Below are 142,949 nucleotides of genomic sequence, written 5' to 3'. Positions count from 1 at the left end.
GAGTTCAGATAGGTGCTACCAAGTTTATCTAAACCGTTAGTACATTCAAGTTAGGGCTGAAAATTTCAAATAAGTAAAATGCAGATGAAAAGAACAATGCCTTGAGTGGTTTTAAGTTTTGACAGTTTTTGAGAAATTATAATTGTTTTGCAGTTGATGAGAGATTTACATAGAACGTCTCTGAAAGATGCAACTGATGATGACACGCTTCCTGTATGCTGGAAAGGTAAAAAACCTTTCAAAAGCATCCGCGATGTTAAAAAATACTTCAAGCCTTTGGCTCTAAGCTTTGGAGATGGAGGCAGATATGCTGCTCATTACGAAATTCCTCCTGAGAACTACCTCATTATCTCAGTAAGCACCTTCAGACTGTCATTTTCTTCTGCACCCCTTTCTAAATTCTTGACAGTATCTAATACAGCAACTGTTTTTTTTGTATAGATAAAAGGCAACGCCTGTTTGGGGATTCTAAACGGTACTGAAGTAGGACTACGGAATTACAACATCATTGGAGGTAAATATTGCTACAACATAATCCTTGTGTTGATCGCCTTTTTTAGCTGTTCAAGTAGTTTCTTGACTGGTTTTCTTTCCTGTTACAGATATATCGATGCAAGATAAGATGGTGGTCTATGATAATGAGAAAAATAAGATCGGATGGGGACCGGCTAACTGCGAAAAACTTCCCAGGGGATTGGCAGCTTCTTTATGAAGGTTATTCGAGTAGATGTCAAATTGTTAGATATGTAAGTATACTGAATAATATACAAGGCAGGGCATAGAAGTTGTAAGTAGGCAGATACTTGTCATGTACATTAGGGTCATAAATTCATAATATTAACATTATTGTTGGGCTTAAACACTTTAATTCCAGTCCTTAATCGCGATTAAGATTCAAGAAAGACAAGGAATAAACATCAATTATGTAATTAGCCTTTTCCCTCTACTTCAGCACAAAAGGACATGACTTTTTGAAGAAAGATAATTTTACAAAAGGATGCAGTATTTAGTGAGTGTAATTTGTTTGGTTGACATAAATTTCGCTTCTTATAATCAACCAGATAGTAACGTTCTATTGTAGACTTTCAATTAAAATGGTTGCTAAAGAGGTCCATTTTACGCGTTTTTTTACTGTATTACAAACCGATATATTAATCAAAACTATACATTACCATGTTGTTCTAGAATCAAATGTATGAATTGAGCAGTCAAATTCAGTAAGATAACTCATGAAATGATCACATTGTTGGACTAATAATGCATTAAACCTTATTACATCCATATTAACTTAAACCTGATTACAGTAAAAGGCAGGTGAATTATTTCAAAAGATGTATTAGTGGATAATTTCTTTTTAATTGAATTAGCTTTAATTATCTTGTGATTATGATTTATAATGAATGATGTATCTGATGTATGTTTGACTCTTAGAAGTTGGAAGAGGTTGAGTTTACATTGTCAAAGAGTTGGACTAAGGCCCAAACGTGCAAAGTTGGCTTGTTTAGTTACTTTTGCCTTTTTGACTCCCATAATTTGCCATCAAAGCTCCATTTTCACACTCCACTATTAATGCTGGGACTTGAGTGTTTAAATATATTTACAAATTTTTCTCAACATTATGACTTTTTTTTTATTTTGATTTACTTCATTTCGTGTTAGTATATAGTCATTATCCCTATTGGTTAGCGGATTAATTTACTATGTATATATCTTGGCATATAAATTTTTGCATCCGATTGGATCATGATAATATCAACTTAAGTCAACTTTGTTTCAATTAGCTTCTGCTATGATTTGAAATTAGTAATCAAACACGAGTCAATTGTGCAAAAAGAATCAAACTCAAGTATATAAATTGGCAACTATTTCCATTCAATTTGTCATTATATATTTATATTCACTACAATTGATTGTATGATATGTATCCCTGCCTAATTACATGCAATGATACAAGTAGTTTACAAAGTGCCATTACTAAAACATAGATCAATGATGACTTAGTATGAAGTCAAATAAAGTTTTCAAAAGCTAATAAAGTTTCTAAAGTTTTTTAATTGTAAAAGTGTATCAAATGTATGTTGACTATCATCTTATATTTAATAAGAATATGCACTCTGATTTATGAAGACTTAAACACTTCTTTTTATTGTATTCAATTCAAAACACCTCTATGACTAATAAATTATTTATATCTATTGTTGTTTATTTGAAAATATCACAGAGTAAGGGTCTGTTCACATTTATTGAAGTGAGCTGAAGTGAACTGATTGGAGCTGAACTGAGCTGAACTGAACTGAACTGAACTAGTTGAAATGAATTATTTTATGAGAGAGGGAAATTAAGAGCTAAACTGAACTGATTGGAACTGAACTGAACAGAACTGATTGAAGCTGAAGTGATTGAAGCTGAACTGAACTGAAGTGAAATTAAGTAAATGTGAACAGACCCTAAATCATTAAATCACGTGAAATCAAATAATAAAGCAAAATTCTTTCAAAAAAATAATAATAATAAAGCAAAATTGATAAAGCTCCATATAATATGTATTTGTAAAACAATAAAATCTAAATTAATAAGCTTTGACCTTAATTAAAAATTCCTAAAAGAAGTTACAAGTTTACAACAACAATATCTACTCCACGAGAAGTATCCATTATTTTTCAAAGTCACTGGCGGCCACAACCTCACGTGTGGTAACTTTGACTCACTTTGCTATTTGATGAGGCTAAGTAACATAGCTATTAGGTAATTAGTGTTCCACTTATTTATTGATTTTATGGTCCTAAGAAATCGATAAATCTATGTGTAAATGGTGCAATTGTGTATCTATGGTCCTATTAATTTGATATCGAGTACATATGTTGAATATAGTTTAGTGAGGTCTTTTTCACGTTAAATAGTCTCTTAATTTAACTGGATCTATGTCATTTTGTTCAAGAAATTCTCAGAAAAAAATATGTTAAATAGGTTGTAAAATGAGATTGAGCTAGTAATGTTTTATTATACAAATTTATTATATTTTGTATTTAAGACAAAGTATTTATTCATAATTAGTTAACTTTTACATTATACTCATATTTTCAAACTAAAATCAAAAACAAAGTTGACAAGTATCAAGCTTTATAACGCCGAAAATAAATACGGCCCTTGCAATTCTTAAGCTCCAAAATAATTGCTCCAAACTACTTTTAAGTTCAAATTCCAGAGACTTGAACCCTGTTCTTCACCAATTATAAAGAAAAAAATTGTCACTAGAATTGAATTTGTGATAGTTTTGTCATGATATGAGCAATTTTATATTTACAACGCGTATTGTGTGCAACTAACCACACCAAGTGGCCGGATAAAAGAGGGTTCCTGAGTACTAGTCAAGTAACCCCTATAATACGTACTAACCCGGTAACCCTTAACATTGTGAGTAACCCTTTATAATACTGACAAAGTAACCCATGTAACACTGAATAAGTAACCCCTATAACAATAACGATATAACCCCTGTGATGGCTGATTACACTATGTAACCAGATACATAAAAATTTATGTTATACCAATTTTCAAAATATAATTTTATATCATGATTTAAGTACTACTCCATAGTCCATACATAGTAAACATAATTAATTAAAGTACGTAATTCATTATTAATAAAAAAAATTAAACTATTATAGTTAATGTGAAATGAAAGGACTATATAATTTTATATGATGATGCCATATACTCGTATAGTCGTATGTAAATATCACAGTATCGCATATGCATCATATGATGCCATATACTCGTATAGTCCTATATTAGATCTTTGATAGTGGGAATTGAATTGAAGAAGTGACACCTTTTAAATTAATTTGGACTAAAACAAATGATCAAGTTGGTCCAGTGTATCATAATGTTGCCATCATCCGTCGACATAACTATTGTTATTGCGTAAAGCATACTACAATTTCTGGCGTCTTGTTTTATCTGCAAGTGCTTCCAAACTCATTCATTTCATTTCGTTTATTTATTTAGGAATAATCGTTCGTGGGTTTTACTTACCCATTAACTATTTAGTTGCCTTTTATCATATACTCAAATACAAGTTCGATGGTTTGGTTTGAAACTGTGGTACTTTCGTCATAGGATAATTGTGGTCACATCCTTTGATATTGAGCACATTGCACATAGGGAATATGCTCACCTCACTTAAATAACTACTTTGTAGTTCGTACTACGAAACCTGTCACATTTTTTTTTTTCACAATAGCTAATTTTGTTGAACAAATTATTAACGGGTTGAAAATTTTTAAGGAAATATTTCTCACAAGTCATAAGCTTGTATGTGAATATAATATTTTAAATGATAATATCTTTAATTATTAATAAGTAAAAACTATAACAATTGAATATTAATAAATATTTATTGAGACGATTTCAACAACTATGACCTACAAAAATATATTTATTTTTATGTATAATTCACAAACATTAGTCAAAGTTAATTAGATGAAAAGTATAAAAAGTCAAAATATTTCATTTGTTTAAACACGGAAAAAGTATAAATTTCTTTTTTTTTAAAAAAAAAAATACTAAAATATACCTAATATTGGCTCTTTACCAAAACCTTGTACAATTGCCTTTATAGAGCTTCTTATACATTGTATAGCAATCACGAATAGTAGTCATAGACTCATAGATATTTAACTGATGTATAAATATATCAACAAATTAAAGTGAGAAGAAGAATAATGTTATGCAAGTTGATGCTCTATTCACAATATTGGATAAGCATTGATATACCTAGGTCGTAGATTTATTTTTTTTAATCATATATAATGTGTATTTTAAGTCTAATAAGTATACTACATTTTGTAAACAATTAACTATTATCTATTCCGCGTGTACTTTACTCTGTAATTTGGTATCTTATATATAAAAGATAACGAACTGTAAACTTAAAACAGAAAAATATGCTTGTAGACTTGAAACCTATCGACATGAGTTCAAAACTTTAAGATCAATTTAGCTAGTAAACCAACACTTGAATTTTACTAAAATTTGAGCAATATATACACTATAGCTCAAGTAATCAACCTTACAAATCGAATTTTCTACTCCATTATTCTTATTAAAAATTATACTAATAATATAGGACTTTGCCACTCTTGTAAGCATGGTATAGGATTATATAATTACTATTAAAATATAATTTGTTGACTCAATTAACCTCATAATTTCAAAGATGCTCATAATTAAAGATTCTCGAAGCAAGTTCAATTCTACTCAATTTGTTTATAAAGATGAAATTATAAAATACTTGTATAAAAGTTTTAATCTTTTATTTTATTGACCATCAAACAACATGAGACGTGGATTAAGACATGTTGTTGGGTGTGTGCCGCAAATTCCATAAAGATGGGACCCACTCTTATGCTGATTGTGAACCAATCACAACACCATTTTAAATCTCTAACAGCCGTCTTTGTAATTTTTATGATCCAGTCAAATAAAGTGGCAAGAAAAAGATAAGGACTCTTTTTTCTTTTTTTTTGGATTTTTTTTTTGTTTTTTGTTTTTGAGTAATATAGTTTACTGTATATTAGTCATAGTTATCCTAAATTACTTGATTTTGACTATATGCTTATCATAAACCTAAGTCATCCAATTGTGTAAGGAAAGGATCTTTTCCTCTCCTAGTGTGAGGTATCTAATCTCGAATTATGCTTGAGTTTAGAAGAATCTTACAAATGTGGGAAAAAAAAAAACGAGTGCAAGTACGTAAAGAAAAATAATATTCATGATTAAATCTCATCGTTTACAATAATTGAAGAATCAGAAGGACATGAAACGTGGTCAAAATTATGCCACATTTATAGCGTGAGGCAATGAAATTGAAGTTTGTGTATGTGATAACTTGAGGCAATGGCTACCGAATCATTAATTACATCACTTCTCAATTTCTCATGCCTTCAATCTTTGCCACCGGACCACAACCACATTTGTGCATTTGGTTTCAATTTTAAGTTGGGGTTCTTTCTCGCTTTATCTCAACTCAAAGTTGTAACGTTATTAGAATATTCAAGTGCGTATGACAAAAGAAAAAGGGTAAGAAAACACTTTTGTACGGAGTAGTTTTTTTTCCTCATATATTATCAAAACAACTCACCTCAAAAGTTTTGCAACTGAAACATACTAGCATCATATATACATTGATCTCTAGAGTCTAGATAAGAGTACTGAAATTCTGAATAATTAAATTTCCCCGCAATATTTTTTGGATAACAAAAAATTGTTCTACAAAGCCCCTAAAATCTATTATAATCCTAGAGGTAAAACTACATATTAACATGCTGAATCTTAAGAATGAATTTACAAAGGACTAATTAATGATCCTTCTAAAAACTATTCTTCATCAGCATCCTAAGTTTTAAAATTCACTAGCATCCTCTCCTTAGCTTGTCACTGGATCAGACTACCATACCCACTTCATTCCGGCCGGATCGGGCTAGCTTATCGGAGGAGCATATATATGTCATGAAAATTGGTCATCTGATCATTCTGAAATTGGACTGTTGGGCCAAATGGGTCCTCAGGAAAGGGGTCCATGTAATTGAACGGAGGCAAGTCAAGGTTGCTCTTGCCTAGTTCATTCCACTTAGGGTCACTTTGGACCTCCTTGTCACACATAAACTCGGGTGAGGCTACATGGTTCGAACCACTCGTGTCCGTGTGGCACCGAGGGACCGAGTCCGATGTGTCGAAATGCAGCAGGTCATTTTTCACCGGGGCTATGGGTGATGGGGTCATGTACCCCATGGGCACGGTCTGGCCCGGTGTCGAAATATTGGGCTTTTGGTCCTCAAAGTCTGAGTATTGGGCCATGGAATTGGGCATTGACATGGGCTTGGACTTCTGATCAATGCTATAGTCCTTCTCAATCACACCCTTCTTGTTGTATATACGGCATAACACCCAATCATCAAGCTGAAATAGTTGAAAATAAAAATATGTCAATTATTTGAAATTTGAACCGTCAATTTATTGAAATAATTGTGACAAACTGACACGTCAATAATCTTATCAATTGTACTAGCTAAACTGTTGACTTATGAATCTCATTATTATTGTTGCTTAAGAGATGATCATATCATTCATATGATGTTATATCCATTAATTATTGCCACCCCTTAAGTCCAATCCTTACAAGTCACAACAACAAATTATGGTAATTAAACTAATAATAATTGTACTAGATTACAACACATGACAAGCAACAATTTTTTTTACAACTAAGCATGACATTATTGAAATAAAATCATGATTCGACATATTTCACTTAGGTAAATATACCGTGATAAAATGTGTGTATACATGAAAAACGTTTCATTCTTATTTTATCGCTGTCAATTCAATTGGATGATAACATTTAGTCAAATAACGTGACACCCTACGTAACGAGTTTAATTATGTACATACATCGAGATCATCGATAATAGACTCAATGTTAATGACTAGGCCACGGGCCGAAAATAATTAGCACACCAAGCACAAAGTTGGTAAAGATGTGAACCTAAAATCTAATGGTGTCACAATTAGAAGATAAGCCTTATCTTATCTCTAAATTGTGAGGATGAATCAAATAAGCATAAAATACTAATAAAAATAAATTAATTTTATTAATTTAATACATTTAAATATAAAAAAATCATATATTCTCATGAAAAATGCCAATTACACAAGAACTTCTTGGAAGGCTCCATGTTCTAGAATGTATTTGTCTTCATATGTATAAACCTCATATGGGTGGTCCCTAATGTAGCACTAGGGTGGCACTAGAAAAGCCTAGTGAATCACATGAGATCCTAGCCGTACATTTTTAATTTTTTTAATAACATTAAAAATATCACAACAAATTATTAAATGACCAAACTACCCTTACCAAATACCACACTTCCAACTTTACCCTCAACTCATGAAATTACTCTAACATGGTTAATTAACATTTACCAAAACAAATCAAGATTATGAATTCATAAACTAGAGATGAACAAAATTAACAAGAAGTTAAAATGAAAATTACCCTAAGATTGGTTCTCTTGCCAGCTGATCGATCAACATTAGCCAGGCGATACTCGTGCATTATCCAATTAGTCTTAACACCCTTAGGGGCTTTTCCGGCATAAAACACCAAAGCTTTTTTAATACCAAGAGTTTTGGGCTTTCCAATGGGCTTATCCGCCCCGGTTGCCTTCCAATACCCGGTTCCTGCGGCCCGATTCGGCCTTGACCCGTTTGGATATTTTCTGTCTCTTGGTGAAAAGAAATACCACTCTTTCTCACCATATAACGCCATCCCTATAAAAAAAAAAATCAACAAAAATTCAATCAATTTCATTTTTCTCAAATTAATTACATAAATTCAACAAATTCTTATTCATTTTTGTTATATGTATTTAATTAACTTACCCAGATGAAAAATAATTCAATTACCCAAGAATCTCGCCTTGAAAGGGGATCCATCCATGTTAAATTATGGTTATTAATATATTAAATTCAAAATAAATCAAATAAAAAAATTACAAACTTAAAAAAAAAATGAGAAAATTACCAGGAAGTTGCCAAGGATCAAATTTGTAGAGATCAATTTCAGCAATAATAGGAACAGAAATCCGTTGAGAGGCACACTTGCGACATAAGTAATGAACCACCAACTCTTCATCGGTCGGGTGGAATCGAAACCCGGGCGGTAAAACTAGTTCTTCGCTCATCATTTCTCACTGATTCTTCTTCTTTCCTTAAAAATAAATCGGATCAATCGAATCGAATTTGATTGACAATATTTGAAAATCGATACAACAGTAGTAGTAGTAGAAATACGATTAATCGAATTTGTAGTAGAGATAATTTTGTTGTTGCTTCGTTTTGGTAATCCCGAAGTCGAAGCTGCTCAAAACACGGGCCTTCGGACAGAGGACTTCACTCCCTTTTTATAGAGCCCGGATTCTGTCAAGAGGTGGGTGTATGTGGTATTGTGGTGGGGTTTATTATTATTATTTTTTTTAATTTTATTTTATTTATTTTAATTTTATTTTATTTTTTTGGTTTTTTAATTCGCACGTGTTTGGAGTACTACCCTTGGTTGAAATAGTTAAAACTTAAAAGGTTGGTCTCATTAAACAAATGTTCAACTCGTAGGTTAAAAATGAGTAACTCTTACATTTGTTGTACTACTAGTCTACTATACTACCCCAAAGGCCAAGGCACAACTTGTGAGTTGTGTCACTTGTATGGTGATGTACGGATATTTATTTTAGAGGTGTTTAATATATGATCGTGAATTATTCTGTGTTATTAAATTAGTTTTGAGAAAAGATTGTTATAAGTTTATGTTATTTGTGATTTTTGTAGTGCATGTATTGTAATTGACTTAATTTTGACAAAAGTGGTTAATTAAGATTAGGTGTGATTTTTGTAAGCTTTATCCAAATTATGATTTCAAAGGGTTATACTAATTAAACACACAATACACATGAAGATTTATCAATTTTAATAAACTTTTATAAGAAAGAAGAAAATGAAATGCGAAAAGTATAAGTTTTTTTAGTATGAAATAGTTCAACATAAAGAGTTTTTTTACGTGATTGTAGAACTTTTAATTTTTGACCATTTTTTACAATCATCCTCCTCGTTGTTGGTAGAGTGACATTTTAGGAACTACAGACGACAAATGTGGGCTTTAATTTCGAGTAGACAAATTTTATATTTATTTATTTACGAAATAATTTTTCAAGCAAATAATTTAATTTAACACCGAATCTTTTTATCAAATTAACTTTTTTTTTGCTATTACAAATATCTAATTTTCCAAATAATTACTACCACTACGACATCGTAGAATGATCACATTCTTTTTACAGTATTTTTTATTTTTTTTTTGAAACCACAGTATGTTTAAAATACATAAATATCTTCGTTTTATACACCTAAAAATTATAAAAGTTGATTTTCTAAGGGTATATTTTTTAACAAAACTATCGAATTACACATGACTATATTCTTTCTTGTAAATCAATGAGAATTTATAAGTAATTTTTGTAAAAATTCGACGTAAATAAAATATAATGAGACAATCTTATAATAACGGAGAGTTGTACAATGTTTTGTCGCGACTAAGAAAACTTCCAAAAGCGGGGTAATATCCCAATACAATGCATCGACAGCTGAGCCGACATTACTTGGATGACAAGCACTCAGCTGACCGCAGCCTAGACACGTGTTGACTATCCAATCAGGAGTTACCACGTATGCACCTCTCATTATCGTACTTTTGAGTTGTTTTGTCATTGCTTCCGTCACTTTGAGAGAGTTGGGTTAATTTTTTTTTTTTTTTTTAACTTTATTTTTTATAAACGAGTAATTGAAAACCTTTGGTTGACCTCCCCTTCGTCCATTTTTCATTTGTTGAGACTTTTAACTAATCACCAGCTACTATTGTACTACTACGATTACCTACAAAATACAACTAGTAGTAGCTGGTGATTATATTATCAACGTAGTCAAAATATATTACGAGTAATATACGAGCAGAGACGGAGCTATAAATACTAATACAGAAATGGTCCAGTGCAATTTTATAAAACTAGACCGTAAAATCATTTCTTTAAGGAAAAAAGTTTTACTTAATTATACTTTATGATAAAATTGAAGAATAGATTATTACCTAATTAACAAGTAAATTTTAAAAATAGGGTACTTTTATAATAATTAAATAATTTTACTTAGAGGCTCTGTATGATTGACCACCCTATACATGCTCAAAACCACCCCTGTAAGTCTGTAACAAGCATAAATTTTGTCTATATCACTAATATGTACTATGCTAATTAAATTTAAGAAAAACAATTAAATATTTATATAGTCTGTACTTTTTATCTATTTATTTAGATTATTTGTATGGTACAAGTTGTGCCTATTTTTATTGCTAGTAAATCTTTTACGGTCTACGAAGTAATACTCAAAAATAAAAAAATAAAAAAAGGAAAAAAGAAAAAAGTAATACACTAAATTACTAAGTACGTCAATATTATTGTCAATGAAAATTGAATTAGAGTCCCATTAAAAGGTTATATTACTTTAATCTGGTGGTAAACAAGACAGGTATTTTTCAAATCAAGTACAAATTAAAGTATATATTAGGTCTATAACATTATGTACCCTTTATAATTGGAGAAAAACCTTAATATTTACAGTCAACAAGTCATTAGTTCTTTGAAATAAACGTTCACGGTAATTTAATACTGTTGTTTAATTTCTAATAAAACACTAGTCATTCTAATTGATAAGTTAAATGAATGTTTGCAAATACATTTCATGACAAATAATAAATATGTTGCATACAAATTTAATTTATTAATTAACACATTCATGCAAGCCTTAAAATAGTATGATCAATTTATTCGAAGTATGAGTACAATCATAATGGAATGGTTTGTAGTTAGATTATCATTTTATCTACTGTATTACAAAGTACTTTATCCCTACGAAGTATTAGTCAGATCATACAAAGTACTCCGCATAATTTACCCTTTTATTAATTCAGTTAAGAAAATCAGATCATCTTAAATAATGTATTTTCTCCGTCCCTTAATTATATGTCTATTATTTCTTTCATACATTACTCACATAATAGAGAGAAATAGACATATAATTAAGAGACGGAGGGAGTATTATAAAACTCATAGATGTCTTGAAAATCAGTTGATTTAATGATCTCGTGTTAGTGTTAAGGGCTAATAAATCAAGATTGCATATTTGCATGCGTTAATTACTCCATTTAAATTGGCAGTTCTAGGCTTCTATCCCGTGATGTGGATTATGCTTTATGCCGCAAGTCCCCTGGCCAGGAAATATATCAACTTTATTACACGAAGTATATTATTAGTTTTATTTGCTACGGCTATGAGATATAAAATGTTGTTGAACTTAAATTATGAGCGGGGTATGTGTCAAATTGTACATTTTTTTAAGAAAAAGAAAAACTAATTTCACGTGAAGTGAATATTTTAGAAATATTTTTAATAAATGCACATGGAGTCATGGACATTAGTCAAAATATATACGGAGTAATTTATATTCTACATCAAAGAAATTAATATAGCGGATATTCATAAATAACTTTTTTATAACTAAAAAAAAAAAAACTTTTAATTTGAGTTTACTATTCTCTTATTTTTAACTTAATTTCACAGAGATTTTTTCTTTTAATCAAGTCGTTAAATGAAAATAAATTATATTAATCCATTTTTTTGAAATAGATTATACTATTACTTTAAGTTTAAAACAACAATTATTTATTTAGTGGATTTTCAATTATTTACAAATTTCTCAATTACACAATAAACCTCAATTTAGGATAAAGTGAGTGACTACGCCTGTTCTCTTCAGATTATTTTCAGTTCAGCTCCAATAAGTTCAGATGAGTTCAACTCCAATAAGTCCATCAGTTCAATTCAGTTCAATCAATCAGAACATGCTCAAAGTTTAACCATATATTTAAAAAGAAGCAAGTGGATTAACTAAGAGAGATTTTTAACGGAATATATTGGTGGGTGATGTAGATAAAAGACAAAAAAAAAAAAAAAAAAAAAAAAAAAAAAAAAAAAAAAGATAAGAGTTAAAAATAATGCAAAATGACTCAAAATAAAAACAACTTGAATAAGCATAACACATCCTTCACATGTTTTCTAAATGCATGCATGAGTTCCAATCATTATGAACTATAATTTTCATATATTATGAGTCATATTGATTTTACTTAATATATGTGAAATTATGTGTCATGCTATAAGTGAACCCTATCCTAAATACGATTAGTAGAATATATTCTCAAATTTAGTACTACAAATTAAAATCATAAACTTATAAAATGTGCAATATATAATATGAGATCGAGAAAAGAGAGGGGGACGGTGGATAGATAAGGACAAGTGTTGAAATAGACGGTGAGATAATTATCGAAATTGATATGAATGACACGTCATTAGTAGGGGAGTATGATGTGGAGTCCCACGTGTGAGGAGGCTTTAAGTCAAGCTTGTTTTATCCAACCCAATCACTAGAATATGCTTTTTCTAACTTTTTTATGTGGCATGCTTCTTCCCGATCTTTGACATTTTTCACTTTCTTTTATCTTTTTTATTCACTTTTTTTTGTTTCCTTTTCGATTTGGATAGTGGAGAGAGTATTAGTATAAATGTGTAATTATACAAGTATTAGAAGTACGGAGTATAAAACTATAAATTATACAAATATTATTACAATTGCTTAACCTATAATGAGTCGTTTCATGTAGTATGAGATTTACGTGATTATATCCAATTTATAAAATTCTCTATATATATAACGAGTTTAAGTTACAAGTATATCGACATCAGTGACATGAATTTAGGGCATGTTCTGATTTACTGAATTGAAATGAACTGAATTGATTAGAACTGAAATGAAATGAAATGAATATTTTATGAGAGAAGTAAATTAGGAGATGAATTGAAATGAGCTGAAATGAATATTTTATGAGAAAAGTAAATTAAGAGATGAACTAAACTGATTGGAGCTGAAATGAACTGAACTGAAACTAAGCTGAAGAGAATAGGCTTTTAATTAGTCCGACTGCAAATTGAATGACTTAAGAATATCAAAACATTTTCTTACTTTTTCTACAAATTTTAAATCCCCTTTTTTTTCTTGTTAAACGAAAGTTATCTATAACTTTTCGATTGAAAGAAGTAATGGTAGCGAATGTATATAATTAGACATTTAAATTACTTATGATCTGATGTGTTTTGGACGAATAATTTTTACTTAAATTATACTTCCTACGTTTTCTTTTATTTGCTACACTTCCCTAAAAAGGAAAGGAAAAATTGCCCGTAATAATCCGACCTTTGCCTCTTCCGCCCAAAATAATCCCACATATCGATTATTTTTTAATAATCCGACCTTTATACCTCTCCCGCTCCCAATGGTCCCAAGTGACTTGAAACCGGCTAAACAAGTTACCATTTATAATTTGGAATTGTTTGGACATGTGTCACCACATAGTTGGTTAAAAAATTAATAAAAAAATTAATTAAAAAATTATTGAAAAATTAATAAAAAAAAATTAATAAAAAAATTTGGAATCTGGTTTGTGCGTGGTGGATTTGCAGCGGTGTGAGGGAGAGGGAGGGGGTGGTCGGAATCGGGGAGGGAGAGGGAGGGGGTGGTCGGGAGAGGGAAGGGATGGTCGAAAACGGGGAGGGAGAGGGAGGGGGTGGTCGGAAACTGGGAGGGAGAGGGAGGGGGTGGTCGGAATCGGGGAGGGGGTGGTCGTAATCGGGGAGGGAGAGGGGAGGGCTGGTCGGAATCGGGGAGGGAGAGGGGAGGGCTGGAGACGGGGAGGGAGAGGGAGGGGGTGGACGGAATCGGGGAGGGGAAGGGAGATGGTGGCCGGAATTGGGTAGGGGAGGAGGGGCTGCCGGAATGGGGTAAGGGAAGGGAGATGGTGGCCGGAATTGGGTAGGGGAGGTGGGGCTGCCGGAATCTGGTTTTAGTTTTTTTTTTTTTTTTTCTTTTTTAAAAAAAAAACAAAAATTTTGTTTTTTTTTTTTAATTTTTTGACCAATCGTAGAGTGACACGTGTCTGGTAACTTGTAATAACAAGTTATGTGACCGGTTAGGACCATTTAAAGCGGAAGAGGTATTAAGGTGGGATTATTTTAAAATAATCCAAAGGTCGGATTATTATTAGCGGACGGCCCAAAGGTGGGATTATTGCGGGCAATTTTTCCAAAAAGAAATGTCACAATACTTGCAACACACTATAAAAGAAAAGTTACTTTAGGGAAAAATTATACTATTTCTATTGAGGATATATTTTGGGTAGATATATTTGTTTCTATCTTTTATATGGGTAGATATATTTGTTTCTATCTTTTATATTGTTTCCATATTTCTAGTAACCTAATTAAGGTAACATTAGGAGTAAGGGTTGTATATATATGTTTTGCCCCGATTAATGAAAGTTAAGCCGTGAGTTTATACAATTCTACATGGTATCAGAGCAGGTTTGATTTTTTTTCTTTTACAACAATGGCCGGCGGTGATGAGACACCACCACCTCCGCCTCCAAAAATCGAACTCAATTCACCTTTCTACCTTGGTCCGCAAGATCGGCCCGGGGATTACATAACCTCTCAACGCCTAAAGCTTGATAATTTCCATGATTGGGCTCATGCCGTGCGTATTGCGTTGTCTTCACGGAGAAAATTTGGTTTTCTTGACGGTAGTATCACCACCTTCTCACCACCGTGTACGAAGGACGATTGGATTACAATTCACTGTATGCTTGTTTCTTGGCTAATGAATACTATTGATCCGGAGGTAAAATCTATGCTTTCTCACTATGATGATGCAAGGAAATTATGGGTTGATTTACATGAACATTTTTCTGTTGTTAATGGTCCACGAATTCAGCAAATTAAATATGAAATTAATCGTTGTGAACAATTGAAGAATATGACGGTTGACGTATATTACAGTAAATTGTGTGTTTTGTGGGATGAGCTTGATAGGCTTGAACCATTAATTTCTTGCTCGTGTGGAAAGTGTGTGTGTAATGTCGGGAAACAACACGCAGATCGTCGTGACGGGGATAGGCTACAACAATTTCTCCTTGGTTTATATTCTGAATATTATGCTCAAATTCGTTCTAGTTTGTTGTCTATGGATCCCCTGCCTACATTAAACAGAGCATATCAACAAGTGTCTCAAGATGAGAAGGTTCGTGGCATTGCTCGTGCCAAGGAGGACCCTTCTCCTGCTCTCGGGTTTGCTGTACGGACAGGTGCAGGAAGGGGGCGTGGCAGTTCAGATAGGCCGGTGCCGGTGTGTGAGAAGTGCAAGAAGGTTGGTCACGAATCTGCCAAGTGTTGGTCATACAAAGTTTGCACCTTTTGTAAAAAGAGGGGACATGAAGAAAGCCGGTGTTATGATAAACACGGTTGGCCAGAGGGTGTTGCTGGCAGCCAGGGGGGGCCTCTTGCGGCTGCTCGTGGTCGTGGGGGTCCTGTGAGGGCCAACGCGGTGGCAGGTGGTGGCTCCAGCCTCGATGACTCAAGCTCTTTTGCTTCGGGTCGGTTATTCTCTAGTGAACAGTGGAAGGCGATTACGGGATTGATGGGTAATGCTACAATTTCCGACAATCGTTTGAGCGGTAAGTTTGATGATACCTCTTGGATTATTGACACAGGAGCTACTCATCATGTCACCGGAGAAAAACATTGGCTTTTTGATACAAAAAGCTTTGAATGTCCGGTTGGTTTGCTCAATGGAGACACAGTTTCGGCTTCTCTTATTGGCTCTGTTTGTTTATCGGACAAGATTACTCTCACCGGAGTACTCTATGTTCCTAATCTGAGTTGTAACTTGATTTCTGTTTCGCAACTCAATGATGACCTTAATTGTACTGTTCAATTTAACTCTTATATTTGTGCTATACAGGACCAAACGAAGGAGCTGATTGGAATGGGAACTAGGAGGGACGGATTGTATTATTTTAGCAAAACGGACTTGGTGCATCATGTGAGTGCTCTTGCTGCAAATTCAGAGTTGGAGTTGTGGCATCGTCGTCTGGGTCATCCTTCCGAGAAAGTAGTTAAGTTGCTTCCTACAGTTAGTAATAAAGCTAGTTTAGATAAAGGATGTGAAGTATGTATGCGTGCTAAGCATTCTAGAGATAGTTTTCCTTTGAGTGATAATAAAGCATCTAGAATTTTTGAAAAAATTCATTGTGATTTGTGGGGTCCGTATAGACATGTTTCGTCATGCGGTGCTCGTTATTTTTTGACAATAGTTGATGATTATTCTAGAGCCGTTTGGATTTATTTAATGAATGATAAAACGGAGGTTTTTCGTATGTTTTTGATGTTTGTTGCTATGGTGGAACGACAATTTTCTCAAACTATAAAAATTGTGCAAAGTGATAATGGTACGGAGTTTAATTGCTTGCGTGAATTTTTTGATGCTACGGGTATTTTTTTCCAAACCTCTTGTGTGGGTACACCGCAACAAAACGGGAGGGTTGAGAGAAAACATAAACACATTTTGTCTGTTGGGAGAGCTTTGAGATTTCAAGCCAAATTACCCATTTATTTTTGGGGTGAGTATGTCCTTGTCGCGGCTCATCTAATTAACCGTACTCCCACCCCCTTGCTACAAAATAAAACTCCATTCGCAATCCTATTTGATAAGCCCCCTATGTTTGATGCCATTCGTACTTTTGGGTGTTTATGTTTTGCACATAATCAGAAAACTAATGGGGATAAGTTTGCAAGTAGAAGTCGGAAGTGTGTTTTTGTGGGCTATCCTTTTGGGAAGAAAGGGTGGCGCTTGTATGATCTTGAATCTAAGGTTTTTTTTGTGTCTCGGGATGTTAAGTTCATTGAAAATGTGTTTCCGTTTGCTACTCCGGATGATGTGAATATAGCGACTCAAAACTTTGATTCGGGTTATGAGGTTCATGATGATTTTATTGAGTTTGAGGATTCTAATGATGTTATGGTGGCATATGGGCATAATGGTGAGGTTCACAGAGGCACGGGCTTAGACCCACAGGTGAAACCCGCGGGCGCGGGGGTGCAGGATGCCCAGCAGCATCACGACTCTGCCTCCCCGCAGGTGGAACCCGCGGGCGCGGGGTTGCAGGCTGCCCAGCAGCCAAATGTTTCTGCCTCCCCGCAGGTGGAACCTGCGGGCGCGGGCTCGGGCGCGGGTTTGGATCCCGCGGGCGCGGGGTACAGAGATCAGCCCGCGTCTGATTCTGCCTCCCCGCAGGTGGAACTCGCGGGCGCGGGTTTGGATCCCGCGGGCGCGGGGTACATAAATCAGCCCGCGTCTGATTCTGCTGCTAGTCTTCGATAATACCAGTGATGCAGGGGCGGCAGCTCCTCAGCCCTTGGGGCGCGGGTTTCGAGAAAAATTACCCAATGTTCGACATCGAGATTTTGTGACTCACTCCGTTTTTGCTAACAATCCGGGTCCTTCTACTCCGTCTTCCAACACTCCTTCAGGTACTCTGTATCCTCTAGCACATTATATAAATTGTGACAAGTTTTCTGTGAATTATTGTAAGTTTCTGGCAGCTATTGTTGGTGGTCATGATCCGAAATCATTTAAAGAGGCCATGAAACATGAAGGTTGGAGGAAATCTATGCAAGAGGAGATAAGGGCTTTGGAAGATAATGGTACATGGACCTTAGAGCACCTTCCCCCCGGTAAACGTGCTCTAGGGAGTCAATGGGTGTTTAAGACAAAATATTTGTCTAATGGTGATATTGAACGGCTTAAATCTCGGCTAGTTGTTTTTGGCAACCATCAGCAGGAAGGCATAGATTATGGTGAAACATTTGCTCCAGTTGCAAAGATGACAACGGTTCGGGCTTTTCTTGCAATTGCAGCATCAAAGAATTGGGAACTTCATCAGATGGATGTGCATAATGCTTTCTTGCATGGTGATCTTGCTGAGGAGGTATACATGAAATTACCTCCCGGGTTTGAAAGTGAGGATCCTACATTAGTGTGTCGCTTGAACAAGTCCTTGTATGGGTTGAAGCAAGCACCGAGGTGTTGGTTTGCAAAGCTTACAACGGCTTTGAAAGGGTATGGTTTCATTCAATCTTACTCTGATTATTCCCTTTTTACGTATACTAAAGGCACCGTTCAGATTAATGTCTTAGTATATGTTGATGATCTTATTATTTCTGGTAATCATTCCGATGCGCTAGTTGGTTTCAAGGCTTATCTTAGTGATTGTTTCAAGATGAAGGATCTAGGTCCTTTGAAATATTTTTTGGGCATAGAAGTTGCTCGTAGTGCTTCAGGTTTATTTTTGTGTCAACGAAAATATACGTTGGATATCATTTCTGAAGCAGGTTTGTTAGGGGCAAAGCCGAGTGGCTTTCCCATGGAGCAAAACCACAAGCTCGATCGTGCCACAGGTGCTCTTCTTGAGGATCCGGAAGCATATCGTAGGTTGGTTGGTCGTTTGATTTATCTGGGGGTCACTAGACCAGATCTAGCATACTCCGTTCATATTTTGTCTCAGTTTATGAAAGAGCCGCGCATTGAGCATTGGGAAGCAGCTCTTCGAGTTGTTCGTTATTTGAAAGGCACCCCGGGTCAGGGCATTTTGTTGAGTGCTACTAGTGATCTTACTTTGGAAGGTTGGTGTGATTCGGATTGGGCGGCTTGCCCTCTAACTCGTCGTTCTATCACAGGTTGGTTGGTATTTTTAGGTCATTCTCCTATTTCTTGGAAGACTAAAAAGCAACCAACAGTGGCGACATCTTCTTGTGATGCCGAGTACAGGTCTATGTATGCAGCTACTTGTGAGCTCAAGTGGCTTAAGGGTTTGTTGCTAAGTTTGGGTGTCCATCATCCTAAGGCAATCAAGTTATTTTGTGACAGTCAATCTGCTTTGCACATTGCAAAGAATCCGGTCTTTCATGAAAGGACCAAGCATATTGAAGTTGATTGCCACTTTGTGCGAGATGCAATTATAGACGGCTTAATTTCTCCTTCATATGTTCCTACGACTACTCAATTGGCCGACATTTTCACGAAGGCTCTTGGGAAGTCACAGTTTGATCATGTTTTGTCCAAGTTGGGCACTTATGATCCTAGTGCTCCAACTTGAGGGGGGTATTGAGGATATATTTTGGGTAGATATATTTGTTTCTATCTTTTATATGGGTAGATGTATTTGTTTCTATCTTTTATATTGTTTCCATATTTCTAGTAACCTAATTAAGGTAACACTAGGAGTAAGGGTTGTATATATATGTTTTGCCCCGATTAATGAAAGTTAAGCCGTGAGTTTATACAATTCTACAATTTCCCTTATTTAAAGCACGTGGCCCACTAAAGTACACTCCTAACAATCACTCATCCTATTTTAAAGTTTATTATTCATGTAACCCCACCATTCTTAATTACCGCGCTAAAGAGTATGTTGCATCTAAGTTTCTGCCCAACTTTTTCTGAGGGAACCGACTACCTACGGGGGTGTGCTGATAAACTCGTCTCCGCTCATCTTACCTAAGAAAACGAAGGAAGTATAAGATAAGAATGTGTTTGAAGAAAGCTCAAATAACTAAGAAAGATTTATTAGACAAAATAAGATGCAATTTTAATAATTTATGAGAAATTCAGAAGTTTCATAAATTTTATAATAAGTCGGACTGAACGCCCTACAAGTGATAAAGATATATGGTTAATAGTTAGGACACGGGACACCTACCATCTTCTCATCAAGAATGTTCTCTAAATTAAGAAACTCCAGATCACTAATCAATAATGGATAAATAAATAGAGTAGCTAGTACTAATAATTAGTGAAAAGAAATAAGGTAAAATTAACATAAGAACAAAGAAACAAGCTTAACTAACTTGGGACGCCTAGGTTTTTCCTTTCCTAGTTCTCTCAATCATATTCAAATGTTGATGAAGTGTACAATAAGTTAACTTAAAATGTGTACGAATATGATTGGACCATAGGACATTGTTGTCACCTTTTTGTTTATCCTAATAATAATTGCTTAATATATATTTGACAAGTTTATTATTATTACTACACAATACGAAATAATGGGAAATTTTCTTGGCTATGATTGTCAACAATAATGCTTAGATCGTTGTTACTTGTTGCTCGAGGAGCTTAAATAATAGAGTGGTCATTCTCGACAATAGGGATGGAACAGTAATGCAAGTCAATTAGAACGACTTTGATTATGATTTAGTGGATAGTGACTATGTGAATATTGACATAGTGAAAAAAATATGGAGTAAGACGATAAATTTGAAAGTTTAATTATCATATATGGAGTATATATTCATATTCTTCACATACTAGAATAATCTGACTTTTGCTTATTAACTCACTTGATATTTGTATTAATTTTTGAAAAATATGCATATTTTTTATCTAGAGTTGGATAAACTAAGGGTTTGTTTTTTTTCAGATTATTTTTAATTCAGTTCGTTCATTTCTTAATTTTTTTCTCTCATAAAATATTCAGTTCAGTTCAGTTTAGTTTAGTTCAGCTTCAATCCAGTTCAGTTTACTTCAGTTCAACTTTAATAAGTCCAGTTCAACTCAATTCAGTTAATCAAAACAGACCATAAATAAATATAGCCACTATAAATAGAAATGATTGGTATTTGAGGTGGGTGGTGGCCGACGGGCAAAGTGTAATAATAATGCACAAGTAGTTGTGGTAAATATATAGGACATTCAAATTAATAAGTTCAAGTAATTTATTACTCGTATATATGAAATATTACCAAATTGAATTTCAAGACTATGTACTCTGTAACAATTAATTTGCACCGTCACTCATTCAATTTTCATTTTAGGTTAGGTCATGGTTAAGTTAATTATCAAAGGTTGGTTTTGCTAAAATTACAGGCGTTTGAGGTACTTCGTATGGTTTTAGAATTGTCTCACCGTGTAGGGTATGACTGTTAAGGTTTTGTACTTGACCATTGGTTGTCGTCGTTAATAAATTAAATGTATATGGAGCAGGAAAAGGTGACCGATCAGACAACACCCTTGATTATCGTCCTGACCTACTCCTTTCAATTCATTTATGATATCAATAAGCCCCTATTCTATTGAGTTAAAGTAAGTTAAATTGAACGGAACTAAACTAAAGTAACATAAAATAAGTGGAGCTGAATTAAAATGAGACGAAAATAAATTAAATTCAAAATAACATGCCTAATAAAGTTTACTTGTATACATTTATGCAATAACAAAACCGCAAATCTAAATCAATCTCAGAAATAATTCCACAACATAATTCACAATCCTACCAGTCACATTGTTTAGATCATTTTTTAGGTTCAAAAATATTATCTAATTTGAAGATGTTCTTAGATATATTAACTTTATGAGACAACACAACAAATAAATATGATGATTCATGCACTTTCTTTTTCGAGTGAAAAACTGTGCTGTATTTCAAGGTTCCAAACAAAAAAATAATATCCACTTTAATTTATTTCTTTTTGTATTTTGCATGCTTCCAAACAAAGAAGAAATCTCGAGAAAAAAACAATAAAACTACAGTAACTTATTATTTTGATTTTATATGTTGTATAAAACGACAACGTAGTGATTGACCAAAGTTTCATAACCTACCTGTTTAGATGTTTACGTCCCAAATTATCACCTAATTATGCAAGTAGGATTAATTAACCTAACCCATAAGATTCGATTCTACTAATTAATCTCTTTTAGATAAGTGTTTAATTTTCTAGTGAATGGGACATACAAAATACTCCGTACCATATTATATAATTAATTAATATGATATGCTTAGTACGTAGACATGCAGTAACTATCGGTGAGTTTAGAAGGCATGCTAATTGCATCATTAGAGAACCTTCCTTTTTATCTCTTTTTAGTTTTTACAAATTAAAGTATGTACTTGGAAACTATTTTGTTAGGTCAACATCAAAAAGGAAGCTTAGCTACATAATGATTTAATGTATTATTTGATACTTATGCTAAATTACATGGATTCAATTGATGGGGAGAGGTGAGGTAAAATATCTTAAAATCACAAATTTCAAATATAATGCTTATCAATGAATTTTCAAACTATATGTTTTTTTGATGTCATATAAGCTCGTGTTGAATGAGAGTTGTCTGATCATCACGTACATAAAAACCTAGGCCTTGTCAGGAGGGATAGAACTAATTGATGATAATTATCAATCCGAGCTGAGAGACCAAGTACCAAGCTTGTTCAATTTTATCATTCTTTCTCTAAATTTTTGAAGGATAACTAATTAAAATTACATGTGGACTAGTTTTGTAACATAAAGCTTAATCGTTCTTAAATGTACTTGGTTTTACATAACGTGTCGCGTGTGTGATGCATATACACATATGTTCAAGCATGTGTCGTGATTGTTGGCTTGTTGCTCCATAGGCTGTTCTAATGTTCTATGAACTAGTATAGCCATCAAGGAAGAAAAACAAAAAAAGTGCAAAATATAAAAACAAGTACACAATCAAAACCACAAATTGAATAAAATTGTAATCAACTTGCCAGGTATATCTGAAAACTAAAGCTATGAAATCAAATCAAGTAGCCCCTTTATTTTTGGTCCACTTCATATACAGTGAATAAATCCAATTAAATTTGTTTCAACAAATTTAGCTAAATTTCCAAGAAAAATACAGAAATTGATATTCACTCGCTTTGTTTATGTTGAAAAAAATCTTGAAATTCCTTTCACACTTAATTTTCTTTATATTATTATTTTATAAATTAAACGCGGTTATTGTGGATATTTTTCATTAGAGCATCAACTTCAAAAGTACTCTAAAACACCTTCCTAATACTTGTTAGACTGACACGTGTAGCTGCTTTTTGTTTATGGAGATAAGAGCATTATAGGCTAATCAAGGCAGGTTGCCATTATAGGTGACATTGCTATGATTAATCACTTATTAGTGACACGTATTGTTCATAATTGGAGCTTAATTAGCACTTGTATTTCTTATGAAGTCTTTAGCAATGTAGATACGTAGCATGAACACTACTTTTAGAAGATTTTGTATCTTGTGTCTAATTTTTATGTTTAGGTTTATATACATATCATGTGTTTAATTAAAGCCTCCGACGAAGAGCAATTGCATGTGCGTTGTATACTTGTATGTACTTCTCGCTATAACTCTATTCAATTTCATATTTATTTTCATTTTCTATTGCAAGTTAGGAATCGATAATAATTAAAAGAGGAATTTTTACCAATAAGATTATTATACTAGTAGATTTAACTCTAAAGAGACTTTTGTTTCATTTAATAATAAAAAAGTCAACTCTCATAATAAACAAAAAAATATATATAAAAACCACTCCGTGATAAATAGTGTTCAAATAGCCACTAATGGGTTATGCACTTATGCATATTCCATGTCAAAAGAAAGTTTGACCACATGAGAATACAATGAAATTTTTAAACTAACTAGTTGGTCCGATCTTCTTCATTAGCTCATAAATGATGCAAAGAGGATGGACTACATGCAGATCCTTGAAGTAGTCCAATCCTAGAAGAAAATCTTTCTTTTTTAATCTACCACATATTGTCATATTGACTTATTTACAAATTAATTTTGACTATATATATTCTTATTAATGTATTAAAAGGTACAAATGTTATTATATACAAAGTGGTTAGATTAATTAGTCTCGATGTGTATTTTGTAAATCTTTAATAATTAAAATTATTTACATTTTTAATTGATATTCAATAGGAAGTCAATAATTACATATACTTATGGGCAAAGTAAGGTGTTGGCAAATGTTAACATGTATTTAAAGACAACATAAACCAGGTCATGCAAGCGTGCACATATGTCTTATTAACATGTACCGAATGGATTTGAGAAAAAGTCGTGGTTTGCCGATTTGTTTTGATCTTTTATAAAATCCATAATTAGGTCGATTCATTTGCAGCGCTAGATTGAAGTATTGATAGTAGCTAGCCAATTACTTGCTACTACACATATTAAAGAATAATTACAAATAAAAATTGTTTTTACAAATTTCGTAGTACCTTATACAACTCATAATATAAGTAGTTCTTGATATTAAAAAAATATACACTGAAACGAATATAACAATTGGTAGTGCTAATAAGAATAGAGGGATGTATCTAAAAGTAAAAACAAAAATGAAGATAAAAGCATTATGGTACATTGATATGGTGTTTGCCAACCATTTTGTCATAGTAAATGATTATGATTATCATTATCATCGATCCTTCTTGAAATGAGGGAGAATTATCACAAAAAAGTAATCGGATGAAATCTTTGCGCATCAGAAATCTGTCTAAAATGTTGTTAATATTATTCCTTATTCTCAAATAAATCTTAGGATAATAATTATTAATCAAATCATAAAGTTGGCCAGATTTGATTTTCTCATGACATGTGAAGTATGACCTATGGCATGACGATATATTTTTGCCAATAGATATTGACAGTAGAACTTGCTACTCTCTTTCCATTATTTTCTAGTTTATGCTTTGTACTTTTTTTTAGAATTTATTTTGTCATTTTGACAATTTGACAAAATCTTCAATTTTGTGGGTCCAATTTCACGGGAGAGTCATGTTTTGATGTTCTATATACTCCGTACTTTCTCAATTAAACTGTGCTATATAGCAACTAGTTTTGACTAGAAATAATCTACGAGTTATTTTTTACCAAACTTTTTCTTACATTAATCCGATATATGTTGAATTTTAAGTACCTACTTTTTATACGAGTGTAATATTTTCTTTAACTAGAGAGCTCCTTACTACTAGCACTGTCAAAACGGTTTGACAGTTCGGTTTCGGTTCGGTTTGAAATTGGTTCGGTATTCAATCGGGTCGGTTTGGAATCGGTTTACTTGTCTCACGGGTCGGTTTTGGTTCGGTTTAAATAGTTATCGGTTCGATTCGGTTTCGGTTTATTCTTAAGCGGTTTTAATTCGGTTCGGGTTGTAAACAGTCCGGGTAGTAAACAGTTCGGTGCAGACGGGTTGCGGTTTGTTAACGGTGCGGTGTAAACGGTTTTTATCCCGGTTCAAACAATTTCGGGTTGGAAACGGTTTCGGGTTAGAAACAGTTCGGTTTTTTTTTGGTTCAGTTTATAACTGGTTTGGTTCTTTTTCGGTTCAGTTTTTAACTGGTTCGGTTCTTTTTCGGTACAGTTTATAACTGGTTCGGTTCTTCGATGGTTTAACCACTTTAACGTTATTCATATCAGTTCCATTTCAAGTTTACTAAATTACGGTTCGGGTCGGTTTCAAAAAATAAATTGTTTATCGAGTTGTTTGGATTCGGGCAGTTAAATGGTTTTGGTTTGAAATTTGATAGTACTTGCTAACCTTTTGCGTTCACAAGTTTTATATAAAGTCGCGAATCATTTCATATTTATTATTTAGGCATCATATTATAAACAAATTCTCATTGATTTTATAAATACATATTATGTTCTGTTTCAAGTTTAGTCATACTGATCTTACTAGTTTATTACGAAGTAGATTATAAGAGTTAGTGTATTAATGTATTATTGTGTTTACAATTAGGTTATTATATGCTTCTTATTTAATCATTTATATACATGACTAGAGGCAGTAGTGTTGCTAATAGTTTGAGGCAGGGCCTGAGCCTGCTTGTTTTGCTCTTGTTTGTGAACACTGATTATCCTTAATGAATGATTTGCCTTGCTATTTTAAAAAAAATATTCTAAGATTTCTAATATTTAATTCATTTAATTATATTCCCGTAAAAAAAAAAAATCCATTTAATTATGTAAAAAAGTTTGTAAACGGTTCGATTTAAAAGCGGTTTGGTTCATAAACGGTTCGGTTTATAACCAGTTCGGTTTACAAACAGTTCGGTTTTTAAATGGTTCGGTGCAAACGGGTAGCAGTTTGCTAACGGTTCGGTGTAAGCGGTTTTTTTGCCAGTTTAAACGGTTTCGGGTTGGAACCGATTTCGGGTTAGATACGGTTCGGTTCTTTTTCGGTTCGGTTTTCTTTCGGTTCGGTTTATATTTGGTTCGGTTTGTTAACGGGTTCAGTTCTTATACGGTTTAACATTATTCGGGTCGATTCGGTTTCGGGTTTACTAAAATACGGTTCGGGTCGGTTTTCGGTTTCAAAAAAATCGGTTTTTAATCGGTTCGGTTCTCATTTGGGTCGGTCGGTTTCGGGCAGTTAAACGGTTTCGGTTTGAAATTTGACAGCACTACTTACTACTATTAATAAGATAATTGTTGGAATATAAATCGTAAAATAATTTGTTTACAACTTTATATAGATTACAAAGTTTAAAAGTCCACATCCATTGATCACGCTCATCAACTCATGCATGAGCGTAATTAAATACATCTTTATCATTTTCATTATTTAAAAAAAAAAAAAAACACAAGTAATTCTAAATTTTCTATATGTTTATGACGATGAAAATATGAAATGGACATGTATATTAACAATAATAATATTGCATACTTTGATACTTTCCCACTATGCATGATGTAGGTTTGTTCTATTAATCAAACATATTTAGAAAAAAATCAAGTCTTTTCTTTATGTCAAGTACATGAAATTTAATGCATGTTTACTTTGACTAGTATGATGAAGTTTTCAAACCTCACGTGCAATAATGTTTTCTAGAAAATGGTGTATTTTTTAACCAACATGCATGCATCAGAAAGAAAATGGTGCAATTGTATAAATTTAGCATAAAATGAGCATGTACCTTGTTGACTAGCTCCATGCAAGTAGAGAAAAGTAAACGGCTACAATACTTATAACAACAATTATTATAGCTGATAAAACTGAAATTAATTGTCTTAAATTTTTTATATTGTGAAATAGCGAGGTACATATTACGTAGATACTTCATATTTGATATCAAATATAATATACGTTACTATTTTTTGTGATTCACTATACAATTAATAAAATATTCTTCCAACTAAGGGCCTGTTCTTTTCAGATTATTTTCAATTCAGTTCAGCTCCAATAAGTTCAGTTCAATTTAGTTCTTAATTTCTTTATCTCATAAAATATATATTCAGATTTTTTTCTTTTCCAAATTTTTCCGTTGTTTCGTGACTTTTTTTTTTTTTTTAAAAAAAAAAATTATTAATAACGAGATATCTAAAAAGCACACATTTTCTTGTTAGTTTCTTGTTATATGTTCCTATTTGTTTATACTTTTACATGTTTATTAATTTTTTTTTTTTGAAAGAACATGTTTATTAATTTAATCTAATGCAATTGGAGTGTAATTGATTTTTTCATAATAAAAAACATTAAATTGTAAGCTCTTGTTTTATTTGTTTGTAAAATATAAAATATGACATTGATAAAGAAAGAAGGGAGTAATTATTATCATGCAAGTATGCACAAGTTTCGTTTACTTTTTTTTTTTCTTCTTATGGTCACGTTAGTGTTGTACTTGTACAGAACTGTCTACTATGTAAAATTTTGGTTCACATTATTAAATAGTTTAATAAACAGAAGAAAACAGAGGACTCGTTATTGGACCACTTGCAAAAGAGTTTGATGATTCTGGACCGTATTTTGGCCCAAAACTCTAACTAGTAATGTCAAAATCTCACTGATAGAAACACTAAGCACTAGGTCCACTACTACGCTGTTCTTACTTGATCTTACTATACTTGAAATGTTGCGGTTTTAAATACTACCTCCATTACACATAATATTTAACAGAGGTAGTATAGTAAAACTCCAACCAGTTATTCCTTTCTACATTGCATCACAAGAGATTGCGTCTTTGTACGTTCAGACTTAGCCAGACCATGAGATGGGAGACACATCGAAAATCATTATTAAACACCACCACCCGGTAAGTACATACCGAGATCAGGAACAAAATCACTCTATCATGAAATATAATGCACAACCAGAACCATGTATCATATCAACAAACAATATGCTTGCTAAAGCGCACAGAATTGAGCAAGGAAAGCTGTAAGATCAAGGAATAGAATCTGCGGTCCCTGCACCCATCATAGATCAAGTAGATACTTCTCCTCAGGGGCCTTGTATAGCTGTGAGAGTCACATCGGAAAATGTAGATAAGAATAAAAAAATCAATGCAGAAAAGAGTGTTATAAATTATGATAGCCTACAACAGATACACGAAAAGAATAAAAGATCAATGCAGAAAGAATGTTATGAATTATGGTAGCCTACAACAGTAATGCGGCGACAATGGATAGTTTAAGCCTAGTTAGAAGCCCAAATTGCAGCGGTGAGTAGCAATGCGTGCTAGTGCTAGAATGACAATTTTTCACAGTAGCTTTGCAAGATAGTATCATAGTACTTTTAAACTTATGACAGTTAAGTGTGATGAATCAGAAAATTTTAGAGAATCAAGAAACTCGATAGTATGTAACAACCAACCTGTAATCCGATAGACCATATCCTCTCAACAGGAAAATTCTTTCCTTGGCAATCATCACAACCACGAAATTAGTGCCCAGCATCGTGAGACGTGACTTCATTTGAATGCATACCGATCAAATGGTTCTCCTGAAAAACATAAGCATGCAGCATGGCGACCTGCTAGCTGAGGTAATTGCTTTCTCTTTTCCAATATAGTACAGTGAAAAACAATAAATATACTTCATATGAGATATGTTAATTGCAAGTTTTCACAAGAGTAATCCAGCATGACATCCACCAGAAATTTCAAGTAACAACCAGCAGATAGTACACAAAACAATGTCAGGCACAGGAATCAAGTTTATCCCAATATACTATCCATATAGCCATTCTCAGTACTTTAAAGCAAGTCACTACTCTAGGAGGAGAAAAATTACGAACCTTTATTTCTTGGAACTCAGCCCCAAGATAGCCCCTTGAAGCTCGGAAGTGTTTATCGAAAAGCAAATAATATGCAACAGTCCCCTAAAATGCCAGTTCAATTGCTACCTTTCTCTTCCATTTCCATATTCTTTATTTTCTGCCAGTTCAATTGCTTGATGGTAACTAGGAGTAATAAAAAAGATTAAAAAAAAAAAAAAAAACCTATGTATGGATTACGGAGTACAATGTTAATTCCTAGGACCTATACTGTATTTGAGTTTACGTCCTTTAGTATTCAATTGAAAAAGGTACTCCGTATTGTGTTAATAACTAAGGACTTGTTCTCTTCTCTTTCAAAAAAAAAAAAAAAAAAAAAAAAAAAGACTTGTTATTATTTAAAAATTCAAATCATATTAGACTAGATTAGAAAGATTCAGGTCAGACTAGATCATAACTTTTGATTATCATTTACTTATCAGTAAATGCGTATTAAAAAATTTATAAAAATTACATATTTAAAAAGTTCATGATGAAACGAAACTAACTAGATCCATTTTCATAATGTTTTTCTTTATAGATTAGTATTAAAATGCGGTCAAAGTTTATTTAAATTGTTAAATTAGATCAAACCAGACTAGATCAGAAAAATTCAGATCATACTTTAAAAAATTCAGACCAGATCTACTTGTTTCGAGTGAAGAGAACAAATCCTAAATGCGAATATGTGGGTTAATGTAAGAAAAAAATGGAAAAATAAGAAAATTGAATGAGAGTAAGGTGAAAGAAACGTCGTAATTTTAGTTTGGCAATAAAATAACATTAAATTATAAAGAGCTTGTAGAAACGGGTTCTAGGAGAATGCAAAAAAAATAAAAAGTATAATAAAAAAATAAAAATGAATGAAGGTAGTAGTACACTCTAGGGCTTGCTTGTTCATCTTTGTTTAACTTTATTTGACAATATCGAACAAAATAAGTTAAGAAAGTTAAAAGAAGATAAAAATGAATTAAATTAACCAATAAAGAGTAAATGAATTAGAGGAATATATATGCAATGATAAATACATTGATACATGCTTCGTACTAATGTTGGTATAAATAGTGTTTCAAACTCAGTACAAGTAATATATTACAACATCAAAATAATAGCCACATATTGATGTATCCGGTCAATTGGACACTCTAATTATAAGGGGAAGAGATGCTTTACATGCATGGCTCAACATGCCTTGGCCATGTTCAGGGAGGCATCTAAACCAAATGATAAGTGGGGGGGAGTTAGTTGAGTCATGAGCAAGGTGTTAGACGCGTTGGTACTAGTGAACTGGATGGCTCGCTCATTTGCCTTGCATCATACATTATTGGTACATCGGTATGTCATTGGATTCAACATTTATTGAGCAATTGCAACTTGACATATATGGATTCTTGTCATATGTCTTTCGATGAGTTGGCTTAAATAATATTGTGTGAGGTTAAACATATATAATTGAAATCTCCGTTAAGAGACATATGGGTATTAATTAGAGCTCAAATCCATTTGTGCATGGATTAATAATATTAATTAGAGCTCAAAGCCATACATAATTACACACCATACCGGGCAATATGATTCTCATATTAATACTGACATATCGAGTTTCTACGGCATCGTACGCACTTGGCACACTTCTACTACTAGTCTACTTGGCGTGGTGGTTCAACTAATTCACCTGTAGCTTGGACTCATATGTATGTTAGCTTATAGGTCAATGTTATACTGTTGAAATTTAATAATTTATCAATGACCAATAATTGTATAATTATTTGTAAATCTGTAATTGACTTTTTATACCAAGTACAGTAGTGACTTTTTTACACATCTTTCTTTATACATGTGCAAATGTAATGTCCATTTAATCATTTTATACACTAGTATTGATTAATGACATAAATATTTGTTTTTGCCACCTCATTTAATCTATAAAGGTTGATTTATATATATTTATAGAATATTTTTTTTTTTTGTTTGATGATACGAAGTATAACTTTTGTTGTTGTTGTTACGTTGTTGATCGAGGTTGGTTGTTGTCTTATTGATAACATTGATATGATTCTCAATGGATAAACTTTAGTAAGTACAAACTATATGGTCTATTTCTACAGAAGATTAAATATATGATCTCAATAAATTATAATATACTCTATATTGCCTATGCCTATATTGGTTCAATTCATTAACTATAAACACGAGCACTTGGAATAAAATTGTATATGAATATGACTTGTCAATTAAGGTCAACGAGTCGGACTCGGGTTAGATTTCGGGTCATGCTAAAAAATATCTCAAACAGTGTATAAACATAATACAAAATTGCGGAATTGGATCAAGTCAGATGGTCGAGTCTAGATTCTCTCTCAACAACTTATCGGGTTCTGATCGAGTTGAGTTGAGAATCAACAATTCAATCTATGAATATCATTAGTATTGGTTAGTCAAAATTAAACCATTTAAATTGTGAACTACATCATATATTATTGTGAACTCCTTTAAGTGACATCTATTGATCAAATGCCAACACGTAAAAGATACGCTCCACATAATCAACATATAAACTGCTCTCTAGTTCATTGGTCTACTTATTTTCCTCAACCAATATTAGATCATAGTACATGAATAGGATCATACTTCATACACATTATTAGAAACTATCCTATTACCTATATATGTGCACACTTTTAGTAAGCAAGCACATCTACATTTAAAGTTATAAACATATAGTCATGCGCATAACAAACCGCATTGAAATGATGTGAACAAACGGCCATAAAAAGTGACTCAATTATTCCTTTCACGGATCATTTATAACTTCCTCTCTTATACCCTAAGCTTATAAGGGAAAACCGTGGAATTTCAGCCAAGTTTCCCACTAAATTTCCAACCTCTAATTAAGGAAAACAAAACTAAATATAAATGGGATGATATTAAATAGTAAAGTTCCTAATTTAACCCCGCAAGGTTTATCATGATAACTAAGAATGAATCTAACAAATTAATTTTGTTCCATAAGTACTCTTTCTCTGCCCCATTGCTCAACAGAGGTGTAGTCGTTTAGATGCACATGCTTTTTAAATTGTCAATTAAAGTTAATAGTGAAGTATGTAGCATACTAGCAGAATTCGGGGAAACCAAATGTAGTTACGTGAAAGTAATAAACTTTTCATTCCTGAATATCTTTTAACAGACTGATATGCTTTGACTTTTAATACGGAATACAACTTTGACCATCTTTTTTATTATTATATAAAATAATTTAAAATGTTACTCGTAAGTAAGATGATGTAGAATTTTTTATTTGAATTACTATTGAAATATCAAATTATACTAAAAGTCAAAACATATTAAACTGAGTATTTAAGATCGAAGTGTTTTAAGGCAAAAAGAAACATAAGTTGTATACCTAGCTATATGTCACAATCTTAAAAGTCATGACCGCTCAAAATTTCAAACATATTAGGAGCTATAATAATAATGATAGTGAAATTTTAAAAAAACAAAACCCGTGAGTTGTGAGGTTAATTTAGACAATTTACTCAGCTTTAAAAACTGACCAAAAACAAGGAATAAGTTGGATATTTTTTTCAACCTTATTTTGTTGTTTCTTGTTATAAAAGTAGTAGCTTTAAAGTTCTTCATTTGTATTGAGTCTTATATGCTCTTACTTTGAGGTGCTGCCAATAAATTCCTTCAAATAGCAATGCAGCATTGTTCATTATTCTTGTGAAGAAATTAAGACAAATAGATCAAATTAAAAGAGAGTAATTAAATAAAAATGGAGGGAAAATATTGGGTTTTAATGGGAGTTTTGGCAATGGTGATTGTTGCAAGTAGAGGAAGTGATGAAGAAGGTAGTGAAGTAACGTATGATGGAAGGTCTCTCATTGTTGGTGGGCAGAGGAAACTCCTCTTCTCCGGTTCCATTCATTATCCTCGAAGCACCCCCGAGGTTAGTACGTATTCTCGGTTTTTTTCTATCTTAAAGTACTCGTGTTAGATACTCGACTGGACATTGTTTTACCATAATGTATGTAGGTGTTAATACTATGAAATCATTTATATTCAAGTTTGTATAATAATGTAGGTTATGAATTTAAGAATATTTTGGTATTGACAAAGCTGGTGTCAACTTGGTGTTTATTGGAGTTCCAATGAGAATTTTATTTCATACAAGTTATTGTGTGATTCTGTTTGGTTTTATTTTGAATGAGTTGAATTTTAAATGAAATTGTAATGCTGTGGTATAAGTAAATAATACAGGATTAAACAAATACAATAGATTTATCCGACTACTTGTTTAAGATAAATTAGTTGGTATGAAAAAGAAATGATGCGATAGATGTCATCTTGTGATTTACGTAACACCGCTAATGATCCTCATACTATTAGAGATTTTTGATGTAATTAATATCAGAAAATCCATATTCATGTTGATTGGAAGCTAAGAATATTATCTATCCTTTATTTTACATTACGACATAAATCTTCATGACCTACTTGTATAAGATAGATTTATATTAGTTGGAGTTTGATCGAGATGAAAACAATTGCTTTCTATTCCGAGTACATGTAAGAAATGATATCATCTCGTGTTTTACTTTACTTTAATCCTCTAAAGAATCTCACACTCGCCTGTCGTTTATGAGATGAACTGATTGGAGTTGAACTGAACTGAACTGAATATTTTAAGAGAAAAGGAAATTAGAAACTGAAGTGAACTGAACTGAATATTTTAAGAGAAAAGGAAATTAGAAACTGAAGTGAACTGAACTGAATATTTTAAGAGAAAAGGAAATTAGAAACTGAAGTGAACTGAACTGAATTGGATTGATTGAAGCTGAATTAAACTGAAAATAAGTTGGAGAAAACAGGCCCTAATCGAGTAACTAAGTAACTAATAAGTTGTGACCTATCCTATTACCTAGTGAAGTAGTGATGTATCAAAGGCAACCTCATTGAGGTATGTAGACCATTGGCAATTTGGCATGAATTGGACGGTAGGAAACTACTGAGCAATCAAATATCACACGGTTCATACCTCCCCAAAAAGAGAGATAACATTCTAACTTTCATCATTTAAAAACATGGAAAGGTTCATGATTTTCATCATATCTTTATCAGAATTACTCTTTTTTAAAGGTAACAGTCTTAAACTATTGTTGGATTCAAAAATAAAGCCACTTATGTCAGAACTCAAAATGCTTCAATTAGCTGTCTTTTTGTAAAACTTACAAGTTTCAACTTTGAGCTTGTAATCCTTTACTAGTGAAATGCAGGTTTCGTAATTAAAGTTAAAGAGTGTAAAGGAGTGAATAATAAAGAAATTAACTAGGGCCATATTTTTGGTGTTTAGAGAGCCACAAGGGCGGCATATAAGTATATAGCAGTTGCCAGTTGGCCTTTTAATTCTTTACAAGGCTAATGTAAATTAAAATTTCAATTACGGTAATGAAAATTTGAACATGTGTCATAGACTCATAGCGTACACAATCTCAATATTAAACATTAGCCCATATAATACTTCGTATATTGTAAAATAAAGTCTATTTTAAGTGAAGACCTAAATCGCCTAATTTCCCAAGGAAGCTACATTGAAAACAACTGTAATTGTTTTGAGGCAATCTTGCCAATCTATTTTGGACATCTTAAAATGAAATACGGGACAAATTACGGGTCTGTTCTGATTTACTAAATTGAGCTGAACTGATTGGAGGTGAATAGAACTGAATCGAATATTTATAAGAAAATAAAATTAGAAATTGAAGTGAATTGAAAATAAGGTGAAGTGAACATACCCTAAAAATAAAGATAAAGAATTAAAGAGTATTCCGTTTGGAAAATATAGTAAGCCAAAACTTTTAATTCTTTGTTTTCGATCTTGAGAAGACAAAATTCAAAAACACTTACACACTTACGTTATACGGAGTATGTTTTGATGTATTATACTCAAAATGTTCAAAAGAATAATTATGAATTTTTTTAGATAAATTTTGATGTATTATACTCAAAATATTCTAATATGACGAAGTAATGACTAATGAGGGTTATTTTGTTAAAAAAAAAAATCTCCGTATTTATGGAGTTGTACGAGTGTTGTACCTTGTGCCCGGTGTGGCAATATATGGGTATCAGGGTATGGGTATGGGTATGAGACTATCAGGGTATGACTACCAATAGAGTACCTTTTTGATCTATTCCTCGAAATTTTAGGTAATTTAGTAGAAAGTCCATAATAAAATATAAAGAAAGTGAGATTGATGGAAGAATAAAATACAACGTATGATATTCGTAGTTGGAAATAAAGAAACAACATACGACTAAAAGAAGTACTCCGTAGAGGGTTAGGGTGAAGAATAATCTATATTTATGTCGTGGGGCAAAGAAACTCGTTTACATAAGGGGTTGATTTCATTTCCCGCGTGGAGAGGGTTAGGGTCATTTCAATTTCCCCCCCTCTCAATTTTGCGTTTTTGCCAATTTCACAACTCCATTAATTTGAACACAAATTTCTTTTCATAGCCTAATATTCAAGGCAATCAATGGAGCATAATCAGATTACAGTCTGCACAAGTATTTTCTTTTCTTTTATTAATTTTAAATTTATTTATTTTTTATTGTGATGCAATAGTATAATTTATCATGGTTATGCATTTCTCTAGAATAACATTTTATGTGTTGCATCTCTTACTCAACAGTATAATTCAGTTTTGATCTATACATTGATACCCGTGATCAGTTATAAACTAGTTATTGGTTCTGGCGATGCTCTAAATTTGTTTGAATTGTTTCGGGTACCAAAGCCTTATTCTACGTGCAATTACTACATGGATTCGAGTTCTTATCATACCAATTTGACAATCATGATTGACAAGAATAATAGACAAATCAAAGTGTCACTACACTCACTAGTGATAATCATGGATGAATTGAATTGACAAATTGAAGTGTAATTAGTGGTGGAGGATATGAAGGTCACTAGTGCAATTAGAACAAAATGGATGAGAATCATACACAACTTATTCTAATCGATCGAGTTAGTATAAGTATGGTAGCACAAGTTAAGAAAATGGATTCTCTATGTATGTGTATCTAATTTATGTAGGAGAGGAGTTTAGGATCCATAATCATACTATGGCAAAACCGCAAAAGTAATGATTGAAGAAATAAATGCAAATGCATATGCATTACCTTGAACATTTGAGATATTAAGGTGTTTCCTACTCTGTAGTCTTACTATATGATGACTTAACAATCTAAAAACATATGAATATCTTGTTGTTGTTAGTTCTCATTGATTAGTCATGTATTCGTCTATAATCTTATAAGGGTAGTAAATGATGAAGCTACACCTAGTGAGTAGTGACTTACTGACTTGTGTTAATATAATCTTTTGAATGATATTCAGATGTGGCCATCGTTAATAGCCAAGGCCAAAGACGGTGGACTGGATGTAATTCAAACTTATGTGTTCTGGAGCGTCCATGAACCCCAACCAGGTCAGGTATGTGTGTTCTTTTATCCCGTATTCACGGTAAAATATGCTGATTTGATTGTATTCTTCCTTTCTTCTGTCCTTATATAGTCGTATTGATGTTATATTATCTTGTTTTATGTAGTATGATTTCACTGGAAGGTATGATTTAGTAAAGTTCATCAAGGAGGTTCAAGCACAAGGGTTGTATGTTTGCCTCAGGATTGGCCCATACATCGAAAGTGAATGGAGTTATGGGTCTGTATTCACACATTTGCATAATTTGTTTGTTTTGATGTTTTTTTACCCACTAGGCTATCCTGCCTTTGGTAATGAGATATTATATGTTTTCTGAATGATGCTTATGCAACTTTAAATGGTCTAATGGATGCGCTATTGTGATGTTGCAGGGGTTTTCCGTTTTGGCTGCATGACATCCCTGGCATTACATATAGAACAGACAACAGACCGTTCAAAGTACTTAATTGTGCTGTTTCTTGTTATCTGTCTGATATCATTACTCTGATGTGTGTTATTGTCTTGGAGTTTTGCTAAAAGTATTTTTCTTTTTGTAGTTCTATATGCAAAATTTTACAACAAAAATAGTAAGCCTCATGAAATCAGAGGGGTTATATGCTTCACAAGGAGGCCCTATAATATTGTCACAGGTACGATGAGTTACTAGCATTTCTGATGATGACTTTTCTTGAAGTAAACCTGTAACTTTACAAACTATGAATCTTCAAATAGATTGAAAATGAATATCAAAACGTTGAAGCAGCTTTTGGAAAAAAAGGGCATTCTTATGTACGATGGGCTGCTGGTATGGCTGTTGGGCTTCAGTCCGGTGTTCCTTGGGTGATGTGTAAGCAAAGTGATGCTCCTGATCCTGTGGTTAGTCCCTTCAATTCCAATCTTTCTTGTCATTTCTATTTATAATGAATAGAGGAATTTCATTTTCTTATTCTGTAATTTGTTTGATCTCTTTAGTTACGATTTATACTCAACAGATTAATACGTGCAATGGGATGAAATGCGGGGAAACCTTTGCTGGGCCTAACTCCCCAAACAAACCATCAATGTGGACAGAAAACTGGACATCTTTGTATGTATGATTTAACTTAAGCAATTAGCTGTTTTGGTGCTTAGCTTCCTTTTGGTATCAAAGTAGTTGTTGTGATGAGAATTTTTTATTTTGTAAACCGCATGGTTCCATACAGTACCTGTCATTGAAACTCTGCTTTGGAGCCCAACACACATCGAGGCATCTTTAGACACTTGAATCAGTAACCAAGTTCAATTTACAACTAATATAAGTTCAGATTTGGGCAAATATATTCTACATCAAACAAGGCAAATAAGCTCAGATAGGAAAATGAAAAAATATGAAGCACATATGTCACACTAAGTAAAATAACAGAAGTTTGAAGAGAAGTATTGAGATTTATGTGTATCAGAAATCTACTTCTCTGGTAACCTTATAATTGTTCGATACAGCTTCCAAGTCTTTGGTGGGAAGCCATACATAAGGTCTGCGGAAGAGATTGCATTTCACGTCTCACTTTTTCTTGCAAAAAATAATGGATGTTATGTGAATTACTATATGGTATGTAGTTACTTAAGCTGTCACATTTCATACACCCTATTTCTTAATACTTCGAACACGTTCCATTATATAATTAGTTATCTTAGATTTACTTCTGGTTTCTGACATGTATATAGTACCATGGAGGAACAAATTTTGGAAGAACAGGCACTTCTTATGTTACCACCAGTTACTATGATGAAGCACCGCTTGATGAATATGGTGTGTACTGCCAGGTTTGGTTCACATATGCATGTGTATAAAACTTACATTACATGATTTAATTTCTTTTCTCAATCAATATATAGGTCTTATAAGGCAACCTAAATGGGGCCACCTTCGGGAGCTTCATATGGTGATAAAAGCTTGCTCAAAAACCTTGCTTGAGGGAAAGAAGTCCTATCTTTCCTTGGGACAACTACAGGCGGTATTTGACTGTTTTTCATTTGATTCAGTTGTCAGAGAAAATGATTATTTGTATATACATCTCATTGATGATCATGATTTTAATAACCAGGCATATGTTTTCGAAGAAGAGACTGGGGGTTGTGCTGCCTTTTTAATTAACAATGACTCAAGAAATAGTGCAAATGTTGTGTTTCGGAACAGATCATATCAACTTCCTCCGAAGTCAATTAGCATCCTTCCAGATTGTGTGAATATAACTTTCAACACAGCAACGGTAATCATAGCTCTTGATTTTAGATCTTAGCTTGCTATCACAGGAAAGCTGAGCTATAATTTGTTTATGCTCTATGTATCTCTCACCACAGATAACAACAGAAAGTGGAAAGAGAAATGCAAGATCAGAACTAGCTATCAGCTCAGCTACTAAATGGGAGTTATTAAGTGAGATGATACCGAACTTCTCAGACACTTCTTTGAAGGCAGGTGCTTTACTAGAACAAATGAATGTAACAAAAGATGAATCTGATTATCTCTGGTACACTCTAAGGTAAATTGATTTGATGTCCATGATTTGCTCTTTTCACCTTTGAGAGAAGTTTTAGCAAATATAAGTTATGATCAGAGTTACCAAATTCATTTTTCAACTAAATAAATTTTAGAATAAGGCTGTATATTATTATAAGCTTAGATGAGGAGAATTTAGGTGAAAATAACGAATCTTGAGTTTATGCATTTAACCTTCTAATTTTTTGGGGTTGCTTTTGCAGTTTTGAAGTTAATCCTTCTTGTAGTGAACCAGTACTTCATATTCGGTCTTTTGCACATGTTGCTTATGCTTTTGTGAATGACGCATATGCTGGTATGTCATTAGCATTGACTTATTCGTTTCTAAAAATATTGTTATGCAATGCATTGACATACTTACTGGTTTCTTTCTCTTACCTATTACAAAAACAGGAGGTGCCCATGGAAGTCGCAGTGTCAAGAATTTCTCACTTGAAACCCCTATTAAGTTGGATAGTGGAACGAACAATATTTCTGTGCTAAGTGTGATGGTGGGATTACCGGTATAAATATTTGTTATGAGTTTCATTTTACACCATTGGCTTGCATTAATTACATTGTGATCATATATTAGTTTGTTCTACTTTGTATGTAAGGATTCTGGAGCATATCTTGAAAGAAAGTTTTCTGGACTGCGTGAAGTGGCTGTAAGATGCAACGGAGATGATTCCTATGATTTAGCAGTGAATTATACATGGGGATACAAGGTTTGATTCATCTTGGCTTTGTAGTTGGCCTTTGCTAGCTGTCAAGATATCTATTTTAAGTTTCCAATACATTAAACTTACAATGACAACATTGTCCTTAGGTTGGATTATTGGGAGAAGATTCACAAATTTATAAAGAAGAGAACCTTGGAAAAGTGGTTTGGGGTGGACTTGAACCTTCCACTGCAAAGCCTCTCACTTGGTATAAGGTAAAAATTTGTAGCTTATTCAAGCTTACAGTAATTTAAGTCCCTTGTCTTAATTTGACTGGTTTTATAGAGTTTATATTATGATGCATACTGAACACAATTTTATGGTTTGAAATTTGGTAGACCATGTTTGATGCACCAGATGGAGAAGATCCAGTGGCCTTAGACTTAAGCAGTATGGGGAAAGGCGAAGCCTGGATCAATGGACAAAGTATTGGTCGTTATTGGGCGTCCTTGCTGACCCCTGACGGAAAACCTTCTCAAACAATGTAAGTTGCCAAGTCTACAAGCCATATGTCCATTTTTCCTTTATGAATATCCTTGATGAAAACTGATAGAAAGCCTGAGAACAAGTTTATTTCCAAGCTTAAATAAAGTTATTTCAGACAGAAAATGAACTTCTCTGACAAATGCTTCTCATCAATAATTTAGCATAAATACAGACGCACCTCAGTTAATATGCTGTATACAATGATAAGATAATCAGATTGCGGTGTAAAACATTCTGCTAGTTGTACTAGAGTCTCATTTTTCATTTTGGTATTAGTCAACTGAAGATATGCTTGATTCTATCCTAGGTACCACATTCCCCGATCCTTTCTGAAATCGTCAGAAAATCTTCTGGTTCTGTTTGAGGAAGTTGGTGGAAATCCTCTCAAAGTTTCTATGAACACCATATCCTGGACTACTAGCAAGCGCGACAGCAATGTTAATAATGTTAAACGTGACATTAAATACCTGATGAGACCAGAAGGGATTCATACATGATACATGATTCTTTATTTATTCTTTTCTTTATTTTACAGGAAAAAAAATTCATGATTAATTATGCATACATCATAGTTACAAGTGATTGATAGCTTACTATATCGCTATGTATAAAATTGAACTACTCAGAATGTAAACACTGTGCTTCTGATGATTAATAAGAGTCATAATTTACGTAGTACATCAACTTCTGTATTTTCTAATCTGATTTAACAACTTTTTTTTTTTTTTTTTTTTAAACTGCTTTGATTTGATCTACTCTGAAATAAAGGCATCATGGTGTCCCTCAACTTTTATATATTAACAATACTGCTTCTGGTACTCCTAAAATTTGTAATCTCATATCCGAACATCTTTTACGTCAAGAACATTGGAAACTGTGCTCTCACATAGTCAAGAACTGAAGTTAAATATTCGTAGAGTTTCAGACTTTCAGTGTGCAGTGTCACTCTTGTCAGACCAGATCTAGGCTGCATTTAAGTATACACATGCTGAAATCCGGCCCACAATAGTTGTCCTTGTTGGACTGTGATCAGCCCAATCCACCCATATGCATAGATCCAAGAGAGGGCCCACTTTCTGGTGACCAGATTTTGCTCCTTGAATTGAGTAATCACCGCCCAACATAAGACATGAGATTTGTCTTTCAGTTTTATGTGCATGGGACCTTGAAATTTAATATATTTAACCCAAAATTATGATATTTTTGATGGAAAATAAATGGAAGATATTGGTCTGACATTGTATATTTTACTTGTACTGTTCTGCATAATAATTCAGATAATCTATGTTATTAATTTGATAACTTTAAGGAGGGATTAAGAATGAGATTCTGTTACAAATTTAATGTTTGTTTTTATTTGATTATTTGTCACGATTTTTGCTAATAATGTCACCTGTTTAAGCTACAATCAATCAGTCTAATAAGTATCAAACTGTAGACAATAGTTGTAACTCTGTAATTGCTGGATTTCAAGCAGCTTCTATTTTAGAATTAGGATCTCAAGCAATTTCTGTTTCACTTTTAGCATTTGGATCCAACCACATGTACCAGAAAGACAAGCCAGTTCAGGCACGGCACGACTTGATGTGGTTTTAGAATTTTAATTGCGGTTGATATGTTATATGTTGGACCACGAGCTATACTTGGATCAAATTTTTGGGTAATGGAGGGTGTTTCAACAAAGTAAGAAATTTACTTACTACGTATGTTAGTAATCCCTCTAAATAGAAGACACGGCATGACACAACATGATTCGACCAACCCCTTACCATGCCCAGGTGGCTAGGCGATAGTTTAATTAAAAAAAAATTCAAGTATACACTTTATTATTTAAGTAATGATTAGTACGGACTAGATTGTAAAACCCAATTACTCACTCGCATGTGTTTTCTGTTGAGTGATCAACTGATTATAGTACTGATCAGTAATTAATTGTATCTTATGTCTGAAATCTGCATTTTTGGGTCGTAATTTATTCAAAGTTTCTGTCTTTATTTCAAGATAAGTAAAGCTTGCTCTCTTTCTCTCTCTTACACATACCCCTATAAATTGCAAAAGACAGCAATCAATTGGTCAAGCAGTTGAATGCCCATCTACCCCAAAACAAATTCATCACAAATTTAGTATACTCCAGCTGTTAAAAAATCTTGATTTTTTTTTTGAGCTAAAAATATTTGTAAGAAAAACCCCAAATTCTTTTTAAAAGCTTGATTCTTTTCATTTGATTTACACTAAAAAATGGAGTTCTAAGCTGAATTTTTGCACTTTCTGTAGAAATTTCTTACAAAGGAAAAATGGGGTTTAGTTTAATTTCAATACATTGCTTGGTTTTGGCATTGTTTCTGCAATTAACAGTTGGATATGGTAGTAATGTTTCATATGATAGTCGTTCTTTCATAATTGATGGACAAAGGAAGCTTCTTATTTCTACTGCTATTCACTACCCTCGTAGTGTCCCTGCTGTTAGTATTTTTCTCTCTATTATCTCTTACTCATTTTATATTATACCTAGTGGTGACTATTGGACCGTCTTATACAAGAATTTGCGTTTCGTATAATCGTGTTTATGTTATACTGTTTTTGTTTGTGTATGTGGTTGCTTGCTTAGTAACAAAATCAGGGAATAATCATTTAATACTTGTAAATTTTGGGGGGGTTTATGCCCAAGTGGGAATTTAAAATTATGGTTATACTGCTACATGGTATTTGTTACAATGTTGTATATTACACTGACATTCTCAAATTCTTTCAACGGATTATCTTGGAATGTCCAATTATCTATATCGGATAGTTTTTTATGACGGTTCGTGTTAGCTGACCTCAAATTATTTTGGAACTGAGGCTTTGTTGTTGTCGTTGTTGTTATAGTGCTACTTGATACTTGTTAAATTTTTGTATACTATACTAACAGTTTAATACTTCATGTTGATTTAGTGTCATGATCTGGAGACTGGACTGTAATATAATGTTCATGTTAAAGCTTTGCTGTGATTTGTAATGTGAAACCTTGTTTTGTTGTTGATTTGAGTAAAATTTTGGAAAAATGTAGATGTGGCCGGGTTTAATTCAGCTGGCAAAGGAAGGTGGTGCCAATGTCATTGAATCATATGTATTTTGGAACGGCCACGAATTGTCTCCTGACAATGTGAGTTAGAAAATTGTGAAAATTCATGTTAATTATTTCCTTTTCTGTAATACTTTTTGCTAATCTGCCAACTTGTGCTGTTGATTATGGTTGGTGATCTTATAGTACTATTTTGAGGGGCGGTATGATCTAGTTAAGTTTGTGAAGACGGTGCAGCAGGCTGGGATGTATATGATGCTTCGTATTGGACCCTTTGTTGCAGCAGAGTGGAATTTTGGGTATGGTTGTTTTCAGGAATCTTTATTCAATATAGCTGGGAAATTAGGATGATATTGCTCACAATCTTTGAATGTTTATATGATTATGTGAAAAAAACTCAATGTGTTTCATTGCAGAGGGGTTCCTGTTTGGCTGCACTATGTACCTGGAACTGTATTTAGGACTGACAATGAGCAATGGAAGGTACTGAATTATCTCTTCCTTCAGGCTTGCCAACCTTATATGCTATAAATTTAGATTTATAATGGAAGAAACTTATTCAATTGCCAAAATGTTTAGCATGAATCTTTAACTTTTCTGTGTTGGTGGTTGTCCTATGCAGTATTACATGAAGAAGTTCACGACATACATAGTGGACCTGATGAAGAAGGAGAAGCTTTTTGCATCACAAGGAGGTCCGATCATCATGGCTCAGGTACATTCAAATTAAATATTGTTTAAGCAAGTCCTGAAATGGATGTTGCACTGCATAGCAAAATGAGGAAGTGTTAGAAGTAGCAAGTAAAGCAGAACTTAGTTCAAAAGCTATATTTTTCTGTTCTTACAAAGCATTTGTATATTTGAGAAGTTAAGTGATATAGGATTATAGAGCACTTCTGGTAGTGAGTTGGTTCTGTTCTACAAAAATTCTTTTATGTATAGTGCTGTCTTACATTTGAGCACTTTTTGCTTTTGTTTTACAAGTTCCTTGTGGCTCTATTGGTTTTGTTTTCCTTCTGGTAATGTCATTCATACAACTACGGTATTTTTCTTTATTCTTGTAGGTAGAAAATGAATATGGTTATTATGAACAGTCATATGGAGATGGTGGGAAGAAATATGCCTTGTGGGCTGCCAATATGGCCCTTTCTCAGAACATAGGTGTGCCTTGGATAATGTGCCAGCAGTGGGATACACCTGATCCTGTGGTGAGAATATTTGGATATGCAGGTTCATTTTCCATGTGTGAATTCTGTGATTTCTTTGCTTCCCATGTATTTTGCTCGGAAAGGTTTATCATCTAAACCTTCACATGTGACATAGCTGCAATTCTGCAAACATATAACTACTTCTTGAACTATTTTGCTGATCTTGTCTAGTTGTGTTTCATGTCTGTCCATCTGTGTCTGCTTATTATGTCGTGTTATAGCTTCTTGATCTAATCGTCCCTTTGGGCATTGTGGGTGTCTCTGTTGAGCCCCAAGCTGATTTCCTCTTCCATTACATCCTATATACATGGCTCATTATTGGATTTCTGGATTGTTTTTAATGATAACTGAAACTCCAGGATCTATCACTACTTCCTTTCAGAAATTATAATATGAAAGGTTCTGCTTCAGTTGAGTTGTTTCTGACTTTCTATATCTTCTTTTGTCCCTCACCTTCCCAAAAAACAAAAAAGGAATAAGCAGAGAGATGTCTCACCCTTTATTTTATTTTATTTTATGCATAACCATTATTATTATTTTTTAATTTTTTTTTAACTGATTATGTAAATGTTGTTAGTAAAACACTTCTCCTTTTTGGGAGAATTTATAGGTCAACTTGTGTAAAGGATGTTTCTTGCTTGTGGTAGAAATTGTACGCTTTAATACCATTACATTAATTTTACTCAGGTTTCCCATTCATATGCTTGCTGGTTTTTTTGTCTTGTTTAATGAATTTTTTAGGAACTTAACAGAAATCAATCATCAATGAGCCATAGTTTATGTGACCATGCTTATTATTTGCAGATAAATACTTGTAATGGATTCTACTGTGATGACTTTACTCCAAGTTCTTCCAAAAGTCCAAAGATTTGGACTGAGAACTGGCCTGGATGGTAACTTTGCTAACATGTTATTTGAGTTGCCTTTCAAGGTCTTCAGCTTTCCGAGTTTTTAGATTTTTAAGCATCTAGTTATAAATCAGTTCATGATTGAACAGACTATTTGACTTCTGCTCCAGGTTCAAAACATTTGGCGACGTGGATCCTCACAGGCCTGTCGAAGATGTTGCTTATGCTGTTGCTCGTTTTTTTCAGAAGGGTGGCAGTGTACACAACTATTACATGGTTAGTTTACTCGATCTCTGTGTCACTGATTTACTGTATATGGCCATTGTCGAATAACTCTAGTTAGGTACTATATTTCTAGCAATTGATTCTATGATTCTAGCAATTGATACAGAGATTGGCATAGAATTTTTTTAAAAAAGGTCAGAGATTCAAAGGAATGAGAAGGTACAAAAGAGAAAGGAAGAGGGATTTTTTTTAGGAAGAGAAAGGAAGTTGGAAAGGCATTTTTTTTTCCCTCTTTTGTCTTCTTTAACAATATTTTTTGTGTGTGTGTGTTGTAATTTCTGATTCAGTATCATGGCGGAACAAATTTTGGTCGAACTGCTGGTGGACCATTTATTACAACAAGTTATGATTATGATGCACCAATTGATGAATATGGTATTTTTCTCCGTTGCTTTTTTAATGTTCGTCCTGAACATCTTGCAGTTATAGTCAATTTTTATGAGATAAATCAAAATGGAAGATGCTCTTGCATCCTTTATATTATCTTTAGTGCTTCTGATGGCTAGGAAGAAAGTAGAAAGATGAGCTATACATGATTAACCTCTTTACTTTTTTTTTCTTCCAGGTTTACCAAGGCTTCCTAAGTGGGGACATCTCAAGGAACTTCATGGAGCATTAAAGTTGTGTGAGAATGCACTGATTACTGGAGAGAGGACTAATGTTTCTCTTGGTCCTCAACAAGAGGTGACTATTTTCCTTCTTTGGTACCTCAATTTTCTTGCTAGTGATATAATTTAGGAGTCTTGGAGTTGTCAGTCAATTTATAAAGGTTGGCATTATTTTGTCTCTCAAGACCTAATGTGACATTCACATATTGACTCTAATTCTTGACCTCTGTACAACTAAACTGAAGAGATAATGTAGTATGGCAAATCATTCTTTAATAGATAATTGAAATAAGTGCAATGAAACATTCGCAATGTTACACAAAGAGCTCTGTGAGATTGAGAAAATCTTCCTTCAAGCTGTTTTCAAGTTACATCTTTCTGTTATTATAATGTATGCCTGTTATAAAGATTACTAGATTAGACCAGTTGCTGCCCATAGGCATCTCAGAAAGCATTTGCAATTTTGCATAAGTATGATATCAATCTAGTTCTTAATTTAGCACCACTATGCAGGCCAATGTATTTACAGACTCATCTGGAGTTTGTGCAGCCTTCCTTGCCAATATGGACAACAAAACTGATACAGTTGTGAAATTCAGAAACAAGACTTACCATCTGCCTGCATGGTCAGTTAGCATCTTGCCTGACTGCAAAAATGTAGTGTATAACACTGCCAAGGTCAGTTTCCGCATTTAAGGTTCTTTACCCCCCTGACCATTGTTTATCGTTGAGACTGTTGAACTCTCAGTGTTTCAGTATACTATTTTACTCTGTGTCCAGCAAAATCTTTATAAACCATGACAGAACAAAAATTAACTTGTCTTTACTGTTGGCTAATGTAGTAAACAGTAGTGTTCTTTGGAAATTAATTGGCGGTGCTTTTAAGCTACATAAAATGTCTTTTCCAATCTGATGTTATATGTTCTTGTAAATCCTTGTCCGTTATAACATGCTTCTGTCCTTGAATAGATTTCACAAATTGCCTTATGGATGTCCAATGTCTGAGTGTCTTCAAATTATTTCACATTTGTCTTTTCAAGTTATATTTCTCTTACTGTCTCTGCATCCACACACTTTCCTTATTATCTCCCTCTTCATTTTGCAAATTTTCTTTCTCTACCCATTATTTTTATTTCTTAATCTACATGCCAATCTCCCTGGAGTGAAACGATGGAGGGGGTATGTATTAAAATCAAACTGGTCAAAATTGGCCCCAAAGAACATGTTTAAATAGCCTCCGTTTTTTTTTTCTTTATTGTGGCAAATTGCTTCCTGGCTACTAGGACCTGTTATAAGTAATTGAGAAGGGAATCAAAACCTATCAGTGTTTCACAGTTGTGGGATCAAATTAAAGCAAAGAGGATTGCATGCCCTTTGCTGTGCAATATTGCTCTATGCAGCATTCAAATTTACTGCCTTTTTTCATCAGGTTGGATCCCAAGCTTCTGTGGTTGATATGGTGCCTGAGAATCTCAGGCCATCAGTGGTGCCACCTAGCAAAGACTTGAAATCTCTTCAATGGAAAGTGTTTGTTGAAAAACCTGGAATATGGGCAACACCTGAATTCAATATGACAGGTTTTGTCGATCATATAAATACAACAAAAGATTCTACTGACTACCTCTGGATCACAACAAGGTTGAACTCGGCATGTTCACTGCCATTTTCCTAATTTTTTATTTGCTTTCATCTTGGTTTTACATGTGTTTTACCCTTTTAAGAAATGGATTCTCTAGGAAGTTTGGATTCTGTAAACATTCAATAAGAAGACCAATGTCCTTGATAATTGGCATTACCCTTGCATTTAATCATAGGTGTAACTGGCGCTTCTTTTTTTATTTGCAGCCTGTATGTTGACAGTGATGAGAAGTTCTTGAAAGACAAAAGCAGTCCAGTACTATCTGTAAAATCAAAGGGCCATGCTCTTCATGTTTTTGTGAATCAAAAACTTCAAGGTGATACATGAATTATCCTTCCACATCTTGCTTCATTATATAAGAAATCAAAGCCTCTTCTGAATCTGTCACATCAGTAGCACATACATAATATGTTAGGTCACTAATGAGATTACGGAGTATAACACAACTGCATCTGAGTAATGTGCCCATTGTGGGCCAGAATTTAATGTTATTATCTGCAAAAGTGTTCTCTTTATCTTCCTTCTCTCCTCTTCGGCTCTTCAGTATCTTTTATACTAGAATCTAAGGAAGTTTTTCTTGCCAAATGCTTTTGTGCTTATTCACCAACACTTCTATATATTCAGGTAGTGGATTTGGGAATGGATCGGTCTTTTCCTTTGAATCTGAGATTCCCATATCTCTAAAGGCTGGAAAGAATGAAATTGCTCTTCTTAGCATGACTGTCGGCTTGCAAGTAAGCTTTCATCGCTTTGACACCTGAACAATATGTTTATGCTTCTTTTTTTTTTTTTTTTTTTTTTTTTTCATTTAGTATGTAATATTTACTTTATCGTTAGCTTGATAAGTCCTCTTTATTACCTAGAGAGTTATCAGTATGTTTGTACTTGTCGATTTCTACTCTTCTTTCTTGGGTTCTAAGTGTATTTTTCCTCCAGACTGCAGGGCCTCAGTACGAATGGATAGGAGCAGGCCTAACAAGTGTTGAAATTAAAGGTCTTAACAAAGGAGCTGTGAATCTAACTAAATTTAATTGGACCTACAAGGTTACTATTTTTGTTTTCCACCTCCATCATATCGTTTCTCACTAAAGTAGTTCCTAGTTTCTCACAGAACATATCTTCATTATTCTTTCAACTGTCTGAGTTGCCTGTACAATTGTTGAGAGTGCGTGCACTAGTGTTGACATGATTAACTGCAAAAGGAAGCTTGCATTCTGACTCACATTGTTCCAATTTGTTGTGCTCTTAGATTGGATTACTGGGAGAGCAATTGAATCTGTATAAAGGTGATGATTTGAAAAGTACAAACTGGGTGTCGACCACTGAACCACCTAAGACAAAACCGCTTACATGGTACAAGGTAGAGTTGAGACTACGCTTTTGTGATCTGAGATTTAGAAAGTAGCTTTCAGTCTTTGAGGCAGTCTAATAATTTCTTACTTGCTTGACCTGTAAAGGCTTTGGTGGACCCACCCTCTGGGAATGAGCCTGTAGGACTGGATATGATACATATGGGGAAGGGCTTAGCTTGGTTGAATGGAGAAGAAATAGGAAGATATTGGCCTCGAAAAAGTCCCAAGCATCATGATTGTGTTGATCATTGTGACTACCGTGGAAAATTTTTACCCAACAAGTGCAGCACGGGATGTGGAGAACCGACCCAGAGATGGTACGAGTACATAGTTGCAACCTTTCCTTCTTTAATAATTTTTTAATCTTGCATATTTCTATATTGTTGCAACTGTTGCAAGTAGATGTGACATGTAAGCATGATTTGCTGATGTATTGTTTGCATCCAAAACTTCCATCCCCGCGCTTCCTCAACGTCTTTTCAAGTAGGTTCTGTCAGGCACAAAAGGAGAAATGCTTAAACTTGCTGAAGATATATTTTCCTTTTTTTTTTTCTCAGTATTGTCCACTTTGTTAGCTTGTCAATCTAAATCACTTCCTCTGGTGCAGGTATCATGTTCCACGGTCCTGGTTTAAGCCATCAGGCAATGTATTGGTTATCTTTGAAGAAATCGGCGGAGATCCAACTCAGATTAGATTCTCCAAGAGGAAAGCCACTGGTGTTTGCAGTTCCGTTTCTGAAGATCATCCTTCTGTCTCTGTTGAATCCTGGACCACTGCTGTGAAAGACACCAATGATAAAAAGGCAACTGCGCAGCTAAGCTGCCCTAGTAATACTCGTATTTCTGCTATTAAGTTTTCCAGCTTTGGGAACCCTTCGGGAGCTTGTGGGTCGTACATCCAGGGAGACTGCCATGATCCCAATTCTGCATCTGTGCTGGAAAAGGTGAAAAACATTTCTCTTCCTATATTCTTTAGCTGTTTCTTAGAAGCATAAGAATATATAGCCTCCCTCATATGCTATATTATTATTTGTTTGCAGGTTTGTTTAAATAGAAGGGACTGCAGCATTGAGTTGAGCAAAGATAATTTCGATATAGGTCATTGTCCGGGAACAATTAGAAGGCTTGCTGTTGAAGCAGTTTGCAGCTGATAGGCAGTTATAGTAATAATTGTATTAGCTACTTCCTAGTTTTATTCAGTTAGGGAACACCCCCGTTATTAGTGTTGAGTCATATACATCATACCAAAAAAATACGGCTGGTTTTTCAGAGAATTGGGGAAAAAAAGAGGAAAAGAAACAGCGAGGCATTTATTACATTCAAGATTAACATTGTAATACCAACTATTGAAATGCATACCTTTCATTCAATAAATATATCACTCCATTGTGCACAAAATTAATTTTCGGCTAAAAATGATATATGTCTACATTATATTATAATTAAGACTTAAAGAGTACAATATTTCATGTCTATATTTTGGTGAAAGTGAAGTCTAAGCTATCAGTAAAAGAGGCTGGTTTCATGCTAGTTTCCCTCGTAGGGATAAATGGTGATGTGTATGGAGTAAACAATAATCTAAACATTGTGTGCAGACATGATTTTTTCTATACAGTTTCCTACAGACTTGTGAAGAAACCAAGAGATACAGAGCTCTCGTCTGTAGTAATTGCGACACACATTTTGGTTCATTGCAAATGGAGGCCATCTTTAATCATAGGACAACAGAAGGCTTCAACTCCAGAAAACACGGGAAGCTTATTGGGAATCTTCAAAGTAAGGTGAGAAATCAATCGGCTTCCTCACGATTGAATTCAAGGAGTAATAGTAGCCTAGTAAACCCAACAAGTGAGCTGAAAGAGCAACTCCAGCCAAGGCAGTGCCTGTTGCTGCAACGCCTGATTCGCCTCTTCCTAGTGCTAAATGCTTTTCATTAAGCTCTTACTTCACCATGTGGTATTATCTTCAATGTAACAGAAACAAGTGGAATCAGTATAGTGACATTGTTGCAAAATTTTACATCCATGATGCCATTTCATGTACTGTTATCAGCTAAATATAAATGATGAACATAATAAAAGTGTAAAACACACATGCTTATGATAATTGGAATTTCACACTAAAGTATTAAGAACTGTCATTTTCATAAAGTTTGTTAAGTTTCACACGCTTATGCCTTTTCATTTTAAACTCTAATATATACAATGAATAATACCCTCCCCACAGTTGAATCTTGCAATGTTCACATAGCAAAGGTAAAGCACAAAGGCAAGTAAGGAGAGAAGATACTCACAAACCCTCATTGAGGGGGAAGAGGAGGAGGGTGTGGAAACCCTTGAGACTGCAACCAAACGCCAAAATTAGCTAAGGTCTTCGATATAAAAGTTAAATGATCCTTGATTTCCTTTTGCTCAACTTTGATTTCATCAACAGACTTTTGCAATTTTGTAAGTGCCTGTTCAATAAACATCGGGGAAACTCTAGCACCTTCAAGAGGAGATGATGAAGCGGGTGGCTCGGGGAGCAATGGTGCTTGAGCATGTGGTCGAATGCCATGAAATGACCAATTATCTTTAACACGCAAAGTCATCATCTCAGGAGGGTGTAATTCTCCCTCATCATCATTCCCCAAACACCAAAGAGTGGTGCCTTCTCTCTTGTGTAACCAACCCATAGAGGAACAAGCAGCAATATCAATGGAATCGGATCCCTCAATTAGGCCATCTTGCACAAGATTCTCTTTATGACCCAAGTATAAAGCAATCGGTGTTATGAGACCTCCCACGACAATGGCACCTTTAGTGGTTTGCTTGTTGGCGATTGATTTCATTTGTCGAATAAGGAATGCGCCTACATCAATAGGTTTAGCGTAGAGCTAAAGATGGGCATCGTGTCGTGCCGTGCCGTCGCGGGCCGTGCTTGGCCGTGCCGGGGTGGGGCTCGTGTCGTGCCGTGCCGTGCCAGCTTGGTGGCGGGTCGTGCCGTGCCAAGTTTTGGCACACCCTAGCCCACGGCGCGGCACGGCCCACGTGCTTGTCGGGTCGTGCCGTGCCGTGTCGCGGGCCACCACGGTTTTTTAATTTTTTTTATTTTTAAAAATATATATATTATACAAAATCGATGTATATATTATAAAATTAACGTGCCGGCGGGTCGTGCCGGCGTGCCGACGATCGTGCCCGTGGCGTGCCGTGCCGTGCCAAATCTTAAGATTTGTGTTCGCGGCACGGCCCACGGCCCACAAGTGCCGCCGTGCCGGTGGCCGTGCCGTAATCGTGTCGGGCTCGTGCCGCCCGCGTGCCGGCACGGCCCATGCCCACCTTTACGTAGAGCATATGTTCGAGCATATATAACTCATCATTTCGAACCTTGTTGTTATCTTCACGGCCAAAGATGGTGTTCGAAAGCACCCTGAGGACATATCGAAGGGCGGGGTGGCGAACCAAGGCACTCAGACTCGCACTTGAGTCATATTTGTTCTTGCCGGTCAACATCCCCCATAATCCATCAGCCTTCCAAAACTTTGAGGCTAATCTGGGACCGCCGGTAGGTAAATTGAGAACCTCATTAAGCTTAGCTAGAGTCCATGTATGCTCTACATTGTACAGGCGGAAAGTGATCACATCATGGTATCCGGGTTCGACAACTGCCTTTAAGGAGCTCAAAAACTCAAGTGTGATTCTCTTATAAGTGGGATATTTCTTAGTAAGAAAGTCACCCCAACCAACGTTTGAAAAGAGCCAACGAACATTATCTTCTATATGCAAAGCCTTGAGTGCATCGAGGTCACAATAACGAGTTGCAACAACTAGGGCTGTACACAGTTTGGTCTGGACCGTAACCAAACCAGACCAAACCGCATTTTAGTGGTTTGGTTTGGTTTACGGTTTAGAAAAATATGGTTTGGTTTCAATTTTTGGGGAAATTTGGTTTGCAGTTTGGTTTGGTTTTTCGAAAATTATAAACCAAACCAAACCGTAAACCAATAAACCGCACTTTAATATTTATGTAATTTTTAATTAAATTAAAATAGTTATTATGTATTATAAAAAAATTAAAAAAACAAAAAAAAAACATGAAAAATCATTAGAAGACTATACGGTCAGTATACTACTATACTCTATACTCATTCTCAAATATCAATACTTAAAATTCAATAGGTCATATAACTCATATTGCTCTTATTGTGTTAGCATTTAGCACCTGATTAGTTGGTTGTTATTTTTATTAAAACTTTGTAGTAAAATTTAATCCCTTTGGGCTAATTATTTAAACTTTATTAATATTTGACATTTTTTTAGGAAAAAATGTCGTCTCATCATAAACCGCAAACCAAACCGCACCAAACCGCATTATTACGGTTTGGTTTGGTTTGGTTTCAATACTAATATGGTTTGGTTTGGTTTGGAAAATTGACCAAACCGTATTTTGCGGTTTGGTTTGGTTTAGACTCAAACCGCACCAAACAAGACCATATTCACCCCTAGCAACAACTCCACGTTTAAATAACTTCTCGTACTTCTCCGCATCACCATTAAAATCAATGTCATAATAATCAATGACCGGCTCTTTCTTCTTGGATTTTGTGGTTGAGGAGGTCCCTTTTTTACAATGAGAGACAGAAGATTTGCTTTTAGAAGAAGGACCTTTCTTCATGGTGATCGATTTAGCCTTGGAAGTAGACACGTTCTTTTGTCGAACACTTGGTGTGCGCGCCATGATGAAATTCTGATTTGTCCCACAATCTACACCCACAATCACTCTATTATCCAATTATCTAGCCAAAAATCACAATCACTCAATGTTCTCCAATATAACAGGTACCCACACAAAATTTGAGCTAAATTCACAACCTAAATCGTCGATAATATAATTGGAATCCAAAAGATTGTCAAGCAAAACATACGATTTCAAGTAGCAAATAAACCTCGGCCGTAATCAATCCCAATGAAGAAGACAACAAATTGGCCTGTATATTCGGAAATTAAAGTTGAATGCACGGTAAATTTCGAATTATAGGATAGAAATTAAAGAATAGAGGAAGATGGTGGGTTGCTTGCGGTGTTGAACGTCGGCGACGGTCTGACGGAGTTGCAAGATTTTACAGGTGATAGGAGAGAGATGAGCTTGTAAGTCTTGAATTCCCCCTTCTCTTTTATTTTTAGAAGAAGGAAATATAACTTGGTGTACTCCGCGGCCACACTGTGGTATTTTGATCTGTTGTTGTTGCAACTTAATGTGTTGAACAGGATACACCGCGACCAGGCTGCGGTAAAGATGAGTGGGCTGCGACCTGGTCGCGGACTAATCTGTCTCACCTCTTTTTTTCTCTACTAATATATACTTCCTCCGTTTTATTAATATTGCAACAAGTAGGAAATTACGCATTCCAGTGCACATTTTATATGCTAAATATCTATAATTGTGTAATAGTAAAAATTACTCCCTCCGTCCCCTTTTGATAGTCCCTTACGGGCAATTTTCACGGGAATTAATAAACACAAATAAGAATAGTAAATGTACATTGAAAAAGTAATTTGACATTAGGTATGCAAAAAAGTAGAGAGAGAAAGTAATAAAAGTATATTGGAAAACAAAATTTACATGGGAAATTTAAATTTGCACAAGTATTGTTGCAAATTGGAGGGAATTTTTGTAAAAAATTAATATTGATGGTTGTTGGAAAAAGCAAATGGGGTGAACATTTTGGGACTAAAATTTGCCTATAAGGAACTATCAAAAGGGGACGGAGGGAGTATAAAAAGTTGATATTGTGAAAGTATTTTATGAGACGAATCCAACAAGATCCCACATGACTATATTTTGTTTAATGTATAGATCATATTATATGGTCAAACATGAATGATGAATAGTGCAAAAAGTTCATTGTTTCAATATTAACAGAACGGAGGAAGTATCGAGCAATGGGCATTAAATTAAATCAAGCAACTAAATCAAGAAAATAACGACACTCTTTCACCCCGTCAAAAAAAAAAAACGACACTCTTTCGCAAAAAACCCGAACTTCATCCTCTCTCCTCTCTTCGAGCGGCTTCTCTGCCGACTGTAGTCCCGTCGACGGCCCGCCAGCGTCGCTCACTCGCCCTACTCGTCAAACACTGAGCCTGCTCAATTCAATAATTCAGGTTTTTCAAGTTATATATTATTAATGAAATTGTAGATTGAATTGTTTATTAATTAAATTTTGATTTTTGAATACTTAATAAGTGTTGAATTATTGATCCAATTGCTGAATTGTTGGTTGAATTGCTCAATTGTTGGTTGAATAGTTGATGTTGTTTCGCTCAATTATTTTTGCATTGTTTACATTTTGAACTTACGAGAATTAGGGGTGAATGTCAAAATTACAAAAATCATCCACTTATTCTTACCCAAACTACATTCAAATTGATGAACCACCCCACAATGAACCTCTGACACCCGATCGAACTATTTTTACTTGTATTTTTTTTTTTAATATATATAATCTTGTAATGTATTGTGCACACTCGAATTATCAATTGCAAACTTTATTTTGAATTATGATATTTGATTTCAATTAATTTGTTTGGAAAGTTTGAACTTATGTTGTCTTCTTCTTTTGTTGAGTACTTTTTAACGACTTATCTTATTGCAGTTTGGAATTCCATGGAATCTTGTTCAATTATCGTTAGAGGTATTGGTAGTAAGAATAAATCATATTGGTTTAAGGAAGATGTGACTACTTTTGTGAATGGATTGCTACAGCGTATACATGGAAGACTACGAAACATTTCACACAATCACACATTTGGCACCTCCAATTCTGCTGTTTTCAAACAAGTCACCCTTCTTGAAATACAACCTCATTATCGAGATAATGAGCCTCCATTACCTTTTACTCGCTCTGCCACTATAAAAAATAGCAGCAAGGTCTATTGTGTTGGTGGTAACTCAGATATTCGTGGGTTTCGTCAAATCATGTCTGAGAGACGTGGTGGTTGTTCGGAGCCAGTTACCGAAGAAAGAGAAATTACTAAGAATAATATGAGTCATAGGATTGTGGAAATTAATTTTGGCTTAGATTTTGGTGCAATTGAAAGTTATTTTGGTGCTCCTTTAGTCTCCCCAAGATTTTGCCCCAAGGTTGTGAGTATAAGGAATAATGTTTACTTATTCGGAGGAAATTGCCCTCCTAGTTCTGAAGAGGAAAGAAGTAGGGTTCCTTTTGCTGAGGTATTTGATCCAGTAATTGGAGAATGTTCACCGCTACCCGAGATGCCATACCCTAGGATTGGTGAATTTTATTTGATAGTTGTTCCTTTTCTAGGTAGTAGAGGGGAGGATAAAATACTAATTATGTCACGAGCACTTTTTTGTAGCTCAAATGCTATCCTTATGGCTGTCTATGACACCATTTGCAAGTCTTGGACAAACTGGACTGATCCCGGGGGAGTTCTCTTTAATTGTCTTTGTGATATCTCTGGGGAACCTGTGGCCGTGCGTGACCAAAATTCTACCTATTGGCTGCGGGGTAGGTTTAGTAATCCTGGGAAAATATGCTGCTACGATTGGAAAAAAAAACAAATCTTTCAAGGAACTATTTTACATGGTTTCGAAAATGATGAACCTATTTATAATTTTCAAGAAAGTTTATGCAAACATTTGCTTCATATCATTGATGACTTATTTTGTTTGATTTGGTACGAGATTGAACCCAGAGATGGCATTAGAGTTCTCAATCCATCCACTCATTTCCATTTTTCCTTCTTACTCGTCCACAAGAAAAAGTCTTCTGATTCTTCCGGTATTAATGAGTTGGAAATTCAATTAGTCGGATGTCAAAACAATATTGTTGAAGGCATAATCAGAGTTGTAGAAGCTATGTGTTGTAAATCTTTCAAGCTATGATATTGTAAGTCTTCAATCTCATCTTCTATATATTTGTTATAATGTTGTATATTATTTGTTATGTGCTACTTAATTTTTGTTACAATTTTGTATATTATTCTGAAGTTTTAATATAATGTTGATTTAGTGTCATAAAGTGGACCGTGGACCGTGGACTGTGTTTTAGTATGTTTATGCTTAAGTTTTAATGTGATTTGCAGTGTCAAACCTTGTTTTGTTGTTGATTTGAGTAATTTTGGATGAATGTAGATGTGGCCGGGTTTAATGCAGCTGGCAAAGGAAGGCGGTGTGGATGTCATTGAATCATATGTATTTTGGAATGGCCATGAATTGTCTCCTGACAATGTGAGTTAGAAACATGTGAAATTTGGTGTTAGGGATTTCCTTTTATCAAGTACTTTTTGCTAATCTGCCAATTTGTGCTGTTGACTACATACACCGAGGCACTGAGCAGCTCAGCTTTTGAACTGAATTTTTTTTGAAGGGAAGCTTTTGAACTGAAGTATTGACACAATTGTTCTCAAACAAATTAAAGGGTTTTTATTTCCTGCAATTCATGTATTAAACTTGAAAATGCAAGCAGTGCACTTTATTTTCCGCTGTACATTTTTTTTCTTACCAGCATGCTTACAAGTAAAAATTAAATGTAAGACTAGTACAAACTAACATCTGAAATCATGGCTCAAAAACTATCTCCTGTAGAAACCTGCACCTTAATCTAGTTCAGTACTCACTGAAATTAGTTTTTGGAGTTGACCCAGGAAACTTCACATCCGGCCTCTAAGCTGGTAAATCAGGCACCTGCAGTTCCCCTTTTAGCATCATTAGTGCTTCCTTAATAGTAGGCCTTTTCTTGGTATCTAAGTGCACACAACACAGACCAACCTTGAGCCATGATTTCAGATGTCTTCCTTACTATACTGCCCTCCAATCAACGGCCTCAATCAGCTTACCCTTCTCCCACAGGTTTCATATCCAATCAATGAGAAAACCTTGTTTGTTCTCGATTGGCCTTCTTCCAGTCACCACGTGCCTCCAAAACCACCACTTTGAACTTAATAGTAGGAACACCAAAGTGAAGATACTCTGGGGCTAAATACCCCATTGTCCCAACTGGAATAGTCGGTTTCCTCAATCTAGAATCCCAGTCATAGACCTCAACCAATCCAATATAACCAAGTTTAGATTTAAATCCGAATCATGCATCACATTAAAAGTCTTAACATCCCTATGAATGATCTGCCTGTTGCATTATTCATGCAAGTATGGAAGACCAGAAGCTATACCGTGAACAAATGTTTAACCATTGTTCAAAAGTAAGCACACAAAAAGCATCCGAATCTGTATGCTGATTCTGATCAAAGGTTACCATTAGGCAGAAACTCATACACAAGGATAAGTTCATTTTTTTTTTCACAGTACCATCCCAACTACACTAGGTTTTTTAAGCTTCAATTTTCGAGTCATAGCAGCACATTCATTGGTAAAGGATCTAATGATATTACCATTACTAGCATCATTGAATCTTTTAACAACTTGTTCATGGAAAAGAATTCCCTTCTAAACACTTGCTGATGCTCCTTGCCTTATGATCCCACTCTTGCTGAAACCAAGAGATACAGAGCTCTCGTCTGTAGTAACTGCGACACACATTTTGGTTCATTGCAAATGGAAGCCATCTTTAATCATAAGACAACAGAAGGCTTCAACTCCAGAAAACACGGGAAGCTTATTGGGAATCTTCAAAGTAAGGTGAGATATCAATCAGCTTCCTCACGATTGAATTCAAGGAGTAAATAGTAGCCTGGTAGACCCAACAAGCGAGCTGCAAGAGCAACTCCAGCCAAGGCAGTGCCTGTTGCTGCATTGCCTGATTCACCTCATCCTATTTCTAAATGCTTTTGTCCAATTTCTTACTTCACCATGTGATGTTATCTTCAATATAATAGTAACAAGTGGAATCAGTAGAGTGAAATTGTTGCAAAATTTTAAATCCATGATGCCATTTCATGTACTGTTATCAGCTAAATATAAATGATGAACATAGTAAAAGTGTAAAACACACATGCTTATGATAATTGGATTTTCACAATGAAGTATTTACAAATTACAACTGCCAAAGTTGTTTTACCTCCCACTACTTGGTTCACAAAGGGACAAAGCAAGCTAAAAATCCATTGAAGGTTGAGGCAAGGGAGGAAATAAAAACAAAGCTAGCAAGACGAGGTCAGAAATGAGAGCAAAAAAAATACATTAAAAAAAACACGTTAAAATATATTATACAAATCAACAATATTGAGTGTTTACGAAGAATAAATTATGTCTATTACATTCCGCACTATAGAATACGACTTTACGAGTACAATATAGTGTAACAAAACCCGGAGTGATGTGAGTTGAAACCCTTTGAAATGAAAAATCTTTAGGGGGTCCAAGTTGATACTTCTCCTGAATCCTCTCTTCTTCAAGTTCCGCCAAAAAAAAGGAAAAACACCCAATTTTCATCATTTCGAGGGAAGCAACAATGGCCTTATCCATTTCTTCAACATCCCAATTATCAATCCCTAAAACCCCATTTTCTCAACCCCATAAAACCATCCCACTTTCTCTCTCCTCAATCTGCATTTCCAACCTTAAACCCTTTTCATCAAATCCCCAGAAACTACTGCAACCCATTGTTTGTGCTGCTGCAAAACAGCAAAGTGGGTCATCAGTTAAATCTTCCAAGAAAAGAAAGAAGAAGGGTCCTTCTCCTCCTCCTGTTTCTGAAGATTTGAGCTTGGATGATTTTGATGTTTTGGATGAAGAAGAAGGTGAAAATGGTGGAAATTCAAAGCGTTCAGATGTTTATATTCCTCTTCCTTTGCCTAAACCACCTGCTGGGTTTGTCATTGATGATCAAGGCCGTGTTCTTATGGTTGCCCCGAGGCGAATTGCTACTATTGTTGAGTGTTCTTTCAACTCTTTTCATTGTTTTTTTTGTTTAATTTTATTTTATGTTAGTGATATTTGGGTTTAATTTGCTCAATTTTGTTCGTCATATTGATTTTTTGATTTTTATGGGTTAATTCTATTTGGCTCGTATAGGAGGTGGTAATAAATGGCCGTAATGGAAATGAATTTATATGTGATTGTGGTCTGATGATTAAAGGAGCTTGTTAGTGCAAATAGGTTTATTATGGGGGGGCTTGAACTTGAAAGTTTATGTAGACTCATATGTATTTTGTATGTTGTGAGGGTTTGCTTTCGGAAGTCGAAACCTGTGGGAAATTGAGGGTTGAATTTGGTGATAGATTTCTTTCATGGATTAATAATGTTTCTTGGGTTGATTGATAAGAAATTGGATGTTTTTTTTGATGGATTTATTGATGAATAAAGTGCTAATTGTTTGGTGGGTTAATTGATGAATAGTGGTTTTGTATAGTTTAGATTGATTGAGTGAATATTGCTCATTGGGCTTGCAAATTTGTGATATATATATATATATATATATATATATATATATATATATATATATATATATATATATATATAGTGATTGCAAACTATGTAATCTTTGTATGGCTTGGAGTCTATTTCATCATTGCCTTTATATTGGGAACTCCGTACCTTATATTGTGACCTTTGGTCAGTAGCTTGAGCTTGTGGATAGTTGTTGTGATGATTGCTAGACATGGTTTGATGGCAGGTTGTAGTTTTAGGCAATGTGCTCCTTATACAGTGTTAACACATTTATCTGTGACTGATTGTTTATGTGCACAGGTTGACCCAACCAATAACCTTCCATTGGAGTGCATGATAAGGAGAGTATTTACAAATTCTAAAGGGGATGATTGTCTGCTACTGTGCCCAGTTGATACGTATGTTTTGTTTGATACTTGTATTATATATCTTAGTTCTTCACTATGTCATATTGACATATTGTTACCTTTGCCAACTCACTATGTCATATTGTTTTCATTTGGCAGGCCTGTTCAGATTTTGAAGAGCACAAATATTGACGGATGGTCAGCTGTATGTTTCTGCTTCCCACTATCCTATTACTTTTTGGAACTGTTTGTCCACATTGTTGCTTCTAGCAATCTATATTAGATGGATTCTGCTACATGAAATTCCATAGTTTTAACGTAAATAACCGGTGATCTCGTGCTTCATGAGTAAGGAGGAATCAGATAGAATTTTAATTTAGAAAGAGTGCCTTTTCTTACTCATCTCGTGGCTGTCTTCAAAAGGGAGTATTCTTTTTTATTGATAATCACTGTGAGGGGGTATATAGTGTGTCCAAATCCTATCCTTCTGTCATTTATAATTTGCTTAGAAATTTTTTTAAACCTGATCCTTCTCACCATTCTGTTTATAGTAGCTAACCATCACCTGTTTTGTCATGTTTTCTGTCAGACATTGTTCTCCATCTGTGCATCTTATGCTTTTACTCTAGGATATGGCTTCAGTATTACAATATTTTCTGCCATCTCCTTTTTTTCTGCTGTCTGACCAATGTCACTATGTAACCTTTATAGTTACTGATAAGTAATCGGTTTGGTTTTGCAACACATAGTGCACCTAGAGTTTAACTCTGTCTGGTTTCTATGCACTTTGGTTTCAATCTCTTTGCGCCTATGGTTACTGAAATAGTAGCTTTGCTTATTTGGTGGCATTGGTGCAGCAGAATTTGTGGTACTTGAACTTTGTGAAAATGTCTTTATTATCTGTCCTTGCTTTCATGTGCCGATGCATTTATCTATTTCAAATTTAGTTTCTTTGTTTATTGCTGTTTATGTCTTAGTTTGATATCCCCATTTTTCGCCGTTTCCCATCAGGAAAAACAAAAAGTTTCTAAATTTGCAGCACCTCTTATTTACAGGTTAATGATGATGAAGTTGAAGCTATCCTTCCAAATGCTGCTTATGCACTTGCTAAAATACATATGCATTTGGTACATAGTGGGTAAGATATAAGAGATGAGCATTTCGTTCGCTTGCAGAAAGAAACCATCCTTTGTAGCTGTTTATGTGCATCATCAGTTCCTTTGGGATTACTCATGTCTTCTATGTTTGCAAAATAGGTTTTGCTATACAGCTCGTGGAGGATTTTGCTACTCAGAAGAAAGCATATTTGACTTCCGGTCAGGTAAGGCGCTTACTGGCCCCTTCGTCTTTCACTCAACCTAATTTTCTATTTTATTATATTGGCTTTGAAACTAGCATGGTCCTGTTCCAAGGTACAGTGAGCCTCAATCTCTTATGTATATAGTAAATTCTTGGGCACTCAGTACCTAATGCTTGAGTTACTATGATCTATGAATACAGGAGAGGGGGTAGCCATTTTTTTTTTCTTTTCTATATTTAATCCTTAAATAAAAAATAAAAAATAAAAAATAAAAAACCTGGTGAAGGGGGTGAAGTGAGGATATTTCAGCTTCATTTGCTCAGTTGGAAATGTTTTCAGATAGCTAGTCCATTTGGAGCTTATGAGCTTGGTCTATTATGCACTCTGGTGTAGGGTTTTACCATCTGTTTTATCTGAGATGATCCAGGCTTGGCTCAAGTTTCAATGTACCTAAAAATAGCCATCATTTGTTATTGGACTCAATAGGACATTAGTGGGTACATCTGTACATGCGTTGTGAGCTTAAGACAATCCAATTGTAAGCTCAAGAAGCAGTGCTACAAAGCTGGTTTTCTCAAATCTGTCCTCATTCCCATTCTGTGGGTCATAGAGAAAAATAAAAAGAGGTCTAGGTATAGATACTTCCATTTTCATCATTTAAGTTAATTGGAACTTTCCTTGATGATTGACCTTCTTGGCTTCATGATCTTTATTTGATCCTAAAGTGTCTTAATTGACCAGTGTGAATGTTCAAAACATGGTGTCTCTTCATGTAAAACTGTAAAAGTGATAATGCCAGATCATTTTCTATGGGTATGAAGATGAACAAGCATTTTTAATGGGTTCCTTTTGAAGGTAATTGCATAGTTGCTGTGCCTTTTCACACGAATTGATGAATGTCTTCCTGATGGACAGTTTTTAAATTTTATGATACAGAATTTTCCCCCCTTCATTGTACAGTTTGCATAAATATTGGTTGTGGGTGCCTCAAACTCTATATTAATGGTTTAAATTTGTCTATGATACATCTATCATGCAGATGATGGGCAAGACGTAGAAGGTGTGCCAAATGAAGGTGTCGAGATTACTTGTTTTCATCTGGTAAGGTTTTAATAATAATCTAATATAAGTAATCAATTATGATTACTGGTTGGAAACAAACTGGACCTCTATGATGTTTTAGGTAGTCTTTGTATGTGATGTTATTGTTTTGTATTATGTGTTCATCACTTGTTTGCATTATGGTCTTTTCAGGATGGGACCCATTATATGATATACACACCTTCAGAACCACTTCTTTTTGTTGCTGTCAAGGTACTACAATTGTATTTCTCATACATTCTCCACACAAGTATTTTGTTAGCATTCTTTTGATTTTTGTAACTGCCAAATTTTTTTTATAAAGAATTATGATCTATGGAGAGCGTACCTTAATTTGGTTAATGTCAAGTTAATTTCCTGTTCTGTTCTTATTGAATGATCTAGATGATAAATTTTCCATTTATTTATTGGCACAGGATGATAACGGCCAGTTGAGAATTGCTGATGATGTAAGTTTCACTTTAAACTATTATATATACAATAAAAGCTAATGGGACTGCCTATTCTGTATGATTTATCTATTTATAATGAATAAGCAGCTTGAGATATGACAGTATGACAGTATATTTTTCCAGAGAACCATATGGGATTTATATGTAGTGCTTATTACAAGTGTCTGTGTTTGATGCATGACTTGGCCTTACACAGAAGTCCATGGAAATGTAGGGACAACCCCCTCTTTACAGCCTTAGTGCTGATGTTTGCCCTATTTGTCTCTTGTTGTTACTATTTCCATGAGCTGTGGGCTGAGGCCTTAATTCTCTTGTCATGAAGTGTGTGTTCCTTACAGCTTTGTGGGAAAGAATTATTTTGCTCGTAGACCGTTCGAGTTGTGAGCCCTTGGGATCCCATTTGATATTCTTGTTTAAATGTATTCATGTATACTGTGTTTGTAGATATTGCTTGTTTACAACTGTGCCTTCAGGTTTGTGTGTGTGTGTGTGTGTGTTGGTCTTCAGGACATGGATTGCTTGTTTGTGGAATCTAAAAGAACTTCACTACTACTACTAATCTACTATCATTACCGCTTTAAGGCCTTTAACTGTCACTGCCATATGTTTCTGTAAATACTTTTTTTTGCTAAAATTAAAAATGTTATTAAGGTCCTAGAAATGTATATGGGTGTTTTGGAAACACTTCCTCTACCTTTTAGATGGCTGCCTATGGCAGAAACTACACTAGATTCTCGTTGAATTGCCTATGCATATTGGTGGCATAATTCATACAGGTGCTTGGGTTTTTCCAACGGAGGCTGCTCTGATCTGTGTATGTTCAAGCATGTGTTTTGCATGCTAAAGTGCTAAACCATCTTAGAAGAGGCGCAGTATATGGAATTGAAATTGCTTCTAGAATAATGCGTGAGTAATGGGGATAAATGTTTCTCATCCTTCAATCTTGTTTCTGTATATCAGGATATTTTGGATGACCCTGCTGTTGTAAGTGCAATTGATGAAGAGACCGAATTTAATGCATTAGTGGTATGCTAAAAAAAATTATTTTCCTTTCTTCTTGTGAAAATGACAATAATACGAAAGTTCGTCAAACATTAAAATCTGGTGTTGTGATGCAGGAAGAGGAAGCTGCTCTTTTGGAGACAATGTTTGGCGAAAGATGACTCTCATGTAAATGAGGAACGGTGTAGTGTTTTTTCTGTAGGAATAGTTTCTTCTTGTCTTTGTACAGGAAATTTTGTTTGTATATTTACCCTTCTGTTTAGAGAGGAAGAAATTGTAATGATATATTTAGGGGCGTTAGTGAAAGGCTGTAGCCTGTAGGGAGTGGCAAAAAACTGCTAACATGTTCTATACGAAGTGTTTGTTTACAGTTACACATCAACATAGCTGTAAGCCTGTAATGTTCTTGAAGCCTCTTTATATGAAAAGTGTTTTACCATTAGTTTGATCTACTCAAATATAATCTACTTTGTATAACATTGCTGGCTCCTAATAAAATATTGATGGTGTAATTTGAACGAATAATGTGATAGCTAAATTTAAACCGAGGTACTAATCTATACTAGAGTGCAAGTGATGCCTTTGCACCCTTTTACTAGATTTTGCATACCTACTATGAGTCTTGAGTCGTATATAAGTAGAGTTGGTAAAAATAACTTTTCATTAAATAATTGGGTTAGGGACTTAGTGTTGAGCAACAAAACTAATACTTGTACAATACTAAGATATGGGGTATGGGCTATAATCTAAAGTTTATTATTCAAAATTTTAATATACTAGTTTAATGTTGACAATAGACTTGTCATTAACCCTGTTGGAAAAATACCAATTGACTTTAACAAATAAAATAGGATGAAAGGGAAAAATACTCAGATTGAAGATTTCAATAATACAGTTTTGCCGCAGAACAGAATCTATTGCATTAGAAGTGAAATATGTCACCACCGGTACAAGTTTCCTGATGACGCACGCTCCCTAATGTTAACAAAACTTTCCTCCATAATTCGTGGACCAAAACTCGAAGAATGAAATTGCTATAAAAGCTGTTCAAATCTCAAAGGGTAGATTTGTGTTTATGTGTCAGGGTTTTTCAAAAAGTCGTATCATTGAAGAGACACTTGTTTGTATTTATAAAATTCCTATACAAGAAAAGAAATAAATCCAAACCACCTATCAATTTATGGTGTGTCCAACTAGGCCCAACTAATAGCCACTTCAAATAATACTTGATGCACACGGTCGCATAAAAGAGGGGACACGACCATGTAGATAGTTTTGTATGCAAAGCCACACAACCGTGTAGAGTAAGATATATAACCATGTATATCACACAATCGTGTAGCATAAGGTACACTACAATGTAGTGGATAGTACAACAATGAGTATTCAACCAAGAAGTTACTCTCGTCTGATCGGTTGGACGAACCAACCTGGTTAAGTTTGAGATAAAATCTTTTCGGTTGCATTACTAACACCAACAAATTCAACTCAACTTAAACCCAAATCGACAATCTCTTCATTTGATACTTGATCATGAGTCCATCACACTTGTACCATCAGCAAAAGTCTTCTTACCTGAATTTGACCCGACCCAAACCCGACTAATCAACTTTATTCTACTCCTTCAACATCCCAAAAAAGAGTTGCTCTATTTCCTCGATTGGACTGGGCTTGCTCATTAGCCCATCGTTCTATCTCTTCATCGTTCATCTTCTTTCTCCAGGAAAATAATCTCCCAGAAATATAAGACAAAAATTAAAATCACTCTAAAACCCTAACATTAAATCTCAGTCTTTCTCTCTCTTCAATTTTTTTTCGTTAATCAATCATCTTCAAAGCTTTTGATTTGCAACAATGTCCACTCTTGAAATTGAAGCTCGAGAGTAAGCTTTCCTATTCTTTATTATTATCTTCTTCTATTCAAATTTTATTCAATTTTGCATTATAATGCACGTTAATTTCTTGCTAATTTTTTTTAATTATATAATTTAGATGTTAAGTTTCAATCTTTAATATTGAAATACGTGAAAATTGCAGTGTGATTAAGATAGTTCTTCAATTCTGCAAAGAAAATTCCTTAAATCAAACGTTTCAAACACTACAAAGCGAATGTCAGGTGTCTTTGAACACAGTAGATAGCCATGAAACATTCATTGCAGATGTTAATAGTGGGAGATGGGATGCTGTTTTGCCTCAAGTTTCTCAACTTAAGCTTCCTAGGAAGAAGTTGGAGGATTTGTACGAGCAGGTGTGGTTGCATTTTCAATTAATATATTTTATTGGGTGGTTTGTAAGATATGATTTTGATGATTTGTTGTTGGGGTTTTGGTAGATTGTTCTCGAAATGATCGAGCTTCGAGAATTGGACACCGCCCGAGCAATTTTGAGGCAGACCCAAGTGATGGGTGTGATGAAGCAAGAGCACCCAGAGAGGTACTTGCGGTTGGAGCATCTTCTTGTTCGGACCTATTTTGATCCGCATGAGGTACTTGTTTTCACTCTAAATCGTCTTATGTTGTTGTTATTACTTCCCTGCTGTAGCAATATTTGGATTGTTGAACAATTTATGACAGCTGGTGAGAATGAGATTACTGTTGGGTTTATTAGTGAGAGTTGAGAAATGAGAATAGTCCTATTTTTGTAGATAAAGATTTATGTGCAGGGGTGGGGCAGGGAGGAAAGGAACGGTGGCGTTTGAGGCTTGCTACTTGGTAATGACCAAGGGAATAGTGTAGGATGGAACCTCTTGGAAAAGTTCATACAATGAAGGTCTGATCTTGGGATTGATCGACATTGAGTTAAGTCCTGTGTATGGCTTAAGTGGTTAATTTTGAGCTTAGCAGATGACGTCTACTTGGATGTTATTAAGAATATTAAGAGCCTAAGAAGAATATTAAGAATTTAAGATCTTTGTGACTAGAACAAGAGGGATTTTGATGATGCTAGTGTTTCATGAAAAGATATTATGAGGAGCTTTGCACTTAATTTGATAGCTTAGAAGCAATGGGTTCTTAGTTCAGGAGCTGTATGGATTGTCGTAAAAAGAGCTGAAGAGTTCAGGAGTATGAGTAAGAAAATTTGAAGTGGGTTGGGTTGTGAGAGGAAAGGATAAGTGTAGGATGTCATTGGTCATTATGAAGTACACTGTCTCTTTTACAATATGATGATGCAAATATGCAATCCCATCAAAAGGGATAATAATAGTATGCTTATGGAGGGAACATGTTGAAGAGTAGATTTACTTACAAGTTAAAGTGCACATTTTTGTCCTTTGAATATCATTTATTATTGTATGTTACTGTTTGAACTTTGAAGCAAATTGTACTCCATTCCCTTATGTGCTTCTCTTCAAACCTAATCGACTAATGTTAATTTATAGATTGCAGCTAATTTTATGTGTTAGTCAAACTCGTTAATGTACTCTAATATCTACTAACCGTCAAACATGGCCTATGTTGATTCTTAGTTATATATGCATGCTGCGTTGCTTGTAGCACGAAGAGTATTATACTTCTTTGTTTTGTTGGGCTCACTTCTTTAAGAGTACTTTCCAATTTCTAGTACCCTACAGGTTTCCTAAAATGGGTGGTTGGTGACTAGGAGATTGACTTTTGTTACCCTCTTTTTTCTAGAGGGGGGGGGGGGGGGGGAGGGGAGCTTATGAAGCTTAGATACATCAAGCCTACTAGTATCCTCTATCGTATTCATAATCTTGACCTAATGTCTGACAGGCTTTGCGGTGTTCTTTCTTCTACAACTTTAGTTGCCGGAATTTCTTTTGTTGGAGTGAAGTTGATTTTGAACTTAACTCCTATGTTTGTTGGGGTGCTTTGTGGTTCTATACAATGTTGGGTTTTGAAGGATTTTATCATTAAGGTGAATTTTATGATAAGTTGAGTTGCCCAGTTATGGTGATTAAATCTCGGAGTGTGTGGAAGAAGTGGGAAATAGGAATTGTTTGTTATTGGCATTTTGTGGATATTAGTGAATTAGCGCTGTTGGAAATGGTTTGTTAGACCTGTTTACCCCTATTCTCTTTCACTTGGGCATTTAAACCTTGAGGCTACGCTCTTTTCACCTTCGGCAAAAAGTTCTTGGAAAACTTCTTACTGATAACTTACATTAAAGGCTATTCAAGTTCTATCACAACTACAATAAGCTCTAATATATACTTATGAGTTTTGAAAAGCTCCAATTAGTCCAGACAAGTCCAAATCAGTTTAGATTACTTTAGACTTGTCAATATAGAACTCTCCCTCAACTTTCTGTAGGATTTTGTTAACATCTAAGGTTTAGATTGAGGGAGCTGTCTTTGTTTATTATAATTGTTAGTTGATTTTTATTGTACTCTATTCATTGAGTAAAAATTGATATAGATGTATTGCAAGCAATTAAGGTGGTTTCAAGGTTTAGAATTGTCTTAAGTTCAGTATGCTTGGTTTATTTGAGGTCTCCTCTCTATGATGCATTTGCCTATCTTGCAGTGTGATGTGGGGAGTTTAGATGTCTAATCTCTATCTCATTATTTTTCAAGGGGTACTCCCCAATGTTTTTCTTTGTGAAATCGATGGCCCTTAATGGAGATTTTATTGCTTTTGCTAGTTGTGTCTTAACTATCTTTCTAGCATCCCTTTTATGCTGCCTTTACATTTCTAGTATTGTTGGGATGTTACTCAATTATTGCATACTTGTGGGATTTCTTTAGTTGACTGTGTTGTAACGAAGAGAGTCTACTTAATGACTTGGAATACATAATAGAATTGTGGGTGTATACATTGAAGAACATCACACTTACAAAGAAAATTTTATGGATGTTTCCTCTTGGATCATAGATTCATGGTTACTCAAAGAATCAGTAGTCATAAGGAAAATATCGATTTACAATAATATATTGAGATGCCTTATAGACTTGTGCTTACTTTCTATACTAGTTAGTGGATTTTTATCATGTATCTAGTTTATATGTATGTGTGGATGGGAAATAATTAAGAACAGTTTTGAGACTGAGAGGAATCTAGAGCAGGGAGCACTATCTTCTTTGCATCTAAGCGACTATACATGTCATAATGCTCCTATTATGTTCTTCCCTGATAAAGAGATCTATGTTCACTTTTTGAAGTTTCCATTTTGGAATTATTTGCCTGATTGTAAGTAAAATAAGCTTCCATATTTGTTTGGTGTTTTAGAGCTTAACATTTTTGAGGAATTTCTGGTAAATAGTTTCTTGTAAGTATTGCAGAAGTTCCAATATTTTTTTTCTTCTCCTTGTCCCTTGTTTGTTTGAGGTCCTTAAGGAGGTTGAGTCCTTTGTGTAGACAATGGTGAAATTAATGAAGTATTGTGGATTTTGTGACATTGAAAACTGCAGTTTGTCTGGTGTTAGTGTGTTGTGCTTGGGGACTTGGGTGTTTATATCTTTGTTTTTATTGTATTTGTAGGCCAGATATGCAACTTTGAGATTTATAGGGTGTTCTAAGTAGGTCCTTGGGGGCTTCAAGAAAAGAATTCTTCCTGGCTTCAGTGGGTTTTTTTTTTTTTTTTTTTTTTTTTTTGAAGGGGGTGTGGGGGGGGGGGGGGGGGGGGGGGGGGCGGGGTTTGACTGGTGTTATATTGCAGTGATGTAAAGTATGGTTTGGCTTACATTCCATCCTCTTTTTGGGTTTAACTAAAAAAACCTTTGGAGGTATATTACGTATAAGATATGAATTCTGCATGTAGACAATATTTGTATACTAATTATTTACTTTAGGATCCTAATGCTTAAGTTGTTAATGGTTGTAATTTTTGCCATATTGATGTTCTATGCACTTTGTCACTCCGGCAATTGAAATAGCAAAAGTTACAGTCAGCATTCATGGAGCTGTATCTAGCTTATCAGTGGCTTCTTTTGACAGGCTTATCAAGATTCAACTAAAGAAAGGCGACGTGCTCAAATTGCACAAGGTTTACTTTTCTTCGTTGCATTGCTCTAATATTTCATGCTGTATGGTTTGATTGTCTATTATTGAATTTTTGTTTTAGTTTTTTTATTTTAATTATAATTAAAACTTATATAATTAAAGCTTCCATTATAATACAATTAAATAAGTGGAAGGGAGATAAACTTTAGATTGAATTTTGGTGTGACGGTCTGCTGAACCTCTATGAATATTGCACTCTCTCCCCATTTAAAAGATTTATCATTATTATGCATAATGGTACTTTGCCTTTTCAGTTACTTTTTTTCTAAATCTCTAAGCTACCAATGAATGAGATGATTTACGAGCCTTATTGCTTCAAATTCTTTGTTCGCACAATTGCATCTCCTATTAAAACTGCTTTTTGCTTTTGTGTTGCTTGTTAATCTTGATATCTTCTCCTTTTCTTTCACCACTTTGTTTCAGCTCTTTCTTCAGAAGTTTCTGTTGTTCCACCATCACGATTGATGGCTTTGATTGGGCAAGCTTTGAAGTGGCAACAGCACCAAGGTTAGTCAGAATTCTATATCTTATGTCATGGAAGAGAAACTTGAGATTTGTTTTTGGGTGCATATTTTGGATGAAAAGAGAAATTGACAGCATATTTAAATACTTTTCAGTCTTATTTGCTATGTGCACTGTTAATCTATTGAGGAAGTATATGATATCCAATTCCTGAAGAGGGATATTAGAACTAGTCACTAAGTTTCTAAAGTATAATTTCAAAATAAAGTTATAGAAATGCTGAACATTATAAGGATTTTTTGTGCATTGAATCAATTTAGTTTATTTATTTTTAGTGTTTGTTTTTGAGCTTGTGACATACGGTAAATGCTTTCCCCAAGGCCAGAGCTTCTCATTAGTAATGGAAGGTTGTAGCGCCATTATACTCATTTAATTGATGCCTTCGCTGAACGCCCACCATCAAATAAATGCTTTGACTACAATTAGAGTACTAGTAAAGTAGTAAGATCTCTAATTTAATAGCTAATTTTGGCATTTCTTAAATATGTTCCCTGGTTGTCATACTGTTGTATTCTTTTCATTAGTTCCCACTAGTTGAAAAATGTTATGCTTCTATAAAGTGTTTTTTGAACTACTTTTTCCATTCTGTCAGGTTTGCTTCCTCCTGGGACACAGTTCGATTTATTCCGTGGAACTGCTGCAATGAAACAAGATGTTGAGGATATGTATCCTACGACGCTTACTCATACTATCAAGGTAGAATTGGTTTTCAATCATATATAACAAAATTTGTTTATACTATGCTAACAAATTTGCAAATGATAAAGAATTTGTGCTTGACAATGGTGTTCTTAGTGACTGTTGTCCATTGCTGTGTAATTTTAGTTGTATAGTGGGAGTGAGTTTTGGGTTCCATGTATTTCCCCCTTTTTTCTCTTAATTATTGGCACCAGGATTGCAGTTTGAAGTAGTTACGAAAATATAATAGTACATTAGAATGAGATTGTAATGGACATGATATGATGTGGAGCAGTGGAATCCTAAGAACATTTATCCAATTGAAGTTTCTGTACAGGTTGCTCGTATCTGTTGTTGTTATTATTCTATGAGAATTTCGCGTTGTTGAGGACTTTATTTCCCTGTTTGGGGCATTGTATTACAATACGTAATCTCCTTGCCACATTCATGTGAAAAAATCTGACAGATTAACTCACTCACTAAGGAAAATTATTAAATGAGATTCATGCAGCGTGAGACTTCCGCAACTTTCTATAGGATATAGGATGACTTCCATGGGTAATTTAAATTTAATTAAAGTTTGAGGCTCATTTCCATCATTCACTTATTGAATTATATTATGCAGTTTGGGAAGAAAAGTCATCCAGAATGTGCTCGGTTTTCACCTGATGGGCAATTTCTTGTTTCTTGCTCTGTTGATGGATTTATTGAGGTATACTATAATATGTTTGTATATCTGGATTTTTTTTTTATCTACATTTTATTTTGAAATATATTCTTAGATTTACATGATCAGGTATGGGACCACGTTAGTGGGAAGCTCAAGAAAGATCTTCAGTACCAGGCTGATGTAAGTTTCTCTCGTTTGATTGAGTTTGTGACTGAATTCAATTTGTTCTGGATGTCATTGTCATATCTGGGTTTTTTTTTTTTTTTTTTTTTTAACCTTTTGATTGTCTGTCAATTAATGCAACTTGTGGCTCATCAAAAGAATTGTGTGGTAATCCTGGAGTATTGTAGTTTTGAGAAGACTCATTAGTCATTTCTAGATGTATGTTGTATTATTGGAATTTTTTAAAGTTATTATTTTTTCCTTTTGTATAGCTATTAATTAGCCGCCGCCACAGTGATTAAACTTTACTTGTTTTCTTACTGCTCCAAATGTCGAGAAAGATACCAGTTATCCCCTTCCACTTACGATATGTTTCAAATTGATGGTACAAAAATCCCCCTATCTAGATGATTTTGCATTGTTCTATTAAAATTTAAAATTTTCTTTTAGAAATCCCTTTAATTTCTGCTTAGGGAAACTGTGTTGAGCTTTATGGAGTAAAATCTATTCATTGAATTCATTTTTGTTGTTGGGTTAAATTTTTTATTTATCAACTTGATTTGTATTTTAACAGGAGACATTTATGATGCATGAGGAAGCAGTCCTTTGTGCTGATTTTAGTAGAGATTCAGAGATGCTTGCGTCCGGTTCTCAAGATGGAAAAATCAAAGTAAGGACGTATTTATATTTTTCTGGAACAGTGAAGAGCCTGCGTCATACTGTAGTTAAAATGGGATGGACATTAGTCTCTAAGAATGATATGTCCTTATATTTAGCATTTTGTCCTGGTTGATCTCTAATTCTCTTTTGTAAATTTGTAATGTTTCAAAAACTATAATTTTGCTCTGTATAGCTTCTTATGTTGATTTATAACATAGAAATTTGTCTACATTGACCTTAATTAGCTTCTTATTCATGGAAGAAAGGGTTGCTGATAATTTGTTGCTCGACCTTGTACCTGTCTGCAGGTTTGGCGTATTAGAACTGGTCAGTGTTTGAGACGCCTTGAACGTGCTCATTCTATGGGAATTACAAGTCTTTGCTTTTCTCGAGATGGAAGTCAGATATTGAGTACATCTTTTGACAGCACTGCCAGGTTTGGATCTCCTGATTGACTTACGACTTTTATGATTCAATTAGCTAATAGTTTAGGTATTACTGACAACTTGGTACTACATTTAGCTAATGCTCTGTGTAGTTTCAAATAGTAGTGATAATAATTTGTTTTAAATATCTAAAAAAAAGCTAATGTTCTGTGCTGTATTATTTGTTTTCTATAGTTTCTCGTATATTTGACTCTAAATGTTTCAGTCGTTTATTTTTTCTTTTTATTTTTTATTTATCTTGCTTCTTAACGTTGCATAATCAATTTCCACTGTCTGGCTTAATTTGATGGGCTCTCCACATTGGTATCACAGCATTTAGATAATATTCACTTAAATGTTTTATTGGTTGAACTCAGGGTTCATGGTTTGAAGTCTGGGAAATTGTTGAAGGAATTTCGTGGGCATACTTCTTATGTGAATCACGCAATATTTACAAATGACGGTAGCCGTGTGATCACAGCATCTAGCGATTGCACAGTCAAGGTGAATTGCCTAAGTGATTAAAAACTTTTAGGCCTCTACCTGGCTCTAAGTTCTTTTTTTTTTTTCCTTTCTAATATCTCATATTTCTTTTTTTCATATATGTAACAGGTTTGGGATGTCAAGACAACTGAGTGTCTACAGACTTTTAAACCACCACCGCCTTTAAGGGTAATCCTTGATGCTTTGTTGTTTGTTTCTTCTTATACTATTCTTAATTAATGGAAGCTGTATTGTGTTACAATCATTACCTTTCTGAAATCCAGGGTGGAGATGCTTCTGTAAATTCTGTTCATTTATTTCCCAAAAATATGGATCACATTGTTGTTTGCAACAAGACCTCATCCATATATATCATGACACTCCAAGGACAGGTATGCTCTTGCACTTGTTAGTTGATTTAGCACTCAATGAGATCTGTTAACTGATTTGCTAAATAGCGCACGAGTCAGGGAACCTTGTTTTACTCTGATTCTGTGTATACTCGATGAGTGAATTTGAGATTATACTAAACAAATTGAATATTCCCTTGAAATACCTTGAACCATTTCATTAGTTGAATTCAAAAACTTGCTAAGTTGCATAGATAGATTCAAATCTCCTCTCGTTTTTCACGAAATTATAGTAAGAATTGATGAGTAGTTCATCCATTTGCTACATTTGGTAGTGGCAAGCTGTAAATCTTGTAATATACTGCATCTGAGCCAACAATGTTGAGATAATTAGGCTGAAAATTGTTTCTGGTTCAACATTTCGTAGCACTTTTAGCTGCATTTCTGACCCAAAATACTTGATGCAGGTTGTGAAGAGTTTCTCTTCTGGTAAGAGAGAAGGTGGAGACTTTTCTGCGGCCTGTGTATCACCAAAAGGGGAGTGGATTTACTGTGTTGGTGAAGACAGGTATTCTACCAACGATATTCTTCAATTATAGCTTCTATCGTAATTGAAACCCTTCAATAACACCTGTTAACATTCTTTCTGTTTGGCAGAAATTTGTATTGTTTCAGCCAACAGTCTGGTAAACTAGAACATCTGATGAAGGTAACTGAGTGGTTTGTCATAAATATATATACGTTCTGGTTAATCATAACACCTGGTTTGATTATCGTTTGATTTTTATCGTGGCAGGTGCATGAGAAAGATGTAATCGGGGTGACACACCATCCTCACATAAATCTTGTGGCTACCTATGGTGAAGACTGCAGCATGAAATTATGGAAGCCTTGAGATTTTTGGCAGGGTCTCTCCCTTTTTTCACACAGATTTCGGTTTTAATTCTGCCTTGTCGGCTTGTCGCTAGTGTAGTAGTGTATAAATGTAATTGTTGTATTGTATGTCATGTTTGAGGCATCTAATTATCGCTATTCAAAAACTATTAATTTTCTAAATTTTACATTTGATGAATGACTTACTTTGATATAAGCGATCTCTCCCTTTAGGTTACTGAAGTGTGGAAACTTGTTTGTTCTTATTCATTCCCAAAGTAATACTTGAATGAATGAAAAAGATATGGAATTAATTTGTAGTACGCCTAATTATGCCCCATAGAGTATCCATTGAAAGTGTTTAATGTATCTTAGGATTCTTAGCTGCCTCCATAAACGCATAGAAAAAGTTGAACACATAGCATAATAGCATAATTTCAGACTTAAGATGATGTCAAATTAATGCTTGCAATACAATATTAATGTGAACAATAAATTAATTTGCCACATTCTTATTTGTGCTTTGGTGCTAACTTCTTTAGCTACTTTGATATTTTATTTTTATTTTATTTTTTTATAAAAAAAACCACAAGAAAGCAACTTCATGTAGGGATGACAATTCAGTCAGGATCAGACCCTACTCCGCCCCGATTCGAGATAAAAAAAATCCGCTCCGAGTCCGAGAAAAAAGTAATCCGAGTTCGACTCCGTTAAAATAATCCGACTCCGAGTCGGAGGATGGTCGGAGTCGGATCCTACATAATATCCGAGAAAAAGATCCGACTCCGACAAATATCCAACTCTGACGGATTATCCAACTCCGATAGATCATGGATTTTGGTGTGGGTCATGGTGGCATTGGGTGTGGGTTGTAAAGGCCCAAATAGGCCAATTTATCAAAGTATATTGAATAACGAAAAAAAACTCGGAGTCAGGTCGGATCAGAGTCGGAGGTCGGATATTTAAAATTTATAATCGGAGTTGGAGTCTCGGAGTCGGATTTAGCCTCCGATTTCCTTTAGGGTTGGAGTCGGATTTAGCATAATCCGCTCTGAGTCCGACCCGTTGCATGTCTTCCCTACCTTCATTGGATCGAATCAGTTACTGATGGTTTCAGCAAGTGTAGGATCATAAGCTAAGGAGCATCATCAAGTGTTTGTAAGGGAATTCATTTCCATGAACAAAATGTTACAAAGATTTAATGATGTATTGATAATTTTATATATAGATACTAAATTTCCACAAGACAACAATACTGAAAAATATGGATATATATATACAGATTTCCAAAAAAAAAAAAAAACCAGTTTTCATTATGTCAACATGTCATAATTTCACAAAACAACAGTTGCTAGTAATCATCAATCAATATCAATAATCAATAATTCAATAATTATATACTAAAAGACACATCATCAATGACACTTGTCATCTCCTGGTGTGTCCTTAGGTTTTTTTAATTAAAAAAATCTAATTAGGAAACAAATATTTTACATAAATAAAAGAAAATAATTTAATGTATCCTTCCACAAAATATATTATACCTTATTTATTTTTTTTGAGAGAATATATTATACCATATAATTATGTTAAAAAAAAAAAATCAAATTCTTACATAATTTGTGACATAAATAGTATTATGTACTACTCTATCATTATTACAACAAAGATATTTTTTATAAGATTTTGGGAAATTCCCATTGGTACACCTGTGGTATTGACTTTTATCAATGGTACACCCGTGTTTTTATTATTTATCAACGGTACACCTGTCGTTTGGACTTTTCTCACTAATACACCTATTCCGTTTGAAAAGTTAAAAAACCGTTAAAAGCTTTTCAGCCACCCTCTCCCCACCCTACTGCCACCCGTCCCCCACCCCTGCTCCCCGTCGCCACCAGTCCCTCCTCCCCCACCCAGCCGGCGGCCAGCGCCCAGAGCCGACGACCCCACCCACACCCCCCTTTCCCCCACCAAGGCAACCCACCACCCTCTTTTTCCCCCTTTTTGTTTCCCGAACCCCATCGCAAAACCACCCCTAAACGTCGTCCTCCCCTCGAAACCGCCCCCCTCCTATTCACCTCCCCCCGGAAACCGCCCCTCCCCCGGAAACCCCCCCTTAATCGACCCCTTAAGGACTCTAACGCCCTAACCCTCCCTTAATTCGTCGGCGGTTTTAGGGTTTCAATTAGGTGGTGGTTTAGGGTTAGGACCCATAGGGGGTCAATTAAGGGAGGGGGAAAGGTGAGGGGAGGTTTCCGGGGGAGGGGGGAGAGGAAGGGGGCGTTTTCGACGGGAGAACGGTGGTTAGGGGTGGTTTTGGGATTGGGGTCGGGAAACGAAAAGGGGGAAATGGAGGGTGGTAGGCTGCCTTAATGGGGGAAAGGGGGGCGTAGGTGGGGTGGTCGGCGCCGGGCGACCCTCTAGGCGTCGGCCGCTGGCTGGGGGGGAGGGGGACCGATGGTGACGGGGAGGAGGGGGTGGCAATGGGGTGGGCAGGGAGGCTGGGTTATTTTATTTTTTTTAAGATTTTAGAATAATTTAGATTTAAAAAAAAAAAAAAATTTTAACGGTTTTTTAACTTTTCAAACGGAATAGGTGTATTAGTGAGAAAAGTCCAAACGACAAGTGTACCGTTGATAAATAATAAAAACCGAGTGTACCATTGATAAAAGTCTATACCACAGGTGTACCAATGGGAATTTCCCTAAGATTTTTGTATTAATTATTTGTGGAAAGCTTGCTAAGAAAGATATATATAAAAAATAAAAAATAAAAAAATTAAGTCAATTTATTAGTGAAAAAAGTACTGCATAAGTGATAATGAATAATAGTGTGTAAAAAAAATCCATTTGTGGGTAAAACACATATTGTTAAGATATTCATTTGTTTAACAAGAAAAAAATGATATTAATTTGTTAGTGAAATATACTCTATATAAATGAGTTAATATCACAAGTAGGGCTGTGCACAATAGGTTAATCGTACTGTTTAGCCTTAACGGTACGGTTAACCGTTATGTCGGTTACTTAAAATTTCGAACCGTAACGTAGCGGTTAACCGTTCCTTAACGGTACGGTTACAGGTTAACCATTAACCGTTTAATAAATTTTAAACCCTGCATTACTTCCAATAGTTCCAAACATCCAACTCTAATACAAACTTAAAAATAAAGTAATAAACAATAAAATTCATGTTCTAATTAAGATTACAAATCCACAAACCAAATACATTACAAAGTTTTATATTAATTCGTAGCCAATTTCCCCAAATTGATTTGTACACTAATTCAAAAAAAAATATGTATAAATCGAAAAGAGAGAAAGAAAACCTGATAGATCTGATGTTCTAGTGAGTCAGTGAAGGCTCCGGTGAGTCGGTGAAGGCTCCGGTGAAGTCTGAACTCAATAAGTGAGGTGAAGTGAGGGACTGAAAGGAGTGAAGGGTGGAGGCTAAAGAAGTGAATTGGGAAATAAGAGTTTTTTTAGGGTTACATTATATATTTTCCCTATATAAATTAAAAAATATATATATTTATTTATTTTAACGGTTAACCGATGGTTAACCGTTTACTAAAACTTCTAACCGTAACCGTAACCGTTAATCGCTATATTTAGCGGTACGGTTAACCGTAACCGTTTAATTTAAACGGTTCGGTAAATTAACCGTTTAAATGAGCCGGTTACACTGGTTAACGGTTATGGTAAACGGTTACGGTTTTTTTGCACACCCCTAATCACAAGAGAGTACTGAACTTTGGCAAATGTATCAGATAAGGTACTAAAGTTTCATTTGTATCACTTTGAGTACTGAAACAGGTAAACTCTCCCTTTTACCTAATATTACCGGTTAACATTGTAAAAAAAAATAAAACAAAACAAAATCTTTTTAATTTCTCTCTCTTTAACCACTTAACATTGTAAATAAAATAGAATAAAATAAATGAAATCTTTTTAATTTCTCTCTCTTCCAACTTCTGGGTTTTCATTTTCATTCATCATCAACTTCAAATCCACTCTCCTTTATATAAAATTAAAAAGTCGGCCTCCCCCACTGTAGAACAACGCCACCCTACTGACCGTGTACACCGCCGCCGCTTCTACTCCTCTCCTCTTTCTAATTATATTTTACGAGTTTTAGGGTTTTGGGCTGATTGGGAATGACTGGGGTGAGTTTCGGTGGTTAGGGTTGGGTTTTGGGTAGATATGGGGTGAAATTTTGGTGGTTATGGTTGGAATTTGAGGTGGGTATGTGTTTTTTTTTTTTTTTTTTTTTTTTTTTTTTTTTTTTTTTGTGTGGTTGTTTTTGTATTTTTAGGAAATAAAGGGGGGGAGATAAAGGGGTCAGGGGTAGGGGAGGGCCGGGGGTTGTACGTAGTTCATGCGGTGAGTGGGGGTGGGGCGGGGTAGGGCTGGTTTGCAATGGACATATTTTTAGATTTTTTTTTCTTTGTAATCTGGTTTATTTTCAGATCTAATGTTTTATTTTGTGGGTAATTTCTTGTTAATTTTCGAATCTAATGTTTTCAATTTTAGATCATTGTGGGTGGTTGTGAGATTATGAAGTATGGTATTAGGAATGGCTTGTCCATCATTAAAGGACAGAAAGAGAAAGTTGAACGAGTTGGGTTCATGTCCAGGTGTGAGGTTTTTTTTTTTTTTTTTTTATTTTATTTTTTATTATTATTATTTTCAGAAATAAAAAATTATTTTTTTAAGGAAATTGTATTTAACCGGTTACAATCAGTGGCAAACGGAAAAGTTTACCTACAGTCAAGGTTATAGTACTCTATTTGATACAAATGAAAGTTCAGTACCTTAATTGATACATTTGCCAAAGTTTAGTACCTTGTTGTGTATATAACTCCTATATAAATATACATATATGCGTATTTTATATATCTATTTTGCTAATAATAGACTCTTTCATAATAATTTCATTTTACGATGTAGACAATTCATTTTTTATTAAATATTGTATTAATTAAATATTAGTTATTTGAAAATTACCGTGCTTGGCACGGAAACCTAACCTAATTGAAAACAAGTCAAACCCAATTAATAACACAATTACAAATAAGAAGTAACCCTCCGTTTCAGTTTTTTTAAAAACAAAAAACCAAAAACAGGAAACAAGAAAAAGGTGTTTTCACTTTTCTGTTGTCAGTTTTCAAAATTAGCATGATTTTAATAAGTTTGACTATTTTTTTATTCATTACATTACATACTTCCTCCGTTTTTTATACATTGCACCACTTGCCTTTTAAGGAAGTATCACAAATATTGCACCATTTCTATTTTAGGAAAAGAAATACTTGTGTTCACACTACAAATATCAAATATACCGTTACTTTTCAACACTTAATTTTTTTTATGTATACAATCACATGGGCAATTTTGTATTTTTACCTTTCTCTCTCATCCTTTTTTCCACTACCAAAAATCTTGTGTCAACCTCCTATGATGTAATAAAAAAAGAACGGAGAAAGTATATCATACACTTTTAAAATACAAAAAATCAAAAAACTGAAAACCGTAACAATGCCAAACGAATCCTGAAGGCCTCAGATTTACAAACCCATTAGAATTTAGATTAGATCAAATATAAACCCTATATTGTGAAATTGATATGATGATAACAGCAACAAACAACTTAACTTAGAAGCTGCTTCAACGGGGGATACAAGAATTAGATTCAACCGAGAACGTTGAGTGCGCTTCAATGGAGAATTAGGACTCTAAGAGAGGTAGGAATTTTTTTTTGACAATTTTACCCTTACTAAATAGGGGGAAATGACCGGTTTACCCTCATATAAACGACATTGCTTAATATGAATGAATTCCTTGATTCAATCAAACACTTGCCATAATTTCAAACTATGAAATCCTTCAAACCCCACCTCACTTCGCTCTTCTTCTTCTTCCTCCTCTCTTTCTTTCTCATTTTTACCTCTGTTTCCTCCTGGAAAAAGGATGAATTTCGCAATTGCAATCAAACCCCATTTTGCAATCGAGCTCGTTCTCGAAAACCCAATTCCTGTTCTCTAATCGCTGTTGATGTCCAAATTTCTGATGGCGATCTTGTCGCTAAGTTAATCCCTAAAAACCCACCTCAGATTGATCATAATTCCACTGATTCTTCGAATCAGGAAAATGGGGTTGAAGATCTTGTCCAAAACCCCTTGATTTTGAGGTTTTCAGCTTACCAAGATGGGATTTTGAGGGTTAAAATTGATGAAGATCAAACCCTAAACCCTCCCAAGAAGCGTTTTGAAGTTCCGAGTGTGATTGAGAGTGATTTTCTGGAGAAAAAGCTCTGGTTACAGCGGTTTTCTGAGGAGAAGATTGATGGAGATTCTGGGGTTTCTTCAATTGTTGTTTATTTGGCTGATGGATATGAAGCCGTGCTTCGAAGGGACCCGTTCGAGGTCTTTGTGAGAGACAAAAATGGAGGTAACCGTGTCATTTCTATTAATTCGCACGGGTTGTTTGATTTTGAGCAATTGAGGGTGAAAAAAAATGAAGGGGATAATTGGGAAGAGAATTTTAGGAGTCATACTGATACAAGACCTTATGGTCCTCAATCTATTAGTTTTGATGTTTCATTTTATGATGCTGATTTTGTTTATGGTATTCCTGAACATGCTACTAGTCTTGCACTTAAACCTACTAGAGGCCCTGGTATTGAATTTTCTGAACCTTATAGGCTTTTCAATTTGGATGTGTTTGAGTATCTTCATGAGTCGCCTTTCGGGTTGTATGGATCGATACCGTTCATGCTTGCTCATGGTAAGGCCCGGGGAACTTCTGGGTTCTTTTGGTTGAATGCTGCTGAAATGCAGATTGATGTTCTTGGGGACGGTTGGGATGCTGGGGAATCCAGGCTTTCGTTGCCCTCGGAGCAGAAGAGGATTGATACATTGTGGATGAGTGAGGCTGGTATTATTGATGCATTTTTCTTTGTGGGTCCTGGGCCAAAGGATGTAGTTAGGCAGTATGTATCTGTTACTGGGATGCCTGCAATGCCGCAGCATTTTGCTACGGCTTATCACCAATGTAGGTGGAACTATAGGGACGAGGAGGATGTTTATCATGTTGACTCGAAGTTTGATGAGTATGATATTCCGTATGATGTTTTGTGGCTTGATATTGAACATACTGATGGAAAGAAGTACTTTACGTGGGATAGGATGCTTTTCCCAAATCCAGAAGAGATGCAGAACAAGTTGGCTGGCAAGGGGAGGCGTATGGTTACTATTGTTGACCCACACATAAAGCGGGACGAATCCTACCATATTCACAAAGAAGCCTCAGAGAAAGGGCATTATGTTAAGGATGCAACTGGTAAGGATTATGATGGGTGGTGCTGGCCTGGTTCCTCCTCATACCTGGATATGTTGAGTCCTGAGGTTAGGGAATGGTGGGCGGAAAAATTCTCCTACAAGAACTATGTTGGATCTACACCCTCATTATATATTTGGAATGACATGAATGAGCCATCTGTGTTCAATGGACCTGAGGTATCTTTTTGTTTAATTCATCCTCTTACAATCATATACTTTTTCACTTCTTTAACGTGTCGTGTTATTAAGTTTTTTATGCGTGTTATTTGAATCTTGTAGAGGTTTATTTATGATGTTGAGGGGAAATATGAGGATGGGATTGAGGATAGAAATATAGTATATTGTGTGTTTAGATTCCCATGTTTGTTTGATGAGATGGAAATGTGCTGAGAACGGGAATTTAGAAATAAAAGTCATGATACTCAACAAATCTTCACTGAATACCATAGGCCATAGCATATGAAATAATGACTCATCATAGAATGATAAGTTTAAGGGAGGGTTTTTATTCTTATACTTTTGAAAAGAAGTAAGGAGGGAGGGTAATAGTATTAGATTATTAATGAAGGGACATGTTGGTAAACCAGCTAAATGCTTCGAAGCTATTTTATGATGAGTCAAAGGAATTAAAATTGTTTTAGTGATTTCCATTTGAGGGATTCTTATGTCTATTTTTTAATTCAATGATAAAGTTTTCCCCTTTAACAAATGTTTGTGTTTTTTTAAACCAAAATTGAAACCCTTGTTGTGGTGGAAGTGTGGAACATGACTATGCTAGATTAGGTCAGTTTTTTTTAACCCAACTGACCTTTTAACCTGTGTGTGGGTTTTCAGAAGTAGAATCAAGGAAAACAAAAATATGTTTTTCTTAAAAAATAAAGATAAATCATATACTACCCCCAATATTTCTGTTTGTCCATATGGAATATTTTGCATGAAGAGAAAGAAGCTTTGACTATGATTATTCAGCGATACATGATAGAAGATAAAACAGTGGGATTTTATTAGATTGTTTTAGATGTTTAGTTTCACAAAATTAATTTATAATTTTAATTACATCTAATTATGTTTCTCAAAGATAGGCATTGAAAACTTGCAAAAAGCCAAGTGGGACAAAATTAAGGAATGGTGGGAGTACTTTTCTTATGAGAATATGAAGAGTTCGGGAGAGGAAGGGGTGAATGTTGATGTATGCTTGTAAAAGATTTTAAGCTATGGGGAATCTTAAAGAAACTTTATTAAATACACTTGCTTTGTGGACAAACAGTACATATATACCTGTATTTTTATTTTTTTAGAAAGGAATTATAAAAGGAAAGGAATAGTATACACTTGGCGGCTTGGCGCTATTGGTTTGAGTTGTTAGTTATTGGTTATATAGTTATATGTAGATTAGATTACTGGTATTTTGGTAGATATTCCTCTCACTGCCTCTTCCTATTTAAACCTTCTTGCAATCACATTTTCATGCTACAATTTGCTGCTTGCATCCTTCTTTTTTTTTTTTTTTTTTTTTTTTTTTTTTTTTTTTTTTTTTTTTTTTTTTTTTGAGTTGAAGTTCTATGTGGATCTTGTCATTGTAATTGTAATTATTATCTTGAATTAGGATATGGCCTTTACTTGTTTGATTTCGGCCTTAAATTTACATTCTTGAAAAATTCTTCTTTATTTCTTCTTTGAACAAGAACTCGTACTATTATGGCTTTAAATGAATAATTAATGTTGTTCGTAGAATATGTGACATTATATTTGGATTTGTTTTTCTCCCTCTGGGTATTCCTTTGAGGCAGCATGATGCCATGATATGGTCCCATGTCTGATCTTTCATAATAGTTCGGTTGTGGATTTTAATTTTTCATTTTATTTGATGATGAAACAACCAGGTTACAATGCCTAGAGATGCACTGCATGTTGGAGGTGTTGAACACAGGGAGCTACATAATGCATATGGCTATTATTTCCACATGGGCACAGCTGGTGGACTTGTGAAGCGAGGTGAGGGTAAGGATAGACCCTTTGTATTGTCAAGAGCATTCTTTGCTGGCAGTCAAAGATACGGAGCTGTTTGGACTGGAGATAATACAGCTGAATGGGAGCAGCTAAGGGTTTCAGTTCCGATGGTTTTGGCCATGGGACTGACAGGAATAACTTTTTCTGGTAATCTAGGCTCCTTTCATCTCAAAAGACACATTTTAATCATATACAGTTTCTCTCAGTCAAAACTCTTTTTTTATAGGTGCTGATATTGGTGGGTTCTTTGGTAACCCTGAACCTGAGTTGCTGGTGCGCTGGTATCAATTGGGTGCTTATTATCCTTTCTTCCGTGGGCATGCCCATCATGACACAAAAAGAAGGGAACCGTGGTTGTTTGGGTAAATATTTTTCTGTTGGGCCCTCAAAGTGTTGTCCCATACTTCATGTTTCATATATAGAGCCCACTATTGTTCAACATGCGATTGTATCATTCTGTCTGGATTACTTTGTAGTAATACGTCTACATGCCTAAATTGATCACTTTGTTTGTTTGTTTGTTTGTTTGTTTGTTTGTTGATAAGACCGTATTAAAAAATGATTCTTAGGTTCTATCTTCTACAATATTTCTTTTCTTGTCACATAAAAGTTTGTATAAAATCAGAAAAGTTCAGAGAATATTAAATTTTCAACCTGATAATTGTTGGTTATTTTTAACATGATTATTGTTCAAAAACATATCATTAAATCACATCATCTTGTTGGTTCTTGGTTGCTGTTGTTGTAATCGTTTGTTGCTGTCTTCTTCATTCTCCATCTTGATTATTTGATAAATTTTGGTTTCATTCTAAATTATCTTTATTCTTAGGGCGTTCACAGTAAAGGAGAATTAATCTTATTGAAAATTTCATAAACTTGTGTCCTTTGAAACTATTATTAATCGCCTGAATTAGTTAGGATATTATATTTTTGATTTGTTAAATCTTTTCACTTAATTTTTTCGTGTTAATGTCATGTTTGTCTGTTTATAATAATTTGGACTTTGGTATACTTACTGTCTTTCAGACTCTCCATTTATGAGTTGATGAAGTGATCATATTGTGTTCTTTGATATTTCTATCTGCCAAAGGTCATTACTTTCTTATAAAGTTATGATGCATCAATAGCCTAGGCGGCAGGGTTTTTTAATTTTAACTTTTTTTTTTTTTTTTTTTAAATTTTTTTTTTTTTTTTTTATATTATGTGGGTTGTTTGTGAGAGGTGGCTTTGGCTGCCTCTGGCAAGATGTACTTTCACTAGAAAATGGTGGTAGTAGACAGTAATAGCTAGTAGTGATCCGTTAGTGTTGGGGTTGTGGATGGTGTTGTAGCCATAATTGTCAAGAGAGTGTGGGAATATAACTGATTTTACTCATATCCATCCTGTAATGTTTATCAGTCTGATAACACTGTTTATTTAGGGTGAACTAGCAAATGGTTGTTGCATGTTTAAATACACATTCATAATGGAGTAAGGAATCTAGAAGATGCACTGGTTAGGAAGAGTGAAATTCTGGTGTTTATCAAGGGATTCAAGATTCCAATTCTAAACCATCAGGGTTGGAGGGGAAAATCAATCTGAAGATTTTACTGGAGTGTAAATTCTTAATACAAGTATTCTGTTGTTTCGTTTCTCATTCTAACTTTGTTCCATTAATATTGCAAACATCTAGACTTTTACAAACACCCCTTTGACCATCCATTGTGATTATACTACTTTCAAAATCTCAGCTTTTTATAATTTATTCTTATGTAATAAATAACATTAATGGTTAAATTGGTGCCTTAGAAAGCATGAAGCTCTACATTTGTATGATAGAGGAAGTATATGAGGAGAGCACATGATTGTTGCTGGCTTAAGTTGTAACACGTATATCCTCTGAATGCTTAAGTATTAAGGATTTTTTTCCTTTAATATGAAGGATGTACATGCTTATACTATTTATAGTCTGCTATGGAACTTGGAATAGGACTAACAATACCTTGCTCTTATTATTCCTGTTTATTGAGTACTCAAGAGGAATTTTGAACATTCTATTCGTTAAAATTGTCTGGTAACTTATTGTTGCTTCTTTAAAGTCTCTCTGAGCAAGCCCTTGAAAATTTTCTCTTTATTGCAGAGAGCGTAACACAGAGCGCATGAGGGATGCAATTCGCATTCGTTATATGTTGCTCCCATATTTTTACACATTATTTAGAGAGTCAAACACAACAGGTGCTCCAGTTATGCGTCCTCTGTGGATGGAATTCCCTTCTGATGAAGCTACCTTCAACAATGATGAGGCCTTTATGGTTGGCAACAGTATTTTGGTGCAAGGAGTGTACTCTGAGGTTTGTTTTTGTTACTTCACTATAGTGATCTTCTGTTTTTATTCTTTATCTCCTTTTATGTTTTTGTCTTGTGATTAGTATCATAATGCCTCTTTATGTTATCTAACCAGCAAGCTAAGCATGAATCAGTGTATCTTCCTGGAGATCAATACTGGTATGATATGAGAACAGGAGCCGCGTACATGGGAGGTGTGATCCATAAATTGGAAGTGTCTGATGATGGTGTTCCAGCTTTCCAAAGAGCAGGTACCATCATCCCCAGGAAGGACCGTTATCGCCGAAGTTCCACGCAGATGGTGAATGATCCATATACATTGGTATGCATCTTGTGCCTAACTTGAATTTCATTCTGAAGTTTTAGGTCTGCTTGTTGGCATCATAGAAGTACCTATCCTTATTTATTCTCTTTTGACATCACTTTGATTATTCCTCTTTCTATTTTGGAATGCTTCAGATAATTCTTGGGTGCTTTTATTTTCTTGTCAGTTAACACATAATTCCAGTGGTTCACTACTGTGTTAATCTGCAACACAGCTGACATAGAAAGGCTTTTCTTGTGCTCCAAAATTGATGTAGCTGTTGGTGGGGGTGTGAAAAGATTTTTTAAATAATAAAATTGGACATGTAGATAATTTAATAAATTTTCATCATGTATCCTTTATTGTTTCAGCATGCAATCATATTGTTGTGCTGTTATTTTTTTTCCCTCTGATTTAGCTTTTAACCATTAACACTCTTTATGTATTTATGTGTTTGGTTGGTGTTTAACTTGGATGTCTTAGCAAAATGGCAAAAATAGATGTGGACGAGTCCATCGTGTCATGCTTGTAATTTTAAAGTCGTATGCATGATGATGCATAGTATTATCTATGTTGATAAAGAAATATAGTATAGTTGAATTTGGTTGGGTTCGTTCGACTAATTTTGGCATTTGAATATTATTGTATTAGTAATGAACATTAAAGTCTAAATGAGGGTCAAATTAACATTTTTATTTGTGGATACTGAGTTGACATTCTGCAAACTATGAATCTACGATCCTTTATTATTTTTTGCAAGCAAGAAACATACTTTTTGTGATGCATCACTTCTTTTCTCCTTACACTTAGAATAGCTAGGAGAAAACTGAGATTACAAGTTGTGTTTTTCTACTGTAACTTATAATTAGATGGTTTTGAATAAAGTCCTTAAATCTCCTGTAAAAAAATATTGGTTGCTATTTATGCTCCTTGTAATATTGTTATCTCTATTTCTGGTACTTGTTTCAGGTAATAGCTCTCAATAGTTCTCAATCAGCTGAAGGAGAACTTTATGTCGACGATGGCAAGAGTTTTGAATTTCAGCGTGGTGCTTATATTCATCGCCGGTTCATTTTTACTGACGGCAAGCTTACTTCTTTAAACTTGGTACCCTCAAGCAATGATGGAAGATTATTTTCAACAGAATGTGTAATTGAAAGGATTATACTTTTGGGGCACAAATCTCAACCAAAAAGTGCCCTCATTGAGCCTTCAAACAAGGAAGCTGAAATCGAGATGGGGCCACTTCGGGTTCAACGGTCTCAGTCGACTTCTGTTCTGACAATTCGCAAACCTAATGTCCGTATATCTGATGACTGGACTATACAAATCCTGTGAACTCTTGTGAAACTTCGTGTATGGTGAAGCACCGTCTGGGACTTCACTTTTGATGTAAGCTTGGCTCGTTGTACAAAAGTAGAGAGATTATGAGGCACCATTCTAAAGATTATACAAGTGAGCTACATCTTTTTAGGCTTGACGTGCTGAAACAGTGAAAGAGCCATACCTTTTGGAGCCACGCCGCCAATGGTATGCATAGTTTAAATCTTCTGTTCTTTACACTTGTAGGACAATTTTGTATTGCAATGGCAAAAGATAACTTATCTGAATATTTGATTCGGTATGTATTGATTAGCTTTGCCATATAAACAGTCATCCATGTCATACCTCATTTTTGAAGTTTGACACAAAATCAAAAGGATTTTACCTTATTTTTCAAGCTTGAAAAGAACTCAAGAGTTTCTAACATGGTAATACTAATACGTAAGGTTATACATAGAGCTGTCAAAAGTTAACCTGACCCGAAATACCGACTCAAACTCGATTATTAACCGACCCATTTGAATCCGAAAAAATGGTGACCCAAACCCGACCTGAAACCAACCCTAGACCTGAGTTGACCCGAGTATGTGAGACCCGAACTCGAACATGAACTGACCTGGAGATGACTCGACTCGAATGTAACCCGTAAATTATTAACCAGAACCGAATTTGACTTGAATCGAAATTGGCCCAAACCCTTTTTAACTTGTCAAAACCCGAATTTAACCCGACTTGTTACTAACCTGACCTGAATTCAACCTGACCCCGTTCCTAAGCCGACTCGAATTTAACACAACCTCTTACAAACCCGACCCGAAATCAACCCGGCTTGTTATTGACCTGAACCAAATTCAACCCGACTTGTTATTGACCCGACCCGAATTTACCATACCTATTACTAACCCGACCAAAAAATTCAACCCGATTTGTTACTAACCTGATTAGAAATCAACACGACTTGTTATTAACCCAACCGAAATTCAACCAAAATTGTTCCTGACCCGATTTCAAATCACCTTAAATGCAATTTAGACCACCTTATTATAGTTGATCAAAGCATTTTGTCTAGGGAGACCAAGTTGGTCCAGTCCAGCACAAGAAAGGAGCATCATCCTCAAATTTAAGAGTTAAATATAGTATGTATTTGTTGTATGGTCAAAGGAGATAATTATCTTCCTAAATTATAAACTATACGAGTAGTTCCTTAATATATAGCCATATATATTATAGTCAAAGGAAATAATTAGCTTAATAAAAATGATAATTTTCTTTTTATAGTTAGTTGACCCCAAATATGACCTAACTTGGAAATGACTCGATCTGATTGTAACCTACAAATTATTGACTTGAACATAATCCAACTTGACTTCGAGAATGACCTGACTTGGAAATGACCAAACCTGATTATAACCCGCAAATTATTGACTTGAACCGAACTCGACTTGAACCTGAGAATGATCCGACTTGAAAATGACCTATCCTGATTATAACCCGCAAATTATTGACTTGAATCGAAACTGACTCAAACCCAAGAATGACCCGACCTGATTCTAACCCGCAAATTATTGACTTGAACCGAACCCGATTCAAACCCGAGAATTACCCTAACCCGTTTTAACCCGAATTAAACCCGACCTATTGTTCACCCGACCCAAATGTAACCTGACTAGTTATTAACCCGACCTAAACCCAACCCAAACCCAATATGAATTATGACTAGACGTGACTAGATTCAAGCATGACCCAACCCAAACTTGACCCGCATAGGTTATGGAATTAATCCGAATTGACCCGACCCACTCTTACCGACCCAAACCCGACCTGTTTACCTGAATTGACAGCTCTACCCAAAACCTCTAAAATTTCTCAAAAAACGTGGATATTAGCCTTTAATTTTGGAATTTTTTTTTTTACTTTTTTTCACCCGAAAATAAAAATTTCCAAAATATTTACTATGGTCCATAATACCCTTCGGGAGTCCAATTGGCCGGGCTGAACCACCTAATTTGCCTTTAAACGACCAATTTATCAGTTTACATCTTGCACCGATTTCATTAACTCAAGCTTACAACGAACATTTATGACAATATATAATGATCATATATAGATCCAAACGGCATTGTATGACCACGAGATGTATCCCTTAAAAATCTCAATGCTTTTCGACATCATGTCCCGAAACATTCGAAATTTCTCAAAAAGCGTGGATATTAGCCTTCAATTATAGAATTTTTTGACTTTTTTTTCGCCCGGATATAAAAATTGCCGAAATGTTTACCTTGATCCTAAATACCCTCCGGGAGTCCAATTGGGTAGGTGGAACCATCTTATTTGCCTTTAAACGACCAATTTACCGGTTCACAACTTACACCATTTTTATTAATTCAAGCCTACCACGAACATTTATGACAACAAATAATGATCATATATGGTTCCAAACGACATTATAAGACCCCGAAATGTATTCCCTAGAATTTCAAGACTTTTCGACACAAGGGCTCGAAAACTCCAAAATTTCTCAAAAAGCGTAGATATAGCCTTCGATTTTTAAATTTTTTGACTTTTTTTTTCACCCGGAAATATAAATTGCTGAAATGTTTACCATGGTCCTTAATACCTTCCGGGAGTCTAATTGGGTGGGTGGAACAATCCAATTTGCCTTTAAACGACCAATTTACCGGTTTACAACTTGCGCCGATTTCATTAACTCAAGCCTACCACAAACATTTATGACAACATATAATGATCATATATGGTTCCAAACGGAATTATATGACCCCGAGATGTATCCCCTAAAATCTAAAAGATTTTCGACACCAGGGCCCGAAACCTTCAAAAATTCTCAAAAAGCGAATGCCTTCAATTTTGGAATTTTTTTACTTTTCTTCGCCCGAAAATAAAAATTACCGAAATGTTTACCATGGTCCCTGATATCCTTTGGGAGTCCAATTGGGTGGGTGGAACCATCCTATTTGCCTTTAAACGGCTAATTTACCGGTTTATAACTTGCACCAATTTAATTAACTCAAGCCTACTACGAACATTTATGATAATATATAATGATCATATATGGTTCCAAACGGCATTACATGACCTCGAGATGTATCCCTTAAATTCTCAAAAAATTTCGACACCGGGCCTCGAAACATTCCAAATTTTTCAAAAAGCGTGGATTTTTATTTTGGAATATTTTTACTTTTTTTCGCTCGAAAATAAAAATTGCCGAAATGTTTACCATGGTCCCTAATACCCGCCGGTAGTCAAATTGGGTGGGTGGAACCATCCAATTTGCCTTTAAACGACCAATTTACCGGTTTACAACTTGCAATTTCATTAACTCAAGCCTACCACAAACATTAATAACATCAAATAATGATCATATATGGTTCCAAACGGCATTATATCACACCGAGATATATCCCCTAGAATTTCAAGACTCAACGCCGGGCCCTAAAACCTCCAAAATTTCTAAAAAAGTGTGGATATTAAGCCTTCAATTTTGGAATTTTTTGACTTTTTTTTGCCCGGAAATAAAAATTCCCGAAATGTAAACCATGGTGCCTAATATCCTATGAGAGTCCAATTGGTTGGGTGGAACCATCCAATTTGCCTTTAAACGGCAATTTACCGATTTACAACTTGCACTGATTTCATTAATTCAAGCCTACCACGAACATTTTTGACAACATATAATGATCATAAATGGTTCCAAACTTCATTATATGACTCCGAGATGTATCCCCTAAAATCTTAAGTCTTTTCGACCTTGGGCCCTGAAACCTCCAAAAATTCTCAAAAAGTGTGGATATTAGCCTCTTAAATAGACTCATATAGCTCTTATTGACCAAATTTTAGAAAGCTTAAGGAACTCTGGATCTTAATTCAACCCAACTTCGATTGAGGAGGTTGGTGAACTTGTTACTCATGCGCTTAATTTTGGAATTTTTTGACTTTTTTTCTCCCGGAATTAAAAATTGCCCAAATTTTTACCATGGTCCCTAATATCCTTTGGGAGTCCAATTGGGTGGGTGGAACCATCCAATTTGCATTTAAACGGTCAAGTTGCCGGTTTATAACTTGCAGTTATTTCATTAACTCAAGCCTACCTCGAACATTTATGACAACATATAATGGTCATTTATGGTTTCAAACGTCATTATATGACCCCCAAGATGTATATAAGAAAATCTCACTTCTTTTCGACACCTGGCCCCGAAACCTTCGAAATTTCTCAAAAAGCGTGGATATTAGCCTTCAATTTAGGATTTTTTTCGACTTTTTTTGTCCGGAAATAAAAATTGCCGAAATTTTTACCATGGTCTCTAATACCCTTTGGGGGTTCAATTGGGTGGGTGGAACCATCCAATTTGCCTTTAAATGACCAATTAAACGGTTTACAACTTACACCAATTTCATTAACTCAAGTCTACAACGACCATTTATGACAACAAATAACGATCACATATGGTTCCAAACGACATTATATGACCCCGAGATGTATTCCCTAGAATTTCGAGACTTTTAGATACCGGGCCACGAAGACTCCAAAATTTCTCAAATAGCCTTTAATTTTTGAATTTTTTGATTTTTTTTCGCCCGTAAATAAAAATTGCCGAAAATGTTTACTATGGTCCCTAATACCCTCCGGAAGTCCAATTATGTGGGTGGAACCATCCAATTTGCCTTCAAACGGCCTATTTACAGATTTATAACTTGCACCGATTTCATTAATTCAAGCCTACCACGAACATTTATGACAACATATAATGATCATATATGGTTCCAAACGGCATTATATGACCCTGAGATGTAATCCTAAAATTTCAAGGCTTTTCGACACCGGGCCTCAAAATCTCCAAAATTTCTCAACAAGTATCGATCTTAGACTTTAATTTTGAAATTTTTTGACTATTTTTTCGCCCGAAAATTAAAATTGGCAAAATGTTTACCATGGTCCCTAATAACCTTTGGGAGGCCAATTAGATGGGTGGAACCATCCAATTTGCCTTTAAACGGCCAATTTACCGGTTTACAACTTGCACCGATTTCATTAAATCAAGCCTACCACGAACATTTATAACAAAATATAATGATCATATATGGTTTCAAATGACAATATATGACCTCGAGATGTATCCCTTGAAATTTCAAGGCTTTTCGACACCAGGCCTCGAAACCTGCAAAATTTATTAAAAAGCATGGATCTTAGCCTTCAATTTTGGAATTTTTTGACTTTTTAATAAAAATTGCCGAAATGTTTACCATGCTCCCTTATACCCTCCGGGAGTCTAATTGGTTAGGTGGAACCACCCAATTTCCCTTTTAACGGTCAATTTACCGATTTACAACTTGCACCAATTTCATTAACTCAATCCTACCACTAACATCTATGACAACATATAATGATCATATATAGTTCCAAACGGTATTATATGACCCCAGATGTATTCCCTAAATTCTAAAGACTTTGCGACATCGGGCCTCGAAACTTCCAAAATTTCTAAAAAAGCGTGGACATTAGCCTTCAATTTTGGAAATTTCCAAATTTTTTTCGCTGGAAAATAAAAATCGCAAAAATATTTACCATGTTCCCTAATACCCTTCGGGAGTCCAATTGGGTGGATAGAATCTTCCAATTTGCCTTTAAACGACTATCTACTGGTTTATAACTTGCACCGATTTCATCAACTCGAGCCTACCACGAACATTTATGACAACAAAATAGTGATCATATATGATTCCAAACGGCATTAAATGACCCTAAGACATATCCCCTAGAATTTCAAGACTTTTCGACACCGGGCCCCGAATCCTCTAAAATTTCTCAAAAAACGTGGATATTAGCCTTCAATTTTGAAATTTTTGACTTTTTTTTTCGCTCGGAAATAAAAATTGCCGAAATTTTTACCATGGTCTCTAATACCGTCCGGGAGTCCCATTGAGTGGGGGGAACCATCCAATTCGCCTTTAAACGACCAATTTACCGGTTTACAACTTGGATTGATTTCATTAACTCAAGCCTACCACAAACATTTATGACAACAAATAATGATCATATATGTTTCCAAACAGCGTTATATGACCCCGAGATGTATCTCCTAAAATTTCAAGACTTTTCGACACCGGGTCATAAAACCTACAAAATTTCATAAAAAGCGTGGATATTAGTCTTTAATTTTGGAATTTTTTGATTTTTTTTTTGCCCGGAAATAAAAATTGTCGAAATGTTTACCATGGTCACTAAAACCCTCTGGGAGTCCAATTAGGTTCCTAGAACCATCCTATTTGCCTTTAAACGACCAAATTAATTACATGTTTACAACTTGTACGGATTTCATTAACTCAAGCCTACTACGAACATTTAAAATAACATATAATGATCATATATGGTTCCAAACAACATTATATGACCTCGAGATGTATCTCCTAAAATATTAATACTTTTCTACCCTAGGCCCCGAAACCTCCAAAATTTCTCAATAAGCGTGGATATTAACTTTCAATTTTGAAATTTTTTGATTTTTTTCGCCCGGGAATAAAAATTGCCGAAATGTTTACCATGGTCCCTAATTCCCTCCGAGAGTCCAATTGGGTGGGTGGATTGAACCATTCAATTTGCCTTTAAACGACCAATTTACCGGTTTACAACTTGCACCGATTTCATTAATTTAAGCCTACCACGAACATTTATGGCAACAAATAATGATCATATATGGTTTCAAACGGCATTATATGACCCCGAGATGTATCCCATAGAATTTCAATACTTTCCGACACTGGGCCCCGAAACCTCTAAAATTTCTCAAAAAAGCGTGGATATTAGCCTTTCAATATTGGAAATTTTTGTCTTTTTTTTTCTCCCGGAATTATAAATTGCCGAAATGTTTACCATGGTCCCTTATATCCTCCGGGAGTCCAATTGAGTGTGTGGAACCATTCAATTTGCTTTTAAACAGCCAATTTACCGGTTTACAATTCGCACCGATTTACCGGTTTACAACTGTCAATTTAATTAACTTGCACCGAACCCGACGTGAACCGAAATTGACCCAAACCCGTTTTAACCCGTCAAAACCCAAATTTAACCCGACTTGTTACTAACCCGACCTGAATTCAACCCGACCCGTTCCTAACCTGACCCGAATTTAACCCAACCTGTTACAAACCCGACCCGAAATCAACCCGACTTGTTATTGACCTGACTCAAATTCAAGCCGACTTGTTAATGACCTGACTCGAATTTTACCATACATATTACTTACCCAACCCAAAAATTTAACCCGATCTGTTACTAACTTGACTCGTAATTAACACGACTTGTTATTGACCCGTCCTAAATTTAGCCCAAATTGTTCCTGACCCGATTTCAAATCACTTTAATTGCAATTTAGACCACCTTATTATTATTGATCAAAGTATTTTATCTTGGGAGACCAAGTCGGTCCAGGCTAGCAAAAGAAAGGAGCATCATCCTCAAATTTAAGAGTTAAATATAGTATATATTGTTGTATGGTCAAAGGAGATAATTATCTTCCTAAATTATATATTATAGTTCCCTAGTATATTGCATATATATTATAGTCAAAAGAAATAATTAGTTTGATAAAAATAATGATTATCTATTTATAGTTAGTTGAACCCGAATATGACCTGACTTGGAAATAACCCGACCTGACTGTAACCTGCAAATTATTATTGACTTGAACATAACCCGACTTGAATCCGAAAATGACCCGACTTGGAAATGACCCAACCTGATTATAACCCGCAAATTATTGACTTGAACCGAACCCGACTTGAACCCGAGAGTGACCCGACTTGAAAATGACCCGACCTCATTATAATCCGCAAATTATTGACTTAAACCGAACCCGACTCAAACTCGAGAATGACCCGACCTGATTCTAACCCGCAAATTATTGACTTGAACCGAACCGACCAAACCCGAAAATTACCCTAACCCGTTTAAACCCGTGAAAACCCGAATCAAACCCGACATATTGTTCACCCTACCCGAATGTAACCTGACCTGTTATTAACCCGACCTAAACCCGACCCAAACCCGATAAGAAGTATGACCCGACGTGACACGACTCAAGCTCGTACAATTTTTGGTTATCGACCCAAACCCGATAAGAAGTATGACCCGACGTTACTAAAAATGAATATCTCAAAATTATTGGAGACAAAAATTGGTTATAATATAAGCAATATAGCGTATATAATTTGTTATACTTGGTATTTGTCACTTACACTAGCATGTATAGGATTGATATAAATAGTATTAGTATTAGTAATAGTAATAGATCCTATAATTGAGCATCACTATGATCAAATGAAGACAAAATTATGATGTAAATGTAGAAATAAATTTGTAAGCTATAAGTATAATTAATTTTCACGTGCTCAAATAATTTAGATTTAGAAATCTTTATCATGACCTAATTTAAAGTTGACTTTCTATTAATAAATTTCCACCACTAACTATTTTAAGAAGGAAGAGGTGAAGTGGTTATCATTGACTTTAAAATCTTTTCAAGTATAAAGAGTTTGTAATTGTTCGGCACTCTTGATAGTTATATCATAAATTATAGCGATTCATGGAAACCTTTAGAAGTTAAATAATATTAGGAAAAAAATATTTTCTTATAAATTTTAGAACATACTTTATGTTTATTGGAGTTAAAAATAATTTATTGTTAGATTTAGTTTATAATACAACGTATGCGATATGACTACGAGTTACCTTATGTTAAATAGGGTAAAATTTACCTCTTCATTCTCCTAATGCATGCATATATATTGACAGAAATGTCGAAGACATATATCTAGTTCTAAATTCAGATTTATTTTTTATACTTCAATTAATAAATTATGAGAAATAAATTATTCAGTTCAATTTAAAAAAAAGTTAATTTTCTAAATCATGACATTAAAAAATGTTTATATCTATGGGCATGTTCACATTTACTGAACTGAGCTGAACTGAACTGATTGGAGCTGAACTGAACTGAACTGATTGGAACTGAACTGAACTGAGCTGAAATGAATATTTTATGAGAGAGGGAAATTAAGAGCTGAACTGAACTGAATTGATTGGAGCTAAACTGAACTGAACTGAACTGATTGGAGCTGAACTGAAATTAAGTAAATGTGAACAGGCCCTATGTTTTTATATTAAAAAGCGTTCCTAAAAATGTTTATATGCCCATGACACCCTTGTCATGCTATCTTTCAACTATGAGCAAATTCTAATGAAAAATGTCTATGATGAGATTTGAACTCACAACCACAAAAATTTGCATTAGAAGCCTTACCATAATCTATTGATTAATCGTTTTTTTTATACTCGACTCATAAATATATACTTTATATATGGATTAGAGATCTAGATCTAAACATTTAATGACTGTGATTTTTTTAAAAAACCGATTCCATTATTTGCTAATGATGCTCATCGATGAGGTAATGCATACAAGAAAAATTAAATATTGTTATAAACTAATTTTAGTTGTTTTATAATTTTGATACTCTGTAATAATTATGTCTTTGTTTTCATTATATTTTAAATTATATAGGAAGGACATGTTTATATAATTAGTCAATATATAGTTGTTCCATTAATAATTTATTCAAAGGTTTAATGAAAATCCATTATAAAGAAATAAGGGTATGTTTTCTTCAGCTTAATTTCAGTTTAGTTCAGCTTAGCTCCAAATAGTTCAGTTCAGTTTAGTTCCTAATTTTCTTCTCTCGCAAACCATTCAGTTCAGTTTAGTTTAGTAAATCAAGGTCCGAAATAATGAATAAATAAATAATAAAGAATGAACCTATCTATTTGATTATAAGTGCTCAAAGTAACAACCCGATGCATCATCCAGGCCAAACACTAGTTACGTTATTAAATAGTGGATACATGTGTGACGAATATAAAGAAGTGGCAATAGAGCTTTGATTTGAAAGATTATGAAATTGAACTTTCCCTTTGATTATTAGATCGATGATACTTATGTTCCTAAATATATGTCTTGTCACCAACTTATCTTCAACTTATCTTGTTCAATAATATATACTCGTCATGTAATACATTAAACATCAACAAGTCATTGACAAATGTAATTACACATATTTATAGAGAATACCAATGCAAGAACAACAAACTCTTGATATGTGCAAATTAGCACAAGAAAAACTACTTAATTAATTATTTAGGTTACAATCTATAGGATAAACATGTTCTAAAACTTTCTATTAACATGTATTAATTCTATATTGTTAACATTTTTTAAGGATTTGATTTCACTTTTAATGATCATGAAAATCTACACACTTATATATAGTTCCAACTAAACTACTTCGTAGTTAGATTTCGCTTATCTTCTAAACATACCTATATAATTGTACGTATTACGTACCAACTAAGATAGTCAATAGTCGCTCTTATTCTTAAATTAATTTAAGTGGATGGTACTCAAGCCGACTAAGAGAGATAGACCCACCCACCAACATTACAAGGAGGAGAAAGGTCACACACCCCTCAAAATTAAACAACCCACTATCAATGGTAGAACGTTAAGTTTATTTTCCAAAATGATGATAGTCCAACAAGTGTCTTGTCATAATAACCTTTCTAATAAATCCCTACATACTTATTATATTAGCATAGTAATTATGTATAATTAATAAATGGATTAATAGTTTAGACCACTTAATTTAATCTTATGGTAATAGTATTAGTGGGTCATAATCAATAGAAAGATCCATTCAAAGTTCAAAGATACCAAAGGCACTAATATATTGATAAGTGCTTTTTAATAGTTGTCATAACCTATCAATCCCAAAGTCTTTGGCAACAAAGTTGTTAGCTAGAATCAGATCCTATTTGTATTAACAAATTGCTCTCTTTTATGCAATTCAATGGCTATATTATATATTCATGCCCCTTTTTCTTTCATTTGCAAAATTCCTTTCTATTTCTGACCTTTCTTTGTGCTATTAGTTCCCTGGACACAACTAGCTTCTCCTTTTCCTTTTGTACAAGCCCAATAAACATTTGTTGTACAATCTTCATACTCTTTAGTCCAAGAAACACCTCAAAATCTTTACAAGCTACGTCATGTCAGTGTCATCAGCCGATATTTGGAAATTCTAAAAATGACTCGATATACATGTCTCAAGTGTGACCTAGAAAACAGTACAATTGTATGTTAACTACCCTCGAATTGGGGATGGATCGAGAAATATCAGTTTGATGGTAATAAAGTCAATATAATTTCGACAATAATTAATAACTTTGATAAGAATACACTTCTTGTTGTCCTCGAAAAAAAGAATACACTTCTTGTAATAAATGTATCGTACCTTTGTACACCGTATCTACTGATTAGGGTATTTAATTAAAAGGTTATTCAAAAGTTTTCCACGTGGGAGTATAGTTCTTGTCAAGTGGATCAAGAGAGTGTTCACACGAAAGATCGATCCAGATAATATTGGTAAGGATGTTTACGTTCCATAAGCTTCGTTCTAATATGGACGATCTTTATAGATCAGTCTGTATAATAACTCATTCACAATCGTATCTCTCTAAATTAAGAATCATACATAGTCAGTTATGCTAGAATACAAATTTACAAATTACGGAGTACATAATTATAAAACCTTAAATTTCAATCCTAACCCAACCTTGTACTTTATAGCATAAAGGATTGCCAAAAACAATGATATCATATATGGCCAAACATTAGTACAATAAAGCAAGACAATAATGAAACATGTAGACATTATTCAACCATCTTAATGGGCATAATTCTCAAACAAAGGCATATTTGTCACAAAAATCAATTAAAATGTAAAGATACTAATCAACTCAAATAAATTAAATACAATGGTGTAAGGCAGCATTTATTCTCTTACAATAAGGATGGAGGAGAAGCATTCCACGTGAGATTACTAGACAAAAGGGATCATATAGTAGTACTATATTTTATATTGTTGTAATAATTTAAATTTAATATTATTAATATTTTAATAATGTTTTTGTTACATTTATACTCCTTTTGGACCCTATATAAACAACGTAAATCATACACAATATAGTGCAGCAATTGCCCCTCTAAACCCATCTTCACTACATACTCACTTACTCACTCTCTATTGTATATATTTATTTTAAGAAATCCTCAATTTTTGAGGAAAGGAGAGAAAGAAAATTCATATAATGACGGTAAGAAATTTATTATAAACATGTATTTCATTTCATTCATAACATAATTATATCTTTTTTAATTTTACTAGTATGTGTTATGTGTTGATTTAATAAAAGGGAATTTTTTGTTTAAAAAAAAATAAAAAAAGGAAGGAATATTTTTCTTTTTATTTGGAGGAAATAAAGTTATTCAACATTTTTCTAAGTTAATATTTAGGTTTAATTTATGATAAATAGATGGCTTTGGTTGTTATAATTTTCTAACAAGACATGACTTACTATCTTTTCTAAAAAATGTTGACTAGTATGTATAATCTACATGATGAATATGACATGCATGATAAATTGGTTTATCTTCACGAATAAAGTTTGTTCACATGAAATAATTGTGAGAGAAGACTTCTTATGTATGGTTGTTAAAAGCAAAATTCAGAATAATTACATTCTTTGTATTAAGTAGTGAGTAGTTAGAACAAATTCCGAAGTCAATATCAGGTGATACCGTTTTTCATGGTCCCAAATTCTTAACAATCACATTATAATAAAAAGAAGAAAAAAATGAACCCTAATAAAAGATCATCGTCTTTATGATCGTGGTAGTGGTGAAGGGCATAAACGTCGGAATTTTAAAAATGGGTAATTTAGTAAATTCAGTCACCAACGCCTTTTTTTTGGTGGGGGTGTTTGAACTTTGAAGGGTCAAATAGAGCAATATGAGTGAGATTCCTAGCTCTTTCTTGTACTTGAGCAAATCTGAACAACTTATATATATACCCCTTTACCACTTACTCTTTTTGTTCATACAAGTGTTCAACCTTAATAAGTTCCTTATACTATTAGGTTTCCTAGTGTCACATTTTAGGTTTAGGCTTTATGTAAACTTGCCTAAATATTCTCTTGCAATCCTATAAATTCAGCTTATATAATTCATTTTATATAACCTACCAACCAAAAAAGTGTCATATAATTTTCAAGTTCACCTAGCTAGCTAATTGTTAGCTCAGCTCATCAACAATTACACATTTATTCAACTAAACATTGAATTTTATTTTAATTTTTCTCATTGACATTATTTCCTTTGCCTTATTTTTTGCTCTTGATTCAAGATGGGTGATGGCGCTGCCAAAATAAACAACCACCATGTCTACGACGTCTCCATAGACGTGCTAGGCCAAAAACCGTCTACATGTTTCGATGATGATGGCCGTCTCAAAAGAACAGGTACATGTCTATATAATACACTACTACAATATCGTGTTAATTATAAACTAACTCTTTATTTCACCTCAAGTATTCGTACCAAAAATTAAACTTTCGAACCTAAATATATCTTTTAAATTTAACACTTAGCTTAAATGTAGGTAACAATCAATTATGTATTAATCTCTAGAATTTTCCCTAGGAAAAAGCTCATCATTTTCATGCACTAAACATAATCTTGATTCTTAACCATTTTTAATTTTTTGTTGTTGTTAGGGACTGTTTGGACCGCTAGTGCACATATTATAACAGCAGTGATAGGTTCAGGGGTGCTCTCCTTAGCATGGGCTATAGCTCAGCTTGGCTGGATCGCCGGTCCGGCCGTGATGTTCTTGTTCTCCTTTGTTATCTACTACACTTCCACTCTTCTAGCTGATTGCTACCGTTCTGGTGACCCGATTTCGGGCAAGAGAAACTATACTTACATGGATGCTGTTAGATCTAACCTTGGTAAATATATTTAACTTTCATATGCAATAGTAAAATCATATATACTACCTCCGTTATTTTTTAATATTTCTCTGTTGCACATAATAATTAACGGGTCAGAATTAAAATTTGTACATACTAACACATGGTTTATCTATGTTTTTTTTGTAGGTGGTGCACAGGTGAAGTTATGTGGACTGATTCAGTATGTGAACCTTTTCGGCGTTGCAATAGGATACACAATTGCAGCATCTATCAGTATGATGTGAGTTATTATGCATATTTTCATGTTGTACAATATAAAAGTTTGAGATAAGTTAAGTCTGTAAACATGAGTACTAATGATTTTATTTGACAGGGCGATAAAACGATCAAACTGCTTCCATGACAGTGGAGGGAAGAACCCATGTCACATGTCGAGCAACCCTTATATGATAGCTTTTGGAATTGCAGAAATCATATTCTCTCAGATTCCTGACTTTGATCAAATTTGGTGGCTCTCAATAGTCGCGGCTGTTATGTCTTTTACTTACTCTGCCATTGGACTTGCTCTAGGAATTGTTCAAGTAGCAGGTTCATATTCCTTAAAAAATCTACATTTTAAGCATTTTGGTTAAATTTTTTTGTACAAATTTAACATGTTTTGGTTTATTTTTGGGTGCAGCTAACAAGAGTTTCAAGGGTAGTTTCACTGGTATAAGTGTAGGAACAGTGACCGAAACACAGAAGATATGGAGGAGCTTCCAAGCTCTTGGTGATATCGCCTTTGCTTACTCTTTCTCAATCATTCTTATTGAGATCCAGGTACTAATTTGTGAAAATACTTGACTGTTAACTAGCTAAGGTGGTTAAATTAGTTAAGTTGGTTATTTACGCGATTTTCTGTTGAATTGATCAGGACACTGTGAGATCACCACCAGCAGAATCCAAGACAATGAAGAAAGCCTCATTCATAAGTATCGCGGTAACAACATTATTCTACATGCTCTGTGGATGTATGGGCTATGCCGCGTTTGGTGATCTTGCACCAGGAAATCTCCTTACTGGTTTCGGATTCTACAACCCCTTTTGGCTCCTAGACATCGCGAATGCAGCCATAGTAATCCACTTAGTAGGAGCATACCAAGTCTACTGTCAACCCCTCTTTGCCTTCATCGAAAAATGGGCATTCCAAAGATGGCCTGACAGTGATTTCATCACCAAAGATATCAAAATTAGAATTCCGGGTTTAAGGTCTTATTACAGTCTAAACCTCTTTAGGTTGGTGTGGAGAAGTGTATTTGTGGTGTTAACCACGCTTATTTCAATGCTTCTTCCTTTCTTCAACGACATTGTAGGACTACTTGGAGCACTCGGGTTTTGGCCTTTAACCGTGTACTTCCCTATTGAGATGTACATTGCTCAAAAGAAGTTGCCAAAGTGGAGTACTAAATGGGTGTGTCTTCAAATGTTGAGCTTGGCTTGTCTAGTGATCTCGATTGCTGCTGCAGCTGGATCAATTGCCGGTGTTGCCTCTGATCTTAAGGTGTATCGTCCATTCAAAACTAGCTATTGATGCACGCGATAGATTCATTGGATCGATTCATTGATCGACATAGGAGTGTAGTCGAAAGGAATTAAATTTCAATGTCCATGGAGAGTCATATATGTTGTTCATGGGTGGTACAGATGTGTTTTTATTTTTATTTCATTGTTAAGTTAATTAAGTCCTTTGTTTTTCTTTAATCACTTAATGTTGTAACAAAGTTTGCTAGTGTTCCTAAGAAATGAAGGAACCCTAGCTTGTTATATGTGTAATTAGTGTTGTACCTTGTAATTAAAGAATTGAGTATCCACTCTATTCTTTTGTCAAATTAATTAGCATTGAATTTCCTTGAATATAATCCTCTTATCTAGTGTATGATGTGCTAATATAATAATCCATGGTGCAAAGTTTAATTTGATTGTGCAAAACATAGTTGTTTAAATTTTAGTTTATATAGATGTTCCTTCTACATATAATTTTGAACAAATTATATATACATTTAGCCAATTAATGATGTAATTTAGCCAATTAATAATGAAAAAATACGAGGTTTTGTCCCCCATATATATAACTCCATGTGTACAAATTATGATTCAGTATTGTGGGATTTAGACTAATCTAAATGTACAAAGAATTTTTGAAAAAGAGTTATCTAAACAAGCGCCAAATGTATCTATCACTAGCTATGAGTCTTATGACATCAATTGATATGACCGACAAAAAACATTTGAATAGACATACCTTAGTCATCTATGGATAAACAAGTTGATACAGTTAAATGGATTGATTACTCACAAAATTAATTGGTCGTGGACACAATACAAATTAAACATGAGTAAAATAGCTCTTAGCCTAAACATAATCTAATTCAAGTTGACCTAAATCAAAGTAATATATACCTAATGTTGGCTATTTTCTACCTCTAAAGAAAATAATCAACTTGAGTACGTAATTTTTATTTATTTTTGGGTTGTATTGTACTAAAATTTATTAATTTATGTTTGTATTAGATATTAGGAATATACATAATATCATCCAAATAGCAAATAGTTTATCTATTCCGTGATAATAAGGTTTCCCAAAAAAAAAAATGATAATTCGAATTTGAAAGAAGAAAGAATAATCACTCAACACCCAATAAAATTTAAAAATATTCTTCTATCTTCTATAGTTCCACTTCATTTACACGCTTTTTGGGTACTCCAAAAGCAAGGTATAGGATTATTAACATCTCGAAATTCCCACTTGAATTTACACAAATACAAAGTAATTACAATATTTTACACACAATTTTGTAATTAAATACTATTGTTAAGCCCTAATATTGTATTTAGCTAATTACAATATTTTACACACAATTTTGTAATTAAATACTATTGTTAAGCCCTAATATTGTATTTAGCTAATTACAATGTTTGTCTACTCTCTTCTTTTAGGTTGTATATAAACCTTGTGAATACAGAAATACAAACCAAGGAAAAATCAATTCATGACAATTATGTACTAGTTATTGTTACGAGTAACTTTCAAAGCTCTTCAATTTGAATTCCTTATGCCTTCAAAGTATAAAATTTCATAGGAAAACGCAAAGTATCAATTTCCATTTTAACATATGATCCTTCACTCTACACACTCACAATGTTATGTCAAAATCAATTTTTTGGAGTGGAAAAATCTCAAAGATACGAAAATCAGTAATAATGTATAAAAGGACAAAGGACTTAACTAGATGTCCTTTGCAATTCTCCTATCAACTGTCTTTAAAACTGATTCCCTTTAACAACAAACAAGTACAAGACCTAATTTTATGATGCATGGAATGAATGCAAAATTGCACACCATCAAATGTGCCCCTTTTTCTACTGTATCGTATAAAAAGAGTGAAATTCCTTAAAGAGTAACCAATAGTTTTGGAATCTAAATTGAGTGATTACAGAAGTTTACAATCATTATAAACAATATATTATACCATTCCACTGTTTTACTTTTATCTACATCCATCTATTGTGCTTTCATTTCTATAAGCTTTTCAGCGTTTTAAAAGCCATATATACCGGGAACTAACAACTTGCCAATTTTATTTCCAATTTTATTTGCAAATTGAGAAACGTATGTTATATATTCTAAATTCGACTTTCTTTTCAATGGTATCATAACCACTTTCGTAACGTGGTTTTCACTTAAGAAATTGTGGAAAGCGCAACAAGTTACCTTTAAATTATGCATAATCAAGTAAGAAAGTTAAATTAAGCATTTGACATATGCTTCATCATTTGGGTTTTTTTAATTCAAAGATCAATGCATTACAATCAACAATAGAATCATCTCCATAAAAATATGACGCGGCTTATACAAAATGATCTCCAATAAAATTATGTTACAATGATTGGGACAAAACTCATCCCTTACAAGATTTCGATTATCACATATCATCTCATACAAAAGTTTTTTTTACCATCTTGTCTCATAAAAAATCATCATCATCAATCATCATCAATCATCATACTATCAAAATTCACAATTCTAAACAATCATGAATTGGCATTATCAGTTTTTGAGTAATTACGTATCATCATACATTGAATACTTCATCAACAGATTAGACTATTATGAAACAAAAAGGAGCAAAAAGAATGGATACAATGCAAACGCAGCATCTCAAAACGATGACATTTGCTAATGAATAATATGACAACGATCACATGGGCAGATCACCCAAACAAATGCTATTCTATACCATCTTAGAAAAACTTCAGAACGTGTTCCAACTGTACGATCATCACTTAACAACAAACTCAGGGAGCTGCAGGGCATTGACCACTTTCAAGCATCTCATCGACCACAGAACGAAAACCCAGCCGACCAAACAGCAACTCCGTGCATTTTGACGCAGGAATCATTTTCCAGAATAGCTCAAAACTTGCATAAAGAGTGAAAATATGCAAAGCAAGACACCCTTAATATTCAGAAGGGTGAAACCTCTAATGCTCAAAATAACTCCTCCGAATTGAATTTGTTCCAAGCTTCCTATTTTCATATCATAAACAAGAACTCAGATCACTATAGCATGATCGAAGGAGTAATGAATTACTCCCCTCCAAGCGTCAGTTTAAAAATTCGTTTTAGTGTTTTAGGTTTCACATGCAAACGTTTAATAACTTTTCCAAGTTTACCCTCCTAGTAACCCCTGAAATGTGCATTGTTTCTTTCAACAAAAGCAACTTTGGTCACTTTAGTCCCAAATGCATTCCATACTGAACTCCAAGATTACACTCATTACAAATCAAGAAGAGTATTCAACAGTGTTAAAAAAATGTGGCAAGATAAAATAAAGAATTAAATTATCCCAAGCCAATATTAGGCATGATCCAAATTCACTTCTCAAAAACCCCTATTTTGTTAGAAATTCGTATTTTCCCTTACACAGCATTGCGATGAATGGTGGCCAAGAACCCCCCACCCCCAAACAAAGAAAAAAATCCTCCTTGAAAATTGCAGAATGAAGAGCCTCCGTTGGAGCTATTCTCTGATCTTTTGTTCAGTTGGAGCTCCATTATGATTATTGCTCATTTGAGTAATTTAAAAAAAAAAAAAAATCTTGGGTGTACCAAGAAGTGCGTGATGTAAATTGCAAATGGGAGAAACTCCCTAAGGCATATGACTTTCCTGACTACTACAGAATCATTTCACCATTGAGAAGAAACTTCTCATTCTAAAATTATTTAAAGCTGGGGAAATTAACAAACTTCAATATATTGTCAATCCAATGTCTAAATTTTTTTTAAGGGGGGAAGAAAAATCAGATACCTTTAACAGATCAAACACCTTCTCAGCAACAAATTTCTGCTGTAGAGTGGCACCCTTCTGTTGCACTTTATCAGGATGAATACACAAAGTTGCCTTTCTATAAGCTTTCTTAACTGCCGCGCCAGTAATCAAATCAGTCAAGGAAACAGGTTGCCAGCCACATTCAGGCCAGAGAACCTATTCAAGATTAAGAAAACAGACGGCAATCAGCAGCTATGGTAAAATTCATCAAGCAAATAAAGGCCCAACTATACAAATATGAACACATATACAATTCCCAGACCATATTACATATTTACATTGTCATAACCGCCATCCCCAAATGTTGTGACAAACATAAGGGGTAAAAAAGCATATCCAACCAGTTTAACTCTTGACTTCTTGAGCTAACACAAGGATGAAGAAATAAAGAAATAGCACAACTGCAAAATTAGTAAGGAAAATAAGGTAGAAGAGATCATCACAATCACCAATTAAAACCAACAGGCTAAAAATGAGCGCAGAAACATGGGGTGTCTACACAATTCCAGAAACAGAAAGTTCTGTGCGCACGACTTTTACTCTCAGAACTACTCTTAACTATAATTTACAATGATCAGGCATTTTGCCTCTTCCATTGGGATAAAATTTAGATCATATTTTCTACGATAAATATTTCTCTTGATGCAATTTTTTTAAAAGGCATAAGCCTATGAATCTCACAAGTAAATACATGAAGTGGTAACATTTTACAAATGAGGCACTACGGATCAGAAAAGTGAAGGTTTATACTCACCTCTATCCTATTTTAATTGCCGCAAACCAACTTGGCACACATTTCAAGAAAAATAACAATAAGAGAGGAAAATGGGCGTAAAATTTTACCTGGGGAGAAAAGGTTAAGTATAAAAAAGTACCAAAAATGTTAATGTTGCAATTAAATTATGACAGAATAAAATAGAAAATGTGGCAATTAATTTAGCATGGAGTAAATCATTTCTATAGAGCGGGGTAACCTGAAACAAATACTTTAATTTAGAAAATCCTTAAGACCAATATATACAATAATACCGCCATGGATCCATAAAATAGAATAAAGTATGAGATTATATCAGCTTGTAAATGATATTAATACCAACAATAAAGCAGTACTGTGTAACAAAAGTACAAATTTTTACATGTATATAAACAATATAGAAAACGAGTTGAAAATTAATATGATCAAGTAGGTAGTAGTCTACAGCCATAGGACTACACACTATATAGAGCTAACAAATCAAGCCCACAAAACAAAAGAGGAGACACATCACACCTAACAGAATTTAACACATCCACACACCAACATAAATGAAGAGGAAAACTGGAGAGAGAGGAATGAATACACGAAGCTTTTTAAAATTAACAAAAAAAGAGCTCCACATTAAAAAATAAACATATTTTTTTTTTTCATTAGTCTAGAGCATTTTTAGTTGACAAAATAATAAAATCATAAGAATTTATACGCACATATTGCATTGTTGACAGCAGAGCACGCAAATTCCCCTCTTTCCCTGCTGCCCAGCGTCGAATCTCAACATCAAGTGTTTCAGAAATCCTCTGCAAACATGTCAAACAAAACCGTTCATTCAAATTAATCATTGAGATACAAATCAAGTGATTACACTTCACTTCAGCTACATAGTACACTTATTTTTTTTAATAAGAAAAAAATATTATTTAATCAGAAAAGGGTAAAACAGAAGGAGAAAACTTCAAGTTAGAGCTTTTATACTTGGCTTAAACAAAAACACTAGACAAACAACAGATGTATTGATAATTCTTTACGAAGAAAAGAGACTATCTATAGTGGCTATCCTCATGGAGCACCTTTAAAGCAACTAGTTTTAGAATTCTAAACTTTAATACTATCAATAGCTCAAAAATTCTTGCAGGGAAGAAACCTCAGAAATTTCAATGAAGATTAATCACTTAAAAGCACTCTGCATCAGAATATCAAATAATGAGTAGAGGCCCATTTAGATTCAAGTCCGTGTTTTGGCTCCAACTATTGACCAGCAAATTGGAGAAAGTCCAATCCCCAATTCCCCCCGTGAACCCATATACTTTTTGCTTCATAAATGATGCTCATAAGCTGTCATAGCAACATGTCTTCTGAATTAGGAGGCTTTCCGATGGATTGGAGGCATGGAGGAACGTAGTCACAAAAACCCAAGTGTGGTAAGGTTGAATTGGCAAAGAAAGAAAGTCCTATAGTGTACATGGACTCAAGTAGGTATACAGGGTTTGTTTTGGAAATTCGGCAGCACAGAAATGTATCAAGTTTATGGTACAAGTGGCGGAAAAGTAGCAATTTGACATGAATGCACGATCATATATGGTATGGTTAAGAACTTAAGATAGATGACCTACCTAATCTCCAAAGAGCTTTTTATGTTTCGCATCTTTAAATGGAGCTTTGATGCTTCTTATTTTCCCTTTTAATTGACTAATTACCCCGCAAGGAGGTTATGACAAAAGGATGACATGATGCCCGCACTTGATGACAACAGAGTAACAAATAAAGTTTGTGTTGTAACAGTAAAGGCCCATACTTCTCTACTGAGCCATACTTAGATATAAAGCTCCAAAATATGCCCTTTTAGCTCTATAGCCCAGATGAAGAGGACACCCATTATGACATTCAGAAAAGCAAAATTAGGCAAGCAAGTAGAAGCAACAGTTTGTGAGAGTGACTACATCGCTTCACTTGAAAATAATCTCTGTCCCGGATCCCAGACGAGACATTTTAAACGAAAGCCTCAACCCAATTTGGCCAAGGATACCCATGGTTTAATTAAAAAACAATTTACAAAAAATGGTTGGTGAATAATATAGTTTGCTAGGAGGGGAACAATACTCCTACTAAAGCATGACAGATGGCTTTGCAGTTTGCAACGAGATGATTTCAAGGACAAAATGAGGATATAAATACTTTAGATGAGAAGAAAATGCAAGGGTTGTGAAGAGGGTATATTAACACATTGTGAACTAGTGTTAGGTATGCTCTGTCAACCATCAGAGTTCATTTAGTTTCAGATAAATTCTCAGATAACTTTGTCCAAAAAATTTAACTGGTATGAAGAAAGGACAGGCTGGAAAGCCAAATTACATAATCTTGTGAGACATGTACAAAGGACAAACTCAAAAAGAGAGTACATATCTGTCTACGTTGAACGTATGCTAATCCCCAAAAACTTAGAATAATATAAAAGAACAAGAACACCTAAAAAGAGCAGTTCAACTTACATTACGCTCAGCTTGTTCCCTTTGAACCTCAAGATCTCTGGCATTTTTCTCAGCCAATGCTTTTGCCTGAAATACAAACATCACCAGTTAAATACATATATATATATATATAAAGTAAAAAGGATGATCACAAGTGACCACATTAAAAGGCATGCCAGCCAAATTTTTAGCAAAGATACAAAAGAATCCAATATTCAAGCATCTCCACGAACAATATGCTAGGAACTGGGAGCAGAACAGAGCATACACAATCACACACAGAATATTAGGGAGCTCAATTGATATGATGTATTGATCAGAGTAAATAACCAATACAACTCTCCTTCTTTCGAGAGGAAGGATTCTCTCCAACAAACTTCACTCTAAACAATATTCAGCATAATTCTCCTATCACAGTAATCCTATATATAATCAGTTACTAGCATCTTCTACAGCTTAGAGGAATAACAAACTTATTTCTCAAATTTACCACATCACCCCAAACCCACATAACAAATTCATAACAGAATTCCAGCTCAGCATCGAGTAGCTGGAGGATTCCTTTTGGGCCTTCTTCGAGCATATGTGATTAAGGGACTAGTCTGACCTCTTGCACAATATGTAACTCAACATAGTTCCTCATCCTACTCTGATAGAGGAGCCAACATTTTGCTCCCTCAGATGATTTCCTCTAATAGGTGCTATTTTTAAATAGAAGAGTTGTTAACCTATTCAGATAGAAAGGGTTGCATAAATTACTATCATGCCCTTAAGGTTATTATGTACCTAAAATCCACAAAATCAGATCAAAGGTCCGACAACAATGGCAATTATTTGCTCCAGCTACATAGCATCCTTTAAAAGAAAATTGCTAAATTCCAGATGGGAAGAAGCATTACCCTTGCTATTCTACTGGCTATAATCATTCCATTAACACACCAGAAAACTAATACAAATCATCCTTTGTCCTCCGTCCCATGACACAAGTACACTTTTGGCCATCTGAGTGAAGGCTAACTCATCCCAAACAAAGATAAGCCAAAGTGCTAAGAGGAAATCCGTGACTAACCGGCCAGCAAAGAGATGATCAACCACCTACCCCTCTTATAAGCATAAGCTACGCCAGCTGGCTAAACTGTAATTCCTTCGCTTATGTATATCCTCCACAGGGATCATGTCTTTAACCATTGCCAATCAAAATAAACATGCTTTAGAGAAACTTTCACCACAAACAAGACAGCTAACCTTCCTTGCATTACTACAGCTTTTCATGATAACTCTCAAATATAATCACCTTATTTATATATTTCCTAATTATGCTCCATAAAATTAACATCCAGAGATACAATGTAATACATGAACCTGATCAAGCACAGATGTTTAAAAGATATTAATCTTTCAGGCAGCAAATTAAAATTCACCAACTCATTTCAATGCTTATCATTCAGAAATCATTCCACTCATCACATTAGTCTTCCTATAAATTTAATCATTGACATCCACTCCTTAGGACTTGGGGGAAAAGCCACACCTTCATGACTACACACACCTACACCCACATACATTACAACACAACGTTGGTGGATTGTGGACCATCATTTACAGGCAAATGGGGTAATCTTTATATTGCTATAACTTCTAGTAAGGAATAATATATACTCCCTCCGTCCTTTTATTAAGAGCCTATTTAGGTTTTTTCACATAAATTAAGAAAGTTGTAGATTCTTAAAACTAATAATTGGATGTACAAGAATGCATGTGAGGATACCAAATGATAGAGAGAAAGAAAAATTGGTTGAGAATTATTTATGAGAGGGAGAGAGAAAGTATTGGAAATTTATGTAAAAAGTACAAAAAAGAACAAGGAAAAAGATGACAAATCATCAACAAGAGAATAATATTGTCAGAAAGTACAACCTTTAAATAGAGATAGGCTCTTAATTTTGGTTACCTTGAAATGGAATACAGGCTCTTAATAAAAGGACGGAGGAAGTATGTTTTAGTAAACCAGCAAACCTAACACTCTTGCTACAGTCATGATTATAAATGAAATGTAATGTTAGGGAAACATAGGAATAAATTCTAAACAATCAACCTATACTCATCTCGAGCCTTGTCCATTTTGGTTTTGCTCTAATGTATGCTCCAACCTTTATATGGCAATTTTTTTTTTTTATAACTTTTTTCACTAATGTCAAAGCCCACAGTCACCAACCAACCTTTTTTTTCTTCACCTCTTAAACCATTAACAAAAAGAGTCCAAAAGGATATAATTGATTTCACAAAAAAAAAAAAAAAAAGGAAACTGATGCTTTCTTTGTTCTCTTCACTAGAATGTAAGGTATAGCATGTGAATCTTCTTATCCTTCTCAATTTGCGAGGCAATTCCACAAGACAATGGCTTCTAAATCTAGCAGCAACTCAACCAAAGAGTCTGTCCAAGAAAAGGATTTTCCCAAACGCATCTTACCAGTTCAATTGAAATTTCAGCTTTATACTCATGTGGAGCGCTTCTTTTAACTATACTACACTACTCCCCCCACCACCCACCCACCCATCCACTCCTCCAAAATTAGAGATATAAAAATAATAATTAAAAAAAAAAAAGAGCGGGAGAGCGCTGAATTATCACATTCCACCATCGATGAAACAGAAATTGACTTCAAGTTCTCCATTATCTATGTAGAATCTCCCTGAACGTATATATCACACCATCATATAATGTAGTCAACGGTGTCATCTAAAATTTAGCTTCCTAAGAGATATGCACTAATAATCGATCACATCAACAAGGAGGATGAAAATAACAGAATGTATAACAAAAAGGCACATACAGCACGCTCTTGGGTCCTGTGGTGGCGATCCATTCGGGCTCTCCGCCTATCTTCGGTTTCACCATCAACTTCTTGAAAGTCGCCAGATGATGGGGGGCCTTTTGCAGGAAACAAAGACGAGAGAATCTATAAGTATCTTTGAACAGAGTAAAAGCTAGGAAGAAAATGCAGTGCTAATTGAGGAAATCAAGCATTTACATTTCATTACCTCCAAAAATTGAACTTAAATCATCAACAATATTTGTTGATGAAGATGCTTTTCTCATGTTAGAGGAGGAGTTAACAGACGCTCTGGTTGTTTCAGGTGTAGGTTTAGCCTGGAACTGTGTTTCAAATGGATCCTGGAAATAATATTAAAAGTGTACACAATAAGAAATGCCAATTGAAAGTCAAAATAAAGCCTAGTATAAATTTTAACATACCGATGAAGCAGCCCTGGGCCTTGGTGCACTGCTTGCTCTGCCCATGCTAAAGAAAGATTCAAGGTCATTTTCATTCTTCGATTGGTTTGCCCTTGCCGCACTGGCAGCTCTCTCACGTTCTTTCTCTTTTGCTTCCCTCTCACGTGCTTCTTTCTCCCTGGCTTCAGCTTTTGCCTTTTCCCTTGCATCTGCAGCAGCCTTTTCAGCTCTTTCTTTAGCCCCAGCAGCTGCCCTCTCTCGTGCTTCAGCTTGTGCTCTCTGAACTGCGACCTTTTCAGCACGTTCTCGAGCTTCAGCTTGTGCCCTCTGAACAGCAACCCTTTCAGCCCTGGTACGGGCTTCAACAGCTGCTCTTTCACGTGCCTCTTTGGCAGCCCTTTCCACAGCTTGCCTGCCAAATTCCCTTTCCTTATCAATTCTCCTTTTTTCTCTCTCTTTCTCCTCCCATTCCTTCTCAATTCGCCGCCTCTCCTCTTCCTCCATACGTCTTCTTTCTTCGTCTTCCCTTTCCTTTTGTTGCCGCTCACGCTCTTGTCGTTCTTGATGTTCCCTAAATTCTCTTTCTGGAGTATCATACATAGGATTCTCCTCTTTTTCTACTTGCACGGATTCTCTGTTTTTAGAGACCTTTGAACTTTCCCTTTCCCTTACCCCCCTTGCGTGCCTAAATTTAGCTTCGGCCCTATCCATTGCCTCCTTCATGGCTGCAGCAGATGCCGCAGCAACTGAATTTGAGTCAAAATCTTCACCAGACCGAACATCTGAGCTTGCATGAGTTGCATCTACATCACTAGCATTTCTTCCCATAGCAAAATCCTCAAGTTCATCCATAGGAGATGCAAAAGATCCACTTGCACCAGAAGGAGCTGATTTTGGACTCTGAAAATTAGGCACAGAACCAGGGAAAGATGGATAATCATTAGCTTTCTTGTGTACATTTGAAGCAGGAAAGGAACCAAACTCTCCTCTAGAAAAGCGTGCCGGTCTTGGGGGTGGAGGTCTTGAAGGAGGTGGTGCAGCTGTAGGGTGTGTAAAAAGAGGAACTTCTGATACAGAGAGCCAAATATCATCAGATGGTCCCATGTTCTCCTCAGAATTAGGAGAGGCATGTCCATGGGAGCTGGACTCCCTAAAACTAGCATTGCTATGAGCAGGAGAAGAAGCATTTGGTGCAGTCCTACTATTTTCAGCTGGCACATAAGGCATCTCAAAGACACTTGGTTCTGGAAAATCCTCCACCGACACCTTTTTCTCATAACCTCTTTCAGGACTTCTTACAGATGATTTCTGGTTTGCATCTCCAGTGACTGAACTTTGTCGTCCAGGAACTCTGGCTCGGAATGCCTCCTTTTCTTCCCCATTGATCTCTGCTGAAAATGCAGGTACAGCCTTGCCAAAGCCACCAAGGGGGTCTATATCATCAAATGCTGCCCCGCTAGAATTTTCAGCAGTTTTTTTGCCAGCGTTAAGATTACCCATCTCATCCAAAGGATCGGTAAAAATCCCAGAGGAGGAAGATACAGGAGGAGAAGTTGATTCTAGGACAACAAAAGGATCATCTACTACACTTGAGGTTTTCTTAGTAGTATCCGATGACATCCTATAAAGACAGCAAATAGGTACCACATAAATTCTATTAATATAATCTCGAAAATAAACTTGAACAAAAGATAGATGCAGCACAAGAGTCGGATAGAAAAAGAGGAAAAGAAAAGGAGAACAAAAATAAATACTCGTCACACATCTAAAATGATGTCAAAGAAATAACTTGCTACATTGTCTATTAGTTCTGAAAGTATTATCCTTAACCAAAGTTGTATTACAGCCATACCAAACCAAACAAAAGCCACAATAAAGACAAGAATTTACTGCACGAAACAAATATAGACAACAACCTTTAAAATCCCGAAAATCTGTGCCACACGATCAATCAAATCATAGCCTTAATCCCATACCTGGGGTCGGCTACACGATAATTTTGAAATAAAAACAAGATACGTAGACACTGAATAAGAGTTCTTAATAATCTACAAATATGATCCAGAACTTGATAATAAAGATCCCCTTGGTGGCTTCTTTGGCACTGTAAGTTTGTTTACAAAGTTCAAAAACAAAAAAGGTCAGGTCAGAAACACACAAACCCACAGAACTGAGCAGTTAACCAAACGATCAAACCTAAAAGTAGTTCCCGACCCTTTTTGCTTACCTTTTAGGTTTCTTTACTCAACTTCCCTCCCTCCTCTCCAAAAGGATTCAATTCCACTCTGCATTTTCTTCTTCATTTAACTTTTCTTCACTTTCTCCTTAATCTTACTCTTATACATAATTTTCCTCCAGATGTTTTCTTTTCTGTACTGTCTTCTTTCTTCTTATCCCCAGTTTTCCATACAGCCTAAAGAAACTAAAAGCATCCAAAAGTGTGAAAAAAAAATAACCAGAACCATACGTTTTCAGCGAATCAATGATCATAATTATTATTAGAAGAAACTGGAACCAAAAGAGGATAAAGATAGACTTGCAATTCTCAGTGTATCTCTACTTCACAAAAATGACGACTTTTTTTCTAACCAAGAGGTCCATGAGATTCTATATCAGCAAACCATCATCACTCCAAATTGTCAAGTGTCAAGCTTCAGATTTACGATAAAAAAAAAAAAAAAAAAAAAAAAGGAGCACGTGCCACAAAAATGAACCAAAATATCTACGAAAGGGAATGCTCAACTCATCTCACTGCTTTCAACCTCTTGACCTCCTCTAATCGACCACTCCCATTAAAACTCTTGTCACAATCAACCACATTTGTAGCCAGATAACCAAGTGTACACTAATTCCATATAATTCTTCATCCATCCTTTTTCTTTCCCATACCTTTCAAGCCAGATACTCCCTCTGATCCAAAACATCAATCGTTTTATCCATTTCTTAGTGTTGGCATTAGTACAGTAAAGTGATATTTATAAAACATTGAAACTATAAAGTGACCTATAACTCTATAAGGCTATAACACTATGTTGATATCGTCAAGGGACATCAAATGTGGTAACATAATGAATCATTTTTGGACCAAATGGACTAACATCACCTATATATGACTAACAAGTATCTAAAAGTTCGGCAATACAAGCTCAAAACTACAACGCAGGAAACTAACAATAACAATGTTCATCTACTAACATACATCATTACCAACCAAATTCAAAGTTATGCATCAGCTTGCTCGAATAGCTCCAAATCAATCACAAATTCACAATAAACAAACAAACAAAAAAACAAATAAGCAAAAAGTCAGCATTATACCTGCTCGTTGAAGATGCACTTCCACCACCAAAACCTGGCAACAAATCATCAAAACCAGCATAACCCTTATCAGCCCCCTTCGAACCCGACCCAACCGACCTCGACGAAAGCGGTTCCTTCTTCCCTAACCCCCCTAAAAGATCATCAAAGGCATCACCCATCTTTGTAGAAACAGAAGCCGAAGAAGCCGAAGCAAAGATATTCTCAAACTTAGCCGAGCTCGAATCCTCATCATCGTAAACCGGCTTATCGAAAACGGGCAAAGAAGAGAACTTCGACGCCGTTTCACCACCTCCACCGCCGCCGCCGCCAAAAATCGAATCCAAATTCACCGAATTAGCATTATTAGTAGACTTTGACGAATTGCTTTTAATCCCCCCAGTAGCAAAAACATCATCTAAAATCCCAAAATCATCAGATGAGGTATTTTTCCGATTAGGGCGAAAAAGGGTATCATGATCATCAAACAAAGAAGACGAGGAATTCTTCGAATTGGAGGGATACGACGCCGTTTTTGACCCTCCGATCTCGAAATTAAAAGCAGAATTTGCAGAAGAAGAAGATGAAGAAGAATTAATGCCGGATTTAGCACCCGCCATTGGAGCAGCTTTACCTTGAGGTTTGAACCCATAATCGCTTGATAACAATCCCTGAAAATCATTCATTTCTTCTTTCCTCTCGATCTATCTTCAACTCACCACGATCTGAGGAGAGAGAATGACAGGTGAGGGAAAAATTGGGGAAAAAGTTAGGGTTAGGGAAAAGGGAAAATGGGGTTGAAGAAGATGATCATGGAAAATAATTTTGGGGAAAATTAAAAATTTCCCAGAAATTGGTTATTAGTAGTAGATCTAATCTAATGGAGTTTGAAGGAAGAAATAATGGAGGAATGTAAAAAGAAAAGAAAGAAAAAGAAAAAGGTTAGAAAAAAAAATAATTGAAGTAGGAAGAAGTAGTAATCTAGTGGGAAAAATTATATTTTGGGAGGAGAGAGAAAATAAGGAAAATTGTATTCATGTATTGTGTACACGACGAGGAGGATCACTAGGATGGCTTGGGGTAAGAACATAGAAGATGGTGAAACTACCATATTTTCTCCATTTTTACCTAAAATAAAAAATAAAGTGTTTGTGTTTGTGAAAATAAGACAAATAACGAAATTACCTTTAGAAAAGTGTCAAAGGAGTTGTGGTTTGGAAGTGGATTGTTGCAATAAATAGTGTTGGTTCCAATTTAGATCTTCTATTTTGAAATAATGATTACGGAGAGCTCTTTCTACCACAAGAGGGAGGCTTGAGGGTGAAAATTAAACCCCCGTCACTCGAGGAGGGGATAATGGAGGGACTAACCATTCATCCACTTCTTGATTTTCAACTGGATCTGTCCTGAAACTACTTTATATTCTCTAAAAGTATTCTAAAGATGAATCATTTGAGTCCCTCCCTCTCATCTTGTCTCTAATATACATACTTCTTTTAATGTGAGAATCTCGTCTAACGAATAATTAATATACTATTGCATCTTACATTAGTGCATATGTATCTTACATTCATACATACGGAGTAATAAGTAACCAACCATATAAGAACTTAAGAAGTATCATAATGCTTCAGGTGACACGATGAAAGTGTTGATAGAACACAAAGGCACATTTTTCCCATTTGCTGGATAAGCATATTTAACTTACGTACTTCTTCCTTTTTATTATGGTTTAATTATTTACTTACAATCACTTAAAGAAAATCATTAAGAGAAGATAAACAGACCACTTAATCAAAATGAACTACACATATAATGCTCTTACCTGCATTTAGATTTTTTTGATAAATTGGTCCATTTGCCAACTTTAATTGCTTCCTTAAGGTGTGTTCATAAGGTTATATTGCAAGTGCGAAAATTAAAAAGTATAGGAATTAGGTACAATCCCTTTTTTGATGAATTTCTTGTTGGCCTTCAATTTACAAGGTTAAACCAACATAATTCTCTACAAATTATGGAGTATTATGTTTTAAATATATTATATTCGGATTATAAAGTAGTTGTCTATTCTAACTCATTTTCCTAAAATATTTAAAAATCAAGGTTGACTTAGTGGTTGAAGGTCATCTTTCCACCCTTGTCTTGGGGTTCGATCCTCGCCTCAAGAAAGTGGGATGCCTAATTTCCCCTCTGTTTGCAAGGGAATTTTTCTTACCTGAAAAAAAAAAAAAAAAAAAAAAAAAAAAAAAAAACCTTGTCTATTCTAACCAATGCATTTTAGAAGGCTTGGGGTGTGGACTGTGCCAATGTGATCAAGCATCATTATCAAAAATTTAAACAAAGTGCAAATAAGACTCAACTGCAACTTTGCAAAATCTTCCCAAATTCTCAAGTGTACTGTTGTACAGCCAAACATTAGCCGCAAAAGAAACAGGGGGATAAGCATTGATAGAGACCAAAACAATGGAGCGTTGATCAAGAGTGGTCGATCAGATACATCCAATGAAGTTTATCTTGAATAACAGACGTATATATACAAAATACACGCAGCTCAGTCCCATGAAGCTTAGAAGAAACTTTGTTCCTGCAAATCTTCCTATATCTCATATTCTCATGCTATTAAGCAGGTCCAGGGCCAACTCGTATCCGCTTTACGTCATTTTCTGGTACACTTGCGTCACCACCATTATCTCTTGAGCCTGCAGTTGAAGCTTGCTCCTGCAGACAGCATGAAATTTGTTTTAATACCTTAGTGCAAATCTATTACATGGATAAGGGACACAGACACTAAAGCTGATCAATGGGCTGGCTCTGATGGTCCAGGCAACTTTATGGGTGTGGTCCAAAACGTCAACCTTAGTCTAACAAACAATTTTTTTACGCAAACCTATAAATCAGGCATCGATCTGGCCCGTGATCAACTCTAGTGGATACTTTGCGATAGTGAATCTCTCAAACTAACAAATTTGTATTAGAAGGCTTCCACATTTACAGATAAACTTATACTGTACTTGAGGAAGCCATCTAACAGTATAGCGTGATGTTAGAGTTCTCACTATAGTAAGATCCAAATCCCTGTCACCCTGTGTATCTCCAAGAGAAAATAGGGAACCTCATTGAAAATACAAAAGAAATTCTTACATCAGGGACGACAGCATATCTTCCGGATGGTGGAACCAAAATTCTCCCTGTTAGTACAGAGTAGATGAGTTAATTTCAAGTACCTCACATAGTACGAATGATTACAAAAGATAACTTGGAAAGAAAAAAACCTGCTGATGGATCTGCATTTGATGCCTCGATCCTTTGACCACCAGACCCTTCCATGCTCAAGGCCTCTATCATCGTTGGAGAATTTCTGCAATTTGTAGGATATAAATCAATGACATTACAGTTTTTCTTTTGAATTTAGTCTTTAGATTGCAGATTGTCAGGTTTTCTTCCCATGCAGAAGATCATATCCAATGAAGTGAGTAGCACTCTGAGAACTTCAGAAATTACTAACTCCATTTCAAAACAAAAAACAATTTAGTGTAATAAGTTAACTTTTGATACATGTCAGTCTACATTGTCAATGCAACCTTCTGCTGAAGGGCAGAAGTAAGAAGTGCAGATACATTAGTAACTTTGCGTTTCAGAAATTAAGAACTGATACAATACCACATAAACCACTTATTGACATGTATACAACATAAAACTAAAACACTATCAGGCAGAAAGATCATTGCAAGAAAACTGCATACAGCTTCAAAGCATAAACCACAGAGTAGTGATGATAATAAGGAGTTAAAGTTAAGAAGAAAGGACAGAAGTCAGAACTCACTACTCGCATACATGCACTGGCTGAAGAACTACCAATGATGCTATTTCATTTAATCATCCAAGATCCTCTCACCAGATTCAGATATATATTAATTTACTACTGCCAGTAGCTCAAATCATGTTTAACAAGACGTCCTTTCTACCCAAATAACTACCCATATTGTATGGTTTATCAACAGCACATCATATCCACACTACTCAATGAACTTGCATCATAATCTTCTAATAGGGGTGTGAAACAATAGTACAATACCCTAACAGGCCCAACCTTGAGAGTGGTAAGGGCAGGCCACGTGTGCAATATATACAACAGCAAAGGCCCAAAAAAGTAATGGAAGGGATTTTTAATCATATCCCAACTTGTTTACAGAAAAGAAAAACAGAAAATTATATTACCTATCTGCAGAGTCCCCATGCCCTAGCTGACCATTAGTACCTCTTCCCCAAGAAAACACATTGTTCCTCTCTGTAACAGTCAATGTGTGCCTCCATCCACAGCAAATTTGCATTACTTTCTGTAATCATTTCGAAAAACAAAGTTAATAATCAGAGTGTTCCTGAGAGCCTAAAATGAGTTTAACTAATAGCAAATGAAGCAACAAGGATAAGGATTTGCCTGGTCATGGGGAAACAAAACTTGCACAGGAGAGCAGCGGTCAACATTGTCACCCACACCCACCTGTCCAAACTGCACCATACAAAGCTAAGATTCAGTTCTGATTAAGTAGATGAGACTACAATAATCCTTCAAATACCAATAGAATCAACACATTGGACAACTAAAAAAATAATATTAAAAAAATCAGAAAATTGTAAAAGACGTGTGTAAAAAACTTTGTCAATTAAGTACACTTATATCAGGCAATTAACATGACTAAGCTTATTTCTTAGTGGGTATCTTTTTTTTTTCTTTCTTTTTTTTAGGTGTTTAGAGAGCTACAAGGACGGGGGGCAAGAATCGATCCCAGGATCTCTTGGAACCGGGAGGGAAGCTCTTACCACATGAGCTATCCCTCACTCTCTCTTAGTCGGTAATTTACATGAAAGAGATTGGTATCTTAGTGGGTCAATTTTTAATCTACTTAGAGCTTGTTTTCTTCAACATATAACAGAAACTTATTACTTACTTTAGTCAGAATCAAACTAATGGCCAAGTCTCCCCTCCCTCAAAGACTCCTCCAATGGCTCTAAATATAAATAAAGGGCTTAGAATAAATAAAAGTCAAAAATGAATTTCAGGCACTAATTTGTTGACCAGTTCAGAAGCAAAAGAAATATGGTCTGTGTTTGCAATAAATACTGTTGCAACAGAAATGACATACAACAAACCAGTTGACCTCTTTACAATGCCAAATTACACATGAAGGCAACATTATATATATTATATTAATCAATTCTCAATAATAAAGTTCTAACACAGACATTTCAAGTTCAGACATATTCAAATGATAAAGATAATCTATTTTAAAGCTCGGGCAGAATAATGTCAATAGCAGTCAATGAGCTCCTAAATTCAGATTTACACATAAACCATCGCACAAAGATCTACAGCGAAAGGACACTAATGCAACAAGGGATTACAAACCTTATTCCATCCCCATCCATAAAGCTTTCCTTCAGAAGTCACTGCCATGGTATGTCTCCAACCACCTGAGATCTGAATAATCAAGAAAACCCAAAAGATGCATAAGTTGACTTTTAAAAAAAAAAAAAAAAAAAAAAAAAAAAAAAAAAAAAAACACACTATATATCACACAATGCATACTGTAGGCAAAGACGGAGTTAGATCTAAAATGCATCAGTAGAGAGGCATAGCTCATAATGTCTGATGCAAGTTGCCACATTTTCAACATACAAATAGCTAGACTTTACTCTGGGTCCTTCCCAATACTTCAATCAAGGCACCACTAGATGTAAACATATGACATGAATAAAGAACAAGTATCTTGAATAATATAAGTTAATAAACTCTCTTTGAAATAGCCAGAAAGGCAGAGATGCAATCTCATTACAAAGCAAGATGATAACACATGGATGACTAGAATCTTATGGTTATTGAGTAACAGGTAATCAACAAGCCTCTTGCCAAATGAAAAGAAAAGTGTTTACCATCTACTCTGCAAAACAAGTTGCGACAGCTTCCCAACCACTCAATTCTATTTCATCTTTACTTCTCATCTCATGGTTAAACGTATGTTTCAAGTGCTTTTGTGGCACAAGTTTACAGGTAAAGCGGAGATAGTGTAGATCAATGAATCTATGCATGATTGATCTACAAGTCTACTAGTCAGATACTTAATAAAAAATAAACACCTTATACAACTATACCAGAACAATATCAGAAGGGGGGGGGGGGGGGGGGGGTGGAAGAGGATGAGAACAGACTAGAATAGCTGCAAGGAATGATGCCCAGTGTTATGCATCAACTCTTTAAGCAATTTTTCACATAGCTAACACTCAACCAGTCAGCCTCCGCTCCAAAACACCCAACCCAGGCCCACCCCCTATAAACACAAAAAAATACTAAAGCTAGTAATGAAAATAATGTAAAGCAGTAAAACAATACGTAACCTGAGAAATCATTTGACCACTTAGAGCTTCCAACTTATACGGAGTTAAGTGATCTTCGAAATCTCCATGCCCCAGCTGACCATATTTACTCCATCCGTAAGTATATATACTGCCAGAAGATGTAACAGTTATTGTATGCCTCCATCCGCAAGCAACTTGAATCATTTTTATACCCTGCAACGTTAAATGATTTAGGGTGTCAAAGATGGTAATGACAAGAGAAAATATTTAATGTGACAAAAAATTTCAAAACGCCAGCATCGCATAAAAACACAAGGTTATCCCATCAACTGCATAAGAGCAAGTAAGCAACATAGTATCTCTATTCCGTATCAAATAAAGTTAACGTTAAAATTTCATGTTCATTCAAATGAGAAATAAAAACCATCATCCGAAGTTTGAATAACTTAGACCTCATGTCTTAAACAGACAAGTGCCCTATTAATATATGCAAGAAAATTTCCAAAGTTAAAAAGCTGAAACTGAATACCAAAGGATAAAGATAAAGGCCAATCAGAGACTCCCACCCTCCCATTCTTTTCTGCAACACACTTAGTGCTTGTTTGGTTGACAAAAGAAAACACGGGAATTGGCAGTTCCTATTTCCTAGGAAGTAGAAGAAGATGGTGTTGTTTGGTTGGAAATAAAACTTGGAATTAGAACTTCCCAGGAAGTTCTACTATCCACAAAATAGGAGAGACGCAGACAGAAAAGGCGAGGGCTACCAGCCGCAAGCACAATCTTTTAACAGATCTAGAGAAACGTAAAAGATTATTGACAGGCCTATATTATTGGTTCAAGTTTGGTCATGTAGTTAAAGAAAAAAAAAAAAAAAACCCTAGGACCGGAGATATATTTAAGCCAACAAGGTGGCAACTGGCTGGAGGCAACAACTAATGGCAAACAGAGTTAGCCCCACCCATATTCTGGTAGGCAAAATTTTAAACTTCTAACCCTTCTTTGGTCATTGATTCATTAAATTGTAATGTATAAACCATTGTTTAACAATCAGGTATGAAAAATAAACTTATGACCTTGCCATCAGTAAGATAGTTATAATGAATCGTTCACTGTTTTTGTTTGACCCTGATATTATGGTCATAACTCATAATGACAAAATTGCATGTCTCTACTCTCTCAAGTTTAAAGTGATTTGCATCATCGGACAGCTATTAAAACCTTCCTAATATTAGATTCTGAAAAAAAATTCTAAAGATAGTGTTCATCCAGTTGTTAGCAAGTAAATTCAAGAAGAATTTTAATCACCAGACAGCAAATTCAAGATAGAGTTAACATAAGACTTTTGGACAAAGGAAAAAAGGAGCACTCATTAGTTCATTCAAATATGTAGAGCTTGCAAGTCATTGCAAGACAAAAGTAAAGGTCACAAAGTTTTTAGCATACATCAATTGACGAAGATCTCTCGGGAACTAAGCGATCCTTTCTGTCACCTAACCCCAAATTTCCGTATCGGCCCCATCCCCAGCCATACACCTCACCAGACTCCGTGACAGCAGCACTATGCTCAGCACCAGCAGCTACCATTTTCACAGGTATTCCCTGGAAATAAATAAAAGCTAAAAAATTCAGAAACAACAAAATAATAATGAATCTACAATTTTTCAAGTCAGAACTCAATTTATCTAAAATGTATCACAGCATGCCCTTCTAATAAATAAAACAGAAGTTCAATATATGAAAGCGCAGTTCATTGGAAAGATTATTTATACCTGGAAAGCTTGAATCTTTTGTGGGATAAGAGAATCCTCAGCAGTTCCAATACCAAGCTGGCCATTTTGGTTCCTTCCCCAACTTCAATTAATAAAAGACACAAGCAGGTGATACATTAGTCAATCACATATCTTTCATTAACAGATTTGCTCATTGATACAAAATATCCTTAAACTCATTAGATACTAAATGCTCAAACTCGCACAAATTTCTATATATTCAAAAAAGAAAAAGATTAGGACGCCTAGGGGATCCACTATGTTTATAAGATATTGTAGCATGGGAATCATCACACATGTATTGAATAAAAATTTACTAAATGCAAATGACACAGCAGCTCACATCTCTGAGTGCGGGTATGTGTGTGAGAGAGCTGCAGTAGTCCTTAGTTTGACAGATCAGCAGAAAATAAGCAACTTGACAACACCACTCTGATTGTAACAAATTATGTATCATAAATGGGAAATAGCAATAGTTTAGTTCAAGTTTTTCTAGCACCTTGCTAACTCAATGAATTATTATTATGGGTGTGCACGTTCGAATCAAATTTTAATTCATTATGAAAGGATGAGCAAAAAGATATACACAACTAACCTTGCTACCACCCCATCCATAGTGACTGCCAAACAGTGACTGTCTCCACAAGCAATTTGCTTGATCTTTACACCATCTAATGTCTTGATTGGATGAGGAATGAACAGGTCGGTAGAATTTCCATGACCTAATCTTCCAAAATCACCCCTGAAAATATGCATCAATTTAATTCTATTCTTCCAGCAATACTTGAAATTGCAATAGAACCTAGAACCTTAAAATGGCATCAAAAACAATATTGGAATGGCATGACCAGTGGGAGAACATACCATCCCCAACTGTAGACTTGCACACGTGGCTCAGAATATGCAAGGGTATGGTCAGCTCCGCAAGTAATGGAATTAACATCATGCCCATCCAATGCGCTTAATTGCACTGGTGAAAATCGATCTTCAGCATCTCCATGGCCTAATTGTCCATCCTCGCCTCTTCCCCAAGAGCAAACCACATTTCCAGCTGAATGTAGTACAAACCAACATACGCCACAAGTCAATAGATAAAAAAAAAAAATCTTTTTTCTTTCTATTTTTTTGTCCTTTGGGGACTTGCTTTGACTGAATGAGGGTAATGCTAAATGCCAAGCACCAAAACTGTGCTGAACTAATACAGTGAACCAAAAGTTTAGAAGCAAACAAAACATGAGTTTATAAGAATACAAGTATGATTTACTTTTGAAAAATTCAAATCATTAATTTTACAATTCTTTGATGGTCATTCCTCACTAGTTGAGTTATACATTATTTCATATGAAGGTAACATAAGATGCATGTTTTTGTACAAAACCAAACCCTACTTTCAAGGCAAAGCCACAAAGGTGACTACTTTCCCCTTTCTAACTTCTATAATTTTATTACAATCTCTCAACCAGTAAGAAATGAGGAAAGCTCAAACATAGGTAATCAAATGTGTCAAAGAGTGTGCCAAGTGAAACTGAGTCCAAATTTTAAGGCTTTGAGCACAATTGTAAAGCCTAACCTCCGGTTTAAATAAGGTTGGCAATGAAAAAACAGCATCATATGAGCTCTACATAAGAAATTGATCCAGTCTAGAAAAACTGATAATATGAGAACATATACAGACTTTAATTATTAACTAATAATTCTAGTTAGTTGAGATGTATTATCAAGATCAAACCAACAAGCATTTAAAACTGTTGGTGATCCTAAATGTGGCAGGGATGGATAACAACTTTAGGTAGAAATATAATTAGGTTACCTAAACCGGAATAATCGGCACTAAAGATGATCAGACCTTGAAATAGATAAGTTAACAACCCAAACACAACCTCAGACTAGCCTGAGAAGTCTACCATCCACATTATCGAAAAACATCCCAAGTATCTTCATAAAACCCGGAAGAAGGAAAAATCCAGTGTCAATTATCAAAATGACAACAATGTATTAGGAATCTAATTAATCATACCTGAAACTTGAATCAAGGTTTCCTTCTAAATCACAAGATACCCCAACCTATGAAAATGAATCCCTCCAACCCTAAGGACACCCCATGAACCGAACACCGTCACAGGCACCACCACACACCCCCCACCAAGAACCACCTAACCACCATAAATTCCACCACCCCTTACCAAACACCACCTATCCAACACAAATTCCACTTCAACCGTCCAAGGTTCATACATAGCTATTAAAAGTATCCGGGATCAAACACTTGTACACCTGTCGGTGATGTACAATGGACCAATACAAATCTGGTTATGGCTATTCACTATTTTTTTACCAAGTCCTACTAACAATTCAGCAAGTTGCCATCTACTTGAAGTCATGAACCAAATAATTACCAATTTAGAAGAAATTGACCTAAACTAGATACAATTATACAGTATTCGAGTATATTTCAGCAAAGATTATTCCACATATAAAGCAATCAACCATTTTTTTCTATCTATTAACACAATTCTTCTTACAAAAATTTAAACTAAACAATAATCAAACAACCCCAGAAAAAATTCAGCAAAAATAGCAACACCACAATAAACATAAAATAAAGAATCAGATTATAAAAAATGCAAAACTACCCAAATAAAAAGGGAGTAAACCCCAAAATTGGAGGGAAGGGTCTTACAAAGAAGAGCAACAGAGTGACTAGCACCAGCAGAAACAAGCAGAATTTGACGGAGTGTTTGAGGGGTAAACCCACTTCTGTCCTCTTTCGCCGCCGCAGAAACCACCGCAGTTTGATCTTTCTCAATTGTACCCATTTCTTGATCAAGTTCAAACAATCCAAAACCCCAGAATTAAACCCCAAAAACACATGAAACAAACAAAAACAAACCCAGAAAAATCTTCAAAATTCTGGCAACTATAGAGTGTGAAGTGGAAAGATAGTAAGTGACAAAGACAGAAGAAGGGAAAAGTAAGATCAGTTAAATGGGTATTTATAGTGAAAGAGATACAGCATGTGGCTGGTTTGTGGAGTTCTACTGTTGGTCCGTTCTTCCCGTTTTGATTTTTTTTGCGAGACAATTACCGTTTAACAGGAAGAACTTTTAAAGACGGAAATGGAAGCGACAAATGCAGGTGAAATTGAATTGAGATTGTTGCATTCATTGCACAAAGAAAGAGAAAGTTACGGCGAATGGGTGTGGGTATGGTGGTGGCCATTAACATTGTGCACCACTCATTTGCTGTGAAATTAAGGGTCTGATTTTATAGTTTACTATTTCACTGTTTGATTTTTCTCACATGTAGTAATTCACTACTAGTACAGGAACTAATGTGTTGTCAGTTTACTACTGATTCTGAAGCTTTCAACTCGATTGGGTTATAGTCTATCTACCCATTACTCCATTAGCTATTATTACTTCGTAATGGGATTCATTTCGATTCAATTTTGTTGCATTTATGTGATTTAACTAAACAATGTGGAATAGTTATAGAGCAATTGTGCTCCACAAACGAGCTAGCTACATAATGTATAACTAAGCTTCGGATATGTTCTTTTCAATTTGTTTTACGGAGTAGATACTTATTACTTAATAAATTTAAATCAGATCAGATCAGACCATACCAAAAACATTTAGATCAGACCAGAATTGAACTTTTAATTACCATGTACTTATTGCTAAATATCGTTAATTGCATATTATAAAAAATTAGAAAAGTTCATAATGAGACGAATATAACAAGATCCATTTTGATGATGTTTTTCTTTATAGATTAGTATTAAAATGTGGTCAAAGTTTAGTCAAATTATTAAACCAGATCAAATCAGATTAGTTTATAAAAACTCATACGATGCACCAAAAGATATTTTTTTCTCATTTTATTAAATAAACAACAAAAGGTTTCGTAATGGTGACTATGGATACGGGTACAGAAACATGCAATATTAGAGCATCCTTAACAATGAACAATTAAAATTATTTGTGTTACTATTTAAATAAAATAATGTTAAAATTTTGAGGAAAAGATGAATAGCTCCATGAACAATTGTGAATGGTTTGGTTTTCCAAACCGTTTGTGAAAATTGTTGTATTACTAACGAATACTTCATCTTTTTTTTTTAATTGACATTTTTCTATGATCACGCTTGTCAACCGTATTTTTAACGATTAATATCTCTAATTATCAACCTTGTAAAATTATAAAAAGTGGACATTAATAAAATATACATTAAAACGATTCAAACAGATCCTACATAAATATGTTTTACTGTATTTATAAATCACAAAAGCGAGTCAAAACATATTGTATAAAAGTCAAACGATGTTAATTAAAAAAAACAATAAAATATACAAAGTATGGAGTATTGAGAAAATTAAATTTCTGTACGCAATAATACTCGTAAAAGACAATTATTAGAAACTGAAACATTTACACTAATTCAGGCAGCCAGCTGGTAAGCATAGAGTATAATGTGTACATGGTTGTTTAAAAGTCAAATCTCAACAGGAAAAAGGTTTATGTGACAATGATCATGTTGAGAACGAATTTAACATTGTTAACTAGGGTTTGCATGCCCAGCATGGCAACATCACCAAGGTAAGTAAGTACTCTCTGTGTTCATACTATATTATCAATTAACGATAATTTATGATTAAAGTTATTTTATTTTGACCCAACCATTTAACAATGGGGCAAAAAAATTAAGAACGGGGAGTACAATTGTTGGACACGGAGTACAACAAGTAATTGAAAGCCATGTCGATGCCTTATTTTCACGGTCTGAGTGTTATACTCCAACCATTTATTTTTATGTTTTTTTTACGGGTTTAAACTAATTTAGAAATAAAACTTGCTCAATAATCCTTGTCAAATTGTTAAGGCCCTGTTTAATTCACCTTAATTTTGCTGAACTGAAATTATTTTTACTGAACTGAACTTATTTTTACTGAACTGAACTTAATTTTACTGAACTGAAATTATTTTTACTGAACTTAAATTATTTTTACTGATTTTCTATTATAATTCTTCTTTAAGAAAACTGAATTTTACTGAACTGAAATTATTTTTACTGAATTGAAATTAATTTTACTGAACTAAAATTATTTTTACTTAATATTATTTTTTTAAGGTGAAGAGAACAGGGCCTAAGTGGAAACCAAGTCTACAATCTTGTCTTCCTTTCGGATCGTTAAGTTAACCTACATTAATATAATTGATTGTACGTACCTACAATCCACATCACAATTTAACAACTAACTATGACCGATACGGGCAAAGACATATAACTTTCTTTACAAAATTCATTTCCATTATCGCCCTTCGTTACCCTTTTCTCCGTACAAATTACACTAAACAATTAATTAAGATATTGATTCATCTATCACCACAATTAAACAAGAGGTAGGATAAGCTATATATATGATAATTCATAATAATAATAATAATGACTAGAAGAAGCCCGTGCGATGCACGGTTTGTTAGTATTTTTTTAAAAAATATTTTTCATATTTATGCGATTAAAATTGTTATTATATTAGTTTTAAAATATTAGATAAAATTTCTAATCTCAAAAGATAATATTTTGTATTTAATTAAGGAAAATGTTATACATAGCCCTTAGGGCTACATATAAGCATTAAATTTACACTTGAAAATCGTAAAAAGTTAAGAAATCATCAAAATATAAACACTAATAACACTGATTTACGCGTGTTTTTGTCATGAATTCCTAATTTTATACAATTTCCAAGAGTATATTTAATGCTTATATATATAGCCCTAAGGGCTACATATAACATTACCCTTTAATTAATTTTAACTTTAAAATCTCATTAGTCAATTTTGCTTACGTGTCAATTGAATTATTTAATTGTAAAAGAAATTAATAATCTCTTATTTAATTGGCTACAACTCAAATTTATAATCCTACATGGCGCACTAAGAAAATTAAATCCTACGTGGCTCTCTAAAATCATGGGAAAAAACTCCACTTTGTATATATACTAGTATCGTGCCCCGTGTGATGCCCGGGTTGTTTATTAAATTTTAAGATAAATTTTTATTCTATATATATCAAAGTAATGCCTAATAATATTAGTGAAAATGTTCGATTTAATACATAAAAAAAAAATAGCAAAAAATAAATTAAATTAAATAAATGTTCAAATCCCGTTGGGTTGATTCGAACCCAAAACTTTAGGCAAGGGTTGAACAGTTTTGACTCGTAACCTGAAGTGACTCAATCCGAAATTACTCATGACCCGACCCTAATTGACATGTCTACATAGTTATAAAATTCTATTAGCTTAGATTGTGAACTATATTATTTTAACCGGTTAGTATATATTATAAATGTATGTGTTTACTCTTGAAGTACTTCCTTCGCTCCAAAAAATATTATGATATAAAAAAGTAAATTTATATGATAATTTTTTAGAATTATAATCTAATAATTTTTTTTGAATAAAATATAATTCAATTTGTACATCTAAAAAATTGGTATTTTATCGAAAATAAAACTTTTAACTAACAATTTTATCCTAAAATTCTATCCAAATAGAATTCTAAACTATTTTTTTATCTTCTGAATTCTATTTAAATCTATCCAACGTGGTGCGACACTCAAATTTTATTTTATTGAAAATAAAATTCTAAATTAACAATTTTATTCTAAAATTCTATCCAAATTTGATTCAAAATAAAATTCTAAACTAACTTCTTATGAAGTGTATTTAAATCTATCCAACGTGACGCGACACTTGGCGAAAAGTTAGAATGCCAAGTGTCGTTGTCTCGTGACCTGGCTTAAAGTTTAGCTTTATATATTAGTTATGTGATATTAGATTTGTAATATGATTTGTCCGAGTTATCTAGCTAGGTCCTTCGATCGACCTTCACATGGGCCATTGCATAAAAGTCAAGGACTTTGTAAAATTATCTTATGATATTGCATTTCACGTTGAAAATTGGTATAGAAAAAACAACCTAACCTTTTTCAGTCACTCATGCATATAATTGCGAACTACAGTAGTACGTACAAGTCACTGCCCTCTTTTTCGATCGTTCTTTTTTTTCTTCTTTTGGTGTTTTTTGTGTGTGAAGTTAAGTAGACTTGCAGCTTCATCAGTAAGCTAAGCAGGAATATTAATTGTGTTATTTCATACGGAGTATGTGATAGATGCATCATGCATCAATAATGCATGTAGAGCAATGTTGCAATAAAGGTTTCAAATGTACCATACATGTTAAAGTATGCATGAGAAATTAATCAATAATTGTTGAAGAATAAAACCTCTCAAGTGTCAGTGTATCACTACATGTAAGTGTCCCACATTAGTTGAAGAAGAACGAATTAAGCACTTTATAAGGCTAAGGGGCTACTCCTCCTATTGCCATGTGATTTTGGGATGGAACCTCCGATCCACGGACTTGTGAAGTGGACTCTCTCTCTTGATTTGTGGGTGCGGCCCAGACCCGCTCTTAATAATAATCGATGGAGTTGTACTCACTCTGGTCTTTTTTATTTGATCTATTTGACTATTTTGCGTAGTTTTTCATGTCCATACACATGCATTAATGTATAATTCAGCTACGTGCTTCGCCTCTAAAAGATTGTCTCAAAATTCCAACCAATAACCTCCCTTTTTCAATAAACAAACCAATTATTAATACGCACATAAATAGATTCAAAAAATTAGTGTAGAAAATTCACCGAGTAAAATATGGAGTAACAATCTTTTAGAGACAACAAGTGTAAACAATATTGACCTGTTTCCAAAATGAGAGACAGTAACAGTACATATTGGCATATTGTGCATTCATTCATTGCATTCTTAATAAATTTCAAGCTTTGAAGGTTCAACTAAACTACAGTACGGTTTAGCTATTTACCACTATCTAGTTTTTTGACGGGTACCACTATCTAGTTTGTTGGTTTTTAATTTGTTTCTTTGTCTCTTCCATATGTACGGAGCACTACAACTTGTTAATCTCTTTTGAATTCACAATTTATATACCCTGATTTCAAGTATAATTCGATTATTATCCATTTATTAATTTGGTAAATAATTCTATTTTGACATTATGGAAAATTTTATGACAAAATTCTTACAGTAAAACAAAATCACAAGCCGAATATATTATGATAAGATGATAAACGAGTCATTCTACCTTAATTTTTAAGGTTTCGTGTTCGATACTTATAAACGTTAACTATACAACTCTTTATAGTATATGCATGCATTCTTAATTGGTGTTGTGAATGTAATATATGAAATTCTGCTTATGGCATCTAAAAACCATATAACATGTTACATCTATCCACACTTTAAGCCTAAAGAACTTTATTTAAAAAGTCAAAAACACGCTATATAATATAAAATAAAACACTATATAATATTAAAATAAAACACGAGGATCTGGCCATATCATGGACATAACTTTTGGCCTGGTTAACAGTTTGGTCCACTGACAATTATGAACATGGACCATTGCTTACAACTTAAAAGTGGAGACTCTCTTATTAAAGTTGCTAAAATTAGCAAATTAAAACACCAACAAATGATCAAACCACTCAAAAAGACTCATAAAATTTCGATTTAGTAAGTCTTCTTCTTTTATGCGTTGACTCACTTGACTGCCTTTAAAACCTTTAAATGGCGGTAATCAAGAGTATATTATTGCAGCTTCATCAGTCAAAAGCTAGCTAGTAGCCTAGGATGTACTGATGTAGGATGATTATTAGTATCACAGCTCAAATTAATAAAAGTTTTTGTCTTTTTTAGTAGTGTCACATACAATTCATAAATTATGTTGTTAACACTTTCCTTTTAAATCCGTTTTATAAAATTTTGACACTATATTGGATTATTTATTGTATCGTATAGATTAACGTTATGGTTCAAGATTGTTAATTTGTACTACTATTCTTTTTCAACCAGCTAGAGAGCTGTGTTAGTTACTTAATTATGTGTATGATCAACTAAATAAAGTGTATATGCTATATATAACAAGGACAATGCATGGGTTGTTCCGATCCATCACATGCCGCGACCTTTAGGCCACCGTAGGCAACAGCAGTCGTGCGTGCAGTGCCATACCGGCCATCCGAGGGGCTAGTCCCAGAGCACATCGCAGCCTAGCTGCATGACTTGGTTGTTCCAACTACTATATATATATATATATATATATATATATATATATATATATATATATATATATATATATATATATATATATTGATCAAGTCAACTATATATATGTATGAGTTTCACCAAAAAAAAAAAAAAAAATTGATCAAGAACATTAATCAAAGATAAACTTTTTATCAAAGAAAGACATTCATGATTTGTTATCGATGAAAATAAACGTCGTTCATGTTATATGACACGTAAAGCTAACTATTGTAATAAAATTAATTATGTTAAATTGTCAATTTATTGACTAATGTTATACAAGATTAATAAGTCTTAACTTGTGAATGAATTTGAAATTGTCGACACATTACGTTCCACGTGGTATTCATGAGTAATTTTGTCATACCCGTCTTATTCTAATTTCTATTGTCATCCATGTCTTGCTTCTACCTACAAAGTTACAAGGTTAAACATTTTCTTCAAAACACGTGAATTGTTCTAATAGGAGGGGAATAACAAGGTGGGGAAATAATGTACATTTTCTTAGCATTCACAAATCATTTTCATGCACGAGAAATAGTACTCAAGTACTCAATGTTAAATGCAAAATTATAGAGCAATTAAATGAAAAATACATGCATTATATACGCAGTTGCTTACTAAATTAGGGTACATAAATTAATCACCAATTCACCATTTATTAAATTTGGCATTAATGAATATTGTTGAATCATTTCACAAAATTAATTAATTTCACCTAACTAAACTAGCTGACTTGTCCTTTTCTACCAAACATATGTACTCCATTACTCTGTAGTACTTACATTAATCAATTCTTTGCTAGGGTTTTCACGTGGATATTAATTAACGCAAATTATAAAGAAAATTTAAGGTATATTATTGATAGATATAATAATTCAATATTTTAAATTTATTCCTTCGATCTGCAAAGTAAATTTTGCAATAAAATCTTGCTTTTATTTTGTAATAAATTGCTATACTATTAGAATATGCTTTTTGTATAGGGTAATAGACTAATAGGGATGAAATTATTTTTGCAACTACTCCAACAATATATATCAGTTCAAATAAATTTTAATCATGACTTAATAGTGCAAATTGTTTTTGAATTTCTAAATATATAGGTGATTTTGTAAATATAATTTAAAAAGCAACATTTCCCACCCTTAAAGTGTCTTTAGTGGGGATTGAACCTCCGGTGACAATCTTACCACTAGACCAAGCTTAGCTTGGTACAATAAGTACACAAGTATTTGTTTTTTTTTTAAAGGTAAGGAGAAAGACCCTGACCGAGTATACAAGTATGTACTTGATACAATTTCTTACATGATCTAAATGTAAGTATTTATATATTTTTTGTATAAAATGCAAAGTTTATGTATTTTTGGTCATTTTTTTGGTATTAATTTTTTTTGTTTAGAAAAACACAATTATTGGTATTCAAAAATTTCTTGTGTGGTCAACCACCATAGGGGTTACTTTGTTAGTGCTATAGGGTCACTTGAACAGTATTACATGAATTACTTCATCGGTGATACAGGAATTATTCAAATAGTGTTATAGGAATTACTCGGTTAGTATTACACGGGTTAGTCGATCAGTGTTATAAGCTCATATACGATTGAGTGTATCCGATATTAAAAAGAGTAGCTTTATATGGGACTTTCAAAGTTACAACCATCCAAAAAAACAATCAAAATGTGCTAAGAAATTGAAGATGGTTATACTGGATATATTAACTATTAACTTCCTTTGTTGTTAATGTTGTTATGGACCATGAGAATCTTCAATAACTTTGGATCATAAATTCATAATAATGTAATTTTGCAGCATATTTGTGGGCCAAAGAAAATCGAAGGGAGGAACCAACATTTATTCTACAGATAAATATACACAAGGAAGCATATATTAACAAGCTGCTTGCATTGGTATTCAGCCATGAATAATTGTAACAAGAATTATTTAAACTATAATTCGACAAGCAAAGTAACATCCAACATTCATAGTGTAGCAAGTTGACTAGATGAGATGCTAGGGGTTGTTTTGAGTTTGTATCTCTTGCTCCGTTCCCTCAGAGTCTAATCACTTTGGCGGATTTTGATCTATTATAATGAAATTCGCAGCTTGTTTGTATCTCATCTCGAAACCTAGTACGAAACAAATTGAGATAATTTGGGGTTATTTAGCTTTATAGGGGAATAATATTTATCATACAAACTAACAGTATACAAATTTATTAGTATTTCAGTGTAAATTGAACGGGCACCATTGCACTGAATATACAATATGAGAGACCAAAAGCCCACAATACTGTGAGTCTGATTACAAGCCCAATCCATTCATTGTCAGAGTTTTAGCTAGTACACTACATTACTCGTAGTCTCGTATGATCAAAGCTGCATATACTGTGATGTGGATGTGGCGAAGTGGCAAACGGGTTGTTCGGATACTTTGGATACAGACGACAAGTTGTTCTGGTTGGGCACTTTGGTTCATACAGTCATGTCTCATTGGGTCAGGTATATAGTAAATTTCAGTTCAGGAAAAAAACGAGTCATCCGCTGGTAAGGTGAGTAAGGAAAGGCTGAGTATCTTTGCGTCCTTATTATGGGCAATAAGGCATTGTAGGAATACACACATCTTCGAGGGGTCTAATGGTATTGATGCAGTAAGAATGGGGGTTGGATTTGTGAAATTGTACTATGACTACTGCGCTTATAATGTAAAGGTGCTGCCATTAAGTAATGGGGCAACTCCAGCCTTGAGAAACTCATGGAGCCCTCCTCCTGGGGGTCGTGTGAAGGTAAATGTTGATGCCCATGTTCAGCAAGGTTGCGGCATTAGTTTTGGTGCTGTAATCAGAGGGTCTGGGGGGGCAGATTCTAGTGACTGCTGTCAAGCATCTTGAGGCTAGGTGGATCCCTGAAATGGCTGAAGCAGGGGCTGCTAGATATGGTGTGGAGCTTGGTCGAAGAATGGGGTATGAGGAGGTGATCCTAGAGTGTGATGCGCTGCAAGTAGCTCGGACAATCCAGACGAGAAAGAAGGGTGCTGCTCCTATTTTTCTACTCTTTGAAGATATTTATAGAATGAGCTCTTTGTTCTCTTTTTTTCAATGTAAGCATGTTAAGGGAGGAGGGAATTCCCAAGCCCACTTAGTTGCTCGATGGGCTACGAATCCCAATTCGGAAGTTGTGTGTACGAACTCTTTTCCCCAAAGTATTCAAACTTTGGCGGAGATTGATTTAATAAAATCATGCTTACTTGTCTTCAAAAAAAAAAAAAAACGAGTCATCCGATTTCAAAAACAGTTGAGGGTCTAGGTTGGGCCAGTTTTATCAATATCAAGTAATTACTGTAGGTAGTAAGATGCAGCAATACACCAACTTCTAACCTTCTGTTTACCTTCTCTTTGCATGAGGTGTTTCTTCGCCTTCTCTGAGATAAATTACAAAATGCCTCAGAAAGAAGTAGTAATGCAGTATGATGCTCAAAATTGTGATGCATATATGGCAAATACCTTTCATTGTCAAGGAAGTAGGTTAAGAGGCTGTCTAACTGTCTAAGCAACACCGAAATGATTTACAGGATTAAAAAAAAATAATCACAAACTTATAAAGGAAATCTTAATATACTCTGAGTCTCAGACTGATTTTCTTGAGTTTCAACAGCGGTAGTCAGCGTTAAACCTTAGGTGTTTTATGAGAAGGGAGGTGAGCTGCCTCTGGAACAGCGCGATATATTGAGACATCAAAGATAACTGGCTCATCCTTTTGGCTTACCAGTTTAAACAAGCAGACATCAGATTCTTGCAACAAGTTATCCACAGCGAACGTGGACCACCCAGAAATAAAAACCCCGCCTCCATACCGTGGCTCAGCATTAAACCTCACAATCCACTTTTTGCCATTTGCATGGAGCTCCATATCTTGGTGCTTCCGAGTAAGGTAACTCCTTGACCATGGAGCAGGAACACCCTGCATCCGGAATCAGTATTACGTAGACAAATCTAGTCAGCAAGAGCCATTACATTTGTTTCTAAGCACATCACAATTCATAACTAACAAGAAGATCCAAAATCGCATATTGGGTTTCGCACTTTCACTACTGCAATGATCACAACCTAAAACCAATCCCAAATTTTAGTTCACAAATGTACCCCTGAGTAGTATTTGACAAGTAGGCATTTTGACAGGCTATTTTACTTTTGGCACTTTCAGTATAAAATCAACACTGAGTAGTAAATTTATGAGGAAGAAAATAGTCAATTAAAGAGTACCTTGTGAGTGTTTAAAATATTGGGGGTATCTTATGGATTTCGTCAAAGTACCAGATTACATGGAGTAGTTTACCCTTAATTCAACCAAAGGAATTATACAACTCACTCCTGCCAAGAGATTAAGGCATTGTTCTTCTAAAATAGAGAGAGGCAATCTTTTATAAGACTGATACATAACAAAATAAGCACAGTGATACAGATGATTTGTCGAGAAAATTAGCCTTAAAGCCCCATATTTTGGCAGATTTGCCTAAAGCAACGCTTGTTTTGGATTCCACCAAAGTAATCCCTAATTGAGGCATACTTTGACAATAATTTCAGGTAAACTGGTCGTGGTATGAGGCTTACATCATCTCTTATTGTTAAACAACAATGGAGATATAATCCATTTTTGCTCATATTAACATAATTGGCAGGAAAGGGAAAGAGTTATCAGAGAAAGCTTACCAAGCGATAGTACTGGGAAACATTACAATCTTTCAAGACAACAATGAAGCTTTTGACTGTCAAATCTCGGTTCGCCATTTGCAGTGCTCTCTCTTTATCTGCTTCACTCGGGGGTACTCTATCTAGTGTGTCATCTGTACTACGGTTCTTTTCTACAGCACCACTATTCCTTAAGCCACACCCAGTAGAGTTCCTACGATTCTTCCTCCTTGAGGCTCTTTCAGTGTCCAAATCTTCAAGCTCTGAATTGTCCTTATATCCTGTAGCCTTGGCAGAACCCTCCGCTGTATTTTTTCTTTTTAACTTAGAATTTTCACCTGCATCATTTTTTCCGAGAGCAGATTTCTTGACAAAATAAGATCCAGCTATCTCACACAAGTTCCGTCCACTCAACATCCAAACCTTAAAGCAGGAATCACGGGTGTACTTGAACATGAGCAAGTCATTTTCTTTGAAGTTATGAGCTTTTGCAAACTCTTTCCATCCATCTTTGAAAAAAAGGGTGTTGTTATCATCCCTCACAAGTTGTACCTCCCATGTAGAGCCCCCGGGGCTTTTGAGGACCACCATTTGTGGTAATTCATTCCACACGTTTTTAGAAAATTCTTTCGGTATCATCTGATAATACATAGGAACAAATGACATTCAAAATCCACTTCAGGGAAAGCAAACGGATTTCAGAAATTCAACCACAAATGTTTTGATTTATACATTTCAATCCCATGCTTCTCGCAACATGACTAATTGTCAACAATTGAGAAAATATACAGTAATTACACAATCAGGTTAAGCAAGCATGTAACTCTGATTACAAATGCATTGAGACATGTACACACTTCTCAAAAGTGCAGTGCAGCAACAAAAAAATGCCACCAATAAATGTTCAAGCAAATAAAAAAATTTGAAGTCTATTACAAGAAAATTTATCACAAAGGCCATTCTTGACAGTCATACGAAGTTATGAACCCACAAGGAATTACTGCTCAAATTTCGTTACAGTAGGTACAACTTGTGAAAGATGATAACAATACCCTTTTTTCAAAGGGCTTTTCATCATAACTTTCCATTACCACTCGATTCCACCTCTCAAAGTAGTAATGGATGGTAATGAAAGTTTCCGAAGAAAATGAAGTACTCACATTATCATGGATAATGACATAAGATTTTCTTCACATATTTACAAACAAACTACCATTACTGTGATTTGTGACCACTTTTCAAACAAGATGTTAAGAGTCATACCGCAATAATCCAAATAGCAAGAAGAACTCTAAGCTCTCCAAATTTTAAGAATATGAATTGGCAAAAGTTATCTAAACACCTATGCTTCGAAAAATCAAGAATGTCAAAAAAAAAGGAGCTAATCTAACCAATTTAGCTCCAACAATAGCTACAATAAAATTCCCAGTGCGCTCAATTATCTTGTTGTAGTTGCCTAAACATGTTGAAATCTTCTAACAATTAAAAGTCTCTCATAGTGTTTCAACCCAAACCACTCCCTTCCCTCGAACGAATCGATAAAAGAAGAGACTTGTAACACTGTCATTAGAATGGCAATCTGAATCTCATTCATTAGAATGGCAATTGGAAAACATTAGTACAACATGATACATTGATACATGCATTTTTCATATTTGTATAAAACAATACATTACAATTTTCCATGATTTCATCTAGTAGATATGAGAAACTAATTATTTGATAAAACTAGAGGAATTACTACATGTACTCCTAAAACACAAATGTTCAAGACAAATTCTTTTCATAATTCAGAGATCAAATTATGCCAATTCTAAACTACAGAATACATTGATTTCAAAAATCAAACAAACCCACAAACCCTTTCTCCCAAAACCAAAAACTAATCACAAAACAAAATTAACATGCAAATGCAAAATAACAGATGAAACAAACAACAACAAAACATAAAATAAAATTTAAAAAAATTAAAAAGCGAATAAATAAAGACAGAAAGAGAGATTACAAGTTGGGAGTGAAAATCGGAGGAAAGAAATTGGAAGAAACGCAAAGACTTGAAATTGGTCCAGTAAACTTCTTCCTCAAATGATCTGAATCCGCCATTTTCACTCTTGTTAACCCCATTTTTCCCCATTAATTAAAATACCACCGAATTGATCACAATTATACTTACTGCAATTCTGCAAAGGTAGACTGTAAAGAGATGAAAGGAAGACCCTAGTAAATACATTGGAAATATTACCATTTGCTCCCTCTGTCCCTATTTAATTTTCGCATTTTCAATTTCGGTATCCCAAAATGTGTGTTTCCATAAAATTTTCCAATTATACCCTTATTAGAAAATTTTAAAGACACACATATTCTTAAATTTTCCAATTACTGTATGAGATAAAGAGAATATAATTAATTAATTTAATTTTTCCCTAAAAAAAAATAAAAATAGTATGATATAATGATTAGGCTCTCTTATAGTCTTATCTCATGATCAACTAAGGGCATGTTCACATTTACTGAAATGAGACGAACTAAACTGATTGGAGCTGAACTAAACTGAACTAAGCTGAAATGAATACTTTATGTCTTTATGAGAAATGGAAAATTAGGAGTTGAATTGAACTGAACTAAACTAAACTGATTAGAGCTGAAT

At 34.5% G+C, this 142,949-nt stretch overlaps 13 protein-coding genes across 19 annotated transcripts in view; 9 read left to right on the top strand and 4 right to left on the bottom strand.

Annotated features, from left to right (window-relative positions):
• LOC145628694 (aspartic proteinase Asp1-like) overlaps positions 1-1,003 on the top strand; it is a 3,907-nt gene extending 2,904 nt beyond the window's left edge. The window contains exons 6-8 of the mRNA XM_081681065.1: positions 154-354; positions 442-514; positions 603-1,003. Coding sequence (XP_081537191.1) covers positions 154-354; positions 442-514; positions 603-712 — 384 coding nt within the window. The 3' untranslated portion in view covers positions 713-1,003. The remainder of the gene's footprint in view (positions 1-153; positions 355-441; positions 515-602) is intronic.
• Positions 1,004-6,210: 5,207 nt separating this feature from the next.
• Positions 6,211-8,929, bottom strand: LOC145628695 (protein ATAF2-like). Of its 2 annotated transcripts, none has more exons than XM_081681066.1 (3): positions 8,585-8,929; positions 8,057-8,331; positions 6,211-6,960 (listed from the first exon to the last, which is right to left on the bottom strand). In XM_081681066.1, the coding sequence occupies exons 1-3, from the start codon at positions 8,745-8,747 to the stop codon at positions 6,487-6,489; spliced, it is 912 nt and encodes a 303-aa protein (XP_081537192.1). In that variant the 5' UTR covers positions 8,748-8,929; the 3' UTR covers positions 6,211-6,486. The 2 variants fall into 2 exon arrangements, with proteins under 2 accessions (XP_081537192.1, XP_081537193.1); XM_081681067.1 differs by lacking the exon at positions 8,585-8,929 and adding an exon at positions 8,443-8,567.
• Positions 8,930-15,105: 6,176 nt separating this feature from the next.
• LOC145627522 (uncharacterized) lies at positions 15,106-19,708 on the top strand. Its single transcript, XM_081679904.1, has 5 exons — positions 15,106-16,410; positions 16,516-16,596; positions 17,323-17,866; positions 17,949-18,776; positions 18,873-19,708. The coding sequence occupies exons 1-5, from the start codon at positions 15,106-15,108 to the stop codon at positions 19,706-19,708; spliced, it is 3,594 nt and encodes a 1,197-aa protein (XP_081536030.1).
• A 13,382-nt stretch (positions 19,709-33,090) lies between these two features.
• LOC145626444 (beta-galactosidase 6-like) lies at positions 33,091-41,348 on the top strand. Of its 2 annotated transcripts, XM_081678878.1 has the most exons (18): positions 33,091-33,404; positions 36,861-36,956; positions 37,072-37,184; positions 37,337-37,403; positions 37,502-37,594; positions 37,677-37,820; positions 37,937-38,031; positions 38,424-38,532; positions 38,649-38,733; positions 38,820-38,938; positions 39,029-39,193; positions 39,285-39,466; positions 39,687-39,778; positions 39,877-39,986; positions 40,080-40,190; positions 40,292-40,399; positions 40,523-40,668; positions 40,978-41,348. In XM_081678878.1, the coding sequence occupies exons 1-18, from the start codon at positions 33,231-33,233 to the stop codon at positions 41,165-41,167; spliced, it is 2,199 nt and encodes a 732-aa protein (XP_081535004.1). In that variant the 5' UTR covers positions 33,091-33,230; the 3' UTR covers positions 41,168-41,348. The 2 variants fall into 2 exon arrangements, with proteins under 2 accessions (XP_081535004.1, XP_081535005.1); XM_081678879.1 differs by lacking the exons at positions 33,091-33,404; positions 36,861-36,956; positions 37,337-37,403 and having other exon boundaries at positions 37,158-37,184.
• A 1,355-nt stretch (positions 41,349-42,703) lies between these two features.
• LOC145628693 (beta-galactosidase 10-like) lies at positions 42,704-51,072 on the top strand. Its single transcript, XM_081681064.1, has 19 exons — positions 42,704-43,132; positions 43,720-43,815; positions 43,921-44,033; positions 44,151-44,217; positions 44,357-44,449; positions 44,799-44,942; positions 45,747-45,835; positions 45,961-46,066; positions 46,363-46,450; positions 46,641-46,759; positions 47,197-47,361; positions 48,113-48,321; positions 48,529-48,638; positions 48,947-49,056; positions 49,259-49,366; positions 49,572-49,682; positions 49,780-49,991; positions 50,282-50,618; positions 50,715-51,072. The coding sequence occupies exons 1-19, from the start codon at positions 42,965-42,967 to the stop codon at positions 50,823-50,825; spliced, it is 2,556 nt and encodes an 851-aa protein (XP_081537190.1). The 5' UTR covers positions 42,704-42,964; the 3' UTR covers positions 50,826-51,072.
• Positions 51,073-55,651: 4,579 nt separating this feature from the next.
• LOC145626442 (uncharacterized) lies at positions 55,652-58,179 on the top strand. 3 transcript variants are annotated; one of them, XM_081678876.1, is made up of 3 exons: positions 55,652-55,820; positions 56,312-57,568; positions 57,814-58,179. In XM_081678876.1, the coding sequence occupies exon 2, from the start codon at positions 56,323-56,325 to the stop codon at positions 57,562-57,564; it is 1,242 nt and encodes a 413-aa protein (XP_081535002.1). In that variant the 5' UTR covers positions 55,652-55,820; positions 56,312-56,322; the 3' UTR covers positions 57,565-57,568; positions 57,814-58,179. The 3 variants fall into 3 exon arrangements, with proteins under 3 accessions (XP_081535002.1, XP_081535003.1, XP_081535001.1); XM_081678877.1 differs by lacking the exon at positions 55,652-55,820 and having other exon boundaries at positions 55,870-57,187; positions 57,375-57,568; XM_081678875.1 differs by lacking the exon at positions 55,652-55,820 and having other exon boundaries at positions 55,875-57,568.
• Positions 58,180-59,945: 1,766 nt separating this feature from the next.
• LOC145628692 (uncharacterized) lies at positions 59,946-65,670 on the top strand. Of its 2 annotated transcripts, none has more exons than XR_014111473.1 (10): positions 59,946-60,508; positions 61,327-61,424; positions 61,533-61,578; positions 62,429-62,511; positions 62,630-62,694; positions 63,713-63,748; positions 63,928-63,987; positions 64,191-64,223; positions 65,187-65,252; positions 65,345-65,384. XR_014111473.1 is itself a non-coding variant. In XM_081681063.1 (10 exons), exons 1-10 carry the CDS (start codon positions 60,089-60,091, stop codon positions 65,387-65,389), a joined length of 978 nt encoding a protein of 325 aa, XP_081537189.1. In that variant the 5' UTR covers positions 59,950-60,088; the 3' UTR covers positions 65,390-65,670. The 2 variants fall into 2 exon arrangements, 1 of the variants encoding a protein (XP_081537189.1); XM_081681063.1 differs by having other exon boundaries at positions 59,950-60,508; positions 63,713-63,774; positions 65,345-65,670.
• A 1,266-nt stretch (positions 65,671-66,936) lies between these two features.
• LOC145626441 (suppressor of mec-8 and unc-52 protein homolog 1) lies at positions 66,937-76,249 on the top strand. Its single transcript, XM_081678874.1, has 16 exons — positions 66,937-67,111; positions 67,266-67,476; positions 67,561-67,713; positions 71,123-71,171; positions 71,612-71,695; positions 72,303-72,406; positions 73,014-73,100; positions 73,185-73,238; positions 73,795-73,890; positions 74,189-74,316; positions 74,683-74,809; positions 74,918-74,977; positions 75,073-75,180; positions 75,606-75,706; positions 75,796-75,847; positions 75,935-76,249. The coding sequence occupies exons 1-16, from the start codon at positions 67,083-67,085 to the stop codon at positions 76,031-76,033; spliced, it is 1,542 nt and encodes a 513-aa protein (XP_081535000.1). The 5' UTR covers positions 66,937-67,082; the 3' UTR covers positions 76,034-76,249.
• Positions 76,250-81,883: 5,634 nt separating this feature from the next.
• Positions 81,884-89,712, top strand: LOC145628691 (putative glucan 1,3-alpha-glucosidase). The gene is made up of 6 exons (XM_081681062.1): positions 81,884-83,530; positions 85,237-85,510; positions 85,590-85,725; positions 87,483-87,693; positions 87,804-88,010; positions 88,962-89,712. Exons 1-6 carry the CDS (start codon positions 81,890-81,892, stop codon positions 89,328-89,330), a joined length of 2,838 nt encoding a protein of 945 aa, XP_081537188.1. The 5' UTR covers positions 81,884-81,889; the 3' UTR covers positions 89,331-89,712.
• An 11,701-nt stretch (positions 89,713-101,413) lies between these two features.
• On the top strand, positions 101,414-105,092 carry LOC145628690 (amino acid permease 4-like). Its single transcript, XM_081681061.1, has 7 exons — positions 101,414-101,538; positions 102,627-102,741; positions 102,997-103,230; positions 103,381-103,474; positions 103,568-103,782; positions 103,874-104,013; positions 104,108-105,092. Exons 1-7 carry the CDS (start codon positions 101,533-101,535, stop codon positions 104,762-104,764), a joined length of 1,461 nt encoding a protein of 486 aa, XP_081537187.1. The 5' UTR covers positions 101,414-101,532; the 3' UTR covers positions 104,765-105,092.
• A 1,968-nt stretch (positions 105,093-107,060) lies between these two features.
• Positions 107,061-119,340, bottom strand: LOC145628689 (auxilin-related protein 2-like). Of its 2 annotated transcripts, none has more exons than XM_081681060.1 (8): positions 118,338-119,340; positions 115,041-116,640; positions 114,827-114,941; positions 114,619-114,716; positions 111,806-111,871; positions 110,027-110,116; positions 108,542-108,718; positions 107,061-107,761 (listed from the first exon to the last, which is right to left on the bottom strand). In XM_081681060.1, the coding sequence occupies exons 1-8, from the start codon at positions 119,000-119,002 to the stop codon at positions 107,723-107,725; spliced, it is 2,850 nt and encodes a 949-aa protein (XP_081537186.1). In that variant the 5' UTR covers positions 119,003-119,340; the 3' UTR covers positions 107,061-107,722. The 2 variants fall into 2 exon arrangements, with proteins under 2 accessions (XP_081537186.1, XP_081537185.1); XM_081681059.1 differs by having other exon boundaries at positions 114,827-114,959; positions 118,338-119,337.
• Positions 119,341-120,665: 1,325 nt separating this feature from the next.
• On the bottom strand, positions 120,666-129,676 carry LOC145628688 (ultraviolet-B receptor UVR8-like). The gene is made up of 12 exons (XM_081681058.1): positions 129,120-129,676; positions 127,304-127,490; positions 127,035-127,181; positions 126,440-126,521; positions 126,114-126,269; positions 124,710-124,883; positions 123,724-123,795; positions 122,755-122,826; positions 122,535-122,653; positions 121,589-121,674; positions 121,458-121,504; positions 120,666-121,034 (listed from the first exon to the last, which is right to left on the bottom strand). Exons 1-12 carry the CDS (start codon positions 129,253-129,255, stop codon positions 120,936-120,938), a joined length of 1,377 nt encoding a protein of 458 aa, XP_081537184.1. The 5' UTR covers positions 129,256-129,676; the 3' UTR covers positions 120,666-120,935.
• A 9,405-nt stretch (positions 129,677-139,081) lies between these two features.
• Positions 139,082-142,551, bottom strand: LOC145626440 (B3 domain-containing protein REM16-like). Its single transcript, XM_081678873.1, has 3 exons — positions 142,308-142,551; positions 140,324-140,941; positions 139,082-139,574 (listed from the first exon to the last, which is right to left on the bottom strand). Exons 1-3 carry the CDS (start codon positions 142,434-142,436, stop codon positions 139,281-139,283), a joined length of 1,041 nt encoding a protein of 346 aa, XP_081534999.1. The 5' UTR covers positions 142,437-142,551; the 3' UTR covers positions 139,082-139,280.
• Between the last annotated feature and the right edge of the window lie 398 nt (positions 142,552-142,949).

Source organism: Chenopodium album, chromosome 4 (genome assembly GCF_948465745.1).
Source record: "Chenopodium album chromosome 4, dcCheAlbu1.1, whole genome shotgun sequence".
NCBI lineage: Eukaryota > Viridiplantae > Streptophyta > Magnoliopsida > Caryophyllales > Amaranthaceae > Chenopodium > Chenopodium album.
The sequence above is the reverse complement of the archived record's forward strand: the minus strand, read 5'-3'. Positions and strand labels throughout refer to the sequence as shown.

Coding starts and splice junctions, on each gene's coding strand:
- LOC145628691 (XM_081681062.1), top strand. CDS start 81,890: ATGAAATCCTTCAAACCCCACCTCACTTCGCTCTTCTTCTTCTTCCTC. Junction 83,531..85,236: donor CTGTGTTCAATGGACCTGAG/GTATCTTTTTGT, acceptor TGAAACAACCAG/GTTACAATGCCTAGAGATGC. Junction 85,726..87,482: donor AGGGAACCGTGGTTGTTTGG/GTAAATATTTTT, acceptor TCTTTATTGCAG/AGAGCGTAACACAGAGCGCA.
- LOC145628692 (XM_081681063.1), top strand. CDS start 60,089: ATGGCCTTATCCATTTCTTCAACATCCCAATTATCAATCCCTAAAACC. Junction 61,425..61,532: donor CTACTGTGCCCAGTTGATAC/GTATGTTTTGTT, acceptor TTCATTTGGCAG/GCCTGTTCAGATTTTGAAGA. Junction 65,253..65,344: donor CCGAATTTAATGCATTAGTG/GTATGCTAAAAA, acceptor GTTGTGATGCAG/GAAGAGGAAGCTGCTCTTTT.
- LOC145628688 (XM_081681058.1), bottom strand. CDS start 129,255: ATGGGTACAATTGAGAAAGATCAAACTGCGGTGGTTTCTGCGGCGGCG. Junction 127,491..129,119: donor TCACTCTGTTGCTCTTCTTT/GTAAGACCCTTC, acceptor TACTACATTCAG/CTGGAAATGTGGTTTGCTCT. Junction 126,270..126,439: donor AAAAGATTCAAGCTTTCCAG/GTATAAATAATC, acceptor ATTTATTTCCAG/GGAATACCTGTGAAAATGGT.
- LOC145626441 (XM_081678874.1), top strand. CDS start 67,083: ATGTCCACTCTTGAAATTGAAGCTCGAGA. Junction 67,112..67,265: donor CTTGAAATTGAAGCTCGAGA/GTAAGCTTTCCT, acceptor TGAAAATTGCAG/TGTGATTAAGATAGTTCTTC. Junction 75,707..75,795: donor TACTGTGTTGGTGAAGACAG/GTATTCTACCAA, acceptor TCTGTTTGGCAG/AAATTTGTATTGTTTCAGCC.
- LOC145628695 (XM_081681066.1), bottom strand. CDS start 8,747: ATGATGAGCGAAGAACTAGTTTTACCGCCCGGGTTTCGATTCCACCCG. Junction 8,332..8,584: donor TGATCCTTGGCAACTTCCTG/GTAATTTTCTCA, acceptor TTTTTTTTATAG/GGATGGCGTTATATGGTGAG. Junction 6,961..8,056: donor GCAAGAGAACCAATCTTAGG/GTAATTTTCATT, acceptor CAACTATTTCAG/CTTGATGATTGGGTGTTATG.
- LOC145627522 (XM_081679904.1), top strand. CDS start 15,106: ATGGCCGGCGGTGATGAGACACCACCACCTCCGCCTCCAAAAATCGAA. Junction 16,597..17,322: donor AAACGGACTTGGTGCATCAT/GTGAGTGCTCTT, acceptor GCACATAATCAG/AAAACTAATGGGGATAAGTT. Junction 18,777..18,872: donor TGATGATCTTATTATTTCTG/GTAATCATTCCG, acceptor TTTTGGGCATAG/AAGTTGCTCGTAGTGCTTCA.
- LOC145628689 (XM_081681059.1), bottom strand. CDS start 119,002: ATGAATGATTTTCAGGGATTGTTATCAAGCGATTATGGGTTCAAACCT. Junction 114,717..114,826: donor TTTAAGTTCAATTTTTGGAG/GTAATGAAATGT, acceptor TTCCTGCAAAAG/GCCCCCCATCATCTGGCGAC. Junction 108,719..110,026: donor TGCTGTCAACAATGCAATAT/GTGCGTATAAAT, acceptor AATCTTGAATAG/GTTCTCTGGCCTGAATGTGG.
- LOC145628693 (XM_081681064.1), top strand. CDS start 42,965: ATGGGGTTTAGTTTAATTTCAATACATTGCTTGGTTTTGGCATTGTTT. Junction 43,133..43,719: donor ACCCTCGTAGTGTCCCTGCT/GTTAGTATTTTT, acceptor GGAAAAATGTAG/ATGTGGCCGGGTTTAATTCA. Junction 49,992..50,281: donor GGAGAACCGACCCAGAGATG/GTACGAGTACAT, acceptor CCTCTGGTGCAG/GTATCATGTTCCACGGTCCT.
- LOC145626444 (XM_081678878.1), top strand. CDS start 33,231: ATGGAGGGAAAATATTGGGTTTTAATGGGAGTTTTGGCAATGGTGATT. Junction 38,939..39,028: donor CCTTGGGACAACTACAGGCG/GTATTTGACTGT, acceptor TTTAATAACCAG/GCATATGTTTTCGAAGAAGA. Junction 40,400..40,522: donor AGCCTCTCACTTGGTATAAG/GTAAAAATTTGT, acceptor GAAATTTGGTAG/ACCATGTTTGATGCACCAGA.
- LOC145628690 (XM_081681061.1), top strand. Junction 102,742..102,996: donor TGGCCGTCTCAAAAGAACAG/GTACATGTCTAT, acceptor TGTTGTTGTTAG/GGACTGTTTGGACCGCTAGT. Junction 103,475..103,567: donor GCAGCATCTATCAGTATGAT/GTGAGTTATTAT, acceptor TTTATTTGACAG/GGCGATAAAACGATCAAACT.
- LOC145626440 (XM_081678873.1), bottom strand. CDS start 142,436: ATGGGGAAAAATGGGGTTAACAAGAGTGAAAATGGCGGATTCAGATCA. Junction 140,942..142,307: donor CCGATTTTCACTCCCAACTT/GTAATCTCTCTT, acceptor ATGTATTATCAG/ATGATACCGAAAGAATTTTC. Junction 139,575..140,323: donor TTTCCCAGTACTATCGCTTG/GTAAGCTTTCTC, acceptor TTCCGGATGCAG/GGTGTTCCTGCTCCATGGTC.
- LOC145626442 (XM_081678875.1), top strand. CDS start 56,260: ATGTTGTCTTCTTCTTTTGTTGAGTACTTTTTAACGACTTATCTTATT.